Source organism: Mirounga angustirostris, unplaced genomic scaffold (genome assembly GCF_029215605.1).
Source record: "Mirounga angustirostris isolate CCGP_5_RB_7025 unplaced genomic scaffold, mMirAng1.0.hap1 SCAF_11, whole genome shotgun sequence".
In the NCBI taxonomy this organism is placed as follows: domain Eukaryota; kingdom Metazoa; phylum Chordata; class Mammalia; order Carnivora; family Phocidae; genus Mirounga; species Mirounga angustirostris.
Window position 1 is genome coordinate 42,097,734 of NW_026991719.1, and position 111,122 is coordinate 42,208,855.

The 111,122-nt window shown below is 51.5% G+C and overlaps 7 protein-coding genes across 20 annotated transcripts; 1 reads left to right on the top strand and 6 right to left on the bottom strand.

The window, feature by feature from the left end:
* Positions 1-7,124: 7,124 nt before the first annotated feature.
* On the bottom strand, positions 7,125-10,908 carry TIMM17B (translocase of inner mitochondrial membrane 17B). Its single transcript, XM_045877571.2, has 6 exons — positions 10,758-10,908; positions 9,793-9,892; positions 8,733-8,796; positions 7,782-7,910; positions 7,578-7,688; positions 7,125-7,497 (listed from the first exon to the last, which is right to left on the bottom strand). Exons 1-6 carry the CDS (start codon positions 10,781-10,783, stop codon positions 7,409-7,411), a joined length of 519 nt encoding a protein of 172 aa, XP_045733527.1. The 5' UTR covers positions 10,784-10,908; the 3' UTR covers positions 7,125-7,408.
* A 25-nt stretch (positions 10,909-10,933) lies between these two features.
* On the top strand, positions 10,934-15,050 carry PQBP1 (polyglutamine binding protein 1). Of its 9 annotated transcripts, none has more exons than XM_045877535.3 (8): positions 10,967-11,116; positions 11,382-11,419; positions 11,530-11,629; positions 13,365-13,476; positions 13,748-13,860; positions 14,058-14,342; positions 14,569-14,632; positions 14,828-15,050. In XM_045877535.3, the coding sequence occupies exons 3-8, from the start codon at positions 11,563-11,565 to the stop codon at positions 14,982-14,984; spliced, it is 798 nt and encodes a 265-aa protein (XP_045733491.1). In that variant the 5' UTR covers positions 10,967-11,116; positions 11,382-11,419; positions 11,530-11,562; the 3' UTR covers positions 14,985-15,050. The 9 variants fall into 9 exon arrangements, with proteins under 9 accessions (XP_045733507.1, XP_045733482.1, XP_045733491.1 ...); XM_045877543.3 differs by having other exon boundaries at positions 11,382-11,415; XM_064574028.1 differs by having other exon boundaries at positions 10,994-11,047; positions 11,382-11,415.
* A 62-nt stretch (positions 15,051-15,112) lies between these two features.
* Positions 15,113-24,742, bottom strand: SLC35A2 (solute carrier family 35 member A2). Of its 2 annotated transcripts, none has more exons than XM_045877507.3 (5): positions 24,019-24,742; positions 22,287-22,469; positions 18,451-18,602; positions 16,809-16,949; positions 15,113-15,425 (listed from the first exon to the last, which is right to left on the bottom strand). In XM_045877507.3, exons 1-5 carry the CDS (start codon positions 24,107-24,109, stop codon positions 15,315-15,317), a joined length of 678 nt encoding a protein of 225 aa, XP_045733463.1. In that variant the 5' UTR covers positions 24,110-24,742; the 3' UTR covers positions 15,113-15,314. The 2 variants fall into 2 exon arrangements, with proteins under 2 accessions (XP_045733463.1, XP_045733453.1); XM_045877497.3 differs by having other exon boundaries at positions 16,809-17,539; positions 24,019-24,717.
* A 729-nt stretch (positions 24,743-25,471) lies between these two features.
* On the bottom strand, positions 25,472-33,420 carry PIM2 (Pim-2 proto-oncogene, serine/threonine kinase). 2 transcript variants are annotated; one of them, XM_045877610.3, is made up of 6 exons: positions 30,499-33,420; positions 30,255-30,364; positions 29,442-29,492; positions 27,359-27,731; positions 26,700-26,876; positions 25,472-26,601 (listed from the first exon to the last, which is right to left on the bottom strand). In XM_045877610.3, exons 1-6 carry the CDS (start codon positions 30,557-30,559, stop codon positions 26,438-26,440), a joined length of 936 nt encoding a protein of 311 aa, XP_045733566.1. In that variant the 5' UTR covers positions 30,560-33,420; the 3' UTR covers positions 25,472-26,437. The 2 variants fall into 2 exon arrangements, with proteins under 2 accessions (XP_045733566.1, XP_064430095.1); XM_064574025.1 differs by lacking the exon at positions 26,700-26,876.
* A 305-nt stretch (positions 33,421-33,725) lies between these two features.
* On the bottom strand, positions 33,726-61,503 carry OTUD5 (OTU deubiquitinase 5). 3 transcript variants are annotated; one of them, XM_045877600.3, is made up of 9 exons: positions 60,162-61,503; positions 50,255-50,345; positions 41,995-42,059; positions 41,754-41,910; positions 41,515-41,663; positions 36,974-37,177; positions 35,332-35,533; positions 35,111-35,224; positions 33,726-34,801 (listed from the first exon to the last, which is right to left on the bottom strand). In XM_045877600.3, the coding sequence occupies exons 1-9, from the start codon at positions 60,750-60,752 to the stop codon at positions 34,677-34,679; spliced, it is 1,698 nt and encodes a 565-aa protein (XP_045733556.1). In that variant the 5' UTR covers positions 60,753-61,503; the 3' UTR covers positions 33,726-34,676. The 3 variants fall into 3 exon arrangements, with proteins under 3 accessions (XP_045733556.1, XP_045733538.1, XP_045733547.1); XM_045877582.3 differs by having other exon boundaries at positions 50,255-50,348; positions 60,162-61,501; XM_045877591.3 differs by having other exon boundaries at positions 33,726-34,798; positions 50,255-50,348; positions 60,162-61,500.
* A 553-nt stretch (positions 61,504-62,056) lies between these two features.
* Positions 62,057-72,847, bottom strand: KCND1 (potassium voltage-gated channel subfamily D member 1). The gene is made up of 6 exons (XM_045877624.3): positions 69,933-72,847; positions 68,018-68,180; positions 67,832-67,915; positions 67,630-67,728; positions 67,098-67,348; positions 62,057-65,977 (listed from the first exon to the last, which is right to left on the bottom strand). Exons 1-6 carry the CDS (start codon positions 71,051-71,053, stop codon positions 65,752-65,754), a joined length of 1,944 nt encoding a protein of 647 aa, XP_045733580.1. The 5' UTR covers positions 71,054-72,847; the 3' UTR covers positions 62,057-65,751.
* A 1,577-nt stretch (positions 72,848-74,424) lies between these two features.
* Positions 74,425-96,928, bottom strand: GRIPAP1 (GRIP1 associated protein 1). Of its 2 annotated transcripts, XM_064574024.1 has the most exons (27): positions 96,841-96,928; positions 94,683-94,749; positions 94,485-94,546; positions 93,444-93,470; positions 92,510-92,617; positions 88,689-88,839; positions 87,657-87,841; positions 87,414-87,461; positions 86,702-86,733; positions 86,541-86,588; positions 86,311-86,410; positions 84,735-84,812; positions 84,436-84,528; positions 83,295-83,429; positions 82,520-82,615; positions 82,043-82,255; positions 81,797-81,910; positions 80,961-81,038; positions 80,762-80,857; positions 80,587-80,643; positions 80,397-80,496; positions 78,529-78,659; positions 76,832-76,954; positions 76,629-76,722; positions 75,738-75,892; positions 74,966-75,092; positions 74,748-74,882 (listed from the first exon to the last, which is right to left on the bottom strand). In XM_064574024.1, exons 1-26 carry the CDS (start codon positions 96,880-96,882, stop codon positions 74,991-74,993), a joined length of 2,535 nt encoding a protein of 844 aa, XP_064430094.1. In that variant the 5' UTR covers positions 96,883-96,928; the 3' UTR covers positions 74,748-74,882; positions 74,966-74,990. The 2 variants fall into 2 exon arrangements, with proteins under 2 accessions (XP_045733593.1, XP_064430094.1); XM_045877637.3 differs by lacking the exon at positions 74,966-75,092 and having other exon boundaries at positions 74,425-74,882.
* Positions 96,929-111,122: the final 14,194 nt, after the last annotated feature.

Here is a 111,122-nt window from a genome sequence, read left to right on the forward strand (position 1 = left end):
TCTCACTGTGTCTCTCTTTGTCAAATAAATAAATAAAATCTTAAAAAAAAAAAAAAAGAAATACTACAGGTCAGCTAGAGCACTTTCTTATGAGGCTAAAAGAAAAAGCCGCCTGGCTCTCGAGAGACCAGCTGGACTGCGGGACATGTTCCCATGGCCTGAGTGTGGTCATCTAGGCCCTGGTCTCCGAGGCTTATTATGAAGACTAATCATCATCTTGTTTTTGGCAACTACCTGTGGCACATTTGGTGTATGTACCCTGTCCAGAGTCTTAAACAGCCACGGCGCAGCCCTTGGCAGGTCAGGGAATTTGACACAAACACATCTAACACAAACCCAAATCCCATAATGTCTTTCCCTAACTGAGATGCCCCAGCATTCTCCATGGTGTGTATTCTCCCTCATTGCAATGAGCTAATACACCCAACTTTGTTGAATCACTGGTGTGTTCCTGGTGGTCTTTGGCTGAAGTCCGAGGACATTATTTACTTAAAGAATCCAAGAGAATCGGGGCGCCTGGCTGGCACAGTAGGTTAAGTGTCTGACTCTTGGTTTCTGCTCAGGTCATGATCTTGGGGTTGTGAGATCGAGCCCCGAGTTGGGCTCAGGGCTCAGCACTCAGTGCAGAGTCTGCTTGAGATTCTCTCTCCCTCTCCCTCTGCCCTTCCCGCTCGTGCTCTGTCTCTAAAATTAATAAATAAATCTTTATTTAAGAAATCCAAGAAATTCATCTAAAACACTTTTAGACCTAATAAGAAAAGTGAGCAGGGTGCCTGGGTGCCTCAGTTGGTTAAGCGACTGCCTTCGGCTCAGGTCATGATCCTGGAGTCCCGGGATCGAGTCCCGCATAGGGCTCCCTGCTCGGCGGGGAGCCTGCTTCTGCCTCTGACCCTCCCCCCTCTCATGTGCTCTCTCTCTCTCTCGTTCTCTCTGTCTCAAATAAATAAATAAATAAATCTTTAAAAAAAAAAAAGTGAGCAAGGTGGCCAGAAACAAGACCGAATGTGAAACTGAATGGCTTTCCTTTACAGACACTTAAAAATTAAAAAAATGTAGTAGGAAAGGACATTGTTTGTCATGGTAGGAAAATCCATCAACCTCCTGTGAATACCTTGAGCAAGAAAAATATGAGCTCAACACATTTTTACAGAAGAAAAGAAAACGTGGCCCAAATGAATGGAAAGAGATGTTGTGTTCCAGGCATGAAGAATCAACACTGGAGAAATGGGTCCCCAAATTAATTTATATATTCAATTTAAGGCAAGTAGGATTCTTTTTTCATCTCCTAAATTATGACATATCTTCAAATGAACAACAATCTGCAAAAGATAGTAATATAATGGACACCTGTGAACTCTCAACATTTTCTCATTTGCCTCAAATGTATTTCCTTTAAGAAACGAAATATTTCAGGGGCGCCTGGGTGGTTCAGTTGGTTGGGCGTCTGCCTTCGGCTTGGGTCATGATCCCGGGGTCCTGGGATCAAGCCCCGCATCGGGCTCCCTGCTCGGCTGGAAGCCTGCTTCTCCCTCTCCCGCTCCCCCTGCTTGTGTTCCCTCTCATGCTCGCTCTCTCTCTCTCTCTCTCTCTGTCAATTAAATAAATAAATAAAATCTAAAAAAAAAAAAAAGAAACGAAATATTTCAGGGCGCCATGGTGGCTCAGTTGGTTAAGCGTCTGCCTTCGGCTCAGGTCATGATCCTGGGGTCCTGGGATCGAGCCTCACGTTGGGCTCCTTGCTCAGCGGGGAGCCTGCTTCTCCCTCTCCCTCTGCCCCTCCCACCCACCCATGTGTGCATGTGCTCGCTCTCTTATAAATAAATCAAATCTTTAAAAAAAGAAACAAAATATTTCAGCTCCAGCTGAAACCTACTAGGTTAGCTTCCTCTACTCCATTCTTTTTCTTTTTTTAATTTTTATTTATTCATTTGAGAGAGAGAGCAGAGTGCAAGAGAGAGCACAAGCTGGGGGTAGGAGCAGAAGAGGGAGAAGCAGACTCCCCGCTGAGCAGGGGGCCCGCCACGGGGCTCGATCCTGGAACCCTGAATCAAGACCCGAGCCAAAGGCAGACGCTCAACCGACTGAGCCACCCAGGCGCCCCTCTACTCCATTCTATCCTCCCTTCGTCCTCTGATGTAAATGCAATACTGAGATTATTATTGACCATTCCCTTGCATCTTTTTATTCTTTCATTATGTAATTAGGAATCCATGAGGTGCATATATTGTTTGCATGTGTTTACTACAAATACGGTACTCTGCACAGCAGTCTTCGGCTTTCCTTCTTCTGTGCCATACTGCAGGCTCAAGAATGATCCATGTTGATACATGTGGTTCTAGTTCGTATTTAACTCTTCAGTGAGATATACAAAAAAGCGTACGTTAGAAGGGTCCGACCTGGGCGCCTGGGTGGCTCAGTCGTTAAGCGTCTGCCTTCGGCTCAGGTTATAATCCCGGGGTCCCGGGATCGAGTCCCATATCAGGCTCCCTGCTCGGCAGGAAGCCTGCTTCTCCCTCTCCCACTCCCCCTGCTTGTGTTCCTGCTCTCGCTATCTCTCTCTGTCAAATAAATAAAATCTTTAAAGAAAAAAAAAAAAAGAAGGGTCCGATCTGATGGTTTTTTTTTTTTTTAAAGATTTTTATTTATTTATTTGACAGAGACACAGCGAGAGAGGGAATACAAGCAGGGGGAGTGGGGGAGGGAGAAGCAGGCTCCCCACAGAGCAGGGAGCCCGATGCGGGGCTGGATCCCAGAACCCTGGGATCATGACCCGAACTGAAGGCAGACGCTTAACGACTGAGCCACCCAGGCGCCCCTCTGATGAAGGGTCTTAACCTGAATGCACATGATCCTCTCACAAGATGCCTGTGTGAATGACCAAGATTGCTGCCAACCTGCTCTCCAAGAAGTCAGTCCGCGAGTCCTTCATTATTACTTTAACAAAGGGGGCTCGGAAATTGCTGCCTTGGCCTGTGAAAACCTTCAAGGGGCACCTGTAATGCTGATTGATAATGTGCTGGAAATTATGGGGCAAGACACATCTCTCCAACTCCACGCGCTACAAATAAGGGTAGAGATGCCGGCTTTGCCACTTTCGGGCAGCATAGCCGTAGATGGGCTGGCTGCTTTACCTGTTGGTGCCTTCCGTTTCCTCTTATGTATGAGGAAGGTGACAAAAGGAAGGTTCCTCTGTCCCCTCAGAAGGGATCACTGGCACATCCTTCCTCTTCCACATGCTTGTGGGCCTTCTGGTGACACGGCGGATTCCCCAGGGATGGCTCCCGTGGGCCGGCGGCAGAGGCTGGCCCCCAAGGGGCTCCTTGACGCCATTCTCCGCAACAGCAGAGCATTGCTCTCAAAAAGCGTACCCCCAGGGGAGGCTGCCCTCCTCCCACCCACTTCGATGACCTGGGGTGCTGGGGCTGGGGCTGGCGGAGCTGCCCACCCGGTCAGGCCCTGTTCTCCAGCTGCCACTAGGAAAACAAAAGAAATAAGAACCCTCAGACCAGCAACCCCCAGACGCAGGGGAAGGGGGTATATGTGTTCAGCTCTCATGTCTCTCTTGCTTTCTCTCTCCCTCTCTCTGCTCTGACTCTTTCTTCCTCTCACTTCTTTGTTTTGTTCTGATTCTCTCTGCCCCTTTCTTTCCCTCACCCCCACTGGATGTCTGACTCTCCCAGTCTTTGTCTATCTCCCTTCTTACATTTTCTCTTTTCCCATCTTTTTCACTTGTCCTACTGTTTTTTTTTTTTTTTTCTTTCTTGCTATCTCTTTCTCTGCATCTCTGTCTCTCCTTTGATATCTCCGTAAACTCTGGCTTCGCTTTGTCTTGGTCCCTCTCTTGGGCTCTGTCCCAATTCTTTCTATTTTCTCTGGGTGTCTAATTTCCCCATGTCTCTCCCCCCAGCCTCTCAGGGTCTCTGCCTGAGGCAGTGATTCTCCACCTCACTGCCGGGGCTGGCCCCCGTTGTACTTCCCTGATTCTTTCCATCTCACTAACCTTGTTCAGCAGCTACTTCCCCCACCCACCTGCCCCACGCACACTGGTGGATGGCCACAAGCCAGGGAGACTGAAGTAGAGAAATGGGGAAGGAGGGCTGAGAGACAGATCAAGACAGACGGAGGCCAACTTGGGCCTCAGGGGGTGGGGGGTGGGCGAAGCGGGGAAGAAGACGGGAAGGAAGAACCCAAGGGAGGGGCATGAAATCCTTGTGGGAAGCAGATGGGATTAAATCAGAGATGAGAGTGAGAGAGAGAGCCAGAGGGAGAAAGGATGCAGGTTGGGCTCCTCTCCGTTTCTCTGAGGCCCCTCAGCTAGAGGGTAAGGGAGGGGCAGCCTGCTAGCCCTCTGTCAGCCTGGCCCTTCAGCCCAGCTCACTACTACTATGGGGCCTGGTCTTCCTCCCTGTGTTTGCCTCTGTCTGATGCTGAGGGTCTTCCCAGGTCCCACCCGCATTTTTATCTCTCTCTTTCTTTTTTAAGATTTTATTTATTTATTTGACACAGAGAGCACGAGCAGGGGGAGCGGGAGAGGGAGAAGCAAGCTCCCCGCCGAGGAGGGAGCCCAACGCGGGACTCGATCCCAGGATCCTGGGATCATGACCTGTGCCAAAGGCAGATGCTTAACCATCTGAGCCACCCAGGCGCTTCTCTCTCTTTTTTTAAAAAGATTTTATTTATGTATTTGACAGAGACAGCGAGAGAGGGAACACAAGCAGGGGGGGTGGGAGAGGGAGAAGCAAACTCCCCGCTGAGCAGGGAACCCGATGCGGGGCTGGATCCCAGGACCCTGAGATGATGACCTGAGCTGAAGGCAGCCGCTTAAGGACTGAGCCCCCCAGGCGCCCCCCCACCTGCATCTCTGACCCTCACACAGCTTCTTGTTTCTGTCTCTTCATAAATCTCTTGTCTCTCTCTGCCTCCCGTCTTCCTAGTCTCCATCCCCTTTCTGGTATGTCCCTCGGCTTCTATGGCTTCTATGTCTCCGTCTCCGTTTCTGTCTCACTCGCGCCTGCTCCCGGTCTCCGCAGGCCCTCCCAATGGAAACTGCCTGGGGTCTGACCCCGCATTTCCTTCTTGGGCAAAGAGAAGCTGCCTGCGGGCGCAGACCCGACCTGACCGCTCCTCCGTTGCCCCGGCTCCAGCTCCGGGGACCTGGGCGGCCCGGGCTCCCCAGGCCCAGCTAGGAGCCCAGGGGCTCCGCGGACGCCGGGCGCTCCAAGGAGGCCCGACACCTCTCTCCCGAAGCCGCGAGCGTCGGTTGCTGCGCCGGGTCCCCCGCTATTCACCCCGGCCCCGGCCCCCACCCCGCTCCCCCAGCCAGCGGCCCGAGGAGCCAGAGCGGAAGGGCCTGAAGGTTGCCAGGAACGGCGCCGAGACCCCCGCGCGTCCCGCGGCCTCCCGGCACCGGAGACAGTGAACGGGGTCCCGGGGGCGCGAGAGGAGGGCGGAGGGCCCGCGTGTTCGGGTGCACCTGCAGGGGCCGACCCTTAAGGAGCGGGAGGGGGCGGGGCCTGAAGCCGGGCAGAGGTTCGGGCTAGAGACTGGGGAGGGCCGGGGAGCTGCGGCTGGAAGGGGCCTGTAGGAGCCCAGCCCATCTGGAGGGGACCGGGGAGCTACAGCAGGGATGTGGCCTCAGAGGAGCCACAGTTGATACGTAAAAGAGGTAAGGGCCTGCAGGATCCTTAAGAGGACAGGGAGGAAAGACAGGAGGGGGCCTGCGGATAGTCTGCGGACACCACAGCCGCGTGAGTGGGGCCTACGGACTCGCGGATGGGAAAGACTGGGAGCAGCTAGCGGGGCAGTGTTTGATAGGGGCAGGATGGGGTCTGAAGATACGCGGGGCGCGGGGGGAGCTGGGGGAATGGGGCCCGGCGGTGAAGAAGGGGTCTTGCCCAGAAAGGATCACAGCCTGGAAGACCCTGGGTCCTAAACCAATGCGCCCCTGGAGCTCGGAGCTCGAGGCCGGCGCCGGGGCCCTGCGAGGGCTGTGCTCACAGTGCCGGCAGGCCTCCCCCACCTTGCTTCCCTGAGTCTCCAGTCTGGCGGCTGCCAACCGCCTGACACCAAGGCGCACAAGCGGGCCGTGTCGCAGTTCTGCTACTACGGGGGCACCCAGGCCGTTGGGAGGTCAGGGACTCTATTTTTACCCGCAGGAAGCAATTTTGTCTAAGGACATCACCTCTTTGTAACGACTTGCACTAGAAGAGACAGTTCTTAGGTCCCCGTGAGGCCATCTGCACCCCAGTGGTGACAGTGTTGGCCCCACGCATGTAGGGGTTTGCATGGAAGAGACAGCGTTTGGGGCCAATGTCCCTCCAGAAAAATCTTTCTCATAATGCCCCCACCCCAATACGAAAACTCTTTTCTGGTTATTTTATGGTTGCTCTTAAACAACTGCAACACTGAACATCAGTGGAGAAGTAGCTCTGTGGTGCAGGAGACTGACACAGGGCAGCTTCCTCAAGAAAGCTGGATCCTTCGGGGTGCCTGGGGGGCTCGGTCATTAGGCGTCTGCCTTCAGCTCAGGTCATGATCCCGGGGTCCTGGGATCGAGCCCCGCATGGGGCTCCCTGCTCCGCGGGAAACCTGCTTCTCCCTCTCCCACTCCCCCTGCTTGTGTTCCCTCTCTCGCTGTCTGTCAAACAAAATCTTTAAAAAAAGCAAGCTGGATCCTTCTGACCCCTACTTCCATCCCAGGTCCATGGGGAAGCAGAGGGAGATCACATTCACAAATGGGGTGACTGGGATCCAGAGAGCCAGAATTGACTGTGAGATCAGATTTCCTAGCCTTGGCAATGGGGGCACGGGCGGGAGGGCTCAGGGATGCAAGGTGCAGAACTACTCCCCTTCCCCACCCCAGTAATCCTTCTGTTCACTCACTTCTTTGCCAAGCCTGTTCTTGTCTGCCTACAAGTCATCACTTGGCCCCCACACACCCTTATTCATGTACCTATTCACATCTTGATTCATTCCCCCTCCTGCTCATTCATCCCACAGACATTTACTAGAGCCCACTCTCTATGGGACTCCAAGTTCTAGGGCTTCTGAGTCCCTGAAGAGGGCTCTGCCCCTTGTCCTAAGGAGGGGCTCCCAACACGTGTGGCTCAAGGAGTACAAACACAGGCATTTCAAAACTGGCTTTAAATACTCATCAGGGCGTGAGGAAAAGGAGCTGGGGTGAGAACTTGTTACATGTGAATTTGGGGTTGGGGTGCCCTGAGAAGGGGACCCATCCATCAGGGCAGCTGGGGTGCCCCACCCCCCACCCTGGGACAAGGGAGCAGAGTAGAGGCCCTCTCTGGAGGGTCCCAGGGCCAACTGGGAGCCAGCCCTCCCTTCGAGGTAGATCATCGGGGAGGGAACGGAGGAGGAGCTCCCACGGTGGTGATGATAGTCAGTCACTTCCTCAGTGGTACTGCTGATAGCTGGGATAGCCTGGGGCTGAGGTACCCTCCTTAGGGGGCAGCTGGCTGGGGTCCTCCAGGAACGGGGGTGCTGGAGAGGAAAGAATCAGGTAAGGGTGAGGGGCAACGCATTTTGCACCTCTCCCTGAGCAGCGTCTGCCAGATACTCACCATTGCGGAACTGCTGGGCAGTGTAGCGAGTAAGGAGGATGCCAACACCCTCTATGAGGGCCAGGAGGATACCCCCCATCATTGCCGAGCCCACCATGGCCAGTGGGCCACCTGGGAGAGTGAAGAGGCAGGGAGAAAGAGGTGAGGGCAGGCAGAACAGGGCAGAAGGGGCTGGGGCTGGGGGCCAGGGGCTGGGGCACTCACTGCGGGCCGCCAGCACGGCCCCGGTCAATGCTCCGCTGGTGATGGAGTTCCAAGGATCTTCTTTGCCCCGCAGGCGCACCAGGCCGCAGTCGATGGTGGAGAACAGGCCCCCCCACACCGCGAAGCTACCTGCAGGGAGACCGAGGCCGAATCAGTGTTCCTGAGGAATCCCCCCAAATCCACAGCTCAGTGTCTGCGGACTTCCAAGGCCTGAAGGCTCTGGCAATGAATGGGGAGAAAAACCCGGACACAAAGGCAGAGAGTAAACTCCTAGGGGATATTCCCCGTCTGCCCGAGGCTGCTCCTTTGTCAAGGGATCTCTAATTGCCAAGGGTATTCCCCTCACCTTTGTAGGGGTTTGACAAGTGTTTACAAGCAGATTTATCTTGGTGCGGCTTTGAACAGAGCAACTTTGATCTTCCTAACCATCACACCGAGTTGGAATTCCAATCTTGGTTTAAGGGAGACGAAAACAGGCTATGAAAGCCGATTAACACTAGGATAGTTAAAGTGTTTCTTGAGACCTTGCTGTGCGCCAGGACCCGTTCTAGGCACTGATTCTGAAGTCTTAAATTCGTTCTTCTTATTAAAGTGCTTAGCAGAGCAACCAGCACTTAGTAAGTTCTCTGTAAATGACGTAAATGTAAATGACATAACTTACAAAACAATTTAGGTGGTTATTGCTATCACCATCCCCACATTACCGATGAGGTTTGGAGAGGTGAAGCCACGAACCCAAAGTCATGCATCAGGGAAGATCCGGGATCTGGATTTAAGCTCCAGAATCCACATTCCTGACCCTCCATATTAAATTACTGGGAAACATCACTGTCCTGGAAGTCCCAGGCAGAGCTGGGGCTGGAATGTGGACCCCAATTTGCAGTCTGGAACCACAGGAGCGACCACCCCCAACTCTGCATCCCAGCTCCTAGGTCTCTCCAAGCCTCTCACCTCCAATCTGGGGGGCTCGGATCCTCACAGCGTTGGCACTACCTCTCAGTCGGTGCCGAATTCCCTGGGAAAAGTGAGGAGGTAGGGAGTCAGAACAGGGATGAGGGCCCTGGCATGCAGGGTTTCCAGCTCTTAAGAGAGGGAACACGACAGGTCAGGGGTATCAGGAGTAGAGATGGGGAGCAGGGGCCGAGAACTCGGAGGCTGGGGAGCACCCTCACATGGGCGTTCTCAGCCGTGGGTTGAGAAGTTCTCATTCATTCAGTGATCACTAGCACCTAAGCACCAGGCACCATGCTGTAATGTAGGGATGGTGACTGAGACAGACCTAGCCCCTGCTCTCTCAGAGTTCACGTTACAGTGGGAGAGACAGATCCCCAGCAGAGGTACAGATCTACAAGATAGCTTCACACAGCAATACACACCCTGGAGGAAGTGGGATCAAGAGACATGATAATGACTGAGGGGTCAGGAAAGGACTCTAAAGGGGGGCGGGGGATTGTGCTGAGACCTTGAGGATGGGAACAGGAAATCTGGGCAAAGATCTAGGAAAGAGTTCCAGGAGTTGAGGGGAGGGACAGGACTAGATATATAAATTGCAGAGACCTTGGCAAATGGATGGCATTTAAAGCCACGATGTTTGATAAGATCTTGGAAGAGGGTGGGCAGAGAGAGAGAACTGATTAGGTTACATTAAAAGCATTTTCTTAACTTTAAGGCTGTCCTCCTTCTGCCAGTTCAACTCCTGTCACTTCCCTGTATCCAGGTAATCTGCCTCTGGGGAAAATCTCTCTGGCTTTGCACATACATTGAGGATTTGGGATCGTTTTGACAGCACGGCATTTCCACAGAGGAGCCCCAGTTGGGTGGTGGGGGCAAGGGACACAGGGCCATATTTGCAGTTCTTCCCAAACCACAGATCCTGGAGCCAGGCCTGGCACATAGTAGGCTAGCAGGCACCAGAATGAGTAAGTCATGGCAGCTCCAAGCAGTTTTCAGCGAAGTATCCCGTGTGGGCAAGGCAGGACCCCCGCACCACCCAGGGACGACCACGACTCACGACAGGGGCGTTGCGGAAGCCCTTGATGGCCTGGAAGACTCCACCGCCGATGACACCCATAGTGAAGGCTCCTCCGCAATCGTCCACAATTCGCCATGGGCTGCAAGCCGGAAGGGGAGGGCGGGGTTAAGTGAGCCCCTCTTCCCCCTCCCATGTTGCATGGACTCCTTCCAACTGGGAGAAGGCAAGTCACTCGAATGGGAAGCAGCACTTCAGATAATATTATTTCCCCCCTCATTTCAGCAAGAAATGGTGCAAAAGGGGAAAAACATTAGTCTTGGCCCTGTCCGCCCCTCCCCTCGCAGCCAACCAAGGAATCAGCCAACTGCTTTCCTACTACCAAAGATTCAATCAACTGATACACGCGGAGTGGGCACGTTTGGATCAGCGCTGTGGAAGCGTCAATTTGCTAGTACTGTTATTAAAGCAGGACGGGGTCGCACCCCCCTCTCCGACAATGAGCACGTCCGACCAAACCCCGCCCTCTTCCCTCTTTTTCAACCCGCCCCAACTGGGAAAAACCAAGAGCAGACGGAGGGGGAGGATCCGGCTCGTCCGCAATAGGCTCACCCAGGCCCCGCCCCCATTCGCTAAAGCGATCTCGGGAAAGCCACGCGTGGGGATTTCCGTTCGACAACCGCCACCCCCCCCCCCGGGCTGGAATGGACTCGACCAGCGTGTCTCTTTTCGTTAACAAAAAGGAACTGAGGAGATAACGGAGTCTGGGGACACTTGTGTGCAGTTGGTCCGGCACCTCACCGTCTCCAGGCACACGGCTGCGGCCCCTCTTAACGGAGCCCGAGTGAGAGGAACGAAGCGGAGGGGAACGGAAGGAGACCACAAATGTTTAAGGGTCTCCCGACTCTGGGACGTGGCGCGGTGTGGCCGGCGCCTCCCCCGCCCGCCTCCCACAGCTGGCCGTGGCGCCGCAGCAACAGTCCCGGGGCCTGTGCCCATCGCCGTACCAAGGCTCCCGAGCGTACTCCTCCATGGCGCCGGCGTCCGGCCGCGCAGTCTGGCTAAGCCTCGGCCGGGCCACGCCCCCGCCGTGAACGCACAGAGGCGCCCGAGCTCTCCACCCATTCCAGGCCTGCGATTGGGTCGCTTGGCGCTCGTCAGGCCAGGGCCACGCTCTCATTGGCCCCCCAGGTTTGCGTCAGCTGTACCGCAGCCTGAACGCCGGCCCAGTTCCTTCAAGCCTCGGGGAGGGAGGACCTCATTCTGTGCTTTGGGAGAGGGCAGTCGTGTGGTGCTGGTGAGCCTAGCTGCGACAAGGGAGGGGCGGCCGGTCTGACAGCCTTCCACTACTCGCGTGATTGCATTGGTAATGTCGGAGTGGGTGCATTTTTTGCAGCTGGAGGAGGTGCTGCACTCTGCTCCCCCCGTCCCAACGCATTGGTTCCTCCCACCCGGCAGTCTTTGGGGGACGTTGGGTGAGCCCATTCTTGGGCGCGGGGGAACTGAGCTTGGCCCCTTCGGCGGTGGGCGGAGCCTGGGCCCGGGAGGGGACCTGGGTCCTGGAACACCCAGTCTCGAGGCGTGTGTCGGTGGGAGTTTGGGTGGCATTGCACCTATCTTCCACCTTTTAGCGCGTCGGTTCCGTCCAGCCAGCTGTTGGTGCAGGTGGGTAAGTGGGGGTCCAGATGAGTATATGCTGGGAGGAGGCGCTTGATTTTTAGGATCGGGATTTGAATCCTCATTTGAGCTGGGTTTTTTGTGTGTGCGTGTGCCTGTCAGTCCGTCCGTCCCTAGGTCTGTCTGCTATCCACTATGCCGTTGCCTGTTGCGCTGCAGACCCGCTTGGCCAAGAGAGGCATCCTCAAACATCTGGAGCCCGGTGAGCGAGCTAAAAGCAGATGGGCCTACCATGTGCCAGCCTTGGCAGGCACTTTGTTGTTGATACCGCCACTCGATACCTAGCATGGGCCTATTGCGCACCAATCAGTGGGGTGGCGGACATTGTTAGCAATATGGCTTCCTGACATCCATTCCTACTGCGGGCGGGGGTGGGGGTGGGGAATACATATTTCGTGCTTAATATTGACAGCTAATGCCTTTTTTGGGGGGCCTATTGTATGCCACGTGCAATCCATCGAACAATCCCTGTAAGTGATTACAAAGTATCCTACGGTAAAGACAGCTTACATCTTCCCTGGACAGTAGCAGGATGCTGATACTTTGTTATTTACCCTAGTGATTACATTTTTTTTTAAAGATTTTATTTATATATTTGACAGAGAGAGATAGCGAGAGCAGGAACACAAGCAGCGGGAGTGGGAGAGGGAGAAGTAGGCTTCCCGCCCAACAGGGAGCCTGATGTGGGGCTCAATCCCAGGACCCTGGGATCATGACCTGAGCCGAAGGCAGACACTTAACGACTGAGCCACCCAGGCGCCCGTGATTACATTATTTTAGACCGACTGTGGTGCCAGGCATGATGCTAGTGATCTATACCTTATTGTTCACCGTATCAGTAGCTGACATGTATTTTGGGCCTGAGTGCTTGGCATACACATCATGGCTAATGGTAGAAGATAATGAAAGGATCTATCATTTATGCCTACTGGGCTGCTCCTGCTAATATTTACACCTCATTGTCAGTAAGTGGCATCTTTTTTTTTTTTTTTTTTTTTTTGCATCTGTTTTGGGCTACAGTGTGCGAGGCACTGGAAAGTACATCTTATTTTCACCTCATTGATAAATGCCATCTGTTACAAGCTACTCTGCCACGCATAGATCTTGTGGTTAATAATACTGATAATGATCATCGATAATTTATTTTAAGCCTATTGAGTACTGGGCCCTGTGCTGATGGAATATACATCTTACTAACAATACTGATGATTATAGCTCACATCTACTTTGGGCCTATTGTGTGACAGGCAGTATGCTGTTGCTGACATATACATTTCATTGTTAGTTCTATCCACAGCTGAAATCTGTGGTAGGCCTACTGAGGGTCATGTACCAAGCTGACAACATACGCCTCTTTTATTTTACCAATAGTAACTGGCAGCTGCTGCAGGCCTGCTATGTGTCAGGCCTAGGACCTGAATGGATTCAGAGCAGTGTTTGGATATATCCCTTGCCATCCAGACTTGCTACTCAATAGACAGAATCAGAAACCCCGGATTTGCCAAGCTTGGGAGCTGAATAGATTTGGATGTATTTTCAGAACGACCCCTTACTGTTCAAACTCCTTTTATCCAAATAGATTTGGATAGCATGGTGTTGCATGCTTCCTGAATGCAGGAACTGGAGGCTACACTTGTTTTGATGAATCCTTGTCTAAATTCTGAAATCAGATAGGTCGGGGTAAGAGTATCAAATCTCAAATCTTATCCAAACCCAGAAACAGAAGAGATTTAGGTACATTTTTTGGCAAATCCCCGGATGATCAGACACTTGGATTTGGAATGTGATATTTGCCACAGTAGGTGAGACCTGATGCACTCCCCCCCCCCCACACACACACGTGGTCCATGTGAATTTGAGTGTCTCTCCAGGCTCTGACCATAGGATGAGAATCCCTCTGGTCCTTACTGCTTTCCTCCACCCTGCTATTCTGCCAGAACCAGAGGAAGAGATCATTGCTGAGGACTACGATGATGACCCTGTGGACTATGAGGCCACCCGGTTGGAGGGCCTGCCACCAAGCTGGTACAAGGTGTTTGACCCTTCCTGGTGAGCCTGGGGAACTGGGGGGGGGGGAGCTGACGTCTGACTTCACCTTTCCTGTGCTGTCCCTGGCCTTGGGGTAAATGGGGAACATAGGGAAGAGGTCTGGGGGTCCTCCCTCCGGGGTCCTGACATGGGGCAGGTATAGTAGAGATTGGGGAGACAGGAGTTGAGGCTATAAGGAGAGGACATCTTAGCTGACACTCCTTCCCTCCCTCCTTCCCCCCCTTCCCCCCTCCTCTCTCCCCCTCCCTCCTTCCCTCCCACTGCCCCGCAGCGGGCTCCCTTACTACTGGAATGTGGACACAGACCTCGTGTCCTGGCTCTCCCCACACGACCCCAACTCTGTCGTTACCAAATCGGCCAAGAAGCTCAGGACCAGTAATGCAGGTGAGCCGGCAGATTGGAGGGCACCTCAAGTGGTTCTGCAGTTCTCAGAGAGGGGTCAGATAAATGATAGTGGGTCGGGGAAGAGGCAGGTGAGACAGGCAGGCCCAACCCCAGGCAAGGGGGGTTGTTGAAGGCAGAGGCTGCTGGGGGCCTGAGATGGGAGGAGGAAGGTCACTTCAAGGCTTTTGTGTCCCCAGATGCTGAGGAGAAGTCGGACCGGGGCCACGAGAAGTCGGACCGGGGCCACGAGAAGTCAGACCGGGGCCACGAGAAGTCGGACCGAGGCCACGAGAAGTCGGACCGGGGCCACGAGAAGTCGGACCGAGACCGAGAGCGTGGTTATGACAAAGTGGACAGAGAGAGAGAGCGGGACAGGGATCGGGACCGGGACCGGGGGTACGACAAGTCGGACCGGGAAGAGAGCAAGGAGCGGCGCCATCACCGCCGGGAAGAGCTGGCCCCCTACCCCAAGAGCAAGAAGGGTAAGCTGGGCAGCAGGGCCAGGACTGAGGCAGGTGAGGCGCCATGGGCGTGCCATGTGGGGGAGACCCTCACTTTGCTCCCGCGATGGCTTGAATCCGCGGCCTGGGGCACGGTGCTGCGGGCCACACAGACATGCGCTCCATTTCTTCCTGGGATGGGGGAGTTTGGTGATCGGGGCTCCTCGTGCCTCTACCGAAAACCTCACTCTGCCACCTCCTTCCTCAGTGGCAAGCCGGAAGGATGAAGAGTTAGACCCCATGGACCCCAGCTCATACTCGGATGCCCCTCGGTAAATGAGAACCCCTCACAAGCCCTTCTCTTTGCTCGTGACTCCCTTGCGCCGGTGACCATTCCTTTCCTCCTATTTCCTTCCCCCATGTGTCAGTTGTTGTAGTAGAGGGGAGGGGGGAGAGAGGGGAGTGCCTACCACATCCCATATTCTCAAGCCCTGACCCCTATTTCCTAACCTCCGTCTCACCCCCAGGGGCACATGGTCAACAGGACTCCCCAAGCGGAATGAGGCCAAGACGGGCGCAGACACGACAGCAGCGGGGCCCCTCTTCCAGCAGCGCCCCTACCCGTCCCCGGGGGCTGTGCTCCGGGCCAACGCTGAGGCCTCACGAACCAAGCAACAAGACTGAGCCTCCCCGCCATGCCACCCCCACCGCCCCCAGGGGTTTTTAATAAAAGCTTTTCGATGGATCGTGCCCATGAGGCCTGAGTGCTTCCTTCCCATGCGCTTTTGAGGCTTCCCAACCCAAGCCGGCAAGATACGAAACACATTTTATTTGCAAAAACTCACCTAAGAAAGTATGGGAGTGGCAAGGATATGGGGGCGACGCGGGCTGGAGGCCGAGATGGGTCCTATCCATGCCCTCATTACCAGAGTTTGGTTGTGTTCCCCTGTGTGGGAGCAGGGTGGGGGGGTGGGGGGGCCAGGTTGGGGGTTCAGTGTCTACCTCCCCTCACCCCTAATACTGATCAGAGTTTGGTCCTGGTTGGGCCAGGGCAAGAGGGGAGAAGGAGGCCAGGCCAGCGTCTTCAATCCCAGCAGCTACGAACCCTTCACCTTGGTGAGCAACCTGTGGTAGGAATGGGGAGGAAGAGAGAAACACAGACAGCTGGGGGGGAGGGGGGGGCTGGCAGGCAGGCGTCCTGAGCAAGCGAGGGCGGCAGTTGTGAGGCTGGTAGTCCTGGGGTTAGTAACAGAGCCCACGCAGACAGTGAGTCCCCTGGGTCAGAAAGCTACACGTGGACTAAATAAATACAACATCTTTATTTGGCATTGGGTCTCCTGACATTTGTTCATTACAGTTCCTTAGAAAACAAACCAAAAAAATCAGAACAACTTAATCAAAAATAAAGATCCAACGACCCTATTTACATAGAGCAAAGACAGCCCAGGCATCTCCCGCGCATGCGTGTGCGCACTCACAAATGCACGCATGCACACGCGCGCGTGCACACACACACATTCTGGGAGACAGTTAAGGGGTTAATAAGCTTTGGGGAGTGCAGGGGGCAGGTTCCACATTTCAGCGATTTTAAGGCACCCTCACCCTATCACAGAGTAAGGGTGCCTCATCCAGCCAGTGCATGATCAAGAGTGGTTGGCAGCTTTATCTTCCCTCTCGGGATGTCTCGGAAAAGAAGCCTGCATCCAGCATCTGACAGTGTCTTAGATTCATTGAGATTCAAGCCACTCAAGGACCTCTCCCACCTGCCCCACCCCCGGCACCCCAGATCATTAATTATCTGATTATACCACAAATTCCCAAACCACTAAAAAACAGATGGCCCCTACCGCACCCTCCCCTGGAATGGGTTGATGCACAACCCCTCCTCTGGAACGGGCTGATGCACATCTCAGCTCCCGCCCCTGCCTCTCTCCTGGGGGGTGCCCACAAGAGGCCCATTTCCAAGGGTCTCCTGTCAGGGAAGCTGCCCCAAGGCCACACACACAAAAAGACCGGAGCTGCTAATGCGATCCATTGTGGTTGTGAGGGAGGCCAGAAGGCCTCAAGCTACAGGAAGCTGAACCCCACAGGCGTCTGTCACTAAAAGAGCTGTAGGATTTTTGTCCAATTTGTCCTTACAAAGGTGGAGGGACTGCTGGGAGGGGCTCTCCCAGGCATGGAAGACAGGACACCTCCAGCTGAGGGCAGGCAGGCAGGCAAAGAAAGGCCTTGAATGACAATACCGCCAGCCCAGCCCCCAGAGGGGTTGACTGCGGCAGAGGAGGCAGCTCTCAAAGCCCCCTCCAGGGGAGGGGGGCTCAGTCTGCCAGGAGGGGTTCCGGTGACACCCCTCCAGAAGTCTCTGCGACCTGGGAGAAAACACTCTTCCAATCCCAGAGGAGCCAGGCAGTGGCAGCTTAGGTCCCTGCAGATGCCCAACACCCTCCACCCAGCCCCCCTCCCTGTTGCTCCCCCCCCCCCCCCAGCCCTCACTTCACCAGCACTGACTTGGGCAGAAAGGGCTCCGTGCTGAGGTCTCCGCGATGGGAAGACAGCTTCGGGGGCGGCGGCTGCCCCGGCGGCTGCTGGTGAGGGCAGGGCCCCGAGGCGGAGGCGGAGGCAGGGGCTTTGGCGGCACCTCGGGGCAGACTGTAGAGGTAGACGGCACCGATGACCAGCCCAGCACCCAGGGCGAACAACGGGTCCACGTGGAAGCCGAAGAGGCGGACGGAGGCAACAGTGGACAGCACGATGGACAGGGAGGTGGCGAAGCCCTTGAGGATGTTGTCGGCGTACTTAACGACAACAGCCACCAGCAGCCCGCCAAAGGCCTGGTTGAGCACCACGCCCCAGACGGCCGGCGTGTACCCGAAAAAGAAGCCGCGGCGGGCCACAGCGGTGCCCTCGGCCCACCAGAGCCCCACCAGGCCCAGCGCCGTGCCAAAGAGGCCCAGCTGCAGGTTGCGCAGCCACACGGAGCCCGAGCTGCCCTTGAGGATCTTCTCGAAGTAGACGCCCGCGAAGCCCGAGGACAGACATGAGGCCACGACGGCAGCTAGGCCTGCCCCCGGGTTCTGATCCAGTGGCCGAGGGCCCCCGCCGCCAGCTTGCTGTGCCTGGACGATGGCGACGCCCGTGAAGAGGAGCAGCAGGGAGGCCCACTGCAGCCGGGAGAGGCTGCGGTTCAGCATGAGCACGGAGAACAGCGCCGTGGTCAGGATCTTCAGCTGGTACGTCACCTGCATGCGCATGCAGGCGGGAGGCACTAAGGGCTGTTCCCCGCCGCCCTCCCCCATGCGCCCGGTTGGAAGGACAGGGCGGGGCAGGTGACCATAAAGCTACCCAGCCCTTGGCCACCGACTGGCAGGCCGCCAAACAGCCCTGCGGTGCCTCCCAGAAAGTCCACAGCTCCGCAAGGAAGTCCCGGGCCACACCCAAGCCCGCGTCCCAACCCCATTTTCCGGCTGTGTGATGAAGAACAAAGCACCTGCCCCGTCTCGGCCCAGACATCACCATCTGTAAATATAGCTGTTGTCTGTGAACCAGCTCATGCAGCAGGTGAGTGAACGAGTGACAGGCTCTCTGACGAGGGCGGGGGGGGGGGTCCTTGATAAATAGGTGCTGATGCAAGCAAATCAGCCATGATGATACCGTCGGCAAACATTGACACAGTGTCCGCTGTGAGCACGGCACACGAATCTATTCTCTCAGGGCTCGCGCAGATGAAGTGGGCGCTATTGTAACATCCGATGGGAAGATGGGGAAACTAAGGTACAGAGAGGTGAACTGACTTGCCAGAGATCACCCAGCTGGGAAGTAGCAGAGGTGGGATTTGGACCCAGGGAGCCTGGCCCCAGAATCCAGGCTCTTTAACCGTTTTCCAAGGCTGCCTGCAAACAGCCAAAGGCCCACCTATTGCCAACCAAGGGATCTTCCTGGGTATTATTATTTCTTTCAGCCGTCCCAGCATCCTGGTGAGGAGGCAATCCCATTCCCAATTCTCACAGATGAAGAAAGTGAGGTCGAGGGAGAGCCAAGGACATTTCAAAGGTGACACAAAGCCCCAGCTCTCTGCAGCCCTCCCTCGTCAGCCTCCTACCTCCCTGACCCCAGCTGACCCCTCTGAGGCCACAGTGGGCATGGGGCTCACCTGGAAAGTGGCAGCCGGCAGGTTGGAGATGGCAACATACTGGAGGTTATTCTGCAAGGTGTAGATGAGAGAGGGCACCGCGAGCTTGAGCGTGTCCACATACTGCACCAGGACAGCCTCGTGGAGGAAGAGCGCCAGGTGTTTCACGTTACCTGGGGTGTATTGGGGGGTGGGGTGGAGGACAGCCCTCTTTAGCACTGAAGATCCTCTGAGGGCCAGGACTGGGCCCGGTCCTGTGTCTCCCCACCACGCTCTGACTTCCTGAGGGCTCGAATGAGGCCTGTGCTCTCAGTTTCCCCACATCTCCAGCAGTCCTCTTGGCTACCAGTTTCATGGACACAAAAAAATCGTCCTTAGCTCTGCGGCTGAGGCTCACAGACCGTATTCACTCAGCTTACATTCAGGGCAAGCACTCAATACCCGTCTATCCAATGAAATCGTCAGCATGAACTAGCTTGTGAAGTAGAGGCCTTAGGAGTATGAATGCAAGGCTGCTGACCAGAGGGGACGTTTGAAACTCGACTTTGACACTCCTCCTAGCTCCTTACTGGCCCTCGAGCTGCCTGAGGGCAGGGGCCATCTCCCACTCTGTCCGCCAGACAAACAATGACAGTGACACACTGATGTAGCCGCCCTCGCCACAGGGAAGAGTGGAAGCTGGACTAGTCAGCAGCCAAGTCTGGTTGGGACCTGCTCCCACCAATACACTGATGTAGCCGCCCTCGCCACAGGGAAGAGTGGAAGCTGGACTAGTCAGCAGCCAAGTCTGGTTGGGACCTGCTCCCACCAATACACTCCTGCTCCTGGAGAGTTAAGGCCTCTGCAAAGCTCACCGCACTTTTTTGCAGTTCACCTTCTCTGTGAAAACCCCCACAACTCTGCACAAGGTTATCACAGGGACCTCGTGCTGAGGGCTCGTTCGCAAAACCCCGTCCTGGCCCTTCACGGCCTCAATCCTGGGAGTAATTACCAATCTCGAACCCCTAGCCCCAATTCTCTGGGCCCAGGGGTTTGGGTGTTGGACATTTTCCAGGCATCAGAAAAGTAACATGGTAGATCGAGCACATCCTTTACGTAACATGCCCACACACAGGGGGCTGCGCACCATAACCACACATATTCGTATCTCTGCGGCGACTTGTGTAAATGTTCACACCAAATGAGAAAAATTAAAAAAAAAAAACACCACAGATATACAAATAGCCCTACATCGCGGCAGGCCAAGTTTTACCACAAAACTGATTTAAGGGAAAAAAAACATGGGGGAGGGGTTGAAATTGTAGATCTGAGGTGAAGGCCTGCGGTTAAGGCTGTGGCTCTTTGTTTCTCCCCATTTAAAATATCAGCCCCCCAAGGGCAGGATCAGCCCCATGAGGGCAGGATGCAGCCTGCCCAGCTAGCACAGTCACCTCCATAGCCAGGGCAGGGCCTGCCACAGTGAGCACCTGAAGTGTCTCACAATCAACTGAGAACAGAGCAGATGGGGGGCGGGGGGGGGGGGGGAGGACAGAGCAGATGATGGACCTTGAGGGCATTATGCCAAGTGAAAGAAGTTAGACCAAGAAAGACAAATGATTTCACGGACTCCTGGAATCTAAAAAACAAAACAAACAAACAACAAAAACAGACACAGACTCATAGACTCCTAGAGAACTGGTAGTTGCCGGAGGGGAGGGGAGTAGGAGAAGGGCGAAATAGGCGAAGGGGGTTACAAGGTACAAAGTTCCAGTTATAAAAATAAGTAAGTCACAGGGATGAAAAGTACAGCACAGGGAGGGGCGTCTGGGTGGCTCAGTCGTTAAGCGTCTGCCTTCGGCTCAGGTCATGATCCCAGGGTCCTGGGATCGAGCCCCGCGTCGGGCTCCCTGCTCCGCGGGAAACCTGCTTCTCCCTCTCCTATTCCCCCTGCTTGTATTCCCTCTCTCGCTGTGTCTCTCTCTGTCAAATAAATAAATAAAATCTTTAAAAAAAAAAAAAAAAGTACAGCACAGGGAATACAGCCAATAATATGGTAATAGCTTTGTATGGTGACAGATGGTGACTGCGCTTATCATGGTGAGCACTGTGTAATGTAGAGAATTGTTGAATCAGTATGCTGTACACCTGAAACTAAGATAACATTACAGTTGACCAGTGAACAGCACAGGAGTTGGGGCACCAACCCCCCACACAGTTAAAAATCTGCATAGAATTTTTGATTCCCTGAACCCCCAAACTTAACTCCTAATAGCCTACTGTTGGCTGGAAGTCTTACTGAGAACATAGAACATTTTCTATGTTATATGTATTATATACTGTATTATTACATTAAAGTAAACTAGAAAAAAGAAAATCATAAGGAAAATACATTTTCAATACTATATTTGTTAGAAAAAAGAAATCTGCATCTAAGTGGGCCTGCACAGCTCAAACCCGTGTTGTTCAAGGGTTAACTGTGTATGTCAACTATACTTCAACTTAAAAAAAAACAGAAAGAACAGAACAGGTGGGTTCCCAAACTGCTGCCTCCCAGGGCCCTGGCACTAATGAGTGGGCAAGATTGTTTTCTTCAGTGTAAATACTGAGAGCAGAGCTAGAACATACACCTGTATCCTTTACACAGGCAAGGCCTTTATTTTTTTAAAGCTTTATTTACTTACTAGAGTGTGCGTGCACACAAGCAGGGGGAGGGGTAGAGGGAAAGGGAGAAAATCTCAAGGCAACTCCCCACTGCTGAGCACAGAGCCCAATGCGGGGCTTGATCTCATGACTTGAGCTGAAATCAAGAGTCAGATGCTTAACTGACTGAGCCACCTGGGCGCCCCGGCAAGGCCTTTATAGAGAAACAATTGGCGGCAACGTTTTAAAGCAGGCCTTTAGGGAGGTGTTTAAATTAGTAGATAAATCCAACTTCTAGGAAATACAGAGGGTAGAACATGTTAAATGATACCACAAGGAGGCAGCCAGCAAAATCCAGGCTGTCCCAAGTCTCCAAGACAAACGACCTGCTCTCTTCAAGAAATTAACTGCAGATCACAAAGAGCTGGAGAACCCTGAGGTTAACAGACCTAGAAGACATCAACCAATTGCAAGGCACTGACCTTATATAAACCCGACTGAAACAAATTCTTTAAAACTTTTATGATATTTGAAAAACCATTATAAGTGTGAACACTTGACTGGATATTTGATTATTTTATTAACTTTAAAAAATTATGGTTCATTTTTTGATGTATGATTTTTAGATATTGCAATTATTTTTTTTAATGTACCAAAATACTTATTTCAGATAGTAAGGTGGGGGGCGGGGTTACTTCAAAACACTACTTACTTCATGTGGGACACACTGCAGTATAATAAGGCAGGGAGTGAGTAGGTAGGCAGACATGTAGATTGGCAGTGAGTGGATTATCACTGATGCTGTTTAATGGCAGAGGGGCCATGAGTTGACAACTGATGAATCTGGGTGATGGGTACACGAACATTTTATTATTTTGTTATTCTCTCCGGGTTTGTATATGCTTAAAATGATCCATAATGCAAAGTTAAAGGGAAATAAATGAACCACCCTGTAAGGGTCACCTGCTACCTTATGGGCACAGACTATTTCACTCCTACAGTCCACACATGCCAGCTTCCAAGGCATTAGGGGTTTAAGAGTGTGGCTGCGGCTACTCATAGCTGAAGGGACCAGGCAGATTAGCTGCACTTACACACTCCCCAGGTGGTTGCAGACACAGTGATACAGTGCTATTCCCCCAGCAAACCCTCCATGTGGGCCTGGGTGTACACGCCCGCACGCGCCCATGCCCAGTCCCGTCACTGCCCCCAGTGCATGCTCCCTTGCTGGCTCATACCCCTCTTCTGTGCGAAGAGCAGCAGCAGGCAGGTGAGACCTTTGAGCACTTCGGCCATGACCACAGCAGTGGTGGCAAAGAAGCGGTCCCCAGGCAGTGTGCGGGCGTAGCGGATGCTGAGGATGAGGGAGGCATTCTGGACCACCAGCACGGCTAGGGATATGTATTTGAGGCGCCGGTGAGCTGTGGGAAATGGAATGAGCAAGGCGGAAGAACGGGTCAGAAGCTGCTGGGGCACAGCCACACCACCACCTTCCCCCTCACTCCTTTCTTAACCAGGACCCTCCTAGCCACTGCCACTTCCTCCCTCTGCCTCCCTGTCCTGACTCCAAGGAGGGTCTGACTCCCAGCTACTTCTACTGCCTCAACAGGCAGGACGAGCCACAAAGGAGGAAGTGGGCCTCACCCTGTCCAGCCCATACCCGGAATCCTTACTGAGGTATCAGGAAATGGCTGGAGCAGGTGCCGGGACACACTCGGCCCCCTCTCTCCCTCCGTGTGTGTGTGAAGCAACTCACCCCAAGACAGAATACCAACCACATTCTCAACATTTATTGAGTGCTAACCATCTACCTATCACTGGGGTAAAGGATTTATGTGGATTACGTCAGCAGACCCCTATGTTGCTCTGATCTCTGAGTGAGCTACAAGGATTCCATTATGTGGGTGAGCAAACCGAAGATTTATATGAAATGATGCTTCTATTTAATGAGGGGTTGTCCTACGTCAAGAATGATACCTCAATACAGGGAATGAAACCACTATATAAGGCATGTCCACCCCCTAAAGAACGTACTCTCTCCCATCTAAGGTATTAGTCCATCCCCTCACACTAAGAATGGTCTCTCCAACTCCTACCTTCTGTGACCACCAGAGTCCCTCTGACACAGAATGGTTTCACAAACTTAAGAAATAACTCCTCTACAGTCCCTAGGATTGAACCCCGTATAATAAATGGTTACTGCACCAAGAATGGTCTGCTTCCCTCGAGGACATAAGGAAATATTTCCCTATACTTCACATGGTCCAGTCATCCTCCCACCACCGCACCTTCCCTACCTCCAGCCAAGGAATCATTCCTTGTTCTACTCACACTCACAACGAACTCTCCCCGCTATAAAGAAGGGCCCTGCACCCTTAGAACGTCTTTTCTCTGCCATGTAAGGAAGGACCCTCCCACTCCAACATACAATGAACTCTACCACCATGAGGAAGGGACCCCCAGGACGGTCCTATCTCCTTATAACGGACATCCTAACCCTCAAAATGGACCCTCTAAGTCGGGTAAGGAAGGACCCGCCCCACCCTAATTCACAATACCCCCTATTCCTTTATAAGGAAGAAACCACCACCCTCAGAACAGCCTCTCTCTTCTATAAGGAAGAACTTTCCCACCCTCAGAATGCTCTCTCCCTTCTCTAAGGACGGACCCCCCACACACTCAGAATGGTCTTAGCCTCCCCCCAGAGGCAATAACCCCCCAGACTCAGAATGATCTCCACTCTCCATATGCGGAAGGGGACCCCCATCACCCTCAGAATGGTCTCTTCCCCGCCTTCCAACACACTCACAGTGGGCCGTTCCGTCCTCCCTCCCCCACCCCCCGCCACACACACATAGGTTGGTCCATACGGGATGCTCCCTCTCGCTTGAGGGAGGAAACTTCCTGACCCCCCTCAAGCGATCCCGACCCTCGCCCGGCCGCCGTCTGCTCGGCCACGGCCTGTCTCACCCGCATTCGCGGTTCCAGGCTCCAGCGCCCCCGCGGAGACCGCCCCTGGCCCAGCCGCCGCGGTGGAACCGCCAGACCCAACCGCTGCCATGTTGGCATCTGCCTGGTCCGTCCCCTCGGCAACAGCAGGGCACTTCCGTGTCCGTCACTTCCGCTTCCGGGCCTCCGGGGTGGGAGTGGAGCGAGTGAGGGGCTGGCCAGAGCCGCGGCTTTCCCGGTCTGCTCCCGGACAGTGAACCTAAGACCGCAGCCTTGGGATTTCCAGATTCGGTCAGGATGGGGAGACCCAACACGCGGCCGACTCAGCCTCTTGCTGTCTCCACAGAGCCTCATTGGTTCATTCCCGTTACTAGACCCGCCCTCGTCTTCATTGATCCCGCTTTCCAGATCACCCGCCCATAGTGTGTCCTTGTCTAATTGGCTCAGCTGATCCTCTTCTATCTCGGCTCTTCATTGGCACCTTCTACAGATGATCCCGCCCTTTCCGCACCCAAACTCCTGGGTACCTTCGTGATTGGACTGAAGTTCCTCTTTACCCCCACCTCCCGGCGAGGCCCCGCCCCCTGGAGAGCCCGCAGGCGTCTGGGAGGTAAAGGAGACGGGAGGGGGGGGCGGGGCAGGCGAGGGGCAGGCTGGTAATCTAGCTGTTGAAAGCGGAGCAGTTAGCCCACACGAGTGAGAAGGTGCTGGAGAGGTGAGACTGAGAGTAGGGAGGTTAAGCGAGTCCCTATTGAGGAGGGAAAGGAGTACGAAGGGGCCAGGTAAGCCACCAGATGAGAGGCTTTCAGGTTAGCTTTGTGAAAGCGGGGCAAGAGAGGGTACAGCTGAGGTTAGGGTGGGTACGTCAGGAGGTGAGGAATGAGAGATGAGAGGGATGAGCAAGAGAGCAAGGGAGAGGTGAAAAAAGGTAGGGGCCAAAGGTAAGTAGGTGTGACTTACACCCTGGATGTTATTAGGAAACCTGGAAGGGCTGGGAAGGTTTCCGTCAGTGCCCAACCCCGGCCCCTCCCTCACCCCGTGCCCTGAAAGGCCTTTTCTCCCATGGGAGAAGAGCTTTATTTCCTCCAACGGGGTTGGGGGAGACATTTTTCTCTGGCCGAGCAAGCCCTCTGACTGGGGATATGTCCCAAACATCTTCAGTGTCTATAGTATCTCCAACGGAGCCCTTCTGCACATCCTGGGAGGTACGTAAGAGCTGGAATGGGGGAAATCAAATTTTTCTTTGTGATCCTGCATAGACGAACCCATAAAAGAGCTTTAGGACAATATCACAGGGCTAAAGCTTTCCGAGAGCAGAGGAGCGATCCAGCCCACCTCCCTCTTGGCTCAGCATACAGTAAATGCTCCATCATTGCCTCACTGCATCTACAAATGGCCAGTTGCTTCTGATTCTATTATATTTATCAAATAATGTGTTTCCTTGCTTCATCTACAAGTGGCCAGTCGCTTCTGATTCTATAACATTTATTAAATAGTGGGTTTCCACACATGGCTTTTTTAAATAATCCAGGCAGGGGGAGAAGGAAGAGGAGGACACAGTTGGAGCTCCCCTCCCACCAATACATAAGTATTTACATTTCAGCAACTGGACAATCCTGGCTCAGAAGGAGGCAGCAAGAATCCGAAAAAGATGGAGGGGGGGGCCCAGGAGAACAAACAACAAGAATGATTTCCCCCACCCCATCCCCCAAAAAACCATCCACCCCATCCTAGCGGACTCTGGTGGTGTCCATCTCCCATTCCTTCCCAAATCATGGAAGTAGGGTTCTCCTCACCAGAATAAGAGCACTTGGGATAACAGAGTAGGGTCCCCTCACCAAAAAATAAAAATAAAAAATAAAAATAAAATAATAATAATAAAAAATAATTAAAAAAAAAAGTCTTGGGATAACAATAGGGCATTACCTCCCCCAGAATAAGCAACCCTGGGCTGAGGTAGGCAAGCAGCTTCACTGAATATAGGACCCTGGGCTAGGAAAAAGGGTCCTTTTGCTAAAATAAGAGCTGCTGGGGCATTGGAAGGAAAGCACCCTTGCCCAAGTGAGAGCATTTGAACTAAGTGTGTGTGGTGGTAGCAGGAGGTGCCAGTGTAGGGGTTACAACTCATCAGAATAAGAGTCCTGGGGCTCAGAATGGAAGGAACTTCAACCAAATAAACACCCTTAGCAAAATGAGAAATAAGGAAGTTCCCCCCGCCCTCCAGAATAAGAGACCATAAGTTCTGGGAGGAAGGCTCCTTAGCAGGATTGGGATGGGGAGTGGGCAGACTTCGCTTATGTCTCTTGACCCCTGATCCCCAATCTCTGACCCTAGTAACACTGGATTTTTAATGACCTGTATAACCAGGTCAACAGATGTCCATCTATCCCTGTGGCATGCCATGGGACGGCTATTCCAACTAGCAGGGGCCTGGCTAGGACTAGGGCAGCAGGGACCAGGCCAAAGGGGTAGGACCCCCCTTGGGGGCATTCAGGGGTGCATCCTCAGCTGGTGTCTGCATCCAGGGGTCCAGCAGTATCTCCTCCAGTGAGGGTCGGGCAGAGGGTTTGGGGGCCAGGCACCGGCGGATTAGGGCACAGCAGTCTGCAGATCAGAAGCACACAGAAGATTAGCAGTCAACTGGGGACACTAGTCCCTGGGTAGGATGGAGTCCACTGAGCTAGGACTGGTGAAGGCCTCACCTGGGGACACATGGGCAGGGAAGTGGAGCTCAGCCTCCAGAATCTCCTGGTCCCTCTCGAAGGGAATGTCCCCACACACCATGTCATAGAGGAGGATACCCAGCGACCAGACAGTGGCTGGGAGTGCGTGGTACTGGTGACGAGAGATCCACTCTGGGGGGCTGTACACCCTTGTCCCTGCACATAAGCCAGAGATTAGACCACTCTCGGATAATGCCGTTCTCCCACATCCCCTCCCCAGGAAGTATGGTCCCCTCACCAGAATTAAGAGAACACACTACCTGAGTAGGGTCCCCTAACCACAAGAGTTCTTTAAATATAACAGCAGAGTCTCATCATCAGAAAAAGAACAGTTAAGGTAACAGCAGAGTGGCCTCAACAGAATAAAAGCACTTAAAAGTAACAGTAGGATCCCTTTACCAGACAGAAAAGGAATACTCAGGATAATAACACAATCCCCTCACCAGGTCTGGGCACTGTCAGAAGATGGACTTTAGCAGAGGACAAGGCTTGAGAGTCCCCAATATTAAAACTCAAGAACCTTATAAAGGTGCAATATAGATCAAGGAGCACAGACCACCACAGCCTAGAGGTCAAAGATCAGGGGACTATAACGATAAAAGGTAACCCACCCCCATTGAGATTTAGCGAAGACTTACCATCAAAATCAGTATAGGGTTCATCATGAAGCAGGGCACCGGAACCAAAATCAATGAGTTTGGCACAGCCCCGGCGGAGATCCATCAGGATGTTCTCATCCTTGATGTCACGATGGACAACTCCACGAGCGTGGCAGTGCCGAACAGCTGCCACTACCTGGGCAAACAGGCAGCGGCTCCGGCCCTCGCCTAATGGGCCCTGCTCTGTGATGTAGTCAAAGAGATCCTGGGCAGGCAACGGCCGTTCGAGGACCAGCATGAAGCCTTCTGGTGTCTCAAACCAGTCAAGCAGGCGGATCACACCAGGGTGCCCACCGCCTGCACCCACCTTCCATAGCAATGCGACTTCTAGTGGGCATGTGGCTGAGTCTGACTGTGGGGGGAGGGGGAGAGAAAAGAGAACAAAGACGTCAGGCCAGCAGCTCTGAGGCTGACTTCTCGCCTGAACTTAAATCATAGCCCCTCAGCCTCCTGACTGTGTGGCCTTCAGCAACCCACTTCCGTCCCTGAGCCTCAGTTTCCTCATCTTAAGGGCTCAAACACAGCCACTGAAACAGTGGTTTGAGCCACTATGCCTATACACATCTGGCATATTGTAGGAGCTCAGTGAATATTTCAGTAAATGAAAGTCCGTTTAAGGAAAAAAAAAAAAAGGCCTTCTTGAGGCACCTAGGTGGCTCAGTCGGTTGAGCATCCGACTCTGGGTTTCAGCTCAGGTCCTGATCTCATGGGTCGTGGGATCAAGCCCCACGTCGGGCTCCAAGCTCAGCCAGGAGGGAGTCTGCTTGAGATGCTCTCTCTCTCTCTCTGCCCCTCCCCCCGACTCTCGCGTGCGCATGCACTCATGCTGTCTCTGAAATGAATAAATAAAATCTTTTTAAAAAAAGACCTTCTGCTGAAGAAGCAACTGATGAACACTATTATGTAATAGTGTATCTTTTGTTCACTGGCATCTCAGAACAGATTAGAACAGTGCCTTACATACAGTGGGTGCTCAATAAATGTGTGTTAAATAGTTGAAAGCACTTTATAGCACAGTCTGGCACAGAGTCAGCACGCAATAAATACTGTTATTGTATAATGGTTTGTCTGTTTTGTTCACTGACTATAACAGTGCCTGGTAACAGGGTAGGGCTTAATACATATTTATTAAATAGGTAAAAGCAATTAGTAGAAAAGGACCTGGCACAAAATGAGCTCTCAATAAATGTGATATTTTGCCAAATGCCTAAAATTCTGCCTGGCACATAGTAGGTGCTCAATATACATTTGTTAAGTAGCTGAAAGTGATTAATTGCAAAGGAACAAAGTAAGAACTCAATAATACTATGTGATGTTTTGTCTGTCACTAAACATCTAGAACTGTGTTGAACTCAAGTACTCAGTGGGACTTGGAACACAGTAAACTTTGATGATGAAGCAAAGCCTGAGACACACAGTGCTCAATAAAAGGCATAAATGCTTGGCCACAGAAGCCGCCCCACGCTAGAAGCCCGGTGCGGGCTCATGGACAGCCAGAATCCGCCTTCCTGCCTGAGGTGGGGCCCTCTCCCGGCCAGTCCGCTGACTAGCACAGCCGCAGACAGGTTTTCTCACGGTGATGAAAATTTCGCTACTGCGCAGGCGCAACTTCTCCCTCCGGGTCCCACAGCCTGCGCAGGCGCAGTCTCCCCCAGAGTCCTCCAGGGGGCGCTCCCACACCTACAACTTGCCCAGACCCGCCCTGTTGTCCGTTAGCGTTCTAACGGCCGAAGAGAAGCAGCCACCGTCACCATGGCAACCAGTGACCTATGCCCCTCTTTCCCCACCAGCATGCCCTGCGGGCAGCCCCTGAGGCAGTGTTTGGAGGGAGGAGGAGAAAGGAGGGTTGGAGGGGGAGAATCCAGGACCCTAGGGGAGCTGGGGTGAGTCAGAACTGTATGGAGGTGTGGATGTCACCACAGGGGAGTAAACACAGGCTGGTAGGAGTGTTCTCCTCACCGTTACAGGGCCCAGGGAATCATACAAGCCCCAGAAAGGCAAGGGGGTAGAGTCCATCTTTCAGAGATGGCGTCGCCAGGTCAGGGACTCCAAAGATACTCACCAAGGGGAACCAGCCCAGCACACGATTCCGGGGGATCACTTTGATGGCCACCTGGAGAAGAGAGCTGAGGTGAGGGGGCCAGCAGACGACCCCCACACCCCTCCCAGTCTTGACCCTCACCCTAGTCTTTCTGGTGCCAACCTCGCTACACCACAACCCAAAATGAGCTGGAGCTTCTCCCCTGCCCTCCAAGTCCCCAGAACCAAGTTCACCTCTCCCATCATCCTTGGCCCTGGGTTCTCTCTTCTCAGGCTTCAGGACCCCTCACTCCAGATCCTGGGCTCTGAATTTCCTAATACCCCAAGCCCTCAATCTTCCCATCCAGCTCCAAGACACCCCAACTCTGTACTGGGGTCCTGGTCCTAAGGACTCCACGCTGGACATCTGCCCTCGAAATCCCCCAAATCTCAGCTCTGGGTCTCTACCTTCCCACACAGATACACATCCCCTGGATCCCAGGGTCTAGAGTCCTCACGACCCCCACTCCTCAGTCTCACTCCCTGGACCTCCAGCATCCCTGCCCTGAAACCCCCTCCCCCCCCCCCCCACATACCCACCTGGATCGCCACACACACAAACAAGCGCGCGCACGTGCGCGCGCTCCGGCACCCCCACCAACCCGGATCCTGGTCCTCATGACCCTACCACGCACACATTGTAGGCTCATCCCCTGGTCAATCAGCATCCCAGCCTCGGGACTCCCGCCCCCGCCACACGCACACACAACACACACGCACACACGCGCGCGCACGCACACACACACGCACACACACACACCACCCCTGACCCACCCAAGACCCTCGTGGTTGGTACCTGGAGTCGGTCTGTGACGCGATGTCCTGCGAAGACGGTACCAAAGCCCCCCTTACCAAGGAGGGGGCCGAGTCGGTACTCGGCCTCGAACGCTTCGCGATCTTTGCCTCCTACGCAGGCGGAGGCGAGGAAGTCAGGGTGGCTGCGTGCTGAGCCCGGCCGCGACCCCTTCCCCCCTCCCCCCGCAGCGCCCTCAACCACTTCAGCCCGCCCGGCCTAGTCGCGGTAGGGGAGCCTCGCTCACCTGGCGGCGGCGTGGGGGTCACGGGGGCCACAGGGAGCCCTTGCAGAGGCTTAGTCAACATGGAGGTGGTGCTGCGCAGATTGAGCCCGCTGAGCCCGCAGGGCGTGGATGCCCGGGGTAGCGAGGCTGGGGAGCCAGGACTTGGGGGCGCCAGGGTGGAAGGCAAAGAAGCTGATGGCCCCAAAGCGCCCGCAAAACAGCGCAACGTTAAGATTCGACGCGCGCGCCAGCCCCAACGCTACTGAGCCGGGGCACGCGCCTCCCGAGAGAGTCGCCCCGGGCGACAGCCCCGCCCACTTGGCTTTGATCAATCCGGACGCGGCACCTGCTGTACCCCAGCCAATCGGAGCCAATCCTTATTTGCATACCACCCTCAACGCTTCAAGTACCCCCTCATGCAAATACATGCCCGGATCTTCCGCGGGGGCCGGGCCCGCATGCAAATGTGGGGGGCGCGCGCGCGAAGAGGAAACCGGTTCTGGGAATCCCTTTGCAGCAACCGCATTTGTTTTGGTTGTTGCGCGGGGTTGTTTTTATATATGTGTGTGTATGTGTATATATAGATATAAACTTAAAAAAATAACCGCACCGCCTCCTTTCCTAGGAAGTTGGTTTGCAGCCGCTGCTTCGAGATTAGCGCGGAGATAATGCCAGGCCGGGCTTCTAAGAATCGGGGCCTGTGGCTACCCAGGACCCTGTCTCCAAAGAGTGCTCCTCACCCAAGACGAGAGCCCTCTAGGCGACCAGCGGCCTCTGCCCCAAAACTGAAGCCGGGGATCCTGGAAGAACCTTTCCAGCTTCCAGGGATGGATAACCCCCCTACCACTGCGGGAGACAGCGTTCCCACGCCCTGAGGCAGAGGCCTGTGGGGTGTTTTGGAGCCCTTAACCTGGACAGACCTGGCTAGGTCTGGCCGCGAGCCTAGTCAGCACATCTAGAATCTGGAATGGCAGAGGGTAGTGGATCTCGGGTGGTGGTGGTGGGGGGTGCTAGCGAGCCAGAGTGATGGTGGCTTGGGGGTATGCTTCCCCAATGAGAGACAGGGATGGAAAGGGCTCAGACAGGTGGTAAAACACCCTCCAACGCAAATTTGGGAAAAATAGTCGATCCTCACGCCGCAGGAAGACAGAGATGCACTCGACACAGAAGTACCATGTGATATACGCAAAACCTATAGTCAGACACATTCATGTAAACTTGTCCTAGACACACATGCAGACATCTACGGTCACAGACTGACATCCACAGTCAGGCAGCCATGCTGCCAGTTATGTCCCGGAATGACACCCAGAGAAACACTGTTACAGAAAGACAGGCACTCCAGAGAGATTCACATGGACCGACGTTGCCATGTGACAATGACACAGAAATGTCTTGTCAGACACACCACCAGAACTTGTCACAAAGACACTGGCACCATCAGACATGCACTGTCAGAGGAAGACTTGTACTGTCCCAGAAATGAGAGACCTTGAGTCTGTCACAGGAAGACACACAGATGCTCCAGACACACACAAGTACTGCTCCAAAGGCAGACATACTTATGCGACAGAGCCACAGATAGGCAGTGTCACAAAACAGATGTGGATAGACACGCCCCCCCCCCACACCAGCAAACATGCAGCGTTGTCACTGAAACTGTCCAGAAATAGCTACCCAGAATCTGTCACAGGAATACAAACGGACATCCACCCCATCAGAAAGAAACCACAGATGCTCTGTCACAGACAGACCCACGCAGACATGCACTTGTCTCAGAAACAGACATAAACTGTCAGAGAGAGAGTCCCACACTCAGTCACCATCTGACACACCTGGAAACAAGCCCTCATCACACACACTAGACACTGCAAGGTGCATGTGAAGATTTGAACTCACCAAAGTCAAACGCACACACACATACGCGCACACACACAAGACAACACCCAAAAAGCAAATACACACATGTACGCTCCCTTATTCATCCAGTATTTATTAGGGGTCTACTGTAAGCCTGCCAGGCCCCAGCAAGGGTGCAGATATTAGAAATACACAGATTAAGTCAGGCATCACAGCCCTTGCCCGGGAAGTGAATCACAGAGTTATTGGGGAAGGAGTAAAGACATTATCTGTGGATAGAGGTGAGAATATGGATGGGGTCACACAGGGCTTCTCGGAAGGTGGACACTCTACCCATCTTGAAAGACAAGGTTGGGGGCTCAGGACCGGGGAAGGGCAAATTCCAGGCAGAGGCCAGTGAAATTGGACAGGGTAGCAAGAAGAGGTAGGCAGGGGCCAAACAGTGTAAAAAACTCAACATAAGGTAAATAAATACTATCTGCTAACATTTGGGCTCTCAGAACATGCCAGGCACCAGGCCATCAGACATTATTTGACCACGTGCATTCTCTCTCAATGCTCACAACCAGAGAGAGCGTGAGGTAGTAGACATTAATCACTCCTGTCGTACACATGGTGGGACCCCTGAAACTCAGCCTGTGATTTGACCGAGGTCACAAAGCTAGAAAAAGCCAGAGTGGGTTCCAAACCAACTCTCTAACATGTGCACGCTTGACCAGTGGATTCCACAGACACCCCACAAGATGGCCACTCAACCAGCCATGCCTTCACCGGCAGCGCTGGGCATGCATCCTTCCACAGGGGCCCCATTGGTGAGGCACAGCAAAATACACTCTTGACAAGACCCGGGGGCCTGCCATCCTTCTCTGCTGTGGCTTTACCCCAAGGAAAGGCAGGGGTATGGGTGTCAGACGACTGAGAACATGAAAAAGAAAGGGTTTAACCATTCTGTAGTTAAACCAGGGAAGCCCCTCCAGTCAATTCCACTAAACTTACGTTGATACGAAGCATCTGTTGTGCCTTTCCAAAGCATTTCTGCATCAAAAATCACAAGGAAAGAGCAAACGTATATAGGGAAGGAGGCAGGCAGAAAAGTTGCAAGTTCAGTTCCAGCCCTGAAGCTTTAGTCCTCCACTCCCACCACACCCCAGGGCACAGGGCGGGCAGGCTACGTGTGCCAGTAAGATGGAGCTTACTTGGTGGGAACAGGTCCCGAAGTTGATTTAGTAAGCAGTGATTCAAAGATGAACAAACTCTGGGCCCACACACAGACCCTACTGGAGAGCATGCAGCACCCAGAGGTCAAGCCAAGACCTATATGCCATCACCGCCTCTGCCCGGAGGCCCACCCACCCCGTGGCCCACACAGAACAGAAGCGCTCAGGGGAAACTGACATTTGGTTTTATTGTGCCAAGGACATTACAGATGGTGGATCTTGTCAACACCTGCAGGGCCCGGGTGCCCCATCTGCTGAGGCTGCTCCCACTCCCCACACTCAAATCCTGGGTGGCAGGAGCCACGATCCTCAAAGGTGCCCCCCACCCCAAGACTCCAAAGAGACCAGTGGCGGTGGCGTGGAAGCAGTAGGAATGCAGCGAGGTCAGAGTCTCATTGTCCAGAGCCCACAGGACACCTACCCCCTGCCCCCGCTTGTACTCTAGACCCTGCCCACCTCCGCGGAGCTGGGGGCTAGAGACGGCAACCACGTCTTTGTGCCCCCTCTGTGCCCCGTGGCCTGCCTGCTCCCAAACCAGAGAGATGCCGCCTTCACAGAGCCAATGCTGTTGTCTACATCATTTTGGATTGGTTGAGTTTGTAAGATAAAAGTACATTTTAATAAAGAAAAAATTCAACATTGAAGGCTCAGACATTCTTGGGGTACTGGGAAGGGGGATTCCCACTTCTTCCTCCCACCTCCCCAACATCATTGTGGAGGTGGGGTGACAAGTATTTCTGATCTTGGAAGGAATGGGGGGCAGGGAAACTTTCCTCTGTCTGAATGTCTCTCCTCGGGGGCTGCCTGGCTGCCAGCTGTTCTGTCTCTGTGTGCCTCTCGCCTACCTTCGGCACCCTTGCCCAAGTCCCCTGTGGAATGCAGGGATGATGCTGTGCAGGGGGCAACAGGGCACGTCAGCTGGCGAAGAGACGGGTGATGGTGGTGGTGGCGGCAGCGATGAGAGGGGGCTCAGGGATGGGCCAGCCAGAGGGAAGTGGGGAGGAGCGAAAGGAGGGGAGAGAGGGAAGAAGGCAAGAGGGAAGAAAGCCGAAGAAGGTGGGGCGGCACTGGAGGGCAGGAGTGGTGGGGGTTGGGAGATGGTCTCCAGTCTCTGGGTCTCCATCAACTCTTGTCCGGGGGTGGATCTCTGTGCACTTTGTTTTTCTTCATACTGTCTAGGTATTCCTGTTGGGACACTGCCAGCACCGACGCTAGGATCTCGTCATCATCCCAGTCGTTCAGACCTGCTGGGCAAGAGGAAGGGCAGCAGGATGATGGAGCACTCCCAGTGCATCTTTTCCTCACCCTTGGCTGATCCCTGGCTCGGGAGAGATCCCATCCAGGCCCCTCTACACTTCTTTCTCTATAGAGAAGGCTCCTCCGGGCCTATGAAATCCCACACAAATCCCCTCTGGACATATCCCTTGGGCTTGAAAACCTCCCTTTTCCTGGGGAGGTGGCCCGAGGCTCTAGAAGCCCCCTCTCAGGACTGGCTGCTTCTTCCATCTCTCCCCAACTCCCAGCTGGTCCCTGGCCCCTGGACAGAGGAAGCTTACCAAAGGCGGAGGGGGACATCTGCTGAATGAGGGCCCGGCACTCCAGAGCAGGGTAGAGGGACACGAGGGGGGAAGTAGCCCGGTCGGCCCCTGCCGAGAACTGGCTGCTTGTACCTGGGGCAGAGGGACAGTCAGAGGCGGGGGGGGGGGGGGGAGGCGGGGGCAGGACCTAGGCGGCACCTCCTCACCCCGGCATGCTCCCCTGTCACCAAGTCACTGACCTGGTGCACAGGGCGAAGGAGGTTTGGCAAGAGCTAAGACAGTGCCTGGGGAAGGGGGCTTGATGCCCAGCTCGGTGTGCAGCTCCGGGTGCTCAGGTGAAGAGGCTGAACTCCGCTGCCGCGGGGACCGGCTGGTCCACTCCTCCAGGCCACTGGAGGCTGCTGCTGTGGCAGAACTGCATGTGGCACTGGCCTTCCGCGGCTGCAGTGCGGAGGAAGGAGGAGGAGGTAAGGACCGCCGCCAGGCGTGAGCCTCCTCTGCTCCGTCCCCGAAGGCTGGCTCACTCCCGGCATCCTGGCTATGATACAGTTTCTACATAGGCCACCATCATTCCTAGTCACACGGCAGGCCACAGGACGAAGGCCAGCTCCTTAATCCCCCCTCACATCCTGACAGCCAACCGGGCAGGAAACCTGTATCTCCCACTTTCAAAACACATTCAGACTCCATCCCCTTTCCTCACTCCTCCCTAGCCAGCACTGCCACCTGCCACCACTGGGACTTCTCTAGTAGCTTCCACCTCACCGGTCCCCTGCTTCTCCGCCTAACCCCCTAGACTCCGCGCTGCACTCGGCAATCAGGGGTATCCTGTCCCTCCTCTGCTCACAACCCTCCCAAAGGCTTCTGCCTCACTCACAGTAAAAGCCAAAGTCCTCAGCAGAGCCCACGAGCCCCTTCTCAATCCGGCCCCACCACCTCTCTGACTACTGCATTCTGCTCCGCCACACTGGCCCCGGGCCGCTCCCAAATCACACCAGGAGCGCACTCCCCTCAGGGCTTTGCTCTTGCTGGCCTTCTGCCTGGCTTGGCACATGCACTTAGCTAACTGCCTCACCTTCTGCAAGCTTTTGCTCACATCTCACCTGCTCTGAGGCCTACCTTGACCATACTATCTTCATCTCCCCGTCAGCACCCTCTATGTGTTTCATCTGTCCCACCTCTCAACCATCTATTCATTATGTTTACTGTTTCTTTTGTTCCACCCTGCAAAAATATAAGCATCACAAGGACAGGGATCTGGACCTGCCCAGCTCACCAATGTACCCCCATACACTGAGAACAGTGCCTGGCACAGACCTGCAATAAATATTTGTTGTAGAAATTACTCGACTCTTGCCAACACTTACAGTCACTCTGAACTCCTTGTGATTCCTCAAATGCCTGCCTGCTCTGCCCCATCCCTGCCCTAAAAATCCAACCTTCCTGTGTGAAGACTGACCAGAACCCCCATGTCCACTGGTCTCCCAGCCAGGGTCAAGGGCCTCACGGATGTATCTGTCTCCCTCGGTAGACAGAGGATCACTGAGAGTGGAACAGGCCAGACCTAATTCTACATCCTCAGCACAGAGCCTGACACACAAGGACATTCAACAAAAGCTTGTCCCTCTAGAACTATTCATCAATCCCACACGTTACCGCCAGTGCTGGCCTCCCTCACTCCTTAAGAGCTCGTTCTGCAAAGGTGTTGAGAGTTCTAAGGCACAATGCCAAGATTAAGGCCAAGATGTGGTACAGAATGGGCTGAGAGCTTCCTTCTCTCCCAGATGTCAAAACCGCTTAATTTCTTCTTCCTGTATGGGGGGGCAGAGCATGTGAAATAAGGGGTTCTTGGCCAGGCCAGTGACAGAGCCCAGGACTCACCTGGCTTGGGCCGCGGACCTGGCGGGCCTGTTTCTCCTGATCCCGCAGCCACTGCAGGTAGGATTCTCGAGCCACCTGCTCCTCAATGGCCTCATTTGTGGCCTCCCAGTCTGTGGCCCGCTTCTTGTCTTCCAGCATTTGCTGCTCAATCCATGACTCCTCTGATGTTTTTATGGCATTCTTCATCAGGGACTGCTCTGCGAACTGCAAGGCAGGGAGGAACAGGGATGTGGGGTGACACTCTGAACTCTGGCCAGGAACCAGAACCGGCTCAGGATTGTGGGCCTGTAGGCCCAGAAGAGAGGAGATAGGAAGTCAGGTACTCTTACTAAGCACCCCCTTGAGCAGGCTGCCTATTCATCAAGAATTGGGGGGAGGCAGGCTTTGGTAGTGGGACTTGTCATTCCAAACTCCTACACTCAGAAGCCCTGCTCCCACCCCTAAGACACCTTGAATGAAGTACTAGGTCTGGAGCAACCAGGTGCTGGAATTAAAAGATGCCTCACCCAGCGATGGCTCAGTTTCACAATACTGAGACCTTCCTCACCTTTGCCCAGACGGGACAAGGAGAAAAGATCACCTGAGAAGTTAGCTGAGTGTGCACAGGGTGAAGGGAATATTTGGACATTTAAGGGGACAAGGGGATGGTATCATCACGGGAAGGGCTGTCACAAATTGTGGGACACTGTAGGAGACTGCTTTTGCCAGGCTATGAGACACAACAGCATCTAAAAAAATACCAGAGCATATTCTAGGCATTAAATTTAAGTATTGCTCTGTGAAATTTGAACAATTATTTTAATGCAAATACACACACTACACACCAATATGTGTGCATTAAGTTATGATGTAAAATGTAATTTTTTTACCTATGTAGAATAATCCAAAAAGTACGTAAAGCTCTATGTTAGAACAAGCCAATTTAAAAATGGGCAAAAATGGGCACCTGGGTGGCTCAGTCGGTTAAGCGTCTGCCTTCCGCTAAGGTCACGATCCCAGAATCCTGGGATCAAGCCCCACATCGGGCTCCCTGCTCATCGGGGAGGCTGCTTCTCCCTCTGCCTCTGCCACTCCCCCTGCTTGTGCTCTCTCTCTCAAGTAAGTATTTTTTAAAAAAGGGCAAAAAACTCTAAACACAATTTCCTTAAAGAAGATATACAGATGGCAAATAAGCACGTAAAAGATGCTCAACACCATTTGTCATCAAGGAATTGCAAATTACAACTGATGAGGTACCTTATCAGTTGGAGATACCAGTTAAGAACTGTAGCTTCATAGAGATACGGATGGTTACATAAGAAGTATTTCTAGATAAATGTATACACACAGGTTAGTATACACAGATAGATCTCCTTGCTCTGTCAGCTGAAAGGGTCTAGAAGCAAGGACACCCCAGTAGTAAGAAGCACACTCAGCACCCAGATCTTGGTTTCTAATAACATATTGCAATAAAAGGAACCAGGGCTCCTTGGACAAATGGCTGGTTCTAGGACTGGAGCAAGATATATACAAGATGAACCTGGAGCACCTCATAGTGCCAGAAAGTAAGAAAGTGCTACAAAATGAAACACAATAAACAAACCAAAACAAAAAAACCCCAAAAAACCAAAAAAAACCCCCCAAAAACAAAAACAAACCCAACAAAAAAATCAATCCACCACCACAATGATGAGGGTATGTCAAAGCGATGCAGCTGGGAACCAACTGAGAGCGCTCCCAATAGCCAAAACTGGAACAATGTGAGCATCTAAATAAATAAAAATAGTACTGGATTATAACTTAAAATATAGAAGTATAAAAAAAATACCCTTGAGTCTACAGTGATATAAATAAATGGGGGACAAGAGACAAATCTCCCTTGCAGAAGAATTCTACATAATTTATGTAGATACTCTGTCCTCAAGAAGATGGAGCATAGGGGGCGCCTGGGTGGCTCAGTCGGTTAAGCAGCTGCCTTTGGCTCAGGGCATGATCCTGGGGTCCTGGGATCGAGCCCCACGTCCGGCTCCCTACTCAGCGGAGAGCCTGCTTCTCCCTCTCCCTCTGCCTGCCACTCTGCCTACTTGTGCTCTCTATCTATCTGTCAAATAAATAAATAAAATCTTAAAAAAAAAGAAAAAAAGAAGATGGAGCATAACCTCCACTTCTTCAGTGTGGGCTGTACATAAGGACTTCCTTCCAAACAGGACAGTAAGGAAAAAGGAATGGGGGGAGAGAATAATTCTACAGTGGAGAAAATCTGACAAACAATACTTCTCCCAGGGGTCAAGATCAACATCAACAGTCATAAATCATGTTCCCAGTATATACCATTGGTAAGATGTGACGAGAATGGTATTTTACCACTCTGATCTTCCTCCCTAAAACCCATAACCCTAGTCTAATGAGAAAAACACCAGACAAATTTCAAAAGAGAAACATCCTATAATATACCGGACCAGTACTCCTCAATACTGTCAAGGTCATCAAAAACATAAAAATGTGAGAAACCGTCACAGAACAAGGGAATCTAAAGAGACAGGATGACTTTAGTTAATAATAATGTATTGCTATTGGTTCATATATTGTAACAAATGTATCATAGTCATCCAATATGTTAATAAAAGTGAAACTGTGTAGGGGGGAGGAGGATACATGGGAACTCTACCTTCTCAATTTTTTTTTTGTAAATTTAAAATCATTCTAAACAATGAAATCTACAAACAAACAAAAATACTTAAGGCATTCAAATTTTTTTTAATTAAAAAAAAAAAACAAAAACAAAAAACGAGTGGGGCTAGGGAGCCTGGGTGGCTCAGTCAGTTAAGCGGTCTGCCTTCAGCTCAGGTCATGATCCCAGGGTCCAGGGATCAAGCCCCACATCGGGCTCCCTGCTCAGTGGGGGCCTGCTTCACCCTCTCCCTCTGCCCCCCCCACCCCCTCTTTGTGCTTGCTTTCTGTCAAATGAATAAATAAAATCTTAAAAAAAGAAAGAAACGAGTGGGGCACCTGGGTGGCACAGTTGGTTAAGCTTCCAACTCCTGATTTCAGCTCAGGTCATGATCTCAGGGTTGGGAGATCGAGCCCCAGGATGGGCTGTGCGCTCAGCATGGAGTCAGCTTGAGATTCTCTCTCCCTCTCCCCCTCCCACTCGTGCTCTCTGTCTCTAAAATAAATAAATCTTAAAATCTTAAATCTTAGAGATGCCTGGGTGGCGCAGTCATTAAGTGTCTGCCTTCGGCTCAGGTCATGATCCCGGGGTCCTGGGATCGAGCCCCACATCGGGCTTCCTGCTCAGCGGGAAGCCTGCTTCTTCCTCTCTCGCTCCCCCTGCTTGTGTTCCCTCTCTCGCTGTGTCCCTCTCTGTAAAATAAATAAATAATATCTTTAAAAATAAGTAAAAAAAAAAAACTTAAATCTTAAAAAAAAAAAGATAAAAGAAACGAGTGATCAGACCACAGAAAGTCATGGATGAATCTTAAATTTAAATACATGGCGTTATGTGAAAGACACTTGGAAAAAAAACTAGATAGTTATGATTCCAATTCCATTACATTCTAGAAAAGGCAAAACTAGACTCTGTAAACAGATCAAAGATAAAAACAAGGAAATTCAGAGAAACTGTCAGAACCAAAAGAGACATGACAACTAAATGTAGGAAAGTCTCCTGGATGGGATTCTGGAACAGATAAGATCGTTAGGGAAAGACTGAGGTCATTTAAATAAAGTATGGTCTCTTTAGCTAATGTATCAATACTGGTTTATTAATTGTGACAAATGTTCTATGCAGGTATGTTCATCATAGTGGGGAATATGGAAATTATCTAATCTTGGTAATTTTGTAAATCTAAAACTGTTCTAAAATTAAAAGTTTACTTAAAAAACAAAATTAAAAAAAAACCCTATGTTGGAGGGTGTGTCGTGTTAGGGTGTGCGTTTCCTAAAATGAGGCAGGGGCACTTTCTGTTTGTAGGAAGTGAAACCCCAATAGAAGACAGCAAAATCCCCAGAAGATGACTGTTTATGAGAGAGAACAAGAACCTGTCAGCATGTGCTGGAAAAACGTACTGCCACCTTCTGAGCACCTACTAGGCAACAGGCCCAGTGTTCGGCATGTTCTGTACTGGCCAAGCGGCCAGCCCACATTGCTTGTATAATCTGCCCTAGGTCCCACAGCCAGTAGTGGTCGGGCCAGGCCTGCACTTCTAAGTCTCTGTGACCACGGCTGTCTAGAACTGCTGAGTTTCGGAGGATCCATGCAGGTACCGAGATACCCAGACCAAGCCCGGGTTCCCAGTTCCCAGATGTGCCTCCTCCATATCCCAAAATGCCAACCCTCAACAGGCATGAAAGATGGGTAAGCCAGCTCAGACGCGCAAACGGAGAGCACCAAATGAGCCCTGAGAGATCACCTTGGGTAACTCCCTGGTTTTACAGAGGTGAGAGCTCAGGGGCAACTCGGGGGACATGTCATTTTTGTGGGCTAGGGCAGAACTGAGATGTCAAAAGAGGTTTCCGGCCTCTCTATCCAGCAGCCATCCTGGGCATGGGGACCCACTTACCCCGGGTTTGAATGATGGCAGGCCTAGTCCCACACCAATGGTGGCCTTGTTGGGATTCACCACTGAATTGTAGTGGATATTCCGGTGGTAGCTGACGCGGATGGGCTCATCCTCGTTTTGATGGATCCCATGGAATGTGTTGATGGGTTCTGCAGAGAAAGAGAAGGAAGGAGCACCGGTGGCGGGCAGGGCAGGCCCGGGCCAGGCGCAGGCGGCCGCTCAGCTGCCCGCCCGAGTACCTGTGCTGTACTGGTACACCTCCACGGGCCGGTTGTACATCTCTGCCATGGCCTGCATCTCAATGTGGTTGCCGTGGCAGTTGTTTTTCCGCTTCCTGTTGATGTAGGTGGTGAAGTCCTCGGTGACATAGTTGGAGAAGTAGTCCGCATTCTTCATCTGCGGAACATATCGGAGGGTCAGGTCCGTGTGGGGAAGGGATGCGCCCACTCTGCCCGCCCCGATGCCTCTGCAAGGTCTCACCAGATAGTCCATGCAATGCTTTCGCACCACCTCATGCATGTCCTGGTCTCCGTACACCTGGTCAGCTGTGGGGACAGAAGGAGAGGCGGGGGTCAAGAGCTGCCACCGGAGAAGAGTTCCACGCCCTGGAACATCCTTGGGGGTGGAGGGCTGGGGGCCAGGGAAACTCCTTTTCCTACACTACCGCCTGGAGCGTGCTTGGCTTTGTGGGCCGGAATGGGGTCACGGAAAAAAGAGGCAGGCAGGGACAGTCTTTAAGAATGGGAGAGTACAGGCGAGAGGAACACAACCCAGGCAGATGAGTCTGTCCGGGGCTTGCCCGGCCACTCAGACAAATCAACAAACATTTTAAGTCCCCTAAGTGGCCTCGAGCACCAGCAATTCCACACTCCCCCTTCACTCTTCACATGAGGAAGCTGAGGCTGAGGGAGAGTTTGTGGCTTCACCAAGGTCACACGGCAAGTCAGTCTGAGAGAGTCAACTCTAGAATACAGTTTTCCTGACTCCTGGGAGCCAGCATGGCCTTCGTAGGTTACAAATAAATAAATAAAGAAGAAGAAACTGTAAAAACTGGGCTTCAAGCCCAGTTCTGCCAGGTACCAGTGAGCTAAACGACCAGAGGCAAGCAACCCAAGCGTCCTGAGCCTCATAGGCTTCACGTGTAAAACAGGAACAAGCAGGTAACTCCCTGGCAGGCCTCTTAGAGGATCAACGAAATCATGGGTATAAGGTGATTAGCACGGGGTTTGGGACACAGCAGTCACTCAGTAAACCAGAGTCCCCTACCCGGAGTGGGGCCTGAATGTGGGGTACTGTGTAGGTGATAGATGTGAGTAAAATCCTGCCCCTGTCTGCAAGAAGCACATATTCTAGCAAGAGAAAAAGACACATACAAACATAACTTAAGCTTAATTCGGGAAAGGCAGCCTGCCTATGGCCCAAATGATCTAGGTGTCACAGGGTTTCGGTCAAAATAAGAACCAGGCTTCCCCTACCTTACTTGAGGATCTTCACACATGCCATTTCCTCTTTTCGGGGCATTCTTTCCATCCTCCTCGGCTGCCTACTTGTCACACACCCATGTATTCTTTATACAGTTGCCCAGCCCTCCCACCCTCCAGAGCACTTCTATCATTACATTTATCAAAGGTGTGTGCAGACTTCCTCTGCCTGACCACTCTGACTCCCACTGAAGGCTGAGAGCAAGTCACATCCAAGTCCACCCCAGCTCAGGGCCCGATACAGTACAGGAAATCGGGACCAGCTTGCTGAGTGGATGGACAGGCCAGGGGAGCCAGGGAGTCTTCTCCTGGGGAAATTAAAGTGAGCTTGAAGATGGGGCACGCCTGATGTCCCCTGGCTAAGATGAAGAGGGAATTTCCCTTTGTCTCCCCGAAGGACCGTTGCTCTGATGGGGTCTCTCTGGGGCACTGGGGCAGGGGCAGGTCCCGCTGTTGCAGGGAACACCGCAGAGGTCTTCCAGGACAGCCAGTCTACCTCTGAAGAATCGCCTTTGCTGCCCTCCCCTTCCCTCCCTGGAGGATTCTGTGAGAGAAGGAGAAAAAGGCTGCTCTGAGACAGAAAATGGGGCCCATGCCTGTCTCACGTCCTCTTAGAGGTGCGGAGACCTGAGGGCGGGGGGGAGCGGTGAAGGCTTCAGGAAGGGGTAGCCCCTTCACTGATGTAAACAAGGATGTGGGTTCTGCGGCCACACTCTCCCCCGCCCCCCCAGCAGCATTTCCAGCAAGTCACGTGCCCTGCGCAGAGGCTGGGGGCCCCCTGCTGCCGCCTTTCTTAGAAGCCGGGACCACAGAGGCCACTGTGGCTGCGAGAGCTATTTATGTAGAAGGAGCCTGGGGGGCTGCGGAGGCAGTGCTGCCAGCAGCTGCAGTAAACAGGGACTGCGACGGTGGCAAGGGGGTTAAACGGGCCGGCCTGCCAAGCTCCAGGAGGGGGCTGAGATGCTCCTCGGGAAAGATCGACAGGCATTTCCTGGAAGATGGATCTACCTGAGCTGGATGCCGGATGCAAGAAAATGGAGGAAAGGGGAGACTGCAACAGGGAAGGGAGCTGAGGGAAGCTCGTGAAGGCCCCCCCATTCCCCTGCCATTGGCCCCCTTGCCTAGCAGAAAGGCCCTGCTGCCTCCTAGCTGTATGGCACTGGACAAGGCCTTCAAGCTCTCTGGGCTGCAATGTCTTCATCCGTGAAGTGGGGAGAGTACTACTCTTCCTTTCACAGGGGGCTGTCAAGACGAGGGGTAGGGTTTGCTGAATGCCTACGATGTCCTGGGTGTTCAAGAAATGAACCTGGGGGCTCCGCTTGTCATGAGTGGACGATGACTCTCTCAAATAGCTAACCATCCCCAAGTCAGTCAGAATGTCGCCGGAACCACTCATTAAGCCCTTCCTCATTTCTGTCATACTCCCTCAGCCAGAGGAAAGCCCCGAGCAAGGAGTCTAGACTGTCCTGCCTCACACAGGCAGGACGGGCTCTCTACCTTTCCTGAATCCAAAGGTCCACAGGCCTACCTCCTGTGTCTGTAGTTCAAATCTTTAGCAACCAAATTAACATCAAATTGAAAATACAGGCTTCACGAAACAGGGTCCTTAAATGACTTTCTCTACCTACCTACCTGTAAAGTTTCCCCCTCTCTCCTCAATCCTAAGATGTACTGATAGGTGGTACTGTACATGCATTTAAATCACAGCTTTTGTTGGGGGTGGGCGGCACAACCCACCTCACTGATTATAAAATATAAGCTAGTTTTGGGATCACTGATGCGGAAGAAAACGTGCGTATCTGAACACCAAGGAAACCGAGCAAAAATACCTCCCCAATGGGGGTGAGAAGGATCTTTTCAATGATATTAAAGTGGGATAACCATCCAAATCAGGGCTAAAACACAGGAAGTCCTCATCGAGGCAGTGCTTGTCTGACTTTGCTAGCCCACCTCTGTCCTCCAGAAAGCCCCCTCCTCCCAGAGGGTTGGCATATGGGACTAGGGGCTGGACTGGACTTCCCTGTGGGGGCCAAGGTGGGGGAAAGGGCCCAATGGACCTGCAGAGGTAGGGGAATTCAGAGAACTTGTTTTGATAGAAACCGAAACTCCTCTTGCTGACGCTGCACTTGTGGGCAATCTGCACCTGCTCTCCCCTCCCAGAGTCCAGCTGAAGGGGGTCCCCCACTACCTCACCTCTGTCCCCAACCCAAAGAGGGCTCGGAAATCCTCAGGACAATACCACAATTGATTCTACCAAGGCCTTTTCACATTCCAACTTATTTCATCTTCACCCCAAAAAGCCCTACTTTACACAGGAGGAATAACTGAGGTACAGAAATGTGGCAGAGCTGGCCTGAGGTCACACATCAGGGAGGGTAAAGGCCAGGCTCTCAAGGAGTACCTGGTAACTTCAAACACTGATGCTCCAGGTGATGTTACCACTACCCCCAATCCAGCTATAACTTTAGCCGTCTGCCCGCTGAGGGAAAGGCCTGATTCTGTCTGCCTCAGTTTCCCCACCAGCACAAGCAGGAATCAGCTGGAACCCTGGAAAGGCCTGGGAGTGGGCAGGAATTACATAGAGGTCAGCATAAACCTTACCTCCCCACAGCCTACGTCTGTCCTTTCTCTGAGCACGCTGAGACATGAGCAGAGAAACGCACATGTGCGCACACACACACACAAAGCCAGCAGATCCTGCCAAAGATGTTCCCTGAGGGGACGCCTGGGTGGCTCAGTCGGTTAAGCGCCTGCCTTCGGCTCAGGTCATGATCCCAGGGTCCTGGGATCGAGTCCCACATGGGGCTCCCTGCTCAGCAGGGAGACTACTTACTTCTCCCTCTGCCTGCCGCTCCTCCACCTCGTGTGTGCACTCTCTCTCTCGCTCTGACAAGTAAATAAAATCTTAAAAAAAAAAAAGATGTTCCCTGAGGCCAAATATCCATACCACCCTCACAACTACAGAGACCTATCGCATTCAGCAAGTAGCTGTCCTTACCGCTAACCAAGATTAAAGGTTGGATGAGAGGCAAAGCTGTATAAAGCGAGGACCCTCACCTCCTTCCTACCCTTCGCCAGGGGTTAATGGGAGGGAGGAAGAGCCAATAGTTCTTACAGGCTTGCCTCAACCTCCTTCCCCTGCTGCCTGGGGGAAGGTCCCTCAAACCTCTGTAACCCCTCCTCCTCAGGCTCTCTAAAATAGTCACTATTTGCCTAAGAGTTATGTGGAGAAGCAGGACAGGAAAGCCTGGACTACCTACAGGAGTTTAATTAAGCACAGGGCCCTACCATTTGTTTGAGAGGCACCTGGGAACTGTCTCCCCGCCAGGCTGCCTGCCCGCCTGCTAGAAGAGCCGCAGCAAGTTCTGCTGAGGACAGAAAAGGAAGCCTGGTGTCTGCAGGCAATCTAAAAACAAACCACACAAATGTGTGTACACACAGCAGCAGGGGGAGACAGGAACCTGATCTGTTCCCCACTTGCCTCCTGGCCCCACTGAGGAGATGAGCCAGGAAAAAGGCCTCCCCTGCCTGTCAAGTGGCTGTGGTGTGCACCTGGCCCGTCGCCCCAAATGGCACACCCTCAATGGGGGAGACACCCTAGGTGAGGGGAGACAGAACTCTGTCCTCTTGATGGCCTGGTCTCCGAGATGCCCGCTCTTCTACTCAAGGATGCCCACGGCCAAGTTGGGGAAACTGGAGAAGCAAGGCAGAAAGAGCCCAATGACCACGGGTGTCCATGGGAATCTTCTCCTTCTGGACTAGTTCAACCTCAGACACCTATGTTCTGAGGCGGCATGTGTAATCTAGGTAATAGGGTGCTGGCTTTCTCGCAAGGCCTTGGTTTCCCCATTTATAAAACAGTCAAAATTAATCGAAGATCCACCCCCGCGACACTGATGGTCCAGGCTAATGTTTCCGGGCCCCATCATTCTAACATGTACAGCTCCAGCTGCTTCCTCGTGGCCCGTGCAGACAGACGCACATGTGGCTTCCACTTTGCCCACAGAGGCCAGGGCCAGGGCCAGAGGTTTTCGCTGAGTCAAAGTCCTATGGGGAGAGGGCCAGAGAGATGCAGACCCACGTTTCCAGGAGGAGGTTATCTGAGCCTAGCAGGGGCAGGGTGGGCCACAGGGTACCTCAGGAACTTGGGCTCCTCCTTCCACCCAAGCCTTCACTGATGCTCACAAGTCCCCAACAGGGGGTTGTGGGAGAGAGCAGTTGAGTACTGGTTCACACGAGGGACACCCAGACCTCAGAGGCAAAACAGAGGGTAGAAAGCCAACTGCCTCAGGATTCCCAACAGTAGAGGACCACAGGCTCCTAGTTAGAGGAAGTAAGGCCCAGAGAGGTCAAGGAATATACCTGAGGTCACCCAGCCAGTTGACAGCTAAGCCGAGATGCTAGGGCTTTCCCAGGGTCATAGAAAGAACATGTCCTTTGGACACGTCTGGGTTCCCATGCCAGCTCCGCCACTAACGACCCCAAGCATGTCATTTCCCTTTCCTGAGCCTCAAGCTTCTCACCTGTCTCATGGGATAACAATCCCAATTTTGCAGGTGAATCTGAAGCACCCAGCTGAATGCCAGCAAACAGTTAGGGTCAAAGAACAACACTGTGGCCTCTGTGTACGCAATCCCCTCTCCAACTCCAGCCTTTGGTTATGTGCTCCTTCCACTATGCAATGCGTGGCAGGAAGCTAGAACCTGTAGGCCTTCTCATCAGAGCTCAGGTGCTCTCTCCCCGCTGCCTGTCCCTGCACAAGCTAGGCTGGAAGCAGAGGGGCATCAGAAAGCCCGAGGACAAAGTCCCCTTCCCAGGCACATGTCCTGTGCACTCTGGCCCAGGGAAACCTCCAGATGAAGCCTACAGACCCAGGAGCCACATACTTCCAGGGAGTGGCCATGGGGCTTCTGAGGTTTTACAGAGAAAAGCCAAGGGCAGTCCAGTTGGGGGAAATGGGTAGCCACAGTGCTGATAGGGAAAGGCCTTCAACCTGCCGCAGTCAGCTCTTCCTGTAAGCTCAGGCCCTTTACTGGAAGGCCCTTGAGGGGGGTGTCAGAAGGTGTTTGGGGAGGTCAACTGGATGGACACACATGAAAATATTGCTGTTGAAATGAAGGGGGGGAAATCGGAGGGGGGAGACGAACCATGAGAGATGATGGACTCTGAGAAACAAACTGAGGGTTCTAGAGGGGAGGGGGGGGGGGGATGGGTTAGCCCGGTGATGGGTATTAAGGAGAGCACATATTGAATGGAGCACTGGGTGTTATACGCAAACAATGAATCATGGAACACTACATCAAAAACTAATGATGTGATGTATGGTGACTAACGTAACATAATAAAATGAAATTAAGAAAAAAATATCCCTGTTGATATGGATTACTGCACAAGCCAGGTCCTTACTAGCTCCAACATCTGCCTCAAAGGCAGCCTGAGACCAAGGTACCCAGCTGCATTCTCTTACACTCATTCCACCAGCAGCCCCGTTTGCCCCACATCTGGCCTGAGGCTTCAGCACAGGGCCTAGCACCTAACAGGCCCTGACCTATTCTTTGCCTTCCTTTTGTCCAAGATGCCCCCAAACCCAGCTCTCTTTCTAAGAAACATCCCATGGAGAACACAGGATTGAGCCACAGGGGTAGAAAGGGTGGGATTTTCCTAGCCCAGCAGAGTCCACTGCCTGAGCCTCTTCCGCTTGGTAGAATGGGGAGGCAAGCACTCAACCCACCTAAACTTCTTCTACTCATTCAACAAACATTTGTGGCTTTGAGACCCCACTGAAAACAGCGTTCAGGCTTCACCAATGCTACTGTTCCCTGAGGGTCTACCAGGTGTCAGGCACCAAAGGGATTTACTGAAGTGATCTCATGTAACCATTACCACTCTGGGTCTTCTGCCTCCTGTTACAGCCTCGGAAACAGGATCAGGAAAACAGAGCTGCTTGCCCAAGTTCACACCAAGAATCAGTGGCACAGTCAGAAGTGGAGTCAGTCCAGGCTACTGGGAGACATGGGGCTAGCCACACAGTGAGAGAATAGCAGACCTTCTAAGGATTCAAGGAGCCCTTCACAATCAACACCATTTCACAGATGGCAAAATGGAAGTTTTTGAATCACGGCCAGAACTGGAAGACAGGGCTTCTGACTCCTACTTCAAGGCTCCTATCAGAGGGCCCTTTTCCCTGGTAGATAGCAGAGCCCCCATGGAAGGGTCAGATCACATTCCCAAATTCCCCTGGACACTAGCACAAGGCCTTCAAACTGCCTGTTGGGTCACAGATTCAGAGCCAGAGCGGCCTCGAAAATGTCACTCAGACTGGATAATAGATGTTATTAAGGAATTATGAATGTTGTTAAGGAGGATAACAACACTTTGGTTACGTTAGGAAAGAAAGAATCCTTATCTGTTAGAAAAACATACATAAATATTTACAAATGAAATGATCTGATGTTGGGGTTTTGCTTTAAAAATACTCTTGTTTCAGGAGAATGAGAAAGAGTGGGCAGGGTAGTGATGAAACAAAGCTGGCCAAGTGTTGACAACTATTTTGAAGATGAATGATGAGTACATGAGAATTCACTATTCTACTTTTGTGTAAGTTTAAAAAAATTCTATGATCCCAGGCTGACAGCAATGTGCTGTGGTTAAGAACATGGGCCTCAGGGGCGCCTGGTGGCTCAGTCGTTAAGCGGCTGCCTTCGGCTCAGGTCATGATCCCAGGGTCCTGGGATCGAGCCCCATGTTGGGCTCCCTGCTCAGTGGGAAGCCTGCTTCTCCCTTTCCCACTTCCCCTGCTTGTGTTCCCTCTCTCGCGGTCTCTCTCTGTCAAATAAATAATAATAAAAAAAAGAACATGGGCCTCAGACTAACCCAACCCAGAGACTCCGAACTCTACTATCTGACCCTGGGCAAGTCACTTCCCTGCTCTAAGCTGCTTTTCTCTTCTGACAAATGGAAACCACAATAGTTCCTACACTTAACCTAGCTTGGAGGGGAATGAAAAAGGGTTTCCTTTAGTGTCTGACAGTGCAATCTGTCCCTAAGTAATGTTTTTTATCACTATTGTTATTACTTTTACACCACCGCACTGCCTCATGACCAAAGGATAGAGGCCAGATACTAACTTGAAGGTGGGGTCTGGAGCCCCTGAAACACCAGTAAACTCTACCCTCAACCCCATCTCAGGGGTTACTCCTAAACACCAGAAACAGCTCAGGGGCAGCCCTAGGCTCTTGAAAGCTAAGGCACAGACTCACCTACAGCCCGGAAGAGACAGGCGCCGTCCTCCTTCATCTGCTTGATGATGAAGCCCTTCTTGTCTCTCAGGGCCTTTTCAAACCAGTGCTCCTGCTGAAGGGAAGAGGTGGGGGTCAGCAACAGGAAAGGCCTGTACCCCCTCCCCAGGGCCCTGCCCTCCAGGTTCCCGAAGGGCCCAGCTAACTGGCTAAGAGGACACTGGGTGGGGTCAAATTCCCAGCCCTGCTTGACACTCCATGCACATGGAGAAGGAGGAGACCCTTTCTTTTAGGGAATCAGTCATTGTGTGAGCAGAATACTTGCTCCCAGAAGGGTCTCATCTGTTTTCTGACCGGCCCTGCTGACCGTATTGGGAATCCAATACTGGGCTCCCACAGGCAGCCAGAGGCCCAGACCCAGCAAGTACCCGGGGGTGGGGATGGACCTGGCTCTATCTCAAGGAGTTCACCAGTTCACCTGGGGACCTTCTAGCCACTTAAGGTAGGGAAGATGTTGAGGAGGGAGTAACTCGCTAGAACCTAGATCCCAAGCCCTACACGTATAGCTAGGGACTGTCAAGATGTATCCTAAAAGGCAAAATGCATACACTGTGTGATCTCACTTATAGCTGAACCCGTGTAACGTATATATGTATGTGCATACAAACACATAAAAATTGCAAAGACCATACAACAAAATATCCCTAAAAGTTAGTATTACAGAGGATTTTGACCTTTTTCATGAGAGGTATGCAATCCCTTGTCCAAAATTCCAAAACTCAAAAAGCTTTGAAAACCAAAGTCTTCCTCTAACTCATTTGCCATCATTACCTGACCTGAGCTGGCAAGAACCTATTTATCCCACTTGGAGGTGAATATGCAAACACTTCTATGCAGAAACACTCAGGTGTATGGTTATGAGGTCCTACCACAGACTCCACCAGAGGTGTTACATGACACACAGTACACACACCAGGGGATTTTTCTAAATTCTGTAATTTCCCTAAATTCCAAAGCACATCTGACCCCAAAGGTTCAGGTTCAGTGAGCCTGTGCAAATGTTTATCTTCAGACTTAAAAAAAAAATAATGGAGAGATGAATAGGCAGAAAAGAGGATGTTTAGGGCAGTGAAACTACTCTGTATGGTACCCTTAACAGTGGTTACACGTCATTATACATTTGTCCAAACCCATAGAATGTACAACACCAAGAGTGAACCCTAATGTGAACTGTGGAATCTGGGTGATTATGATGTGTCCTACATGGACACTGACTGTAACAAACGCACCACTCAGGTGGGGGGTGTTAATAATGGGGGAGACTATGCATGTGTGAGGGCAGGTATGGTATGTGGGAACTCCCTGTTCAATATGGGAACTCTTGTTCAGTTTTGCTGTGAACCTAAAACTGCTCTAAAAATTTAAGTCGAGGGGCGCCTGGGTGGCTCAGTCATTAAGCGTCTGCCTTTGGCTCGGGTCATGATCCCGGCATCCTGGGATCGAGCCCCGCATCAGGCTCCATGCTCAGTGGGAAGCCTGCTTCTCCCTCTCCCACTCCCCCTACTTATGTTCCCTCTCTCGCTGTCTCTGTCAAATAAATAAAACTTTATAAAAATAATTAAGTCGATTAAAAAAATAATGTCCATGTGTCACTGAAAACATATTTTCCATTTCAAAACAAAACCAGAAGCAGCAGACCTTTCCCAGGCCCCTCACGCCCTCTGCTGGCCACCAGAAGAAGCCAGCCTTATCCAGCATATGGGCTAGGGACCAGGAATCCCAAACCGGCTCCTTTGGGACACCACCCTGCCCAGGGATTTAGAGGATCCGGGCTAACTCTGACTAGACAGAGGGGATCACTTCTCTGCAGTCCACTTTTCCCCAGCTCAGGTGAGCGAAAATCCCAGCAGAGTAGGAAGTACAAGGTTCGGAGGCTCTGCATTTCAACCCCACCCCTGTCACTCACTCGCTGTGTGATTTCAGGTAAACTACCTGAACTCTCCAAGCCTCAGTTTCCTATCAAACAAGGAATATGTGATCTACCTCACAGAGCTGTGAAGAAGCTCAGAGGAGCTTCAGGGCCTAAAAAGGCTTGGTAAATAACAGGTCCTCAGCCACAGAAGGGGCAAGACTGGCACAGAGACCACGTACAACTGAGAGGCCCTCAAGTCCCACTGGAGTAGCTGGAGAGTAGGGGATGCAGAGGGGGGTGATGAGGGAACGCCCAGCAGCCCCACCATTAGGGCCCACACCCCAGGAAGGTGTGGCTGGCTTGCCAGAGATGACAAAGGCACCTGGAAGCCCTTAATGGGCTTCCATGGACAGCACAGAGACTCTTGTTTGTGCACAACACTCCAGCACGTGCCTCGCCCGCCCCAGAGGCTGTGGACTAGCACATTTCAGCCAGTTTCCCCCAGTCCATCCCTGCCCTGCAGGGATAGCCATCTCCCAACACCATGGTACCTGCCCCAGCCAGGGGTCACCAGCAGGGAAGCTGCAACTATGACTACAGGCCCACATTGGGCAGAAAGAAAAGTTCTAAAGAAGGGCACATAGTAACCTCCTGCCCTCTAGTGCAGGGAAAGAGATTGAGGGGAAAGGGGATCAAAGAGGAGGAGAAGGGCTCCTACTTATTCCTCCAACAAGGGTCTACCAGGCAGCTGCCAAATCAGACCCCTACTGTAGAAAGCCGGGCAACAAGGACAGCGCAATGAATCGGACTCGGTCTCTACCCTCCATAAGCTCGCTGACTGCTGGAGGGCATGGGCAAACAGTGAATGACCACGGACAAGTGTGAGCAGGGCAGTGAAGAGTTGAACACAGTGCTATGAAACACACAGGAAGGGACCTAACCAATCATTAAGGTTGGCACCTGAGAAGAGGTGCCACCTGATGGAAGGATTAAAACACGAAGACCTCCAGAAATGCTTGTTAACTGGGTAAGAAATCACTTCAGGGGGCGCCTGGCTGGCTCAGTCGGAGGAGCACGCAATTCTTGATCTTGGGGTGGTGAGTTCAAGCCCCACGTTGGCTGTAGAGATTACCTAAATAAATTAAATCACTTCTACCACAAAGCACCAGGGATGCCAAGAGGCCCAGCAGTGAGTCCAGCACAACTAAAGTTCTGGGTGGGACTAGGCAAGTAAACAGGGTGGGGCCAGGAAGAAAGATGAACTCATATTAGCCAAATGCCTGCCCCATGCCAGGTGCCTGATGCAAAAGGTGACTTCATTTAATTGTTCTTACCACAGCCGAGGTGGCAGTGAGCTTTATCCTCATTTGACAAAAGCAAAAAGAGCTGGGATTTGGGCACCAGCAAAGCCTAGTATAGAGGCAAAAGGGGAGGCCTCATGAGCCACAACATGGAGACATACCTGGCAGCCCATCCTGGGAAAGTCCTGGTTTGTCCCTAAAAATGAAGGAGGCCTGAGCATACCCTTTGCACAAGTAGGGCTTTGGTCCTGGGATGATCTGGGCCTGGATCTGGAGGCCAAACCACAACCCTCCCGCTGGCTTTGGCACCAGCAGCCTTAAGGGCTTTGGGTCTGGCTGAAACCCTGCCTCTCCTTTTGGGGAGAGAAAACAGGGAGGCCATGGTCCTGGGCTCCAGGAAGAGTTTAGAGTCCCAGAAGCCCCTAGCTTAGTCTCCTCCTTCCCCTGGCTGGACAGGAGCCTCTGAGAAAGGTGCCAACTTGGGAGTTGTTTAGGAAAGTGGCCCAGGAAGGAAACACTGGTGGGAGAGAGGGATGGAGGCTAACCCTGCCACTGATAAGTTTAAGCTACATCAATGCTCTGGCCTGAAAAAGTCAAGTCCAGACAGTGAATCTCACAAGCCCACTGCTGAGCCTGTGGGCAAGTCCCTCCACATCCCTGAGCCTCCACAAGGGGGCTGGGCAAAGCTCTCTGACATCAGGGGATCCCAGGTGCAAGACTCTGCAACCTACTGGTCCAAAGGCCCAAGAGAAGTTGAAGCAGACTGTGGGACCCAACTGACTTGGGTTCCAGTGCAGCTCCACCAATTATCAGCCCTGTGATGAACCACTCTGAATACTCCACAGTTTTCCAATCTGTGAACTGGGATAACAAGCTTCCCAGTAACGGGGTAACTGGAAAGACTCAAATGTTATATGACTTTCCCCAGTAGGAAAGCACTTAATGGGTTCTGTTCTCCTCCCTGGAAAGGAAACAAGAACACTTCTGTAGGAGGCCTAATGATGACCACCCAAAGATATCAGGCCCTAATCCCTGGAACCTGTAAATGCTACTTAGTAAGGAACAAGGGTCTTTAGGAGTGTGATTAAGTTAAGGATCTTGAGATGGAGAGATTATCTTGAAGTATCTGGGTAGGACCTAAATGCAATCACAAGTATCCTTAGAACAGCAGAGAAGACCTGACACAGAAGAGGATACTGCACATAAAGAGCGAAGACGGTGTGAAAACAGGGAGAGGATGGAGTGATGCAGCCACAAACCAAGGAAAGCCGGCAGCCACCAGAAGCTGGAAGAGTACTGGATTCTCCCTAAAGCCTCTGCAGCGACTGCAGCCCTGGCAACACCTTGATTTTGGCCCAGTGAAACTGATTTTGGACTTCTCGCTTCCAGCACCATGAGAGAATAAATTTCTGTTGTTCTAGACCACTCAGTTTGTGGTAATTTGTCACAGCAGCCACAGGAAACGAATACAACTCCCCTGAAGCACTTGCTGGTGGGAGCCATGGGGCAATATGGCATGGTTCCACTCCCACAGGATCCACCTCTGTAGCATCCCCCCAGGGAGAGGATTAGAATGAAGGCAGCAGGGGCCTGGAATTCCCCCTCTGAGTCTGGGAAGCTACTGACCCTGCCTATCAATGAATGAGCTGCCACCGAAAGGGGAGGGGGCAGGGGAAGATGGCAGCAGGAATAGCTGCTCTCGGGCAGATGTCTTCTCAGAGCCCAAGGCCAAGAGGTGTTTAATATTCTGGCCTTCACAGTTCTGTCCCAGCAAGCCTGATGCCAAGACCACCCTTCTCTCCCCCCAAAACACCCAGGAACACTGGCTCAGCTCCATGGGCAAAACACAGGCAACCCATCCAATGAAAAACAGGCGCACTGCTCTCTAAGGAGCAACACAAGCTTCTCCAAGGTGAAGGAATGGGAAAAGACCAAGGCCCCCGAACCTACTGCCGGGCCACTGATGGGGAGAGGGGAGAGGAGTTGGGTTAAAAAACGAAGATTCTATTATTCTGCAACAACAAGAAATGAAGTACTGATGCATGCTACAACATGGATGAGGCTTGAAAAGAATATGCTAAGTGAAGCCAGATACAAAGAACTGCACATTGTATGATTCCATTTATATGAACCATTCAGAACAGACAAATCAATCAAGACAAAAAGTAGATTAATAGTTGCTGGGATGGGATGAGGGGACTAGAGGATGGTGATGGTACGGGGTTTCTTTGCAAGTGATAAAAATGTTCTAAAAGTGATCATGGCAGTAGGTGCACAACTGTGAATACGCTAAAAGCTACCGAATTGTACATTTTAAATTGGTGAATTCTATGGTGTGTGAATGATATCTCAATAAAGCCATTAAAATTAAACAAGCCCAAAGGCCTATAGCACTAGCAGGGGAGAAGAAAGCCAAACACTGCTTGAAACTTTGCAGCATATCCCCACAAGCCAATGGGCCTCACCCAAAACTTTCAGAATGGGTAGGAGGAGTGGGGAGCAGGGAATTAAAGAAGAGATCACAGCTAGCTTCCGAGAAATGAGTCCAACCTCCCTCCTCACTGTTACCATTTTAAGGCTGGAGAAACTGAGGCCCAGATAGGGGAAGTGCCTGAAGACAGAGGACTCAAACCCAGACAGCCCGGGAAGGGACTACTTCCTGCTATAAGACTCTGTCTCCCCGCCAAAGGTATCAGCAGGTTTCCTAGATGCCAAAGCTCGGCTATTACAAAGGATTCCAGGAAGAACCAGATGATCCTGGGAAAACTGCAAGAGAAGAATCAGCCAAATTGAGGTGGGGCCAGGTCAGATATTCATACACTCAATAACCCCAGGCATGGGTGGCCTTTTGGGGAGGGGGAAAAAAAAAAAAGCTGAGAGTTTGCCTAAAGCCATAAAACAGCCAAGCAGGAGATCCTGGGGTTTGAACTCAGGGCTGCCCAGCTCCAAAGCCCAAACTTTTTCCACACTACCCCCACACCATCCAGTAGGCCCCCTGACAGGCAACCCCCAAGCTTATTATTCACCATAAAATTCACTGGACATAAAATTCACTGTCTGCCAACCCCAAGCCTCACACTGAACAGACACCTGTCCTGCCCACCAAGCTTGGATGGTGGGGAGAGAAGAAAGGGGCGGGGGGGGACCCAGATTTTCCTCCAAAGACACCCACCATTCTGTCACCTCCAACTCCAGCGGGCTGTGGCGTGAGTTCCCTAAAATCCCAAAGCTAAACGACACCTCCCCAGCTCCTTCCCTGACCAATGAGGAAACGGAGACCCAGAGAACACAGACCTAGCTATTCCGGTCCATCCAGCAAAGCTCCAGCAGAGCCAGAGTGGGAACCTAGGTATCCTGACTACAGTGCCAGGTCCAGCTTCTTCCCACCACTGGAGCATGCATCTCCCCCTCTGAAAATGCTCTGTGGGGTCCTCAAGCCCAGGAGACTTACAAGCCACTCTTTTCACAGGGTAGACTCAGTAAGGCAGCCATGCCTGGAAAAGGAAACCCCTGACATTACCACCAACCCTGCATCAGGACCCCAGGGTGCCAAAAGGGCTCCTCAAGTCCTACAGTAGTCACAGCATCCGAACAAACAGGAAATCTGAGTAGTCAGAACAAGGATTCACCATCTGGGCCTCCTCTCAACAACTCCTCTCTTTCCCAGGAGATCTAATGGGCCTCCAAGGCTACAAACGCCCCAGGGGACCGTTCAGGACCAAGACTGGAACAGCAGGAAGCATCTTCCCTCTTCTCATCCCCAAAAAGTCCCAAGTTGGATGAGGCGAGGCAGGGAGAAGCATCTTATTCTCCTCTTGTCCCAAGAAGTGTGAGGACAGGAAAAGCCTTTCCTCTGTCATCAGGAAGACATGCAGCCACAGAGCTTTACTTCCATGTTCTGATGGGAACAAGTATGAGGGAGAGAGCCTAGGAGATGCACAGGGGGTGTAAGGAGAGGTCTTTCTAGTCACCATGGCAGCACACAACTTTCTTCCTTTACGTCCTTGTGCTTATTTCTGTGGAGAAAAGGCAGACTCCCCCAACCAGGAAGAGAAACAATTCCTGGTCCTGACCCTATGGGCTCCGACAACTGATTCTACCTGCAGTAGTCAAGGGTAGAAAGGGAGCAAGGACAGGGTGCTCAAGACAAGGCCCTGGCCCCTGTGAAGTAAAGAAAGATTTATCTGAACCAAGGGAAAGAGAGATATGGGTAGAGAACTTCCCTGGAGTGGGCTATCTCTGGCGAGAACAAAGCTTGTTGAAAGCAATTCAGGAAGCTCAAAACATTTCCCTGATCCTGGAAATGAGAGGCAAACAGCTCGGTCAGGGAGAGACTCAGGGGAGGCCTCAGCCACCACGTCCCCAGTACCTGGCAACCTTCTCATAGACAGCAGGGAAATCTTCCTGGTAAGGGGTTCTTAGGACTATGAAGAGCACCCACGTCTTTCTGTTTAATGGGGGAGGCCGCAGGCCACACTGGAGAAGACCTCATGTCCCTCTCACTGGTGAGAAAGGACTGCTGGTTGCAGGATGGTGGAGAGAGCCTCATACTCAAGGGGGGAGCTGAGGCCCCTCCCTAAGGTGAAGGATCTCTTGTCCCTGAGAAGCTTAGGCCCCTGGGAAGAGGCTCAACTTTTCCTCAGAATCCCATCCTATCCGTGTCCCAAGGGGAGTAGGTAGTTCTCAGGATTTAGTTCACAAGTGGTCTGAGGCTCAAGTCCCCAAGGCAAAATATCTTATGTCCCTAAAAGGTCCCTATGACTGTGGTATACATATGCTATCTGAAGTGAGGTGACAATTACTCTCAGGGAAGACTCAGGTCTCAGGTCCTAAGGTGGGTTGAGTTGTCTCACACACCAAAGAGAAAGTTTAAACTCTTAGGGGGAGACCCAAGACCCTACTCCCTAGGGACTTAGGGCCCAAGGTGGAAGGAGTCTTTCTGTTCCTGAGGAATACCTTAAAATCCTTGAGGGGGAAGCCCAGACATCATCTCTAGAGACACACCAGTCACTGAGGTATGTATGGGTCTCTTGTCCTTGAGGGCAAGCTCAAGTGTCCTTGGCGCAATGGGTCTTAGGCCCTGAAGGCAGACTCAGATCCATGGGGAGGCCTCAAGCTCCATCTCTGGGACTCCATGCTGCCCATGTTCCCTGAAAAGTGGTATGAGGCTACAGTTCCCAAAGCAGGGATCTTACATCCCTGACAAGAAGCTGAGGCCCAAGGCGCCTGGGTGGCTCAGTTAAGCATCTGCCTTAGGCTCAGGTCGTTATCCTGGAGTCCAGGGATGAGCCCCACCTCAGGCTCCCTGCTCAGCGGGGAGTCTGCTTCTGTCCCTCTGCTCCTCCCCCACCCCCCCAACCCCTGCTTGTGCTCTCTCTCTCAAATAAATAAATAAAATCTTTAAAAAAAGCAGCAGCTCAGGCCCTTGGGGTAGGGGGTGCTCAGATCCCTGTTGCAGGGAGAGAAGGGGCTGTTATGTACCCAAGGCATGTTCTGGCCCTTCATAATTAGAAAGATCTCATATCCCCGTGTTTCTGTGTGTTGGGAGGGGGGTGTCTCAGACCCCCCAAGGAGAACACTCAGATACCAATCCCTGATGAGAAAGGACCTCTAAAGACCTCACCTTGCCTGGGACCTCTGTGTGTGGGGGGTATCCATCTCCTGAAGAGGCTTCAGACCCTGTCTCTGTAAGCCCCCATCCATAAACAGGGGGATCTTGGGCTCAAGTGCCCAAATCAGTGAGGCTTATTTTCTTGAAAAAAGGTTCAGGCTGGTGAGGTTGGGGAAGAGAAGAGCTGAAAGCCTATCACTTAAAAGAAGCTTAAGCTCCTAGAGAGAAATTCAAATTCTGACTCTTGGCCCCAGGAAAGTCTCAGACCACTGAAAGGAAGCATAGATCCTTGTCACTTAGAAAAGGGACGAATCTCATGTACCTTAGTAGTTTCTGGTCCCCGAGTGTTAGTTTTGGCTCTTGTCCCCAAAGGGAAGAGAATCTTGTCTCCCTGGAGAAAAATTCAGATCCCCCTTCTCTAAAGAGAATATATATACACGTATATCTCAGGCTCTTGATTCTAGAAAAGGGAGTCTCAGGCACTCGAAGGCAGGCTTAGGACCCTTAAGGAAGTCTCAAACTCCACTGCAGGGTGGTCCTAAGCTGTGTCCCCGAGAAGGAAAAGGAAGGGGGACTGTCCTGTATAGACTCCTGAGAAGGAAAAAGAAGGGGGATTGTCCTGTATAGACTCCTGAAAAGGGTTTATGTATCTTGGGGACGCTCAAAATTCCCCTGAGGTCTCCACCTTACTTGTGTTCCCTGAAGGAGGAGTCTTAGACCCTTATCCCAGAGGAAAGGAAATCTCAAGGCACCGAACACAAACCAAGGTCCCTTGCAGTCATGAGACTCCCCTCTCAGGAGGCAATCCCATCTAATGGCCCTACTTGATGAGGTCCCAGGGCCCGGAATAATGGCTCTGGGTCCCAGAAGAGACCACAGACTCCATCCTTAAGTCCGCCATCTTATCTGGGGCCTCTAACCCCCAAGTCCTTGGTGGGGGGTGGGGAAGAGAGAGCCTCAGGCCCCCACCACCAGAGAAGAATGCCAGACTCCGGGAGAAGACGTAGGTCCCTCGGGACGATCTCAAACAGCCTTCTTTGGGTCCCTACCCGGTCTGGGGATCCCACCCACCATACCCACTCACCTGTTACCCCCAGCCCATACCTGCTCAACGGTTGCGGGGTCCATAGCCTCGATGCGAGCTGCAGCCGCTTCATACTCGTCTTCACTGTTATAACCCGCGCCGACCTCCTCACGCTCTGGACTGCCCCCTCCAACCGCTCCGACCCCAGGGGCTTGACGCCGGCGCTTGCTGTGGCCCGGCCCTGAACAGCAACCGCCAACGCCTACGGCTCCGCCCACGCCCACCACCACGCCCGCCGCGCCCACACCCGCCGCCGCTGCACCCAGCGCGTCGCCGGGACCGCCGCCGGGACCAACAGGGCCCCCGCAAGGAGGAGGTGAAGCCTGCTGTGACCGCGGACCCGCCACGGCGCCAGGCGGCACGGCCAGCGCCCAGCGGTGAAGCGCTCCCGGTGGCCCCGGTAGCGGGCCCTGAGGCGGTGGCGAGGCCCGGCGGGCGCCCACGACGCCCGAGTCACGGTCGCGGTCGCCACCGCCCACACCCGTGCCGCCGCCGCCCACGCCCACACCCCCGCCGCGACGCGGCGCCGGGGGCAGTGGCCCGGGCGGCGGCGGTTCGTTGGCGGGGTCGGCGTCGGGAGGCGGCGGCTTCTTTTTGGGGAGAATAGTCATGGCGGCACCGCCAAGTACCCCCCAGCAAACCCGGCGCGGGGCACGCCGGGAGAGAACCCGGATGAGGGGGCTACTGTGGTGCGCGAAGCACGACGGGATCGGCGGGACCCGGATAAAGAGATTGATGCACCGGTTCGAGAACCGTCGGTGGCGCGCGGGTCACGCGGCAGGAGAACCCGGATGTGAAGTCCTAGATGAAGGCACCGCGGCGGGTTTGTCGCAGCCTTCTCTCCAGTCCAACAAGTTTATTGCTACACTCGGTCGTTCCGGCCTGCTGCTTCAAAGGAAACAGAACCAAAACAAGCACCTCTTCGCCCCGCCCCCTCGCAGGTTCTTGAACTACCGGGTGGGGCCCCGGGGCGCTGCGCAAGCGCGCCAGGGCACGGCCCCGCCTCTCGTTCGGAAGTACGTGGGCAAAATCTTCGCCGCCGCCACAACAATCGCGGGCACCAACCAATCGGGGCAGCTGCGTGGGTGCTCGATGACGCCCACGGGCCAATCAGATGCGAGCGATCGCCCTCCCGTGCCCTCCGTCTCAGATTTCAGTCAAAGTCGGCACCCTCGTTCCTTGCCTTTCTTCTCGTCCGCCCCGTCGCGCTCTTCTCTCCTCTACGTTGTGACTCGCAGGCGGGGGTACTACGACAGGACAGCGTGGCCGGCCCCGCGCACGACAATTTTGAAAGCGCCTCCCTGCCAGGTTTCCAACTTGGCCGCAGTCAGCCGGACTGACTGGAAAATATCAACACTCCCAGAGTATAGCACTCCCCTGAAGCGTCAGTTCCGGTCCCACCCACCTGCAAATCTTTGGCCGGCGGGGAGGCGGGTGCCGCTTCACCCTGGCAACAGACCGAGTTCTGCGGTGATTAGTTAAGAGCAGCCGTCACTCACGTTGGGCCGGCCAACCCTGGGACAGACGTGCACCGTGGGGACCTTGGGTGTTTGGGAAGCAGACACGCCTTCTTTGGCTCCGCAGCACTCTCGCCCTCGCGTTGACCTCCCCGCCCCTGTGGCTAGTGCGCAAGCGCAGCACAGCCTTTCCACCGCCCTCCCCCGCCCCCCGCCCCCTGCCACTGAGTTTACCTGGGTTGAGCAAAAGTTTATGAACCAGCGCTGTCACCAGCCAGTGCTTAGCAAGGGGGTTGGTAAAAATCCCTGGTATTGAGCGGTTGGAGAGCTACAAGCTAATTGGAGCTCTGCCCCTCCTGTCTGAGTGATCTTTGGCGAGTCATTTAACATCCATCCCATCCGCAATTTTTCAAGAAATTTTATTTATTTATTTTTTTAGTAATCGCTGTACCCAGAGTGGAGCTTGAACTCACAACCCCCAAGATCAAGAGTCGCATGCTCTTAGGACTAAGTCAGCCAGGCGCCCCTATCTGCAATTTCTACTTCTCTGTAACATGGCAATGATAATTATGATTTAAGGATCAGAGGTTAATGCTTGTAAAGGGCCTAGTGCTGTGTCTGACACATAGTAGGTACTCAATAAATTAGTCTGAATGGCAGTGCAAGGAAAAGGATCCCAGGCTTTGGAGTCAGGAAGACCTCAGTTCCAGGACCTGATGGACCGTTACCAACTGTATGACCTCGAGCGAGTCATTGTGTCTCAAATTTGAGGTTACCCATGCAAAACGGGAATGATAATGCCTGCCCAGACTACCTCAGGGAGTAGTTATGGGGTTCAGATGGGCTTATGAACCAAGAAGTTGTTTCGAGAGGTGAGGGCTTGCTGCCAGTCTTGGGAGTCAAACCATACATGCTGACCGAAAGATGATCAGAAAGCTCTTCTGAGGGCGCCTGGGTGGCTCAGTTGGTTAAGCGACTGCCTTCAGCTCAGGTCATGATCCCAGGGTCCTGGGATCGAGTCCCGCATCGGGCTCCCTGCTCTGCGGGGAGCCTGCTTCTCCCTCTCCCACTCCCCCTGCTTGTGTTCCCTCTCTCGCTGTCTCTCTCTGTCAAATAAATAAATAAAATCTTTAAAAAAAAAAAGAAAGAAAGAAAGCTCTTCTGAGTGCCATCTAACCTTCTTCCTTCAGATGCTGACCTTGGTTGAAGTTCTTCCCCGAAGGGTGTCAGTTACAAATGGCATGTTGTGTTTTCTGCTCTGAAGACTCAGTGGGAGAGGACTCACATTTCCTGGGCCTATTGTGTTCAGGGCACTATGCCAAATGCCTATGCATGTTATCATATTGAATCTTCTCATGATCCTCTCACTTGACCTATATTTCCTACTAGATATTTATTTGTCCAGCACTACGTGTCTAAAATTGAATCTAGGGTAATCGTTGTAGCTAATCTTCACCAAGTACTTTCCATGTGCCTGGCACTGTGTGCTAATGGGTTTGATGTTCCTTTTGACAGTGAGTGCCGCCCCCCACTCAGGCTTTGCCCAAGCCAGAACCTGGGAGTCAACCTCGTCTGCTCCCTCTTCCTCAACTCCCACATGCCTTTCAATCCCAAGTCCTGCCAATTCTACCTCTCAAATCTCTTGATTCTCCAACTCTTACCACCACTACACTTCCAAGCCAGCATCACCCACCAAATGGACTACTGCAAAAGCCTCCTCACCACCCTTCCTCCCGCCAGGACTGTTTCTCTAGAATCCACTGTCTATAGCCAGAGCAATCCTTCTGAAATGCAAACTTCGTGATGACTTTCCCATTTACAAGCCTTCAGAGGTCCCCGTTATCCTTAGGATAAAGTCCAAAATCTGTATCATAGCTTCAAAGGGTTTTTGTGATCCGGCCTATCTCCACATCCTTACTCTCATCACAGCCTCACACTCTCCTCCCTAGCTGAACTGAACTAATTTCAGTTCCCCAAAGGCTCTGAGCTTGCCTCCTAACCTCTAGGTCATTGCACATGCTGTTCCATCTGCCTGAAACATTTTTATCCTTTTGCCTGGCTACCTCCGCCTCATTCTTTGGGTGTTGGCCGGGTTAGGTCCTCCTGTCATCTGCATGCTTCTGCAATCCCATCGATTTTAGTTCTACAACACTACACTGTAATTGCTTAATTGTCTGCCCTCCGTGCTCACCTCTGTAGATCAGAGACAATGTCTTCTTTGCCCATCTTTGTATCCCTAGGGCTAGCACATGATACGCGGTTAATAAATATTTGGTGAATAAATGATTATTATTTTACAAATCAGCAACCTGAGGCAAGAGAAGGTTTAAGTGACTCTCTCACCTGGGGATTGGAACCCAGGTCAACTCAAATCCAAGGTCTGTCTTCTCGGTGCTCCACAGGGCTCAGTCACACACTAGCCTAGCGTACCCAGTAGCCCAGCAGAGAGAATGCAGGCGATGTCCACAAGGAAGGGGAATTTGCCAAATTTGAGAGATGCTTTCTTTCTTCTTCCTTTTAAATCTTGCGTTCGTTCTTTTTTTAAAAGCTAGCTCTAGGCCCAGTGTGTGGCTTGAACTCACAATCCCGAGATCAAGAGCCACATGCTCTACTGACTGAGCCAGCCAGGCGCCCCTGAGAGATGCTTGTAATTAGGGTTCAGTTCAGAGTCATTTGCTGCCAGGAAGCCCGGGTTTAAGTCTCCTCTAACCAAGCGTGTGCTGCTGTGGGTCTCAGCTCTTCAAACCACCCTCTTTAATTCCTCCTAGATCCCCATCTTCCAGAACATGCCACCAACCATTGACCTCCCAATACCTGTACCCACACCTGCCCTTCTCCTGGTTGAAAGGAATTGAAACCAGAGTACTTTCAACCACCAGCCCAACCCAGCCTCCAAACCCACAGAGCCAGGAGGTGCTCATCCTCATCTCTCCTCTCAGGTTTTATTGACTGATGGAAACTACATCTTTGTCAGCCACCAGCTCCACGGGGACAGTGCTGGGGACAGGGAACCTGAGATGATGCCAGATTTCAGCCTGAGAGCAGACACAGAGTTCTGGAAGGTGACCCAAGAGGGAAAAGAGAGAGGAATATGTGAAAAGGCTTTGTGGGGTGGGGGGAGGGAGGAAGAGGAGATCAAGAAGTTCCTCCTGCCCCCAACAACTCCCAGAGTTCAGGAACAACCCAGGCCTCAGCCCCTGATGCTTCTGGACTCCTGCCCAAGAACTTGGAATCAGCTATGATCTCCAAACACAGCCCAGCTCTCGCTGGCTGCTAGGCTCTTATCTCAGCCAGTCCAGACCCCAGCCGAACCCAGGAAGGAAGCAAACCAGAGGAGAAGAGAGGAGTAGGTAGAGGCGGCCCCTCTGATTAGGGCAGATGTAAATGCTGCAGCAGACTGGGGCAGAGAGGCTTTGCATAATTGTCATGGCAGCAGCTGCTATTGCTAGAGTTTGCTGGGGGCCCAGCGGAGGACGGGGTTGCAGGGACCCGTTTCCAGCAGCCAGGAAAGGGGAGTGGTGTTTGTGCTATCTGTGTGGATCGGGAGAGGCAGCCTGACCCCTGAGCCAAGGCCGGGGGCTGGCAAGTCACTACTGAGGCCACGGCCCATGAAGCCTGTGGTTGCATTCCAAGCTTCAGAATTGGGGAGTTGTGGGGCTCGGTGGAGGGCGGGGACATCTCTTAGAGGCCAGATCAGAGGCGAAGGTTCTCATCTCTGAACCCCCAAACCTCCACAGCCCAGCCAGAGAGAAGAGGGAATCTCATCTCTCCTTCTCAGGCCAGAGCTCAGATGTCAGGTGGGGGCCCCAGGGGCCCAAGAGGAGGAGCATGCAGGAGGCCAGCTAGGGGAGAGAGGCCAGCCCCAGCGTGCTGGGGCAAGGAGGCCGGGGGTGGTGGTGGAGGGGGCGGGGAGGGGGCCTGAGGAAGCCCAGCACTTCAGTGCCCCCTGGAAAAACTGTCGGGGGTGGGGAAAGTTTCCCCTTCCCTGGCTGCTTCCCCACCAGGTGAGCCGTTCCATCAAACTCCATTGCATAGTTCTCAGTGGGGGGCAGAAGGGGTCCCCAGGCCTACCCCTCCCAGCCTCCCCAAAATATGGCTTTGGAAAGGAGTCCCCAAGAATCGAGAGGGCCCTCTGGACGGGCGGACCCACCGCTCACAGGGAAGAGATCTTGACAGTCTCCGGGAGGAGGCAAGGGGTGCCCAGGCTGGAGTTCCTGAGGGTGCTGCTGGCCCCACCACCACCACCAGGGGAGGAAGGTTGGCTCTCGTCCGGCGTGTTGGCAGGAGGGGTAGGGATACTGATGATGGCAGCCACAAAGTCCCGGCTGTCGCAGTTCAGGTCGAGGCTGTCATGGGGCTTGGCATTGAGGCTTGAGCGGCTGTGGATAAGGGTGGGGAGATGGAAGCTTCTTAAAAGGTCCTCTTAATACTCGCCCCAGCAATCGTGGCATTTATTGAGCGCCTGCTGGGTCCCTGGCACTGTGCTAAATGCTTCGCCTGCATCCTCCATTATGGCGGTGCCCAGTGAGGGCCCTGGGGTCAGGTGGTCCTGGGTTGAAATCCTGGTCTCACGTTGGCCCCTCTGAACCTCTCTTCTCTCTTCCATCTCCAGCATGGGAATAACAATATTTCCTACCTCATAGGGTCGTTGCGGAGATTAGATTAGCATAATGAGCACACAGGGAAATAACAATATTTCTTCCCTCATAGGGTCACTGTGGAGATTAAATGAGATAAGAGGTGCTACCAAGTGTTCAGAATAGTGCCTGGAACATAATGAGAACACATGCAAAAATGTTCTCCATTACGGTCACTCCTTACAATGCCAAAATCCTCACAACGATCCATTCTGAGAGCTGCACAACCTGGTCCCTGTTCCTTTCTGATTTGGCTTCCTACCACTCTCCCCCTCACTCACTCCACTCTGCTCACAGGAGCTTCCTGGCTGTGTCTCTGACATGCAGACCCACTCCTGCCTCAGGGCCTTTGCACAGGCTGTTTGCTCCCTCCCTCACCTTCTTCAGATGTCACCTCAGCAAAGCCTCCCCTGACCACACTATTTAAACTGCCTCATACCCTGTTCTATACTCTCTGTCCCCCACCCCCAATTTATTTTTCTTCTTGGCACTTAACACACCTCATCATCTGTCTTTGTTTGTTTATTAACTGTCTTATTGCACTAGAATATAAATTCCAGAAGGCCAAGGATCTCTCTCTGTTCTCTTCGCTGCCTGAAGTGAACTCAACTCCTAAACTCCTACAGGGAACTCCAAAGTGCCTAAAAGTGTACCTGGCATATAACAGGCGCTCAATAAATGTTTGCTGAAGGAACCGATGAAGAACAAGCTCCAGACAAGAGAAGCCCAAGCTCCCAGCATAGAGGAGTTTGGGCTCAATATTGGCTTGCTGGGCGCGAAGTCATGACATCTCAGAACCCCCGCCCCTGGGGCCAAGCTCTGAGCTCCCCCCGGGGGGGAGCCAGCAGGTGGGGGTGCTTGCCTCTGAGGGGCAGGGCTCCTGCGCAGCCCTGCCAGTGTGTCCAGCTCCTGCATGCTGCCGCGACTGACTGAAGCCATAGAGTTGGCGAGGCGAAAGGCACGGCGCTTGGCCCTGCGGGGGCAACAGGAGGACAGCAGGCCGCCGGGCCCCACTGCCTGGGAGGACACAGAGGTGCTGCGGCTCGTGCGGCCCCCCAGTGAGACAGCGCCCAGAGCCTCACTGAAAGTCAGCTCATCCGTGAACTCATGGCACTGGGGGCAGAAGAGAGGCACCGTCACCAGGCAGCACACGGGAACTGACCCCACCCCCGGGCCTTTGCTTAGGCTGCTCTTTCCTTTCCAGAAGTCTCTCTCGCTTCCCTTCCCTTGCCCACCCTTCAAGGCTCAGCTGTACTGGGGCCTCTTCCAGGAAGCCCTCTGGGATTTCCACAATTAGTAGTGAGCCTCCCATCCCGGGGGGGTGGGGGGAGCTGGCCTGGCCGCAGAGGAATGCCCCTCCTTCTGCCACGCCGCCACCTCTCCTTAGGCCTCACCGTTGTCTTCTCTAGACAGTGCAGGAGGTGGTGATGTTGTTGCTCGAAAGCAGACCGGTTCCGGACACACAGCGCCTGTTCCTCCCCGCTGCCGCTGTCCTGGGTTGGGGGGGCGGGGGACGGAGCAGAGCACTGAGGTCAGAACCTTCTTCCTCCCGTCACTGCTCCCCTCCCCCCAACCCCAAGGCAGGCCCCTCCCCACCTCAAGGCCCCCGTTCTGCTTGTACTGCAGGAAGGCATTGGTGGTACCACTCTTTGCCAACCGGATCCTTGCCAAGCGCACCTTCTACAGAGAAAGGAGGAGACAGAGAGTCAGGTGGGTAGACACAAGAGTAGACTGGCTCGGGGTGTGGGCAGCAGGAGGTACTCAGAGGGAAGAGGCAGGTACCTGTTGTGCTCGGCGCTTGTCAGCACGCTGGTTCTGGTGGTAGATGCGGCTAAAGTTGGACACGATGACCGGCACAGGCAGCGCGATGACCAGGACACCGCTGAGGGAGCAGATGGATCCGAAAATCTTGCCAGCGATGGTGCTGGGCACCATGTCTCCATAGCTGGGGCCGGGGGGGGGAGCCAAGGTCAAGAAAAGTGCGCACCCACCCCTCAGTCTCCCACTCTGTCCCATCCAACCCGACACGCTCTGCGACCCTGGCCAGGCACTGAAACTTTCTGAGCCTCAGTTTCCTGCTCTGCAAAATGTGGGGAAAGACCTTTCTGGCCACCAGTGGGGGTCAAATGAGAAATTGGCCCTCGGCTCCTATCATCTGCTGCCCCCCCATCTGAGTTGCACACCGAGCATCTGAGTCAGCTGGAAATCTATTAATGCCAAACAGAGGAGAGAAGGAGGAAGTCATAGGCAGTAAATATAGTCTCCTGGGCAGAGAGTCCCAGCACCCCAAGCCAGCTGAGGGGCTCTGAGTCCTGGGAGCAGTGCTCTGTTAGTTTTGCTTACATCTGTCTTACCTTTTCTAGGTAGGACCCCTTCTTATTACCCCAGAAGAAGCCTTGAAACTGTCCTCCTATGAAAAAATAGGGGGGAGCCTTGTAACTCCCTCCTCTTCTTCATGCCACCTCTTCTCCCAAGGAGATGGAGCGGTGCCGATCTTACCAACTTGTTTCACGGGGCCGGGGTGGGGGGACCAAAGCTCAGGGAGGTTCCGTAGCTGACTTGTTCAAGATCGCACAGCATACTTTTTTGTTCTGACCACAGGAGCAATTAGATCCCCTCCCCTCTGCAGTCCCAGCCTCTGCAGTCCCAGCCTCTAGGCCTTCGCTCAGTCCATGTCCCACTCCCCCTCCCCCCAAGGATGGCTGTTCCTTATTTCTTTGTTTTGACTCATTTAAAAGTCTCTCCAACTTGGCCATTTCTGGTCTGTGATGTGTCATCTCAGACTGTGTCCTCAACTATGAGACGCAGGCAGCTGTCCACCCTCCCGGGGTTGCTGTGAGGACTCGCTAGGGTAAAAGGCACCCAAAGACCCAGTTCCAACCCACTCTCAGGGCTCAGTATTTGTATGTCGATCCAATTCTGAACCTCCAACCAGAATGAATTTCTACTCCTTAGCAACCTGAAAGCCACTTTTCTGTACCTCTCTGAAAGCCCCGAGCAAGGCCAATTCACCCATTCGACAGATCCTGAGCAGCAACTGCACGCCTATTCCCAGCGATGGAAATTTAGAGAAGGAGCGCGGTATCTGCCCTGGACAATGTCTTTAAGAATAACATGAGTTGGGTGATCCCATTTGATGCCTTTATCCCAACTGTTCCCTCTCAAGGACTGACACTAAAAACATAATGCCGAAAATACCTTGACCTGGAGAACATCAAGGAATCACAAAGCCACAGAGGTAGTACTCCATACGGCAGATGATTCTGGAGGTTTGGGAGACATGGGTCCTCAAGGTGGGAAAAGGAGGTGATGGAAAGCCAGTACCTAGGTATCCTACACCAGAAACTTTCAGAGAACTTTCACAACCATGAGGTCACGGAATCCCCTCTAAATGATGAAGGGATCACCATTTCCCATTTGACACAGTGGGGGAAACAGGCCCAGAGAGAACAAGGTCAACAGAAAGAGTGCACCTAAGACAATCCTTGGAACCCAAGTCTCCTGACCCGGACAGTGAAGGCATCGTCAGACCTGCGAGGGATTTGGAGATTGGTCCAACTCCCTCTGTTTTTTTTAGAGAAGAGCAAACGGAAGCGCAAATCGAGAAAAAAGAGATCGTTTATCTACCCTTCTTACTCTTACAGAAAACGGTGAGTGTAACTGGTCGGGCAGCTCCCAACACAGGGTCTGCACTCACCCAAGTGTGGTCATGGTGACAATGGTATACCAGAAGGCCGCAGGGATGCTAGTAAAGTTGGTCTTGTTTGTGCCCTTCTCGGCATAAAACATGACAGTGGCGAAGATGATGATGGCCATGGTGAGGGAAAAGAGGAGAAAGCCGAGCTCAGAGGCACAGCTCTTGAGGGTGTAGCCCAGAATCCGCAAGCCCTGTGAGTGCCGGGAGAACTTGAAGATGCGGAACACCCGGAACACACGCAGGGTGACGAAGGCGCCCGAGACATCCTCGTTCTTGGGCACGAAAAGCCCGATGTAGTAGGGCAGGATGGCCACGACGTCGATAAGGCTCATTACACTCCGCAGGAAGCGGCACCGGCTGGGGGCGGCGAACAGCCGCAGGAGGTACTCGCCCGTGAATATGAGCACACAGGCCGTGTCCATGCAGAAAAAGGCCAGCGGGAAGCGGTCGCCGCAGGGCTGCTCCCTCGGGGGCCGCCGCGCGGGGCCGCGGCACGGGATGGTCTCCACCACGTTGGCGATGACTGAGACGGCGATGAAAAAGCCCGTTACGTAGTAGAAAACGAGGGCCGCGGTGCTCGTGTGCGGGTTCTCGAAGGCCCGCCAGAGCCGCTGCCGCAAGGAGCTGCCGGCCGGCAGGGCTGGGCCATCGCCGGCCTGCTCGGCCTCCTCGTCCTCCGCCAGGCGCTCGGCGTTCTCCTTCTTGCGGTCCCGGTACTCTTCGAGGCAGCAGTCGCCCACGAGCTCGGGCACCAGGCCGTAGAAAGCCAGCTCTTCGTCGAAGGCCTGGATGCACTCCTGCCGCGGGCAGTGCAGGCGGCCCGTGCGGTAGAAGTTCAGCACGTGCCGGAACATGTCCGGGTCGCGATCGAAGAAGTACTCGCCCGAGTCCGCGTCATAGAAGAATTCCTTCTCGGAGCTGCCTAGCAGGGTGTCTGGGTAACGGTCCAGCGTGTTCTTCCAGGTCTCGAAGCGCCGGCCGCTCACATTCACCACCAGAACCTCGTCCCCTCGGGACGCCTTCACCCCCGGCGCGGGGGGCAGCGGCTGCTGGGCCAGGGGCAGCCAGCCCACCGCGGCCGCCCGCGCAAAAGGCAGCCACGTGGCCACGCCTGCCGCCATCCTGCCGCGCGCCCCAGGCCCACGGAGACTTGGGGGGGGGGCCTTTAGGAGAGTGTGGCTGTCTCCAGGATGGTGGGGGCTTGGAGAGGCCCTGGGCCACTCGCACAAGCAAACTGGGGGTGTCTACAGAGGCCAAGAGGAACCAGGAGGAACTAGAGAGACGGGCAGGGGCTTGGGGGGCATTTAGAGGGTCTGGGGGGGACTTGGGGGTTGTCTTGAGGGACCTACGGAGGAGGGGCTAGGGCACATGGAGAGGAACAGCAAAGGGGCGCCTGGAGGGGCCGAGAAGGATCTGAGGGAGTGTTTAGAGAGACAGAGATGGCTCTAGAGGGGTCAGCATGTGCCTGCGAGATGTCTGGGGTGTCTAGGGGGGCAAGAAACACTGGGGAGTTGTCCACACTCTCAAGAGTTCTCAGGGAAGATGGGGCTGGGACCCCTTAGTGGGCTTGGAGAAGGGACCGGGGCGTCCAGAGGGGTGGAAATGGGACCAGAGGTGTTTCAAAGAGGCCGAGGGTGTCTAGAGGGGGCGTTCTAGAGGGGCCGAGAAAAGTGAGGCGGCTCATCCACACCCTCAAGACTTCTGGGGAAAAGATTAGGGGACTGGAGCTCCCTCCTGGATCCAGGAAAGGGGTTCGTGCACGAAGAGGTGGCTATAGAACCAGGAGGTTGTAAAGTGGCTGCGAGGTGTTTTGGGAGTGCCTGGAGCTGCCAAGAATAGCCTGGCGCGGGGGTGGGGGGGGTGGGGGGGGTTATCTACACTCTACAGGAGTTCTGGGGAAGGAAGGCGAGGTGGGGCCCCCTAGAGGGGCTGGAGAAGGGAGTGGGGCATCTAAAGGGGTAAGATATGGGGCTAGGTTATTTTTCAGAGACCGAGAGGTGTCTGGGGGCGAGGGGTATGGGGGGGGGTTGCTGAGAAAGTCTGGTCCACCCTCCCAAGAGTTCCAGGTGGGAGGAAAGGGCCTGAGGAAGCCCCCTGGGGCTCAACTGGAAGTTGGGCACAACCCCAGAGCACCCAGAGGATGGATAAAAACTAAGACAAGAGGAGGGGTCCCCCCTCCCCCCGCAAAATGGGTTGGAGAGCGGGTGGGGTGTTAAAAGGAGTTGGGTGTGTCTCCAGGGAGGGGGGCTGGCGGGCCTTGCGGGGGGCGGATGGGGGAGGACGGGGAGAAGCTGCGTCCCACCGTTAGGGGCTGGTCTGGGGAAGCCACACCCCGAGGGGCCGGCGGTAGAAGCGGCGGCGGCAGAAGAGGGGAAGCAGCCACAGTCGGCCCGGGAGAGAAGGCGGCACAGGCAGGGGGAGGGGGCCGGGGCCCTGGAAGGACAAGGGCCAGGAGAAGCCCTGGGGACTATCCCAGGATGGGCTAGAGCGTGGGGGCTGGACCAGGGAAGGGACAAGGACAGCGCTGTTGGTGGCCCCCTCCCCCTCCCCCAAGGACCGTCCTCACCTGTGTCCCCGCTGCAGCGGTGGCCACAGCGGTGGGGCTGGGGGTACCAAACACCGGAGCTCCTGCCCCCCTCTGCAGAGCTGCCCGAGTTCTCCTCCTTCTCTGCTTCTCTCTCCCCGCCCCTCCGAGCTTGCCGGGAGCTGGAGAGAGAGGCAGGGAGGGGCCTCGTGGCTCCCGGAGCCCCCTCCCCTAGGACAGCCTGAGAGGGACCCTGGGGAGACTCCGCCTCCTACAAAGCTGGTTGGGCCTCAGTCGCGTCATCTGGAAAATGGGGGTGGCAGGGAGCTCTGCCAGTTCTCCCCACCTCCTTCCTGGACTCCCCCCTCTTCCTGCCCAGCTCCTACCCCCTCTGCCCCCGGGGGCCCCCACCCCCACCCGTCTGAATCAGCAGCACTTAGCAGATCTGATCGATGGGGAGGCGTCTGTTAATGGCCCCAGAGCGGAGTGCCATGGGGAATGATGCAGCGCTGTGTCCCCTCCCTGCCCCCATGCTGGAGAAGGGCTGGAGAAGGGGGTGGATGGGGGGACTGGTGGGGGGCATTTCTCTAGATGGCCAGGCCCCCAAAGCTGCTCCCTGGGTGGGGGGGTGCATGCGTTAGAGCCCAGTTCTGACCAAGATGGTTGCTATGGGACTGGAGCACCAGCCTGAAATAGGGGGTAAGGGGAGTGTGGATGGGGGCAAGCCAGGATGGGGACAAGCCAGGTCCCACCCCCATGCCAGGGTCTCTCGCAGGCGGGCCCCACTCTGAGGGGCAGTCTGCCTCATCCCTCTGCGTCCAGGAGCCTTAATTCACGCCGCCTCTGCTAGAGGACTCTGCTCCCGGGTGGCATAGAGTACTGGGTACCGAGTGCCTCAGACCACGGATGGGTTTGAACCCCAGCTTTGCTACTGACTTGCTGTGTCCTTGAGCAAGTGACTTGTGTTGTATCCTCAGCTGTCAGATGGAGAGTTACCCCAACTTGATAGTATAGTGGGAGGCATTAAATGGAGTCATGTGAGAGGGGATGGCACAGGGCATGGCGCACAGGGGAAGCATTTTTTGGTAATTAAAAGTGTGGCGGGGGGGGAGCACTAAGGGGGGACCAATTTTCCCCTTTCAATCAATCTACCCACCTGTGTAATCCTCAGTTTGCTCACTCATCACACTCCCGATTTGTCTTGTTTCTCCATCCCTCCATCCACCCACCACGCACCTATCAATCCATTCTCCCACCCACAACCCAGTGCTCTACCTATCCCTCCATGCACCCACTCGCTCATCCATTTGTATGTTCACCCCATCCACCTATTTGCTACCCTATCCTTATGTACCCCCAGCACCCATTATCTGTCCATCCATAGCCGTGCCCATCACTTACTTACCTACTCTTCACTCTTCCTCATCCATCCATCCATCCATCCATTCCCCTGGCCATCCGTCTACTTACATCTCCGACCTATCCATCTATCCATTTATTCATCCAATTGCCTATCCAACCATCTGCCTGTGTATTTCTTAACCTCCCCCATCATTGATCTGTGCAACCTTCCACTTATTTATCCATCAGTCCATCTAACCACTTATCTATCCTCTCACCTGCCCACTCTTATCCACACCCATACCCCACACACATCCACCCACATACATATCTGTAGGTATTTCTGTGCCACTCGGTTGGAGGGGCGGACCCACGGTAACTGCAGACAGCTGGGGGAGGTTGGGGGAAGGAGAGTGAAATTGCAGCCACAGACCTCCCTCCCGGTTCCAATGGTGTGACCTCCCCATCCCCATCACACCCCTCCGGGTTGGAAAGAATGAGAGTAGACAGTCAGTGGGTGGGCCCATCTGGCCAGATGGTATTTTGGCTGCAGCCTTTACACACACACACACACACACACACACACACACACACACACATTGCTAGAACACTGAACATGGACCACGCCCCACCCAAACATCCCCAATCCCAAATGCAGAGTAGCCAGGCTTCCAGACATAAATTAAAAAATAAAATAAAATAAAAAAGAGTTGGTCTCTGGGGAGGGAGAGCTCATGCAGAGATGAAGGCAAAGGCCTCTGGGAGCCAGGGCAGAGAAAGACGAGAAATCCCTGCCCCTCCCCTCAGGATCCCCACTCCCTGAGGGCTTCTGCCCTCAAACAGGGTCACTAACACCAGCCAACAGGCCTGTAACCCCTTTAATGTCCAGTCTCCCAACCTATTTGATTTTGGCCCCATTTTCCCACCACAGCCCAAGGGGATGGTGTCCTGGGGGGGGGGGAGGGGAGGGAGTAGGTGCAGCCTTCAGGTCTTTAGCTGGCTTCTCCCGGTTCTAGGTCTGGGTCAGGGGACCCCACGCACTCCTTGCTGAGCCGCACAATTTCCTGGGAGAGAACTTCGATGTCCTAAGAAACAAACGAGCCATCAGGGGCCAGGGAAAAGAGCAGGGGACGCTCCCTCACCAAACCCGGGGTGTCATCCTTCTCACCTCATTAATCAATGCCCAGCTATGTCTAGCCTGGCACAGGAAGGTATTTGGAGAGGCTCACAGAACCCCAGCAGTGGGTTGGGCTTGGAAAAGATGGGGGGGCGGGAGCCTCCCAGGGGAGGGGGACCTAAGGATACGGATATGGGAGCAGATCACCCGCTGCATGTGGTGCGGCCAGAGGATACAACCCTCCCCTTGCCACCAGCTTTTCTACTAAATGGTGAGCTCACTTCTCAGAGGCAGGGGCTGGGTCTGTAACCTTTCTGACTCCCCCAGAAATGGGGGAAATATTTGGGGGGGTCAGGATGGGCAAGCAGATGTATGGGGTGATCCATGGTAGGTAAACAGGTGAGCAAAGGAATGGTTCAGAGGACGGATGGAGGACAACAGCTAGGCAGGCAGGTCACTGGGCAGGTGGGTAAAAGTTAAGACAAGGGGTGACTGATGAGGTGGTGTGAGAGAGAGAGAGGTATGTCAGGAAATGGGTGGAAAGACACGGGGCAGATGATTAGATGGGCAAGTAGGGCAGGTTGATGGGCGAGCTGGGTGAAATGTGCGCGAACAGATGAGCGGGTGGGTGCAAGGACAGAGCGAAGAGTGAAATGTACGAGGGAGAGCACGTCAGTTGACTGGAGGATGGGGAGGTGGGGCTGGAGGCGTGGTCAGTGAATGGGTGGGGGGTTCTGGATGCTGGCAGATGACCCGGGGGCTGTGTGGCACGGGAGGCAGGCGGCGAGACGGACAGATGGGTAGGCTGGTAGGCCACACTCGCCTTGTGCAAGTGCATATTCTTGGTGAGTTGCTCCTCCAGCATGTTCTGGAGCTTCTTGTTCATCTCCCGAAGATTCTCGTCACCTGGCTTCACGAGGTCTCTCAGGACACTGCCCAGTCCACTGCGGTCCGTGTGGCCGGCTGCCACGGACACATCTGCAAGGGCCCAGGCTGAGGACCTGCCCTTCGGCAGGGCCGGAGGACAGACAACAGAGACGGGGCAGAGAAGAGGGAAGCAGAGAGTGGGGGCAAAAAGCAGGGGGCAAAAGCCATGTGATGTCAAGGCCAAGGCTCTGCCATGTGAAACCCAGCCGTCACTTACTAGAAATGGGGGTAATAGCCAACTCGTGGGGCTGGAAAAAGGTCTCCGACCGCATGCAAAACACAGAGCACCCAGCTCTCAGCATGCATCAGTCCGTGTTATTCTGACTCATAAAGGAAAAACAGGGGTAGGAGAAAGCATGAAAGAAAGGAGCAAAAGAAACAAAGATGGGGGCAGAGGAAAAAGAGGAGAGAAAGTGGGAGAGGAAGAGATAAGGACCCCCTTCTTCAGAGGACAAGAACTTCCGGAGGAGACACGGTACAGACAAGCAGTAGGAGCAGTGAGACGAGATGATGGGGTGCAGCAGAAAGAAGAGATGGGGAGAGAAAGGGGACAGAGAGCCACACCAGAGAGAGGAGAGTGGAGTGAGGACAGAGACCCAGACAGAAGGGAAGAGCCGAGGTAAGAGACAGACACACAGGGGATGGACGGGCCGGGCCTGCTCTCCCCTCCAACAGCTGTGGTCTTGTCAGTACCTTTGCTGAGTCGCAAGAGGAGAGGAGACAGTGGGGGAGGAGGAGGCAGGTCAGCGGCCGGATGGGGGGGTGAGGCTGGGGAGGAGGCACTGACCGATCCGGCTATCCATGACGTAGGTCTCGATGATGGCGCTCTTCCGGCAAAGGTCCTCCGCCATGGAGGCGCTGCTCACCTCCAGGTGCTTCACCTGCAGGGCATGTTCACACGTAACAAGGGGCCCAGCCACACATCCCCCCTCCACACTCCAGCCTCCCCTCCAAGGGTGTGCCAAGTGAGGACAAGCAGGCAGACAGCACCTTCTCCTCCAGCATCCATTTCTCTTGCTGCGTCTCTGCCAGGCGCTGAAAGAGCTCAGCCACTTCCTCATCTGACAACTCTGCTGGCCGAGGGGGCTGGGCCTGAGGGCTGCTGGATAAGGACTGCGGGGAAGAAGAGGGGAGAGGCCAGCCCAGGGTCAGTGCTGTCGCCCGCCCCCAGTTAGGATCAGGGGCTGAAAGGGAGCCAGGGCTGGGTGGGGGTGGGCTCTGTGACAGGGGCCATAGACCAAGTCTCAGCACCCACAGGGACTCTGGATCTCCCTTTGCCTAAAGAGGGACACAGGAACCGCCACATCATTTCCTCATTGAGAGGATGAAGGGAGAGCCTCTAGCAAATGAGATCTTGTTTCCAGTCGACACGAAAACTAGAGGACAGAGCAACAAGCTAAATGATACCACTAGGAAGCCAGCAGGAGAACCCAAAAGGTGGGACGTTTTCTTCAGGTCAACTGGCTGGTTTCTTCTATGGGTTGGTGTCATGGAAAAAAAAAAAAAAAAGAAAAAAAGAAAAAGGACCACACTAGACTCAAGAGACTTAAAGGGCATAAAGCAACCAGATGCGACATGTGCTCTGAAACTGAATGCTGGTTTTCGAGGACATTTTGGGGCCAACCAGGGAAATCTGATTAAGATCAGAGTACTAGAGAAGATGAAAATTTATGAAATCGGGAGGATAAAGATCAGCTGAACAGGGGCGCCTGGGTGGTTCAGTCGTTAAGCGTCTGCCTTCGGCTCAGGTCATGGTCCCGGGGTCCTGGGATCGAGCCCTACATCGGGCTCCCTGCTCTGCGGGAAGCCTGCTTCTCCCTCTCCCACTCCCCCTGCTTGTGTTCCCTCTCTCACTGTCTCTCTGTCAAATAAATAAAATCTTAAAAAAAAAAAAAAGATCAGCTGAACAAAAACAGGTTACTTACAATCTCATTTAGGTTTAAGAAAGAGAGGGGCACCTGGGTGGCACAGTTGGTTAAGCATCCAATTCTTGGTTTCAGCTCAGGTCATGATTTCAGGGTCGTGAGATGGAGCCTCACGTCGGGCTTGGAACTCAGCATGGAGTCTCCTTGAGATTCTCTCTCTCCCTCTGCCCCTCCCCCCACTTGTTTGATCTCTCTCTCTCTTTCTCTAAAATAAATAAATAAAATCTTTTTTTTTTTTTAAAGAGCAAGATCTAGAAAGGTGTGAACCCAGGGTTTATAGTGGTGATCTCTGGATGGTGAAGATGTGGTTTCTTTGGATTTAAAAAAAAAAAATCTTCGCTTGTGTGTGTTTTTTAAATTTTTCTACACGGCACACATACTACTTATGGAATAATCACAAATGATTTCCAAATAAAAGTGGCCAGCCAGGAAGCTGACACAACAGACGACAGTAACGAGTGATAATTACAAGTTGGAAAAAAGGACCTCCTACCTGGGTGGTGCACCTGCTATGAGTTACATATTTTATGACACCGGGAAAGGTGGAATTAGCTCACAGATGAGGGAACAGAGGGTCAGGGAGAATAATTTGCCCATCCCCCATTTGGCAATCTGAGTCCCAGTTGGCGAGCTTAGAGAAAAGTTGGTAAGAAAATGTGTGTGCTGGGCCCAGAGAGGTAGATGGCTGCAGGGGAGGGCAAAAGGTGGGCCCCAGAACTGGGGTAGGAGAAGCTGGACTGTCGGCTCCTCCTTGCCCCTTACCCTGGCTGGAACAGTCGAGCTTTCCTTCTCCCGCAAGATCTCCCGGTAGCTGAAAGAGGAGACGCTACTGCTGTCCCCAGTCTGGGTCCGGCTTGGTGAGTTCATCTCTGAGAGAACCAGCTCCTCAAGGCCTTGGGCAGAGAGGGAAGAGAAACCTGAGCCCCAATCCCCCAGGGTCCCAGGGCAGCGACTGGCAGGAAGAGGCAGAAATAGACTGGACAGAGATGGAAAGAGGCGAAGTGACACTTGGGCGTGGGGAAGGTGGAGGCAGACAGCACGACAGGGACAGGCAGAAACAGAAAAAGGAGCTGCTTCTCCGGGCAAACACACACGCCAGAAGAGAAACAAAGGTGAGGAGGCTGGGAGAGAGTGGGCAGTGTGGACACCTACGGGCATTAAGGGACGTCTGCGCTTGGACTTGGGGTACGCACAAAGAGGACTGACAGCTGGGGAGAGCATGGGGCAACGCCTACATGCAGAGAGAAAACCCGACAGGCAGCGAGCCACAGCAGACGGGGGAGGCCAACAGAGACCGGGCATAAGGACACGAGTCAGCAGAGACGAGAAGAGGGAAAAAAGATGGAGAGAGACATGTAACCGTGACCCTAAATCCTCATTTCATCTAACGGACAAGGACAATGTATGGCACCACCATTGGAATCTGCTTGTTGATTCGTACCTTAATCTGTAGCAAAACAGAAACCAAACCTCTCTGATAAAGAGAGGTTACGGGCACCTGGGCGGCTCAGTCGTTAAGTGTCTGCCTTCGGCTCAGGTCATGATCCCAGGGTCCTGGGATCGAGCCCCACATCGGGCTCCCTGCTCAGCGGGGAGTCTGCTTCTCCCTCTACCCCTCCCCACTGCCTACGTTCTCTATCTCACTCTCTCATACTCTCTCTCTCAAATAAATAAATAAAATCTTTAAAAAAATAAAGAGAGGTTACTTCAGGATAGACAGAATGCCTCAGGGAGACATAGATTGGGTGAGAGATAGATCCATTTTTGCCATGTCACTTAAAGCAGGCCCAATGAGCTTGGGCCTCTGCTCCTGCAGCTGCTTCTGGGTATCGGGGGGGCTGACATCCCACCCCAAGGATCTCCAGCAAGAGCCGATGGCCGCAGGGGGACAAGGGAGCAAGTAGTCTCTGAGCCTGTGATATGGGAGATGCACAGTGCCCTCACCGCTGCATCATATCTACTTATTTAAACATATTTATAGGCCATTTCCTTCTAAAAAAAAAAGGTCCAAAGAAACTCAAGGTTTTTTGTTGCATCTTCTGCCCAAAGTGGCAGAAAGAACATGGATTTTAGCTGCAAAGGGAGAATGCTGCAGTGCCGCTGTCTGAATGTAAGTCTGTCTCCCTAGCTCAACCTGGGGCCCCTGGAGGACAGAGTTTTGGGGAGTTTCCTATGAAGGACCCTGGATGTGAGCATGGGGGCTCAGTCCACATTTACAGAATGAGAGAATGGATACAGGAGATTTAGACACCAGGTGAGGTGTGGGGATGTGTATGAGAGGGTTGTGGGGATCCAGAGACAGAGAAGAGAGAGAGAGAGAGTTAAAGAGACAGAGAAGAAAAAGGCAGCAGGAGAAAAGGAGAGAGAAAGAAAGCAGGGAGAGAGAAAGACAGAGACAGAGAGAGAACAGCACAAGGCGTCACAGAGAGACCAAGAGGAGACGCAGAAAGAGGTAATGCAGAGAGCAGGAAAAACAGAGGAGACCGACCGACCGACCGACCGACCAAGCTGCAGACGGACAGAGAGCACAGGAGAGCCGGTGGATAAAGGTGCAGAAAGTAGCTCTGGCCCTCGGGCCCAAGCCCAGCCGCCCGTGCACCCCGGCACCCCCTGCCCTCCCGGTCCCTCACCAGAGCGGCTCTTGCTGTTGGTAAGGATGTCTTGCAGCCGCTCCTGCAGCTTATCGGCCCTTTTGCGCTCCAGGTGCAGCTGCCGCTTGAGGTCCTTGAGCTGTGGGGGACGGGGGGAAAGAGGCGGGCTGAGGCCCAGTGGTCCCCCGGGCGGGGGGGCGGGCTGTGCTTGGCCAGCCCCGCATCATACCGCAGCACTGCCCTTCTTCTCCAGGATCCGCTGCCCGTCCACCGTGTCCTTCACCTCCTGCGCGGCAGAGAAAGCATGGCTGGCGGGCGGTGCCTTCCGTCCCCGCCCAGGACTCTGCGCTGGGGCCCGGGGTATGTCCGGGACGGTGCAGGGGTGGGGGTGGGGGACAAGGGACCTGTTTCAGGTTGCTGATGGTCTTCAGGTGGCAGTCCCGCTCCTCCTGGGCCTGCTGGAGCTGATCCCGCACACCCTGTAGCTCCTCCTCCTTGCTCTGCAAACCAGGGGGCAGCTCAGGCCTCTGCCTGGGGAACCTCCGTCCTCCCTCCAGGGCCCGGCCCTCCCGGGACAGAGGAATGGCGGCGGGCGGCGGGCACCTTCAGCTCGACGGTGTGCCGCTCGCGGCACTGCTGGAGGGTTTCCTCTTGCTCTTGCTGCTGCTGCTGCAGAGATTCCTACGGGACAAGCGTCGGGTCCGGCCATGCCCGCCCCCCGCCCCCCGCCCCCCCCGGCAGGGCAGTCATGGCAGCAGGGGCCGCTCCTGCAGGGGACACCGCGTGCCCTTAGGCGGGACACGGAGGCGGCACATCTAGGGCTGCGCTGTCTGCGCCACGGAGCGACGCGTGCATCTGACTTGATTTCACGAAACACAGCACTCACTGCATGCCAAGAACGTCGCAGGGATTTTACGTGCACTGACTCGGTTTACATAATCTTCCCATACCACCCACCTGGCGGGTACTATGATTATTCCTTTTGTTTTTACTGATGAAGAACACAGGCCGCAGGCCAGGTGAGGTGCCCACAGTGAGCAAGCGGCCCAGCCAGGACTCGAACCCACACAAACGGCTGCCTCCGGCACCTGCGCTCTTCACTACTGCGTGACACTTCCTCTTAGGTATTATGATGAGTTCTCCCCCACAATGGCAGTGAAAGTCCTTGTCCGAATAAAATCAGGATATTATAATGATTTCCTGATGGAAGCGGTTCCAGAAGGAAGGGATGCCTTTTCAAATCTGCTCATGTGGCATTCTGCCTCACTGATGCCCAGCCCCGAACCCCTCTGGAGGGCTGCCGTGGAGCTGGCGGGACGGCGGGGCTACCCTAGTCCAGAGTGTTGCAGAAAGTTCCAGGGCCTGACCACTCCCGGTCCCCTGGCGTGGCATGGGTATCCCCCCACCAGCCGTCTGTGCTTCATCAGGCACCAACTCACCTCAGCCTCCTTCAAGCGCCGCTCAAACCAGCCCTTGGCTCCATCCATAGAATGTACCTGAGCTTGAAGTTCTTCCACCGTCTGCTGGAGATTCTCCAGCTCTCGTGTCCGGGCCTGGGAAGAGGGGAGACCGTCAGGGCGAGGCAGGTGGACGAGTGGGCCCCTCACCCGCACCATCCCCGAACCCATCAGCGATGCTGTGCTCCCCCTAGTTTGAGAGAAGGACATTGCCATCCACCCAGCCACCTTCTCCTCGCGGATCTGCCCACGGAGCTCCTCCTCCTGCCGCTTCTTGTCTTCGTGCAGCTCTCGGAGCTCACGCTCATAGCGCGCACGCACCCCCAGCACCTCCTTCTCATGCCTTAGTCGGACGGCTCCCAGCTCTTCCTTGTGCTGGGACTTCTCCTGCAGCGTCTCCATCGCCAGCTCATCCAGCATGGCCTTCCGCTTTTCGGCACTCTGGGGGCAGGAGGATGCCAGTCAGCCTCCTCCCTCAACGTTAGACAGGGCCTCCCACCCTCTCCCCAGGCTCAGGGAATGAGCCCAATTCTGCCTCCTCCCCATACCCACAGAACTAGCTAAGTCACTCACCTAGCCTCATGGCACTGGTCACTTTCCACCCTGCTGCTGGTCCCATGTGTTGGCCTACATCACCTGCGCCCTCCCCACGGACCAGGGCCGATCCCTCCCCATCCACACTATCCACCTTGCAGAGCTGCCCACCTTCCGAGCCTCCTGTAGTTCCTGGGTCAATTGCTCTTTCTCCTGCCCGATTTCTTGAAGTTGTTCCAGGAGCCGACTATTGGCACGTAATGACTCCTAATGAGGGGACAAAGGAGAGGCGTTTGATAAAGAGCCTTCAGGAGGGGATCGTCGCCCAGGACCCCTCTGGTGGATGGGTCTCCCTTAACCCCAGTAAAGTTGGCATTATTCTCTCCGTTCCTAGATGAGAAACATGGCAGACGTTGCTAGCGGCTCCCCAGTGTTCCGTGCATTCCCCCCTCTGTCCCTAGCAATAGATTTCGTACTTGGACACACGGCGGTCGAGTTGACTTTTCCTTGCCTCCCTTGCAGTGAGGTGTGGCCACGTGACTAATTTCCATATGCAGAAGGGGTGAGCATGAGGTAGGTTATACTCATAAAGGAAAGGGGCATGCTGGGCCCATCCCTCTTCCTTCCCTCTTTCCAGATAGAAAACAAACATGATGAAGGGGGGGCCTGGGAAGCATCTCGGCTACCAAGATAGAAGTCTTGCATTGAAAGTGGCAATGTAGAAGGAACCTGGGTCACTGGTCGTGGCGCAGCCATCCCTAGACAGCCCACCTGGACTGTTCCATGAGAGAGAACTAGCCTAGGTGCTAGTAAGTTAGGAGACCAGACTGGAACCCAGATCCTCCCGATCCCACAGTCTCCCCCGACTCCACCGCACCTCGAGGAGGGCTCCCCTGAGCCCGCACGAGGGAACTGGGAGAAGCCAGGTCAGAGCCAGAGACGTCACCTGCAGTTGGGAGTTGAGGTCATCTTTCTGTCCCATGAGGTCCTCATACTCAGTCTGCCGCTGCTGCAAATCAGCTGTCAGCCCGGCATTCTCGTCACGGAGCGTATTGAGTTCTTGGGTCTTTGCTGTTTGGATCTGGGATGAATGGGGGTGATGGGAAGCGGAGTGAAAAGGGCCCCCCAGAGGCTAGCCACAGGGTTTGAGCCTCCCAGTTCCAGGCAGACAGGAGGGAGGTGGGAAGAGAGCCAGGAGGAAAGAGAAAGAATTTCAAAGGGAAAAGGAATGAGAAAAAGAGATCAACGGGGGAATGGATAAAGTAGTCGAGTCATACAGTGGAATAGTAAACAGAGAAGAAAGAACAGACCAATGCTACATATGGATGAGCCTCACCGGAAAGAAGCCAGGCACGAAAATGGGTGTCTGATTCCTCTACATGAAGTTAAAGAACAAGTAAAACTAGTTAGTGTCGCTAGAGGTCAGAGGAGTGGTTATTTCTGGGGAAGTATTGATTGGGAAGGGGTAAAAGGGGCTTTCTGGGGGTGCTGAAAATGCTCTACATCTTGATCTGGGTGGTAGCCACATGGAGACAGACAGACAGACTGCCAGACAGATAGGATTTACTGAATGTACACTTAAGATTAGTACACTTCTTGTACTTTACTGGAGAGAAACTAGAAAATGCAAGAGAAGCAGGGGTGGGTGGCCGGAGAGAAGAGGAGTGGAAGCCATCGGAAAGGGAAGCCGAGAGGGGCACCTGGGTGGCTCAGTGGGTTAAGCATTCGACTCTTGATTTTGGCTCAGGTCATGATCTCAGGGTCATGAATTCGAGCCCTGACTCAGGCTCGACGATCCCCGGGTCGTGAGTTCGAGCCCTGAGTCAGGCTCCGGGGCGGGGTGTGGACCCTGCTTAAGATTCTCTGTCTCTGTCTCTCTTTCCCTCTGCCCTCCACCCTGCTCCCCCACTGCTGCTCTCTCTCGAAAGAAAGAAAGAAAAAAAGAAAGCAAGCAAGCAGAGGATCAAATAGAAACAGAGGCAGGAGAACGGCATGAGGTCCAGAAGGCCGTGCCCTAATGTGGATCAGAAGCAGGAGGAGACGGGAAACCGGAGAGGGATCAGTGAGGGCTCCCAGGTATCTTGTACCTGCTCCAGGGCAGCCAGGCTGGTCCTCAAGGCATTGTTCTCAGCCAAAAGTCCTTCCACTTGTTCCTGTGCATCTGCACTCTGGATGGACACCTGGCCCCACCCCCACACCAGGTGAGAGTGGGTCCAGAACAGGGGACAGGACCCACCCACAGCCAAGAAAGAAAACACATGTGCACTCGCACCACGACCAGGGGGAAACAGGACTCCTGGGGCCTTCCCTGCCTGTGTAATACCTGCCGAGGCTGCCCCCCACCACGTCACCCTCCACCTCCCAGAAGCTGCCCAGTACCACGTACCTGATCCTGTAGGGCTCGCAGAGCTGCTGCATGCTCCAGGCGCTCCCCCTGCCGCTGATCTCTCAGTTCCGCCAAGCTCTGTAGGGATCAGGTCAGGGGAGCCCATTCCAGACCTCAGCCTCCCCTGAGGTACACATAACCGTACAGACCCCCCTCTCTGACCACCTGACAGCATGTCCCCAGCACTTGAGGGTCCCAGACTACCCAGCCATCAGACTCAGGCTCACCCAAATTCTAAGTCATTAGAATTTAAGATTAGTACATACACTTCTTGTACTTTACTGGAGAGAAACTAGAAAATGCAAGAGAAGCAGGGGTGGGTGGCCAGAGAGAAGAGTGGAAGCCATCGGAAAGGGAAGCCGAGAGGGGCGCCTGGGTGGCTCAGTGGGTTAAGCATCCAACTCTTGATTTTGGCCTCGGATCCCATATCCCGGGTCTAAGAATCTTAGAAAAACACCTAGGCTTTTGGGGATTTCAAACTCACCCACCCCCATCCATAAGAGGGCTCACACTCACCGATTCTAGCTCGGAGGCCCCAGGATTCTCAGACACACTTAGCCCCCAGGGACTACAGCTTCACCCAGACTCCTGACCCCAACACCCATGGGTTTCAGACACACTCCATCCCTGTGTCTCTAGCTCCCAAGAGTCTCAGGGTCTGCCCAAACTCATAGCCCCAAAACCTAGCAGTCTCAAACTCATACAGTCTCCTAGTTTCCAGCTCCTGGTGAGGTCTGATTGACCATACCGCCCCCCTCCCCACCTGCTACTTCTGTCCCCAGTTTCTGGGGATCTTCAGACCCAGGTAACTGAAGACCCAGCCTTACCCAGACTTCTGTCCCCAGCTCTTAGGGACCTTAGACCCACAAACCACTATATCCCTTAATCCAAGGGATCTCAGATTCACCTGCTCTAGGGGGAAGCCTAGAAGCTTAAAAGTCCCCTAGCCCCTAACCCTCGGGAGCCTGAGACCCATCTAGACTTTTGCTTCAGTCTCTGGATGTCTTAGACTCACCAATTTTTTTTTTTTTATTCACAGCCTCCAGAGGTCTCAGGACCATTCAGCCCAAGTGATCCAACTTATTAGTTGTTTCAGCCCTCCAAACCAGCCCCCATACCCTGAGGGCCTCAAACAGAGTCAGCCTCCAGGCCCACCTGTCCGCCCTTGAAAGTCTTGTACCTATCCAGCTCCCACAGGTCTCAAAGTCCCCCAACCTCCAGGGAGTTCAGGCTCATTCCAGCTCCTCGTCCCAGTCCCCAGTGACCATAGATTTCTCCAGATTCCTGTCTCCAATCCCCCACAGTTTCAGATTCATCTGAACTTTGGCACATAGCCCCCAAGTCCTCAGCCCCGCTGAGATCTTTGATTCATGCAGACTCATAGGCCAACTCCTAAGGCTCTCGGGGCTCCCTAGTTCCCATTTTCATAGTTCCTGGGGGGTCCGGGACCCAGCCAGTCCCTATATTTCCAACACAGGAACTATTGGCTTCCCCAACTAGTCTCCGCAGACCTCAGGGTTCCCTGGACTCTGAGCCCTGGCCTCTACCCCAGCAATCCCAGAATCCAGCCACTCACCTGATTGGCAGCCTCGAGTTCCTGTTGCAGCTTCTGAGTACGAGCCAACTGGGCTTTGAGATCCGCTTCTTTCCTCTGTTGTAACTCCTCAATCTTATTCCTGGGGGTGATGGGGGGAGTGCTGACCATGGCCTGAGACCCTATCCCCCAGCTCTGCCCCTGTGGTCTTCAGGCAATTCTGCTGGGCACTGTCCCCATTGTCTGCCCATACGCCCACCCCTGCTAGTTACCGGCTGTCGTTGAACAGTGTCTCCTTTTCTGTCTGCAGACGACAGAAACTGGGCACAGAAAGATAGACATAAATGGGTCAGTTCCACAAGTCGGTTCCCCCCGCCCCCGCCGCTGGTCCCTCCAAACCCCTCCCCCCGCCTCGGGAAGAACAGAAATTTACCTTTCTTGTTTCTTTTTCAGTTTCTCAGAGAGCTGGTGGTGGGGGACGGGGGTGCAGACAAGTAATAACATATTAGTAAAGACAAAAATAAATTTAGTATTTATAGACACTTCTCACTGAGTCCTTTTCAGAAGCTGGAAGTTACTTATGTTATCTCGTGGAATCCTCGAAACAGTCCTGAGAGGCAAGGACTACTGGTTTTATAAATAGGGAAACGGAGTCTCAGGAGGGTTAAGTAATTTGGTTGCCAAGGTGGTCAGTAGCAACAACATGATCTCCACCCAGCTCCCTTAGGCTCCAAAGGCCGGTATTTACATCCCCAACGTGTGGACTGACAGCCACATCATAGAATGGCTAGGGCAGGAGGCCTGGAAAGCAGGATCATGACTCTGCCTCATCACTGGGTTGCCAGTACCTAAGAGAAGAGCCAGCAGTCTATAAATGCTTGGCTGGCTGGCTGGCTGGCTGAACAAGGAGAGCTGGGAGGACACAGAAGGGAGGGATGGGGCTTGCCATCCACAAGACAGAGGAACCACATTAGCCTATTCCATACTGAAAGCAACTATGGGCCGTAAATGTGAGTCTGTCCATTTCACAGATGAGGAAACTCAGGCTTTGAGGGGGGTACTCTGGTCCTTCTCCCCTGCCAGGAGAAGCACAGCAGGTGGGAAGTGGAGTGGGGCAAAGTCCCGGGAAAGCTCAGCAGCCCTACCTTAGCAAGCTCCTCCTGCAGCCTGGATGTTTCAGCCTGCTTTGAGCTCTGCAGGGAAGGATGAGGGAGGGGGTTAATACCAGCAAAGGGGGAGGTAAGGCCTGTGCCTTCCCCTGCCCTCCTGCCTCCCCAGTCTGTCAGCCCACGAGTTGGTGATGTCACAGACATCTCCGTGGGACTATAGGCAGAGCTAGGGCATCTGCCTGCCTCCTGACACCACAACCCCAACAGACCCAGATTCACCTCCAAGCCTTGCAGTTGCTCCCAGAGCAATCTCTTTTCTTCCTTCTCCATTTCCCATTTCAACTCTACTTCCGCCAGTGGCATGGGGGCTGGGACAGTGGGGGCTGGCCCCCCCTGGGGGTCCCCCTGGCCCTCATTGGCAGCTTGGGATCTCCCGGCCTCTTTCCCATAGCGCTCCTGCAGGGCTGGTGGGTAGAACAAAACTATGTGATGGATGAGGTGGTCTCTGAAGACCCCTGCCATGCCTCAAGTAGATGGAAGAGTTGGCCTTGGAGCCTTCAGGTAGAAGAGACCCTGTCCCAAGTGACCAAAAGCCTACAAAACAAAGGCTCAGCTGCATCCACACTCCTCACAAATCTTTTAAGCTCTCCCATCCACTGAAATCCTGTCTATAATCAAACCAGCCCAAGCTAGTTTCCCCAAGCTCCACCTTCTATCCCCAGGCCCCGCCCATAGCCCTCCAAGGTGCTGCCCACCATCCTCTAACCCCCCCTTACAGCTGAATCCTATAACCTCCTAATCCTCAACCAAATCTACAAAGCCTCCCTCTGGTCACCAAACTAGCACCCACCACACCACAAGCCCCAGCTGCTCTCCAAACATCCCCATGTTGGGACCTTCCCACACTCTACCAAGCCTTCTTTGAGCCTTCCTCCCAGACCCCACTGACAATCTGGACTCAGAGTCTTCCCAAAGCTTCTTCATTCCCTCTCTCCATTTAGCAAAGAGCTCCTTTCCGATGTTCAATCTGCTAATCGGTAACATTTGCTAGGTACCAGGCACTGAAATCAACTCAGAAAGATACCACCTCTTATCTGAGCTCTACTGCAATCTTCCACGTGGTGGACATCCCCACGAGCACCTTGTAGATGAGGAAGCTTTGACTCAGAGGTGAAATGGCTTGTCCAAAGTTATACACTGGTTCATGGCAGGGCTGAGCCTCATTCTGAAGCCTTTCCCCTTCCCCCAGGGGGGAAAACACCCTACTCAATCCCCAAGATCCCCACATCCCCAAGGAGGGCCTGCTTGCACCTGCCACGTTTTTCTGCAAGGCCGTGTTCTCCGCCTGCAGTCTCAGCAGCTCGCCATCCACAAGACTCCCAGCTTGGGCAGGGCCTGCCCTGGCAGCCCCATCCTTCAGTTGCTGGTTCTCTCGCTCCAGCTGCTCCATCTGGCTGCAGAGCTGAACAGGGGAGGAGTGAGAGAGCAGACAGGCAGAGAATCAGAACAATGTTGGCTGCAATATACACAGCGCTTGGCTGATGCACTTTACAGTTGATGTAATTCCCATAATGCTCCCGCATTATGTAGGGTGCCGTCGTCACTCATTATCCCCACTTCACAGATAAGGACACTGAGGCACAAATGTCAAATGACTTCGAATTCACCCATCTGTTAAGAGGCCGAGTCACAGAGGACGGAGGCCACTGAGGGCAATTTTCTGCTTGCCCAATCGCAACCTCACAGTCGTAATCAAAGACCTCAGGCAGGCTCCTACTGGAAGTTGCTGGTCCAGGATGTCAGCATCACAAATTAGCCCCACTGCCAGACCTCTTCTGTGAGGGCGAGGTCTGTGTCTGGGAGCCTAGGCACCACAGAAAGCTTTCGGGGCATTTCCAAAGCCAGCACTACCCACAGCCCCTCATCGTCAGCCCTCAGCCTTGGAGAAATGTACAATGCAAATAAAACTAGGCCAGCCCCTTGCTCAACTCCTGGCTGTAAGAGTTCTCACAGTGGGTCCTGACAAGATCCTTTGTCCCCAGGGCACCTGGGTGGCTCAGTTGGTTAAGCGCCTGCCTTCGGCTCAGGTCATGATCTAAGGGTCCTGGGATCGAGCCTGAAATCGGACTCTGCTCAGCGGGGAGCCTGCTTCTCCCTCTCCCTCTGCCTGCCGCTCTGCCTACTTGTGCTCTCTCTCTATCTCTCTGTCAAATAAATAAATAAAATCTTTTTCTTCAAAAAAGGTCCTTTGTCCCCATTTTCAGATGAGAATACCGAGGCTCACAGAGAATTTTTATTCTCTTGCCTGGGTTATTTTCTACCCAGAACACTATTCCTTTCATCCAGTTCTTCACACGACTGGCTCCTTCGCATCCTTCAGCGCTCTGCTCAAATGGCACCCTTGAAGTGGTATCCCCCAACACAGAAATTCCAAAACTCTCTTGGCACAGTGCTCTGTTCATTTCTTTCTTACCTAGTACTAACTGCAATTAAATTGACCTACTATGTTCTTAATTTCTTTTTTTTTAATTTAATAGTATATTTTAACAGGATTTTTTATTTAAAAGCAATACATGCTAAATTTTAAAATGTAGAAGATAAAGAAAACTGTAAAAAATCATCTAGACAACATCCATTCCCCTTTGTCTTACAGATAAAGCTCTGCAAATGTTTGGATTCTAAACTGTGATTGACAATTACACTTTGTTTTGTAATGTAGGGTCACAAGCACAGATTCTGAAACTAGCCTACTTGGATGTGAACTTCTACTCTGCTGTTTATTAGCCATGTGACCTTGAGACAAATGACTTCATCTCTCTGGGGCTCGGTTTTCCTCATCTGCTTGGTAAGGATCTTAATAATATCTTGTTGGCCTGTTTTAAGAATAAATGAGTGGATAACGTAAAGCACACCGAACAGGACCTGGCACGCGGTAAGCACTACATCACTGTCAGTTATCTGTACTATTACTATTTTTAGTTTTTATTTTATTTCAGATTTCATTTTTAAGTCATCTGTATACCCAGTGTGGGGCTCGAACTCACAACCCTGAGATCAAGAATCACATGCTCTTCCAACTGAACCAGCCAGGTGTCCCATTATCATTTTTTAATACATTATCTTTCTCCCCATCCTACAACCAGAATGTAGGCTACCCAAGAGTGGGGTCCAGGTTGTGCTGCTTACAACTATCTCCAGAATGCAGAGCATGCCGGGGGTGCTCAATTACTATTTGTCGAAGGAAAAATGGAGCTGAAATATCTTGGCAAGTAAGTGGTGGAGGCAGGCCTTGAGCCCAGGTCTCTCCATGAGCATTACCAGTTCCCAAGAGGAAGAGGGGGAGTGGGGAGGAGGTTCTATACCTGGTCCAGTGCCTGGCCCAGGGCAGGTGCTGAGAAACACAAGTTGGGCAGATGGAGGAATGCTTGCCCTTGCCTCATCCTAAAAGAACCACGATACCACTGAGGCTGGAGGCAGGAAGCAGTGAGAAATGAGGCAGTGAGGTCAGCTGTTATGTGAGCACCAGGAGCTCTGCACAGTCAGGGTCAAGGACCCACTCGGAGTTGTTGCTTAAAGGAGTGATGTGAGAAGGCCTGCAGGTCAGGACAAACTCTAGGGCATGGGCTGGTAGGAGAAACTAGACGTGGAGACACCAGCAAGAAGGCTATGGGAATAGAGCAGATAAGAGGTAGTAAGGGCTGAAGCAGAGCAGGGCCACAGGATGGATCTAAGACTTTTAAATAGTCAAAAAACATTTTAGCGGGAAAATGAATCAGTAATAATAAAAGGATACCATTAGTGGCTAACACCTAGGGCACGTGGGTGGCTCAGTCGGTTAAGTGTCTGCCTTTGGCTCAGGTCATGATCCTGGGGTCCTGGGATCAAGTCTTGCATTGGGCTCTTTGCTCTGTGGGGAGCCTGCTTCTCCCTCTGCCCCTCCTCCCACTCGTTCTCTCAATCTCTCTCTCTCTCAAATAAATAAATAAATAATTTTTTAAAAAGTAGCTAACACCTACATAACCAATACTATGTACAAGGCGTTTACAGACATTAACCCATTCAATCCTCACAAAAATCCCGGCAAGGCAGGTACCGTCATTATCATTTCCAATTTAAACATCTGGGAACCAAGAAGCAGGCAGGTCAAGTGACTTGCTCAAGGTTACACTTAGTAAAAAGTAGAGCCAAGAGTTTAATCTAGGCCTTATAGCTCTTAACTATTAGTTGTCAAATCACCTCTCCTGACATTGTACCTGTTTAAAGGTTGTTTTCATATTTTGTTTTTTAAGGTCTCAAGTTCTCACATGGAGTCCTGGAAATACCGTTTTTGTTGCCATGAGAATTTTTTCCTTAAAACACACTAAAACCTTAGAGACTTCTTTTTTTTTTAAGATTATTTATTTATTTGTCAGAGAGAGAGAAAGAGAGCACAAGCAGGGGGGAGTGGCAGTCAGAGGGAGAAGCAGGCTCCCTGCTGAGCTAGGAGCCACATGTGGGACTCGATCCCAGGACCCTGGGATCATGACCTGAGCTGAAGGCAGATGCTTAACCAACTGAGCCACCTAGGCATCCCCCTTAGAGACTTCTTGACCATGGAGAGAGAAGATAGATAAGGAAAGAAAAGATAATATCTCTAACTCCCTAGTAGGTTTAGGAACAGCCAGGACACTAAAATCAGTGAGAAGACAGAATTATCCAATCTGGGATGATTATCTAGAAGAACTAGAACTCCAGGGTCAGGTCAGATGAAGGGGAAGGAAGAGAAAAGGGAAGCAGCTAGAACATTTTTCTATTTCATGCTAAGCATAAGAACTTTACCTAAGACCCTCCAATAACCAGGAGCTCCCTAGCATCAGCTACCAAATATATAGAAAGGGACTTGAAGCTTACAGAAAAGGAGTGCTTTGGTCTGGAACCAGCTGTCCTCAGGGCTTGCAGCCTTCTAATCCCAGCACAGCGAGTGGCCCCATTTGTCAAATCACTGCCCCCCAGCACAAATCCAGGATCTGTTTCAGCACCATGGACAGTTATCCAGGGCCAGCCTCTGTCCAACCACCTTCAGCAGCCTTCCAGCTTCAGCCCAGGGGGCCCCTACCCCTCTGATCCCGCTCGGCTGTCCCAGGCACCAGTACCTTGCTGAACTCGGCCATAAGCGTGCTGTTCTGCAAACGAAAGTCCTCCTCCTGGCTGTGCAGCTTTGCCTGCAGCATCTCATTTTCACTCAGCAGCCCCTCAACTTCCTGCAGTGGCAGACATGGGCCAGGTCTCGAACAAGGGTAGAAAAGGACAGAGAGATAGGGCAAAGAAACAGAGATGGAGAAAATGACGGGGGGGAGGGGATCGTAGGGTACAGAGAATGAGATGGGTGAATCAGGAGATACAGGGAAGGAGAGAGACAGACATGGAAGGGTAGAGAGAAGGGAAGATGGAAATGGGGAGAGAGGGACATGAGGGGAGAGAGTGGGACGAAAGAGAGTGGTAGATAGAAATAGGTGAGAGAGGAGGTACAGAGAGATGGGGAAAGGGAGATAGATAGGGAAGGAGAAAGGGATGGAGAGGGAGAAAGAAAAAAGAAAAAGCAGGAAGAAAGAGAGATAGGAAAAGAGAGATCAATGGGAGCGAGAACAGAACAGAGGGAAGAGAGAGGGGGTCAGGGAAAGAAATGAGTCAGGAAGCAACAAAGGAAAGGGTGGGAGAGAAAGAAACAAGGAGTCAGAGAGAGAAAGAAAGGGAAAGAAGAAAAGAGAAATGATGGCAGATAGGAACAGGTGAGGGAGAGAAAAAGGGAAGGTTGGGGAGAGAAGCAACAGTCAGAGAGGAACAGGAAGACAGGCAGAGAGAGATTCAGAGAGAAGCCCAGCCAGAAAGGGAAAAGGAACGATGGAGAGGCCCGGAGTGAGACAAACACGGGAAAATAAAGACAGACTTACAAACACATGACAGTGAGGTAGTCACAGATGCAAGTGCACACACAGAGAAAGAAAGGCCAGTACCAGGAGATCCCAGCATACAGAAATATCGACCCTTGGTTTCCCAGACACATTCACCCACCATGGGTCCCCTTACCTGAGCTTTCTTGCTCTTGCTCAGTGCCTAAAGGTGAGGGGGGGGGGTGGGAAAAGAGATAAGGTGAATGGAGATGGACTCCCTCACTAGGGTATGGAGACATTGTGGCAAGTGTCAAGGGGGGACAATGATGACGGGTTGGGGGATGGGAGCATCTTCAACCACAGAACTTGCGTGAAATTTGTAGTCCACGGAAATGATGGAGTGAATAAGTGAGTGAGTGAAGGGCATCCTGCTTACATGCTTTCCTCTTAGCTTTTGAGACTGTTCATGAGTCTTAGTATTTAACCCTTCATGGGCTGGGTTTCCAGGCTCAGAAACTGTGACTGCATTGCTACATCGGTCCAAACACGTCTATGTGGATCCCTCCCACGCACCGTGAAAATTGCTGCTCCCTTGCTGAGCAGCTGAGGGCATTGCCACATTCTGCAGTCAGCACCCTACCGAAGAGAAACCCACCTTCCTGACTGCCAGGTTTTCTGCATTCTGTATGCCTTCATCTAACAAATATTTATGGAGTGCATAACATTGAGCTATGCGTAGGGACAGAGCAGTGAAGAAGGAGACAAAAGAGGGCCTTGAATGCCTTGAGGGGCCATAAGAGGTTATACACTATTTCATCTTCAGATGATCTGAGAGGTAGGTCTAGTCTCATGTTACCAACAGGACCAGGACAGGGATGGGAAGTGGGAGCACAGGCAGGAGTTTGAGTGGAGGACAAAAGGCAGACTCAAGGCAGATTCACCTATGGATGTGACTATTTAGTTAGAAGTTAGTGAATGAGACTGAGTAATTGAAATTGAAAATGCATTAAGAGTAAATTAAAATTAAAATTAAAAAAAAGAGTAAATTAAAATTAATCAATAACTAAGCAGGATTAGATAAAATTAGCAAACTAAAGAGACTTCCATGAGAGTTTTTTGAATGACTGATGACAGCATGTAACATTAGGCCTGGTTCTCTGTAGGTGCTCCCTGGATAGATGAATGAGTCAGATGGTTACAGGGAAGCATGGGTGGGTGAGTGGGTGGAGGAAGGTACCTTCTGAGCTTTGCTGAACTCCTTATCCAGGTAGGCGACCTTCTGTCGAAGACTGGTGAGCTCTGGTGTGGGGAAAGCAGGTTGTCTCAGCCTCAGTGGCAGGAAGCTGAAAGGTCTTCCTGCCAGGCCTCTGAGGTTTTTTCCCTTGGCCTCTGTCCCCCAAAGCCACCCCCATCTAATGAGACCCTCTTGGCTCACCAACGCCATTCTTGCGTAATTCATCTGAAAGCTGGTAGTTATTTGTCCGGAGTTCCAGGAGCTGAGCCTTGGGGGAAGCAGAGAAGGGAAATGACTTGGTTAGGAATGTGCCCTTATTTTCACCATGAGGGAACCAATCCCCTGAGCCCCACAGACCCTGCTACCCTCCCTGTAGCCACTCCTTAAGACCTATGCACGCTAGGTCCTAAACGAGCCTCCAGCCCCTCAGCCCCTGTCCCACCTTCTCCAGCTCTACTTATAACCACAGTCAGCCTCACTCTTCCATCTCTCCCCTTCCATCCCTCCCCCTCTTCCATCCCTCTGCACTCGGGCCATAGACAGAGCACTGATGCAGTCAAGTTCTTGCTCATGCATGTTCCATGGCTCCCCACACCCACAGGATAAAGTTCTCCCTCCTCATCCTGGCTCACCTCATCAGACACTAAACACTGTTCTATCTTTCTGTCATAGTAGAGTATTGCCTCCAGACTTGGAGGACCCTGAGTATAGGGGGCAGGGGCCTGTATTCCTCCCTCTTTTCAAGGGAAGAGGGCCTGGTATTTTCCTGTCCAACTTACACTAAGCTGGGGACTGCCTGGGATCCTCACCCCCAAAGCTCGAGAGAATTAACCCCTTTCAAGAATTAAGAGAAAGTGAAGTATGGGCCACTCCAAACAGCATACCCCTTCCTAACAGCCCTGTAGGGCACTGAGGCCAGTTCTTCCCAGACCTACTGTCCCTTACCCCATAAGGATCTTTCCCTCCTCCCATGGCACCAGCCTTCACCCCCTGGTGGTCTACTTAAGGTCAAAGGGCTTGGCCCCTACAGAATCTTTCCTGCCCCTATTAGTCTACCAGATCCAATGATCTGTCTCCCCCTGTCTTGATCCAATTTGTACACCCTTGGCACCTATAGAAGCCCTATCCATCAGAGCCAAATGGTTTTTCCCTCACTCATGGCCCCGTGAAATCAATCTTCCTCACTCAAGGGTCCCCCACGTCCCTCAAGAACTCCCCAGTCATGATCCAATGGGATGGCCCTACATCCTTCAGGGTCTCTCCTCTGCAAAACCTTGGGTGGGCCAACTGGATTACTCCTACTCACTTAGAATCTCCCCTCACAAGTTACAGGTTGTAACTTCCCCTTTCACGGTCCAGTGATCTCACCCTTTCACCCTAAGCATCCCTCGCACAGTTACAACTGGTTTCTCTCATTCAAGGATCAATGGATCACCTATCCTCACTCGGAGTTCCTCCTCTTCTCCCACAGGATCCTACTCAGGGCTTCACCCCTTTCAGAGTCTCCCCAAACACAAAATCCAATGGTCTTCCCCAGTAAGGAACTCTCTCAACAAGGGCCTACTCTGGCCTTTCATCCCAACTCAGAGGCATCCCCAAAAGAATCGAGTGGTCTGGGTACCCAATTGGGGTACTTCCCCAAAGTCCAGTGATTTCCCCTCCGTGTGGTCCAAGGTATCACTCTTTAACCTCTTCTGGTCCTCTCTCCAACAGGAATTCATGGTATTATCCACTCGGGGTCCTCTTCACCCCACGCCTAATGGATCACCCCTAATCTAGATCCAAAGGTACCGCTCCCTCTTAGGATACACTACCAGCACTCACACAGGATCTCCACCTCCCAGGAACAATGACAACATGTGGGGTCTTTCCCCAATTCCCTGGCATAGTGGTATCTCCCACAAACATTTCCACCTTCCACCGGGTAATGGTACTGCCCTCTCAAGGGCTCCCTCCACCATGACGCAAATGGCCTAACGCCTTCTTCCTTCCTCTCCAGACAAAATGGTTTCGCCCTCTCAGGATCTCCTTCTCTCAAAGCCCAATGCTTTCATCACCGACCCATGGTGTCCTCCGCACGGGCCCAAAGGTCTCGTCCCCTCCAGATCTGAGTAAGGTATCGCCCACTCTAGGACTCTCTCCTCCGCCCACAGAGCTAACAGACTCCAACCCCTCTGATCCCAACAGTATCTCAGAATCCAAGAGTCTCATCCCACAGAGCCTCAGTTTCCCTTCCCCAGGCCAACCCCTTAGACTCAAGGTCCACCCCAACCAACCCCTTCTCAGAGCCGGTGGCACGACCTCTCTCTACCCCGCCCCCCATTGCCTAACGCGGTGGTCTTTTCCCAGCGAGCAGCACCTGCATCCGCTGAAACTCCTCCTCAGACAGAGCTTGCGCCATGTTCCTCCCCCCCACCCCCCAAACAGCCTTCTGCGCAGACGCAGCTCGTCCCTCCTGTCAGTATTAGGGTCGGATCAAACCACTGGCCAGGAATGGAGGGGGAGGAGTCTACCACGGAAGTTCAGTATTTTGGAAACGGAGAGAAGAGAGTAAAACTGGCAGGTCAGGTGAATTGCAGTTTAATGTTTTACCGCAAACTAGGTCATCTGATCTGGCCTTTGAGCTCTCACAGACCACCCATTATGATGCGACACTGTGGCATCCTTATGTCATAGGTGGACTTGTCTCTAGGGAAGTGTTTGCCGACAGAAAATCACCCTTCCGCCGTACTCCTTTAATCGGAATGGTTGACTTACAACCCTAGAAATGAAAGCGGAAGCTTTGCCCTGGTCTAGTTCCGCCCCCCTCCGAGTGATTCCCGGAGGGAAACCCCGCCTCTGGTGAAGCCCTTGGGGGTTTTTTTGGGGGGGGGAGGAATTTGACGCTGATTTTCTTAATATGAAGCCGTACATCCTGTTAGGTAAAGGACCTAGCCACAAATAAATGTAAAATACCCAAGAGGAAAGAATGGCAGTGAATCAAACGAAAAAGCTTCGTTTAAAAAAACAAAGCAAAAACAGGATGGCGAAACCCCAGGAACATCCAAATAAGTAGTAAAATGCATTATAAGCCTCTCTTGTACTTTCTGGCTCCCTATACAAACCCCACCACCCAAGCAGTAGTTTTTATCTGGGAAAGAAAAACATTAGAAAGCATGTTTAGAGACATTATCAATACTAGCATACTCTATTTTCTTTATCTTTCTTTGGTGGGGAGCGGTAACTTAATTTTTATATCATTTTAAATGTACCCCAAAGCAAGAATGGTACAAGGAAATTCCAGGTACCCTTTACCCAGATTCATCCATTGTTTACATTTTACCACCTTTGCTTTATCATTCTTTCTCTCTGTATAAAATTTCTGAACCATTGGCTTCAATATTCAGTGATGGGGCGCCTGGGTGGCTCAGTTGGTTAAGCGACTGCCTTCGGCTCAGGTCATGATCCTGGAGTGCCTGGATCGAGTCCCGCATCGGGCTCCCTGCTCAGCGGGGGGTCTGCTTCTCCCTCTGACCCTCCCCCCTCTCATGTACTCCCTCTCTCTCATTCTCTCTCTCTCAAATAAAAATAAATAAATAAAATCTTTAAAAAAAAATTCAGTGATGATTTTCTAACACCAACATTCCTTTGGTATTTATTAGTTGCTATTCTACTGTAAGGAAGAGTTTTCTCTTCTCCCCCATTTATGTATGTATATCTGTACAGACTTATTTTATTCAATGAATTATAATCACTATCATTATTTCATTTGGTGCTCAAACTGTCCCAGATTTGGCCAGTGGGAGCTCCTTCAAGTTGACTTTGGTGTCCCTTTGACATGTCCGCATCGTTTTGGGTTGGGGTTTTTTGGGGTTTTTTTGCACTTTCTTGTTGGCACTATAAGATGCTCCAGACTCACCTTATTCCTTTTTTTAAAATTTAAATTCAATTAATTAACATACAGTGTATTATTAGTTTCAGAGGTAGAGTTTAGTGATTCATCAGTTGCATATAACACCCAATTCTTATTACATCAAGTGCCCTCCTTAATGCCCATCACCCAGTTACCCCATCCCTCCCCCCCCGCAACCCTCAATTTGTTTCCTAGAGTTAAGAGTCTCTTATGGTTTGTCTCCCTCTCTGATTTTGTCTTATTTTGTTTTTCCCTCCCTTCCCCTATGATCCTCTGGTTTGTTTCTTAAATTCCGCATATGGATGAAATCAAATGATAATTGTCTTCCTCTAATTGACTTATTTCACGTAACATAATACCCTCCAGTTCCATCCATGTCGTTGCAAATGCTAAGATTTCTTTTTTTTTGATGGCTGAGTACAGACTCACCTTATTCTTTTTCATCCCCAGTTGACAAAGTGTTCATTGCTACTAGGGTGTAATTGTGTCTAGGCCCTCTCGGTGTACAAAGCTAGGAAATATATGTATGTATTCTAATCCATCTAGCCATACATATCTATTTATATATTTTGCTATAGGTATCTATATTTTGAAAACATAAATTCATTACTAATACCTTACATTTCAACCCACCAACGCAAGGTTCATTCTAGTTGTCTCACTTTCCATATTTGTAAATCCCTTCTTCAGTGGAAAGAAACCTGGCTGTCATTATCCACAATAAATTTGCTCATTTGTGCAATCATATAATACCCATTAGGTAACCAGAATTGCTAAACCATAAGATTGCAAAAAAACAAACCTACCAACTAGAGGTCAATATAGTTGTTTTACAGTCTCTTGTCTTTAGGCTTATGGCAGTCTATAGTCAAAATACTGGGTTTAACAAGCTTCAATATTTGATGCAGTTCCTTTTGTCTTTAATCTGATGATAGTCAAAATACTGTGTTCAAGAGCTACTTGGATTAGTTCTCCTCCTCCTTGCCCCCTTCAATTAGGCTGTGTAATTCATTTGAAATATAGTCAGATTCCTTTGTTTCTGTTAGAATTCCATTTTGCCCCTCCCCACCATTGTTGAGGTAACCAGTCTACTTACTTTCTGGTTTAGCCTTTCTGTGTTTCTTTTTGCTCAAATGAACAGATATATGTATATTATCTTATTTATCATATAGGAAGGGTAGCATGCTTTGCATTTGTCATTTAATACTATATCTTGTCTCTCTTGCAGCTACACAGTACCCCATTTTGTAGGTGTATCATAATTTAACCACTCTCCTGTGTTTGCCAATGTAGGTTGTTTCCGATATTTTGCAATTATAAACAATGCCAAAACGAATGCCCTTGTACACGTATGTAATTTTGTATTATCTGAGGTGTATCTTTAGGGTAAATACATAGAACTAGGATTGCTGCATCACAAAGTGCAGATGTAGTTTTGTTAGGTATCTCCAAATTTCCTTCCCAAAGGGCTGTTCCAATTTCATTCCCACTAGCAATGCATTTGACAGCCTGTTTCCCCCACAGCCTTTCCAACAGACTGTGTTGTCATATTTTAAAATTTTCTCTGATCCAGGGGCACCTGGGTGGCTCAGTAGGTTAAGCGTCTGCCTTCGGCTCAAGTCATGATCCCAGCGTCCTGGGATTGAGCCCCGTGTCGTCATCGTGCTCCCTGCTCAGTGGGGAGCCTGCTTCTTCCTCTCCCACTCCCCATGCTTGCACGTTCTCTCTCTGTCAAATAAACAAGTAAAATCTTAAAAAAATTTTTTTTCTCCGATCTGAGAGGTAAGAAATGGTATCTCATTGAAGGTTTTCTTAGCTCTCATTTTCATAGGGGTAAATAATTTGCCTGCTGTGGGAAAGTGTTTTCAGCCAGAACTCCTTTATTATACCTTTTGTAATTTCATGAACCTTATTGAGATGCTCTCCCTCCCTCCCCATATATATAGTTAAAAGATAAACTGAGGCATATTAAAAATTTTAAGAGTTTATTTGAGCAAAAACCTATTTGAATTAGGCAGTATCTAATCTAGCAGATGGAAAAGAGCCCCGAGAAGCTGTACAAAATGACATTTATGGCCAGAAGGGAGCAGGAATAAGGAAATTTTCTAGGCAGAAAACCCAGGATGGTTATTGCAAGGTTACTTTCTTTTAAGGCATGACAGAAGTTTGTCAGAAAGACTACCAAACTAGTGCTGAGCAGGTGATTCTTGATCGACTGGTGTAAGAATCCATATCTGGGAGAGCCAAAACTGTAATTAAGTCTTGGTTTGGTGATGTGGGGCTTAGCATAAGCAACTTCATTTTGGACATGTTGTCTTGTTTGTTTGTTTAACAATACATATACTTAAGAGTACAGTTCAGTGAGTTTTGACAAATGTATTTAACTTTATAACCACTACCACAATTGATATATAGACCATTTTCACCACCCTCTAGAGGTTCCTTTGCACCCCTTCCCAACACCCCCCCACACCTCACACAACCACTAATTTGTTTTCTGTCACTGTAGATTATATTTGTCTTTTTTAGAGTTTCATACAAATGGAATGAGACAGTATGTACTCTTGTATCTGGCTCCTTTCACCCAGCATAATGCTTTTGAGATTCATCCAACTTGCTGTGTGTATCAGTACTTTTTCCCTTTTTATTGATGAATAGAATTCCATATTCTGGAAATGGTATTTCCAGAATACTTCACAATCTGTTTACCCATCCTCTCAGGGTAGTTTTAATTTGTGTTTCTCCAACTACGAGTGAGATTACACTTTTCATATATTAAAGGGCCATGTTAATATCCTTTTTAAATGTGTGAATTGTCTGTTCACATCTTTTGCTCATTTTTCTATTGGCTTTTTTGACCTTTCTCCCTCAATTTTCAAGAGTTCTTTGTATATTGAGGATACGAACGCTTTACTGTGATAGATGTTGTATGCATTTTCTCCCAGATTGTCAATTGTCTTTTGACCTGGTTATGATCATAGGATCTCGGAAATAGAAGTATGTATACTAACCCATGTATACACACATATCTTTAATGGTTTCTGTATCTATCCAGCTGTATATATTTTAAGACAAACATGAATTCATACTGATATTCCAGTACCACATGGCTCATTCTATCTCTTCTTGCTTATCAATGTCCTCCCAGTCCAACCATGAGAAACCGGGCTCCAACCATCCATCACCCATTTACTTAATTATTCAGTTGCAGTAAACATGTATAGCAATATCAGAATTGTTAATTTGGGGGGTATAGCTCAGTGGTAGAGCATTTGACAGCAGAATTGTTAATTTGTACCTCGGTGGGAAATAACTTGACCAAAATTGAACTAAATGCTTTTCTATGGTTCTTTTGTCTTTAAATTGGAGTTTTCAGTCAAAGTACCATTTTCCAAGGTTACATAGGTCAGCATGTCTTCTCCTGCCCCCTTCAGTGAGGTCATGTCATTTCTTAGTAATATAGTTAGATTATGTTGTCACGGCCTGCATTCCATCCAAGGATTCCCTGACCTCCTGGTTGATTTTTTTTTAATTTTCATACATTAAGATTCATTTTTTGTGCTGTAAAGATCTATGAGTTTTGACAAACACATTTTAAAGTTTTCTTCACATAGATTTTTTTTTTTTTTTTACATTTCTTGTTAGGTTCCTTCTTAAGGTATATTATCTTCATTGCTGCTATTGTAAGTGGGGTTTTCTCTATCATTAGAGCCTCTAACTGATTATTATTTGTATATATGAAGGCCATTGATGTCTTTTTTTAAGAGTTTATTTTATTTATTTTTTTAAGGTTTATTTTTAGTAATCTCTACGCTCAACGTGGGGCTCGAACTCACAACCCTGAGATCAAGAGTGGCACACTTTACCAACTGAGCCTACCAGGTGTCCCACGAAGGCCACTGACTTCTTTATGTTAATTTTATGTCCCTCCACTTTGCTGAATACTTTTATTGTTATAACTTTATCATTAATTCTCTAGGGTTTGCCAGGTATAAAATAATATCATCTGAAAATAAAGATATCTTTATTTCCTCTTTTCCAGTTAGTGTACCTCTAATTGATTTCTCTCGTCTAATTACCATTTTCCTCTAACAGGAACCAGAGCTCCTTGATGAAATGGTTGATCGCAGGGCTGGGGCAAGGAAAGTACAAGGTGAATCTGGAGCATCTTGTTTTACCACCCATTGAATGAATTTGAATTTAAAAAGAATCCATGAGGGGCGCCTGGGTGGTTCAGTAGGTTAAGTGATTGCCTTTGGCTCAGGTCATGTTCCCAGGGTCCTGAGATTGAGTCCCACATCAGGCTCCCTGCTCAGCGGGGAGTCTGCTTCTCCCTCTGCCTGCCGCTCCCCCTGCTTGTGCTCTCTCTTTCAATCTCTCTCTCTCTCACAAAAATAAATAAATAAATAATATTTAAAGAAAAATAAAAAGAATCTATGAGTCCGGTTAAGCGTCTGCCTTTGGCTCAGGTCATGATTCCAGGGTACTGGGATTGATCCCTGCTTCAGGCTCCCTGCTGAGAGCAGGGAGCCTGCTTCTCCATCCCCCCCACTTGTGTTCTCTCTCCCTGTCTCTGTCGCCATCTCTGTCTCTCTCTCAAATAAATAAATAAAATCTTAAAAAAAAAAAAAAAGAATCCATGAATCCCAACTAATCTAAATAAATGAATGGAGGACAAGGGAAAACTCCCTTACAGTGGATTACCAACTACTAAATGTAGAAAAAATGATGGAATTAGAAAATAACTATATGGCAAGCACCACTGCAGTAATTATTTCAGGCAAGAATCATCAATGGGTGCTAAAACTAGTGGGTAAAATAGTACTGTGAAACACTGCATTTACATAGTATTAAAGGATCTCCCCACAAATTACTTCTTTTTAAAAATTTTTTAAAAGATTTTATTTCTTTATTTGTCAGAGAGAGAGAGAGGTTGAGGGAGAGAGAGAGAGCACAAGCAGGGGGAGCGGCAGGCAGAGGGAGAAGCAGACTCCCCACTGATCAGGGAGTCCGATGTGGGACTCGATGTAGGACTTGATCCCAGGACCCTGGAATCATAACCTGAGCCAAAGGCAGATGCTTCACTGACTGAGCCACCCCGGCGCCCCCCAACAAATTACTTCTTAATTATAATGAGGAGAAGGGTAACTTTATAGTGGAGAAGCCTGGTGGACACCACCTTCACCACGAGGACAACATTAACATCATCAATATGGGGACAAACTGGTATTTCCTGCCTCCAGATATGATGCACTGAGAAAGATGCTTCACCTCTGTGGTGTTGCTGCCAAAAATTCAAACCTAATCTAATCATGAGAAAATATCAAGCAAACCCCAACTGAGGGGCATTCTACAAAATAACAGTTTGTACTCTTCAGAAATATCAAGGTCATAAAAAGAAAAACAAAGAAAAACTGAGGAAGTGATCCAGATTTAAGGAGATTAAAGGAACTAACAACTGAATGCAACATGTGATTCTAGATTGAATCCTGTACTAGAAAAAAGGTTTTTATTTTACTATAAGGGATGTCAGGGGAGCCTGGATGGCTCAGTTGGTTAAGCGTCTGCCTTCTGCTCAGGTCATGATCCCAGGGTCCTGGGACAGAGCCCCGCATCGGGCTCCCCGCTTGGCGGGGAGTCTGCTTCTCCCTCTCCTCCCCGCTCTCGCTCTCTCTTGCTCTGTCTCTCTCTCAAATAAATAAATAAATAAAATGTGTATAAAAGCAAGGTGTCAGTGGGACAATTGGCAAACTTTGAATAATGTCTATAAAATAGATAACAGGAATACATCAGTATTAATTTCCTGATTTCAATAATGATACTGTGGTTATATAAGGGAATGTCTTTCTCATATATATCTTTGTACAGGAAAGAGTAAACACAGTGGCCCAAGACTGGCTATCCTTACAAAGACTTGATTGCAAGGTTAGCCCTTGACTGGCATCTGGTAACTTGGCTGATAAACAGTTCCCTAGACTGATATAAAAGTTTTTCTTTTTCTTTTTTTTTAAGATTTTATTTATTTATTTTTTGACAGAGAGAGAGATAGTGAGAGCAGGAACACAAGCAGGGGGAGTGGGAGAGGGAGAAGCAGGCTTCCCGCTGAGCAGGGAGCCTGATGCGGGGCTCGATCCCAGGACCCTGAGATCATGACCTGAGCCGAAGGCAGATGCCCAACGACTGAGCCACCCAGGCACCCCGATATAAAAGTTTTTCTAAAGGATAAGAATGGTTCACTTTGCCAAACCATTTGTACAAAAAAATGTGATTTAGGCTGAGCACCTGCATTCCTTTAGGGAGTCTGGAATTTTGGTACATGCTAGGTAGAGGGTGGCCAGTAACCATCCCCCAGTGAAAACCTTAGGCACTGAGTCACTAGTGAGCTTCCCTGGTAGACAACACATCACATGTGTTGTCACAAATTCAGTGCTGGAGAAATTAAATGCATCCTGTGTGACTGCCCTGGGAGAGGACTCTTACAAGCTTCTGCCTGGTTTCCTCTGCACTTCAGCCCCTGTCACTTTTCCCTTTGCTCAAGACAGGTGGGTGGCCTAAGGAAGTCTGTGCAGGAATTTCTCCAGATTCCACCTGTGTCCTTTTTTCTTGTTGATCCTGTCATGTATCTAGCCTTTCATGGCACTACAACTTAGCTAGGAGTACAACTATATGCTGAATTTTCTAAGTCCTCCCACTGAATCACCAAACTGGGGGATGGTCTTGGGGACCCCTGACACAAATATACTCACATACACAGAAAGAAAGAATGATAAAGGAAAGTGGCAAAAAGTTAACATAGGAGCATCCCAATAAAAGGTATACAGGGATTGTTATTTTGCAACTTTTCTGTAAATCTTAAATTATTTTTTTAAAGGTTTTATTTATTTATTTGACAGAGAGAGAATGAGCAAAAGCAGGGGGAGTGGGAGAGGGAGAAGCAGGCTCCCCGCTGAGCAGGGAGCTAGATGTGGGGCTCAATCTCAGGACCCTGGGATCATGACCTGAGCCGAAGGCAATCACTTAACCTACTGAGCCACCCAGGCGCCCCTGTAAATCTGAAATTATTTCAAAACAAAAACTTTAAAATGGAAAATGAAACCAAATTTGTATCTTTTTTTTCTTTTTTTTTTTTTTTTAAAGATTTTTATTTATTTATTTGACAGAGAGAGAGAGACAGCGAGAGCAGGAACACAAGCAGGGGGAGTGGGAGAGGGAGAAGCAGGCTTCCCGCCGGGCAGGGAGCCCGATGTGGGACTCGATCCCAGGACCCTGGGATCATGACCTGAGCCGAAGGCAGACGCTTAACGACTGAGCCACCCAGGCGCCCCCAAATTTGTATCTTAAGTGGGTACATTGCTTATTGCTAGAGGTATATCTACTTTCAGGCTCTCTCCGTGAACAAACATGGGAAATACACACACACACATACACACACACAGAGTTTTCTTTCTCTTATCTTATCTAAAATCTTGAGATCATCTTGTTACCTCCAATTCCAATTCAGTACTTCAGGGTACATTCTTCTCTTCCTCCATCCATGTTTATAACTTCCTTCTTATATTTGTAACTCCATTAGTAAGTAACCCAGCTCCCATTATTTCTAATATATTTACATGTTTCCTGAAGCCTAGATTACACAGAAGGGATTTTTGGAATTGTTAACCCATACCTCTACAAAAAGCAAATCTATTTATTAGAGATCAATATTTATTTATAGGCATTTTAATTTTATTTATTTATTAAAGATTTTATTTATTTATTTGAGAGAGTAAGAGAACAAGCGCACGAGCAGGAGGAGTGGCAGGCAGAGGGAGAGGGAGAACCAGGTTCCCCGTGGAGCAGGGAGCCTGATGTGGGGCTTGATCCCAGGACCCTGAGATCATGACCTGAGCCAAAGGCAGCCGCTTAAACCATTGAGTCACTCAGGCACCCCTATTTTTATTTTTTTAAAGAGAGATTGAGAGGGATGCCTGGGTGGCTCATTCAGTTAAGCATCTGCCTTCAGCTCAGGTCATGATCCCAGGATCCTGGGATCGAGTCCTGCATCAGGTTCCTTGTTCAGCGGAGATCCTGCTTCTCTTTTTCCCTTTGCGGATCCCCCTGCTTGTGCTCTCTCTCTCTGTGTCAAATAAATAAACAAAATCTTTAAAGAAAAGAAAAAAAAAGAAAATATTATCCATTCAAGGGGTGCCCGGGTGGCTCAATCAGTTGAGCATCTGATTCCTGATTTCAGCTCAGGTTGTGGTCTTGGGGTCGTGGGGTCGTGGGATTGAGCCCCAGGTTGGCTCCGTGCTGGGCCTGGAGCCTGCTTGAAATTCCCTCTCTCCCTGCCCTTGCCCCCCACCCCCACTTGTGCTCCCTCTCTCGCAAAAGAAAGAAAGAAAGAAGGTATTATCCATTCTGCACTACCTTTGTACCTTTTTCAAGTCAATTGACCGAGGTACCTGGATGCCTCAGATGGTTGAGCGGCCAGCTCTTGATTTCAGCTCAGGTCATGATCTAAGGGTCCTGGGATAGAGCCCCGCGCCAGGCTCTGCACTCAGCATGGAGTCTACTTGAGATTCTCTCTTTCCCTCTACCTCTGCCCCTCCTCCCTCTCTCTCTCTCTCTCAAATAAATAAATATATCTTAAAAATAGTCAATTAACCATACATGTGTGGATCTATTTCTAGAGTTTCTATTTTCTTTCATTGATATATGTTGCTGTCTGGACACCAATACCACAATGTCTTGACTGATAGAGCTTTACAATAAATCTTGAAGTCAGGAAGTCCGCCAAATTTGTTCTTGCCTTTCTAAGTTGTTTTTCTTAAGTTTTTTTTTTTTTTTTGTAATTAATCTCTACACCCATCATGGGGCTTGAACTCATGACCCCAAGATCAAGAGTTGCATGCTCTTCCAACTAAGCCAGCCAGGCTCCCCTCTAAGTTGTTTTGGTCCTTTTCATTACATATGAATTTTAGAATCTGCTTGTCAAGTCTACAAAACAAAACATGCTAAGATTTTGACTGAGATTGCATTGAATCTATAGATGAATCTTGAGAGAATTTACATCTTACTATACTGAGTCTTCTGATCCATGAACCTGGTTATGTCTCCACTTATTAAATCTTTAATTTCTCTCAGCAAAGCTTTGTACTCAATGTACAGGTCTTGTGCTTCCATATTTTTGATGCTACGATGAATGTGATTTTAAAATTTCAATTCCCAGGGCACCTGGGTGGCTCAGTCAGTTAAGTGTCTGCTTTCGGCTCCGTTCATGATCCTGAAGTCCTGGGATTGAGCCCCACGTTGGGCTCCCTGCTCAGCAAGGAGTCTGCTTCTCCCTCTCCCTCTGCCCCACCCCCTGCTCACGTTGTCTCGCTCACTCTCTCTATCTCAAATAAATAAATAAAATCTTAAAAAAAAATTCAATTCTTTATGGGTCACTTCTGGTATATAGAAATACAGTTAAGTGTAGTATATTGATCTTGTATCATACAATCGTGCTAAAGTCACTTATTAGTTCTAGTGGTTTTTTGTAGATTCCACATGATTTTCTACATACATGAATACATACATACATGTCACTTCCAAATAAAGACATCTTTGTTTCTTCCTTTCCACTCTGTATGTATCTTTTTTTTCCCTTTCTTGCCTTATTGCACTGACTAACCCTCCAAAACAATGTTGAATTAAAGTGATGAGAGTGGACATCCTTGCTTTGTTCCTGATCTAGGGAGAAAGGCATTCAGCCATACACCATTAAGTTTGATATTACTACCATTTGCAACAACATGGATGGAGCTAAAGAGTATGATGCTAGGCAAAATAAGTCAGTCAGAGAAAGACACATACCATATGATTTCACATTTATGTGGAGTTTAAGAAACGAAACAAATGGGGCGCCTGGGTGGCTCAGTCAGTTAAGCGTCTGCCTTCAGCTCAGGTCATGATCCTGGGATAGAGTCCCGGGTCAGGCTCCCTGCTCAGTGGGGAGTCTGCTTCTCCCTCTCCCTCTGCCACTCCCCCTGCTTGTGCTCTCTCTCTCACTCACTCTCATTCTCAAATAAATAAAATCTTAAAAAAAGAAGCAAAACAAATGGGCGAAGGTGAAAAAGAGAGAGAAGCAATCCAAGAAACAGACTCTCTTTGCATCTCTCTTTTTTTTTTAAACAGATTCTTAACTATAGAGAACAAACTGATGGTTACCAGAGGGGAGGTGGTGGGGGAACAAGTTAAATAAACGACTAGGATTAAGGAGTGCTCTTGTAAGGAACACCAGGTGTTGTATGGAAATGTTGACTCACTCTGTTGTACACCTGAAACTGCTATTACGTTGTATGTTGACTAAATGGAATCAAAATTAAAACTTAAAAAAAAAAGTTTGATGTTACTATAGACTTTTTAAATGCTCTTTTTTTTTTTTTAAGATTTTATTTATTTGACAGCGAGAGAGGAAACACAGCAGGGGGAGTAAGAGAGGGAGAAGCAGGCTTCCCGCTGAGCAGGGAGCCTGATGCGGGGCTCGATCCCAGGACGCTGGGATCATGACCTGAGCCAAAGGCAGATGCTTAACTGACTGAGCCCCCCAGGTGCCCCTTAAATGCTCTTTATCATAATGAGGAGATACTACCTTTTATTTCTAGTTTTCTAAAACCTTTTTTTTTTAAATCAGAAATGGATGGTGGATTTTGTCAAATGCTTTTTCTGCATTTGTTGAGATGATCATATGGTTTTGCTTGCATTCATGGAGTAAATTCAACTTTCTCTTGATGTATTCTCTTTTGTATATATTGTTGGATTTGATTTACTAAAATGTTGGTAAAAACTTTTGCATCTCTGGGATGCTTGGGTGGCTCAGTCGGTTGAGCATCTGCCTTCAGCTCAGGTTATGATCTTAGGGTCCTGGGATCGAGTCCCGCATCAGGCTCCTTGCTCAGCGGGGAGCCTGCTGCTCCCCCCTGCTTGTACTCTTTATCTCTCTCTCTCTGACAAATAAATAAATAAAATTAAAAAAAACTTTTGCATCTCTGTGAAGGATACTCATGTATACAGCTCACTCTTTTTAAAAAAACTTTTTATTTAAGGGTGCCTGAATGGCTCAATCATTAAGCGTCTGCCTTCGGCTCAGGTCATGATCCCAGGGTCCTGGGATGGAGCCCTGCATTGGGCTCCCTACTCAGTGGGAAGCCTGCTTCTCTCTCACACACTCCCCCTGCTTGTGTTCCCTCTCTCGCTGTCTCTCTCTGTCAAATAAATAAATAAATAAATAAATAAATAAATAAATAAATCTTAAAAAAACTTTTTATTTATTTTTTTAAAGCAAGCTCTATGCCCAACGTGGGGCTTGAACTCACAACCTGGAGATCAAGAGTCACATTCTCCACCAACTGAGCCAGCCAGGCACCCCTACAATAGGCTTTTGGACAATGCGGGTTTGGGGAACTGACCCCCTGCACAGTTGAAACTCCGCATATGAATTTTGACTCGCCAAAACCTTAACTTCTAATAGCCTACTGTTGACCTGACGCCTTACCGATAATAAGTACAGTCAGTTAACGCATATTATGTATTATATATCATATTTTCACAACAAAGTAAGCTAGAGAAAAGAAAATGTTATTAGGAAATCCATAAGGAAGAGAAAATACATATACAGTACAGTACTGTATTTATAAAAAAAAATCCACATGTAAGTGGACTGGTGCAGTTCTAACAAATGTTGGTCAAGGGTCAACTGTACTTTTCTTATTTTTTTAAAAGATTTATTTACTTAATTGAGAGAGAGAGGGACAGACAGACAGCACAGCGGGGAGGGGCAGAGGGAGAGAGAATCTTCAGCGTACTCTGTGCTGAGCGCAGAGCACAACGTGGCACTCGACCCCACGACCCTGAATCATGACCCTGAGATCACAACCCCAACCTGAAACCAAGAGTCAGACGTTCAAATGACTGTGATACCCAGGCGCCCCAACTATAGTTTTCTTATAATGACATTCTCTGGTTTAGTATCAGAGTAATGCTAGTCTCATAGAATGAGATGGGGAGTATTCCCTCCTCTTAAATCTTCTGGAAGAGTTTGTGTAAAATTGATATTATTTCTTCCTTAACTATTTGGTAGAATTTCCAAAAAAAGCCATCTGGGCCTGGAATTTCCTTTGTGGGCAGATGTCTTATTACAAATTCAATTTCTTTAATAGATACAGGGTTTTTCAAGTTATCTATTTCTTCCTGAGTGAGCCTTGGTATTTTGTGTCTTTCAAGGAATTTGTTGCCAGAATTATTGTCATAAAGATGGTCATAATATTCCCCTATTTATTATTCTTTTTAAAAATTGTGGTAAAATATGCACAACATAAAACTATTTTTAAGTGTTCAGTTCAGTAGCACTAAATAAATTCAGTGTTGTGTAACCATCACCACTGTGTATTTGCAGAACTTTTTCATCATCCCAAACAGAAACTCTGCACCCATTAAGCAATAACTCCTCATTCTCCTCCAACCTTCAACCCCCAACCCCTTTTAACCTCTATTCCAATTTCTGTCTCTGGGAATTTGCCTACCCTAGACATCTCATAAAAGTGGAATTACACAATACCATACAATCCTTTTGTGTCTGGTTTATTTTACTTAGCATAGTGTCCTCAAGGTTCATCCATGTTATAGCATGTGTCATAATTTTATTTCTTTTTATCGTTAAATAATATTCTACTATATATATCTACCACATTTTCTTTATCCATGCATCTGTTGATGGACACTTGGGTTGT

Excerpts from the sequence above, each read along its gene's own strand:
- SLC35A2 (XM_045877497.3), bottom strand. The coding sequence starts at position 24,109 with ATGGCAGCGGTTGGGTCTGGCGGTTCCACCGCGGCGGCTGGGCCAGGG. Across the intron at positions 18,603-22,286 it reads GCTCTTCGCACAGAAGAGGG|GTAACGTGAAACACCTGGCG; the intron begins GTATGAGCCAGC and ends AATACACCCCAG. Across the intron at positions 15,426-16,808 it reads ACGGAGCCCTTTCTGCCCAA|GTTGCTCACCAAGGTGAAGG; the intron begins GTCAGTGCTGGT and ends TTCCTACCACAG.
- KCND1 (XM_045877624.3), bottom strand. The coding sequence starts at position 71,053 with ATGGCGGCAGGCGTGGCCACGTGGCTGCCTTTTGCGCGGGCGGCCGCG. Across the intron at positions 67,916-68,017 it reads ACAAGCGCCGAGCACAACAG|AAGGTGCGCTTGGCAAGGAT; the intron begins GTACCTGCCTCT and ends CTTTCTCTGTAG. Across the intron at positions 67,729-67,831 it reads AGCAGAACGGGGGCCTTGAG|GACAGCGGCAGCGGGGAGGA; the intron begins GTGGGGAGGGGC and ends CCCCCAACCCAG.
- GRIPAP1 (XM_064574024.1), bottom strand. The coding sequence starts at position 96,882 with ATGGCGCAAGCTCTGTCTGAGGAGGAGTTTCAGCGGATGCAG. Across the intron at positions 87,462-87,656 it reads AGCAACTGCAAGGCTTGGAG|AGCTCAAAGCAGGCTGAAAC; the intron begins GTGAATCTGGGT and ends CCTTCCCTGCAG. Across the intron at positions 81,911-82,042 it reads GGCAGATCCGCGAGGAGAAG|GCCCGGACACGAGAGCTGGA; the intron begins GTGGCTGGGTGG and ends CCCTCTTCCCAG.
- PQBP1 (XM_045877551.3), top strand. The coding sequence starts at position 11,563 with ATGCCGTTGCCTGTTGCGCTGCAGACCCGCTTGGCCAAGAGAGGCATC. Across the intron at positions 13,477-13,747 it reads AAGGTGTTTGACCCTTCCTG|CGGGCTCCCTTACTACTGGA; the intron begins GTGAGCCTGGGG and ends ACTGCCCCGCAG. Across the intron at positions 14,343-14,568 it reads CTACCCCAAGAGCAAGAAGG|TGGCAAGCCGGAAGGATGAA; the intron begins GTAAGCTGGGCA and ends CTCCTTCCTCAG.
- TIMM17B (XM_045877571.2), bottom strand. The coding sequence starts at position 10,783 with ATGGAGGAGTACGCTCGGGAGCCTTG. Across the intron at positions 9,893-10,757 it reads GAGTACGCTCGGGAGCCTTG|CCCATGGCGAATTGTGGACG; the intron begins GTACGGCGATGG and ends TCCGGCTTGCAG. Across the intron at positions 7,911-8,732 it reads CCGAGCCCCCCAGATTGGAG|GTAGCTTCGCGGTGTGGGGG; the intron begins GTGAGAGGCTTG and ends GTCTCCCTGCAG.
- PIM2 (XM_045877610.3), bottom strand. The coding sequence starts at position 30,559 with ATGTTGACTAAGCCTCTGCAAGGGCTCCCTGTGGCCCCCGTGACCCCC. Across the intron at positions 30,365-30,498 it reads GACCCCCACGCCGCCGCCAG|GAGGCAAAGATCGCGAAGCG; the intron begins GTGAGCGAGGCT and ends CCGCCTGCGTAG. Across the intron at positions 26,877-27,358 it reads ACCCTATACTGATTTTGATG|GGACAAGGGTGTACAGCCCC; the intron begins GTAAGTCTTCGC and ends GCTTATGTGCAG.
- OTUD5 (XM_045877582.3), bottom strand. The coding sequence starts at position 60,752 with ATGACTATTCTCCCCAAAAAGAAGCCGCCGCCTCCCGACGCCGACCCC. Across the intron at positions 41,911-41,994 it reads AGCATTGCATGGACTATCTG|ATGAAGAATGCGGACTACTT; the intron begins GTGAGACCTTGC and ends TATGTTCCGCAG. Across the intron at positions 34,802-35,110 it reads GATGTCCCCCTCCGCCTTTG|CAGGTCTGAACGACTGGGAT; the intron begins GTAAGCTTCCTC and ends CCTCTTGCCCAG.